Here is a 114,726-nt window from a genome sequence, read left to right as displayed (position 1 = left end):
CAGCCTCCTGTGGCCTGCAACAAAATCCAAATCAGCAAAGTCTCAGTTTATAAAGTAAAATTGTGTATACTCCAAGTATAGATGCAGAAGGTCCAGCTGATGTCAGGACAGGCAGGTGCAGGGGCAGAGCCACATGGTGGCCTGGGGGGGCAATGCCCCCCTGGTTGAAGCTTCCCCCCCCCCCACTCTGTTGCCCTCCCTGAACTGCACATGAGTGCCGACAATCACAAAAAAATGAACCCACTGATAATTTTGCCACACAGCGATTGGTCTGTGTGATGGGCATCAATATGGAGTTGGTCCCCCTTTGCAGCTATAACAGCTGCCACTCTTCTGGGAAGGCTTTCAACAAGTTTATGGAGTGTGTTAATTCATCCAGAAGAGCATTTGTGAGATCAAGTGAGGACATGAAGACCTGACTTACACTCTCCATTCTAGTTCATCCCAGCAGTGTTCGATGGGATTGAGATCAAGGCTCTATGTGGGCCAGTCAAGTTCTTCCACACCAGACTCACCCAACCATGTCTTTACGGATCTTGCTTTGTGCACTGGGGCACAGTCATGCAGGAACAGAAAATGACCTTCCCCAGACCGTTCCCACAAATTTGGAAGCATAGAATTGTCCAAAATGTCTTGGTATGCTGAAGCATTAAGAGTTTCCTTCACTGGAGCTAAGGGGTCTTGCCCAACCCCTGAAAAACAGCCGCATACCATTATCCCTCCTCCATTAAACTTTACAGTTGGCACAGTTCAGTCAGGCCGGTAATGTTCTCCTGGCATCTACCAAACCCAGACTCGTCCATCAGACTGCCAGATAGAGAAGCGTGATTCATCACTCCACAGAACACATTTCCACTGCTCCAGAGTCCAGTGGTGGCATGCTTTACGCCACTCCATCTGACGCTTGGCATCGTGCTTGGTGATGTGAGGCTTGCATGCAGCTGCTTGGCCACGGAAGCTCATTCTATGAAGCTCCTGGTGCAGTTTTGTGCCTGGGTTAATGCCAGAGGAAGTCTGGAACTCTGCAGTTACTGAGTCAATAAAGCGTTGGTGACTTTTACATACTATGCACCTCTGCATTAACAACCCCGCTATGTAACTTTACGTTGTCTCCCCCTTCATGGCTGAGTTCCTCTTGTTCCTAAATGCTTCCACTTTGCAATGCCTCTTACAGTTAACCATGGAATACATAGCAGGGAAGAAATTACACAAACTGATTTATTGCAAAGGTGGCATCTTATGATAGTACCACGTTTGAATTCACTGAGCTCTTCAGAACAACATATTTTTTCAGAAATGTTTATAAACCTGACTAGATGCCTAGGTGCTTGATTTTGTACACCTGTGACAATGTGTCTGAATGAAACACTTGAATTCAATTATTGAGAGGTATATCCCAGTACTTTTGTCCATATAATGTATGTACATAAAAATAGAATGACAACACAAAATCTCCAAGAACCTTGATAAAAGTCAGCATTTGATCTGTTTGCTACAATTGACTGATGGAAAAGCCCATAGCTTTCTCACTCAGAATTTAAGAAAACAATAAAGTAATATTACATTTATAAAGCAAGAGCCATCTTGCTGTTTTATTGCACTGGGTTACTGAACTGTTATTCACAGAATATTCTAAAATACTTTGTTTCCCACTTGAAAATCACAAGATGTGTAAATAGTGCAGTATAATACAGTTTATATTTAACCTAAAACTCTAACTGCAGCCAGCTGAATAAAAAGTGTGAATTATAGCATGGTCAAGGCTTTTAGTGGACTTCCGCTTAGAGTACATACCTTTGTCAGAATTAGAACCCATGGGTGTAAATTATGGGGGGATGGGGGGGTTGTAGCTCCCCCAATAAATCAAAACCAGCTAATACAACCCCCCCAATAATCATGTTTCCCTCGTAATGGGTGGAGACCTCAACCCCCCCAATGTTCCAGCCAAAGTTACGCCCTTGTTAGAACCCAATTGTTAACATTTCACAGTGTTTATCAATACCACTAGTCTGACTCTTAATTACACAGTATCTTTGCCTCTTTGCAGATTCCAGCATGTCTTAACAGAAAGAATCGTATAACTAACTAATTGCTTTGAGACAATCTGTTGATATATCAATAGACTGACTTCAGTACTTCATACAGCTTCTTGAAGTGGGATAATGAAACACACCCAGAAAACGTTCCGCCAAGACATGTCAGGTTGCTAATTAGGTAGCTGGAAATTACTCCAGTACTGATAATTAGAAAATAAAGTATTTTTTCTACAACTCAAAATCTGCCTTTCAAATTTGCAAGAAACCACCCAAGCAAAGATAAACCCCATCTGCCTTGAGTCAGTGAGGTTATCTTTCCACCCCTGGGATGCAAGTTCAGCCATTACAGAATCCACACAGCAGAGCTACATTTTATTAAACCTGCCAAGTCATGCACAAGTTTGCTTTAAACAACTTCATGCATATATGTTTAAGAATCATAACATTTAAACACTTCCAAAATAAACACTTTCCAGATATGACATGTCTGAATAACAATATATGAGATGCTTATTTTAAAATCGTAAAAATGAATATGTTAAATTAAAAAAATTGGAACTATAACATTACAACAGTAACAATGAACTAAATCCCATATTTTCTACTACTGAGTTTGGTTATACATCTGTAGCAACAAACACTGCTACAGCCAAAAGCTATTTTTCGGTTAAAATCTTCTGATAAAAGTGCCTTAAATGGTTGCACATCCTTTTAATCACCAAAAGCAGCAGAAGAGTGAGATGTTGATTGAGGTAGAGTTGAAGCAGGGAGCTGAAGGAGCAGTACCTGAAATTACAGTAGAATTATATTAGAATATGATACATGAGAATATAAACATAAAGTCCAGCCACAAGAATACCATAATTATTTCTAAAATGAAGGGAAACGGCTCAACTTAAAGATGTTTAATAAAAATTGGTATGTTCATTGTCTAAAGACATGCTTGTAGATCTCAGTAGTTTCCTTAAGATCCCAGGAGAGAACATCATAAAAGACAGATTATCTAGTGGACTACGGCGTGGCTAAACTCAAGTATAATGGAAAGGCAAATCACGTAGCCATTTCCAGTATAGTGGAGGATGAAATAGTGACAGATAGTGGGGGGACCTCAATACCCCAGTGCCCTACAAACTTCTAACAGATGGAACCTGTTCACATTCTCTACAAAAGGGTGTAAAAACAGCTCAATGCAGTACAGAAACCCGACAAAGTTTCCTAATTTGTGTTCTTCCATCACCATATACATCATTGTATGAAAGGTAAAAGTAGAAAGCAATTTACATTTTAAATTCCATCATAATAAATAAAAAATGTCTGGAGATGTTCGTTTTATGAAAAATCCTGTCGCGTTTTTCTATATGTTCATACCCAATCTGTCATTTATATAAATTTTATATTTAAGTTCATCTTAAATTGGCTTGAACACATTTTTCATTCAGGTGGGTTCATGTTCTACCTTTGTAACAATTCATGACAAAACTCCCAAAACAACTGATGCAATGAAATTTCACAGTGGTAATTATGTACGTCTTCTATTTCTTAAACATTTATTACATATTTTATAATTTCTAAACTAAAAGTGGGCCTCAAAAAGGGCAATTTTTACCATTGTTGATCCCCCCCCAGGCAAAAACGACATCGTTGAATGAAATGTTACAGTGACTTCTGACATCTGAAATGACCCTTAACAAACAAAGTGAAATCATAATGTCATAGACAACGTGTTAATGCTGATCCCATAGCAGAAGAATGTCTTGCTAGGAGAATGAAACATGACTTTAAGCAAATTGCTGTGGCCTAATTATAATTAGCTGTTTGAATTATGTATTGCTTTTTTCTGTTGTTGTCTGCTAATGACATAGAATGAAACCATGTCATAATATGATACGCTACTATTTTAGCTACAAGAGAAGAGAACTGCAGGGACACATTAAATGTATCAAGCCAAATGAGCTCAGGGTGAAAGAATGGAAGAAACAGAGAGAGAAATGGAGGGCTGCATCAAGGACTTATAGAGGAGAAAAAGGCCAGTGTTTTAAAGTTGAGCAGCCCGAACTAGGTGAAGCTCAGAAATGCCGGGGTGTTAATTCACAAATTTCCCCATCAGCCTTCTTTATATGATGTGCATTACACTTCACTGATAAGTTTTTGATGTGTATTGCAGTTATTACTTTTGCTGTTTTTATAAAAAGGCCAGGTGAAAGGTTCTATTGAAACAAAACACACACGCACACACACAATTAAAAAAAAAAACATTTGCAAAACAACTTACTCATTGATTTTAAGCAAAAAGTGGAACATGGACTCTGTAATTTACATTGTAATTGAATTGAAATCTGCATAAACCCTTTTATTTTGAAAAGGAATGAGAAACCAAAAACCTTTCCAAACGAAAATAAAACAAATGCTTTGGATGATTATTAAAATTTAAGGATGCTTAAAATGACTTTGATGTGAATGGGAAAAGGCGGCTATATTTGGCAATCTTTTGTCTTTGAAAGCCTATTGATCATTTTGGGAGTAACTTGCAAGGTCTGAAGGATCAGAGAGGAAATCAATAACAGGTCTACAAGGACACATTTTAATTACATTGCCATAGTCCCTAGTTGCAGTTTGTAGCACACAAAGCCAGGAAGGTGACATCTGCTAGACAAATGTCACCAGGATGGACTCTAATCACAGGGAAGCATCTATCAACTGGTACCGTGTGGGACGCACGGTGTCATTTCCAGTTTACACAAACACCAGGCTAATCAGCACTCTGCTAATTTTAGATATCAAACTTATAATGTAAACCACACAGGTGAAAGCCAGAAGAATCATTGCTTTGTATCTTAGCTGTCTAACAGCAATAATCTGCTTTGATATTGCTTGTTTTCTAGTTTACTTGATTTACATGCTATAATATTTTTAACTGGCATTAATTTATATTTAATCATAATTTTTTTAAATAAATGAACATGACCTTTTGGTGTAGGTATTTTGTACTGATAATAAGAAGGCCTTTGTAGTGGTTCCCTGGGTACTTTTTGATTATATAGTCTCTTTTCTGACCACTCTCCACAAAGAATTTCAGTGCTGTAGCACTTTAAACCGAAATGAATAGAAGCATGACTCATTGGTACCCTTCTGAAGTTTGAGATTCAGATGTATCTCAGAATTTTGAAGTTTATTTTTGGGGGAAAATGTTAAGTATTTGATATATGTGGATATAGTCAGCTTACCTTAGCAATGTATATATACCTGAATGGGAGGGATAGGATCGCGCAAACGCAATTAAACATGTTTCAAGCAATTTCCTGTTGAAATTTGAACTCCAGGAAATAACATTGACTAAAGGCTCAAATTTATTTGCTTTGGAAATTACTGCCAGGAAGCACTGAGAACAATCAGGCCGGCATTTGTTTGCTAACTGAAAAAGCTCCAGAAAAAGTTACTTTGCTGCACTACAAGTAATGCAAAGCGCTGTCACTAACCAACAGCCCTCAAATCCAATAAAATGGAAATTACCACTGTAGTGCTTGACATTAGAGAAGAATATTGTTAATAGCTGATAATGAGAAATGCTCAAGCCAGCTTCAAATATTTTATTTATAAAGTATTGCAAATTTGTAAAAGTTTGTAAAAAAAATTGTTAAAAAAGTGTATTTTTCCTTCCAACTTCTTATGATATTAGGCATTATACAATGATCTCATTATATTTCCCACCTCCATACATTCCACGTTTGCAGTTTTTCTTAACAGTTCTCTTGAGTTTACCTCATAAAATTGCATTCTTTTTTTCACTCTAACCATCATAATCCAAGTGGAGAGTTACAGTTCAGTGAAATAAGACCCAGAGTGACAACAACAGGTACAAAGAATGAGCCGAGGAGGGACAGACGCAGGTCAACAATGCTCTAAAATAGTACATACTGTATACCAAAATACAAATTGCAATCCATAAACATTATCTGAAGACAATTACATTTTTGATATAGTTTGGCAGGATGCAGTATGGCAGGCGGCAAGCTGAATATCTTACAAAGTGTTAGCTTAGTGATGTCCATTACAGTATATAGTATATCCCTTAGACTAAGAGGTAGATGCAGGTATGTCTGTAATTCAGGTGAGGAGCCAGGGAGGTGGTCGGGTTGGGTTTGGTTGTTCGGAAGCTCTGATTGTGATAGGTGACACTTTACTTAAATCCATTACCATAATGCAGTATAGCTACCTTGATAATACATAGTAATGCAGTCATAAAGTATTATGAACACGCTATACCTATTTGTAAAATGGAATAACACATTATAGCGATGTTTATCATGCAGTATGAATGGTCTATGAAGCACTCATTTATAATGCACTATACTGTAGATACCTTAATAATGCATTATAATGGTCTTCACCCTGTGTCTTGCCTTTCAGCCTTGTCGTATTCTCCTGCCCTGCTGCATGGCTCAGTGGGCTGAGTGTGTGGTTTAGGGATTATATTCCCCCAGTTGTGAGTTCAAGGCTGGCTAATGACTTCTCTCTTCCTTTGTATTTCGAGTTTCTGTTCCCCAGCGTTTTCCTTTTGAGTTTCCTATTCTAGGTTTACCCTCCTTGTGTTCTGTTCTGGTTTTATGTTGTACTTTGCCTTCTTGTTTATTTCCCTAGTGTAGTATTTCCCTGTTTCCTTAGTTTCAGGACTTTAGTTCCTTAGTTCTTTGTTTATTACTGTTAGTTGCTTCACCTGTGTCTTGTTGCCCTGTGCCCTTGTTGATTGGTTGTTTCTGATGATTCGCACCTGCCTTTTGTTTGTCCTTGTTATTAGTGTATCCAAGTTCCTGCCTTTATTCATTTCCCCACTTGGTCATTGTTCATGTTCCTGTGTGCTAAGTTGCTGTCTGTTCCCTCCTGGTGTTGCCTTCCTTCATGCAGTTCCTTTTGGTATCTTGGTCCATTCTGTTTCCCTGGATGTGTTACTTTAGTCTCCTAGTTAGTTCTGTCTTTTCCCTGTTTGTTCTGGCCCCTTGTGGTCTTTTTGGTTTTCATTGTTTTCCCCAGTGTGTCTTATTTCTTTAATAAACCCCTTTTCTTGGTGCCGCTAAGTAGATCGTCACCTATTCCTGCATGCGCCATGCCTCGAGTCCGTAGATGGACACCATAGATGTCTGAGTGATTCATGCTACATGTTACTGATCGACCAGGTATCTAACTCGCCACAGTCTATTTTCTGATTTTTAAACTATTCTCCCTATAATGTATTTGCCTAACCTTTCAAGTTGCTTTGATCAAGTATTTATCAAGTAAATATATGCAAATTTTAATATAATTACCATATCCACTGCAGTTGGGCACCTAGTTATTGAATTTTACATTTATTTTTATTATTCTTTGCTCTTATATTATACATACAGTATGTGTTGCTTATTTGTAGATCTAGCAAATTATTTCAAATAAATCATTATCTTCATACCTTTTAAATTAATTTTGACAATACTTTATGGACTTGATGTCAGGGTCAGCGCCCGTCCATCACTGCCTTTCCTGTCTCTTCCCTGCTTGGCCAGGAGGTGGTGCTGGCCATCCTGTTCCCTGTTGTTTTTGTACTAGACCCTTGTGTGTTTTCCCTGCTCCCTGCACTGTTGCATGGCTCAGTGGTTTGAGGAAGTAGTACAGAGGCTGTAACCTTCCAGCTGTGGATTTGAGGCCAGTCTCATCAGTTGTTTGTATTTATTGTTTTTTGTTCCCTGGTGTTAGTGGCTGCCTTTGTCCTATTCCTCAGTCATTGCGCCCATATTACTCTGTGTTTATTACTTTGCACTGTTCCCAATCCTGCTCCCCTGCATTATTTTGTGGATTCACTTTTTACAGTATGTTCATTTGTTTGTAAAACTACTTTTGTTTCAAAGCTGCTAGTGGATTCTCCCACCTGTACTGTGCAGTGACACTTAACTTCATACATCTCATTTTTTTCCCCCAAAGGCTCCCTTTACTTCTCATAAAAAATCTATCATAAGGAATGCAATGTATTTGAAATCTATTGTAAACTAGAAAGGTTGCTGTCGGAAATGACAGCATTGAGTTCCTTGCACAACCATGTACTTTCTCCACCCATCTAATGCATGTTCATCCCACACTCACCAACCTCTAGCATTTTAGAAGTCCTGGAGGGATCAGCTGGAAATGGGGAAAGCCAGTAAATGTTTTTACCTGAGTGCTCTAGGTCCTTGTTGTGACTGGGGAACTACACATTCATTTATTGCGCATTCCACTTGTATAACAATTTGCAGAAATTTTCCCCCACCAATTAAGTGGTGCACTCCCCCCTTTATTGTTATAATTAACTTTTTATTTCTGGGGTTCTTTGTCAGTTACTTGGTGTATTTCTGTACAGTGTACTTTGCTCCCTGGCTGTAGAATGTTCAGTTTTCCGTATCTTAGGTTCAAACACCAAGGGAAGCTTCCTAACCTGACCTGCTCCTCATTGCCTCTGGTCTTTTGTTTGCAACACCTCACACCTGGCCCTTGTCAGCCTCATTATCTACAGCCCTGGAAAAAATTGAGATATATATATTATTTTTTTTTTTATCCGGTTTAATGCTGGCAGAAGGCTACACTGCAAGGCAGGTGGCTTCCAGGCTCAAAGATTCTAAGTAAACAAGAACAATGTGAAGCAGGAGACACTGGGAATGACCAAAACCAGCCAGGTAGAGAGCAAATGCAACTTTCTAATGCCACAGCTGACCGTCAACTTATCTGGCAGTGCCTCATAAATCGGAGGATGACCTCAAGTGACCTTCTAAAAGAATGGGAAACATTAAGTGGTGTGAAGTTCACTGCTAGAACATAAAAGGCTCTTAGAAGCAGGACTGAAGACCCATAAAGCAAGGAAGAAGCCCTTCATCAATGACAAACGGGGAAGAGCCAGGCTATAAAAATGCAAATGCAGGTACATACCCGTAAACTGAGAAATGAGTGAAACTGAAAATTTTGCTGTGGTCTCTTAATTTGTTCCAGAGCTGTACTGTTTGTGTACATGCAGTACAGTATGTGTCTGTCCTTCTGCTGTTTCATCAGTTGGTCCTGGTGTGGTTGTTACTGTGTGCTGTAGCTGTTGTTCCCCTGTATTTATGCTGGTTTATTTTTTTTTTCCATGTTGCCCCCTGCCTTAGTTTTGTCATTTACCTGTTTTTGGCCTGAATATGTGTGTAGAAATAGTGCATATTAGGTAAATGGCTTCCAATGCACACAAATATGTACAGATTTCTTGCAGATGCTGTCATCCTCCTGACTAGTTACTGATGAATGTTGTGGTCACTCAGATCAGTCACTGATCGATGTGTACATTCAGAAATGTCTTTTGGGGTGGGCTCCACTACCCCCCTACCCCCCCACCCCCAGACACCTCTACAGAATGAGCATCTGGACAATGAATGAATGGGTGGAAGGAAGGACGGATGGACAGGTGGATGGATGGATGGATGGATTATCAGAGTATCCCTGAGCATCATGGTCACAGATCAGTAGGTAGTGCTGTAGCTGCAGCACCTCTATGGTTGTGGGTTTTATTTCCGCTCCCATGTGCATATGTGGCTTAATGCTTTTCTCCTGCATTCCACTGACCCTAAGGCTTCTTTTTTCTTTGTCAGTGCCACTGGGGTTATATTCTATGTGATGTGAACCTTCAATTGTTGTATCCATTCAGAGCTAAAAGCTCTCCTTGGAGAGTCTCTACCAGACACTCTCAAAGTACAGTTACAGTTGTGCTGTTAAACAGTCCAGGAGTAATCATCATTTTCCTCAACGTGCATGTCATTTTAGTGATTCTGTCTTGCAGAGAAGTAAATATTTAAATCAGGTTTTAGATGAGAAAAGTCTGTTGCCGACACCAGAGAATGTGTTGTTTTTATATTCAGGTAGTTTGTTGGAATCTATCTTTCATTAATAATATGACCTTTACAGTCCTCTATATATTTATACCATTACTTTAAATACTAGGTCCTGATTAGTATTTCCATTCCATGGATGTTAATTATTTTTCAGTTACAGCATGGCAAAAGGTCCACTCTTGAGAGCCATATTGCACTTCAATATGAATGTGTTTCATCCCTCTATTCATTCACTAATTTACAACTGTCACTTTTAATATGAATGAAAGCAAGGGTACGACATAGCAAACAACCCTGGAGATTACATAGCAAGCAGAAGTGAAAATAGGCTTTCCTACGCAAAATTGCTTTCCTAAGCAATTTAATACATCTGAGAAATATGATGATTCTATAGACAACCTCCAAAAAAAGTCTACTGAGTAAAATAAGAGGCCAAACTCATAAATCCTGCAACAGTCAGCATTTGACTTACCGTTCAATGCCCCACTTCACAAGTGGTAGAAATGTGAAATGCTAATTAGCGGCAGCTATGCGCTTTCTAGCGCCTACAAGACCGTGATGTGAGCAGTACTGGAACACTTCCAGTAATGTGGGTTTTACCCCCCCACCTCCAAGTGCTTTGTGCCTGAATTGTGCACTTGCTCCCAGTGTTTACATTACCTACAACAGTCCAAAAATATGTTGTGTAGGTGAGCTGTGTTTATATTGTCTATAATATGCACACTGTGAGGGGCAGTGCTGTCCAATGGGACACCAATGCATAGTAGTTGGAAGAAAGCCACAACACAAGAACACAAACTCCTTGTACACTCACACATAGCATTACATTAGTGTTCATAGCAGGAGGCTAGCCCTCGAAGTTTGTTTGTGGAATACATTATAGCCCAGTGGAAAGTTTGTGCTGAAGTTAGTCGTTTGTGTTGAAATGCCTCCTTTTGTCACTCGTTAGCTCTCAGGAGCCTCATTCTATGTGGGCTTCATTACAACAGAAACAAGTATCTACGGGTCCAATTACTGTCAAATGATCTGTTTTCGCCATCGACGTCTCCATTATTTTTACTGAAGACAGCAACATCTCGGCCATATGATCTGGTAAATAAGCTAGCTAATCAAAATACAAATAGAATGGGTATATTAGTTGGGGGAAAAAAATCAATGAAAGGGTCAATAAAAAAGAAACTGGACATTTAGCCCAGGGGTGCTAAATGAAGAGCCCTGTTTTAGTTGACATTGAAAGTGATAGGAATGGAATCAAGACTGTTTTGTGCAATATTGCTTTGTGGATTGTATATAATCTGTCTTGGTACTTGTTTTACTTAGTGCTACCACAACAAAAAAAATAGTGGATAATTGGACCCTGTAACAATTTGTGTCAGAAGCATGGATGGATAGCAAAAGAATCACAACAGCTTCATATTCATGTTTGGTTTCTTGTGAATGGTCTCGGTGCAATATGCAAAAATGGACTAACTCTTATTGCAGTATATGAAGCTGTCCTGCATTGTGTCTTGTTAGTAGCAGATCATGAGCAGAGAAGAGAGAATTTCCACTCACTGCTCACGGAGCAGTATGCTCCCCCACTCTGGTCAATTTTCACCCACTCCAATGAAATTGCTTGCCGTTCGCTCCAAAAAAATTAATTATCTGCATTTTTTTTTTTCAATTTTAGTTCAAAATACTCAGTAGCCAAATCCACATTCAAACAGAAATTATTTATTATAAGATGTGAGTGGGTGACGCTCAACTTTTTTTTTTTTTCTCCAAATATGCCGCTCCTTGCTCGCTCCCACTCCAGCCAATATCCTTTCACTCCCGCTCTGCTCACATGCTCTGATTAGTATTTAAGTGCCTGCTCTTGTTCTCTTCCTCAGTGGTTCTGTGATTACACTGCACAACAATTTTTTTGAAAAGTTTTGCTTCCTGAAAAGTTTTTGCTGATTGTGACAGGTACCTGGTGCATCACGTCAGAAATAGACAGTTAACTGTTTACAGTACCAGCAATAATGTATTTAATCACGTTAAGTTCAACATAATCAGAAGTGTTTTGTTCTTGATTTTTGTTTGTATTCAATGTCAGTGTCCAACAGTAGTGAGCAGAAATTTTCACACCTGGTGTCACCATCCCTGCAGTCTCAAACCCAGCAATTCGGCTTTTTTTTCTCAACAGACCCAAATCTCTGACCAGATCGTTTAATTCTGACTGTGTTATGAGATCACCTGATGAGGGAGGAGGAAGTACGGATCATGCACCGATTACAGTGCATTGTGACACCCACCACATGACAATCCACCTCGGGGATGAGAACCTGAGTGCAGCCATGTGGCAGGTGATACCTCAGCACCACACTAGTGTAAATGGACCAGTGTGAGGTTTTTTCCAGTGGCTGCAGTGCCAATCCTGCCCCAAAACCCCAAGTTTTCCCTGTAAGTTGGAGGACCTCTTTGCAGGGCTGGATGTGGATTAACATCATACCCAGGGTGTAACAATTGCAGGTTAAGGTGCAAATTGCAAGTGCAAACTGCCTCTAACCACAACAGAAAGAGGAGAAGGAGGCCCTGGTGCACAACTGAGTAAGAGTTTAAATATATTACAGTGTGTAGTTTGACAGACAGATGCCTCATAGATCTTCAACTGGCAGCTTTATTAAATAGTAACTGCAAAGGACCAGTCTCAATGTCAACAGTGAAGAGACAACTCCAGGTTGCTGGGCTTCTAGGCAGAACTGCAAAAAAAAAAAAGCCGTATCTCAGAATAGCCAATAAAAAGAAAAGACTAAAATGGGCAAATGAACAGAGACACTGGACAGAGGAAGACTGGAAAAAAGTGCTATGAATAGATGAATAGACAAATCTAATTTGAGGTGTTCGGATCACGTTCGGATCACGAAGAAGAGCATTTTGTGAGACGCAGATCAAATAAAAAGTTGCTGGAGGAGTGCTTCATGACATCTGTCAGGAATGGTGGGGGCAAGGTGATGGTCTGGGGCTGCTTTGGTGATGGTAAAGAGGCACTTAATTGGAGCCAATTTCATCGTAAAACAGGACAGTGATCCAAACACAACTCCACACTATGCAAGGACTATTTAGAGAAGAAGCAGGCAGCTGGTATTCTGTGTATGATGGAGTGGCCAACACAGTCACCAGATCTCAACTCTATTGAGATGTTATGGGAGCAACTTGACCGAAAGGTACGTAAGAAGTGCCCATCAAGCCAATCCCACTTGTGGGAGATGCTTCTGGAAGCACGGGGAGAAATATCATCAGGTTACCTTGACAAACTGACATCTAGAATGCCCAAGGTCTATAAGGCTGTAATTGCTGCAAATGGAGGACTCCCTGATGTAAGCGAAGTTTGAAGAAAACTATTATTTTAATGATTACTTCTAACTGTGTCAATGGCTATTTCCTTCTTATTTAGCCACATTTCCTATTCAAGCTGATTTCATTTATGCTTTCATGGAAAACAAGAAAATTGCTAAGTGATGCCAAACGTCTGAATGGTAGTGCACCTTAAGAGCTGTAATATACATTAATATCAAATCTTATGATTATACAGTTATACTGTTTATCATATATGTTAACGCATGTCAGGATTTTACATGCTTATGAACGTTCCATGAATGCATTATGAAGATGCAGTTAATCTAAAGCGTTACCAAATATCTTTACTGTCAATGTACACAGCAGGTATAATGCAATGGAACATGCGACTCCTTGGGTGATGCTTCCAAAAAAAAAGAATGAGTAAAATATATAAAATATTAATAAATATATAAAACACCATAATTATAATTATATTAATATTAAATGTGATATATTTATGATATATTAGGTATTAAATATTAAATATAATGTGTGTGTGTGTGTGTGTGTGTACACATACTACGTTTACACATGGACTAGACCATGCAAAATAATGTACAACATGAAGTGCAAAACGGACACCAAGACAAGTTACAGTATAGCAGCATAAGATCTTGATAGAAAGAACTTACGCTGAAGAAAAGGTGTAGACAGTGCAGTGCAAGTATTCTGCCTTACAAAGGCAAAACAGAATAATTACCCTGACACTGAAACTGAGAGTAATTGATGTTGTCCTTCGGGTTTTAATGTCGGTTTTGCAGTTACTGTAATTTTCACAGTTTTCTTGAAACCGCATAGTTGAACTAAAAGGATAGTTGAGCTAAGATATTTTGTCACAAGATAAAGCAGAACCTAGGAAACCAAATTTTGTTCATGACTCACTTTCGATAAAATATGCAGTTATGACGATTTGCCTTTGTTGTCTTCTGAGATTTTGTGTAAGTGTCCATGTGCAGTTTGGAATGAAGTAGCAGTGGGAGGAGGTCGCCCGGTTGGGGGGGGGGGGCAGCACTTGTCCTTCTTCAGGTGCTGGGGGTGAGAACCCTCCGGTGCTGGTCCGGATGATCCCAAACCTTCTGCTGCCAGATGGCAGGTGGATGAACAGTTCATGGGAGGGCTGGGAGGGATCTGCAGCAAGGGCGGATGAATGACATACTGTACTGTCATGGCTGGGAGAGAAACTCCAGTGATCCTCTCAGCTATCGTCACTATCCACTGAGTTTCGGTTGGCGATGTTGCAATTTTCCAGGAAGACTGGGTCACAGCTGCAGGCGATGCTTTCTGTGGTTCCTCTGGAGAAAGTGGTGAGGATGGATGGGAGGGAGGAGGCCTGTGTTCTTCAGCATCTGCAAGATATGGAGACCTTACTGGGCATACTTGGTGACTGTTGTGGTGCTGAGTGTTCAGGTGAGGTCTCCTGTTATTTGTACTAAAAGGAACTTTATGCTGCTGATGCTCCCATTTATGCCCTGTAAGGTGTGAACAGCAGGATTCCTTCTGAAGTCAAAAATCATCTGATTTGTTTTATTAACATTTCAAGACAAATTGTTGTGACATCAGTTCATCAGCCACTTGACCTCTTCTCTGTACTGGGACTCGTGGTTGTCCCACCACTGTTGCGTCATCTGCAAACCTTAAGCTCACCACTTCAGTTTAGTTCCAGCTGCCTAAGTGGATATATATCTGCATTTTCTAAGATGGAATCAAGAGGCTGCAATCATCCAGCAGATGCATTTCACTATCAATATGGCAAAAGTACTTTGTGATAGCATTTTCTAAGATGTGTGAGGTCTACAAGGCATATTTCAGCATCCCTTTTGGGGATTAAGACAAACCCTGGCACTTCATTTCACCTATGAGCACTGCAAAAAAAAACATCCATTATCATTTTTTATTTGTTCATCTGTCCATCCATTTTCCGAAACCTCTTAATCCCAACTGGGTTGGAGGGGGGGGGACCGAAGCCTATCCCATTATCACAAATTTATTTTGTTCTTTTTTTTTTTTTTGGGAGGGGTAACTCACCTCATGCTTTATTAAGTGAGCAAGTGGCAAGCACAAAATACAGATACATCTGAAAGCTTGAAACAGACACGGACATCTTCGCCGATCAACTTTCAACGCAAAGATGGAAATGCTAAACTGGAGGTATGCTACATTTTCTTTTTTTTTTTTTTCTTTCCCCCCCCCTTGTTGTGTCCGGCAGTTTAGCAAGCAGGATGTTAGTCTGGGTGCCTTATTGTGCCAACACTTTTATTTTAACAAGTGGAGCTTCGGAGTTAAGCTCCTCTTGTTACTTGAGGTATACTCTTTATTAATCATTTTTATGTCAATGCGCCACAAAGCCGGAGCTGACAGGGGGGGTTAGTGGGAAAGAGACTGAAGAGAAAGTGAGAAAGGAGAGAAAGGGGTGAGAGACAGGGAAGAGAAATAATACATAAACAGTAGAACAAAAAGGAAAGAGTAATAAGAGGACAGCTTCTGCATCTTGCTGCTTTACACCGTATCATCACACCAGCTGCTGTATCTGAAAGATAAGATCCAGGGACACACACAAACAGTATACACACAAAGAGACCAGTGGTACCATTATGACATGGGAATGTGCTTGTGCCAGTATCTGCTTCTGGAATTAAATACGTTAATACCAACGAAAGAAAATAAATATATATGCATGAGCAGACCACCAGGAACACTGTCTAAATATCGTCGTACCCGTATCTGCATCTGAGAGGAGGGAGTGGAAGCCACACACCAACTTTCACACACACTCTCTCACACACACACACCCAGATAAGGGGAAAGAGGGATAAAATAGGGGAAGAGAGCCCTAGGCTCTCTTGTGTGTGTGTGTGTGTGTGTGTGTGTGTGCATTCTAAGTGTATGTGTGTTGATATGAAAGTGTGTGTATGTGTGTGCGTGTGCATATGTACGTGTATGTGTGTGTGTACGCATACGTGTATGTGTGTGTGTAAGCATATGTGTATGTGTGTATGTTTGTGTGTTGTGAGTGTATGTATGAGTGTGCAGGTTAACATGGAATGATTGCCAGTGAGTGAGCGAGGCCACAACAACACCGCCCTGGGGCCCCCAGACGGCCGGGAGAGCCCTGACGGGTCATGGACCCAGCCGCCCCACAGCGGCCAGGTACCCGGGCCCCCCGCCACCGGACGGCTGCGCGCCCACCCAAGGAAGGCAGGGAAGGAGGCACTGGGCGCCCCCCACCGGCGAGCACGAGGCAGGAACCCCACGGGCACAGGCGGCAGCGCGCCGGCCCCCCCCGGGAGGCCGGCCACGCAGGCACGGACAGAGCCCGGACCCCGGACCACCCGCACACCCCGCAAGGGCCCCGCCAGCCCCGGGGAGACCCGCCCCCCCCCAAGACCCCCCGGGGGACCAGGGGGACGCCCCGAGAGCCACCAAGCACACCCACCCCTGACCCCCCCTCCCCCAAGCCCAGACCCCAACCCTCCCTCCCCCAAGTCCCCTCACTGCCGCCCCCACACCCCAAATTTATTTTGTTCTGTTACAGGATGGTACAGAACGGAAAAGCGATCCATGAAAGCGATCAAGAATTTGGTGGGAATCCACTGACACTGAAGCAATTGCTATTTCTGCACTGTTCACTCTACAACTCTCTACTCACTTCTAAACCTTTAGTGGTTATCTTTATGTTACTTTATTTTACAAAGTATACACATAAATCTAATCTTAATTACTGTTACTGCAAAAGACATGAAATAATGGTAAAAATGTAAAATATATGGAGCTCTGGGAAGGGGTTACAGGAAGGGGTTAGGGTTAGGGAAATAAAAGTAGTTCAACATTCATCTAAAGTCCCAGATAGCACATTGCTCCCTGATCAATAATCACCACACACTCTGAATTTCAATTTTCTTTTTTGTATGCATATCCACAACCAAGAGGATGAGAAATTTCAAACATGACACAAAAATAGAATTAAAATTTAAGAATTCGTAACATATGGGAAATGATTCTCTTTAAAGACATTTCTATTGCACATGGCTGTTAAAATGGATGGATAGCTCTAGTACTGCCCTACCACAGCATTACACAATGGATGTAAAACAGAAAAAGGAACAATTAGGGTCTATTCTCCCATCAGGAGCTTAAACAGTTACACTGTTTTGAGTTATGTGTATTCTCCCCTCCTTGGTGTGGATGATTCGCACCGCATGCAACCCGATAAAGGAGGCGCAGTCATGCAAGAAGTATTATTAATTCATCAAGCAAGAAAATGGGGTTATGCCCTCAATGATTTTTTGCAACAAGCGAAACATGGAACATGGACCTGTTTATTTACATTATGAACATAATTAAAATCAACAGAAACCCTTTTATTTTGAAAATCGAAGCATAGTGATAGAGAACTATTTTTAGTCATTCTCACAAACATGAGAATCCGTCAATAAGAATGAAATGTTACAATGAAATACCGTGTTTGAATTTTGTGCAGAACAATTGACGTTACCTTAACTTATTAGGGATTTTAAAATGATGTGATTTGTAGCTCTGATTTAATGATCCCTCAAAAATTTTCCCAAAATAGGCACTACGATGCAGTTTTATGGTGAAATAACATAAAACTAGCTAAAGTGTTTTTCAAACTTGCATGTCACTCACAACAATCTGTCAGTATCATGAGATGTATGTTTCTTTCCTCAATTGTGTGGCGGCTTGGTGCTCTCAGAGGAGTAGTACTTTTCCTCTATTGTGTTTCATGCTAGCTAATCCAAGTAGTCAGGGCACAAACATACTACAAGTGCAAAGGTTTGTTAAGAGAGATTGGTGCGAGGATCATACCCCTGTTACGCGGAATTCTTTACCACCAGAGATCTGTGCTTACCAGAGCCTGACATACTTACCACCATGAGGAAGTGATGGAGGCAGCTCAGGGAACGGAAGCAGAAGTGGGGTGAGTAAATAATCCTACGAGCAAGGCTATGGGCAAACTCGCACAAACCTGCCCTGCAGAGTATCTTCCTTACCAATGCATTTGCCAGTAAGGATGAATGAAATGAGACAGAGGATCACTTTGCGCAACATGCACAGCTGTGTGAGATTATTGAGATTTGGCTGGACAGCATCATTCCCAACATGGCATTCGAGCTATTAGGCCAGTCTGGTAAAAGAAATGATGGAGGAGTGTGTATTTATGTTAATAACAGTTGATGCACTGACACAGACATTATTTGGACACATACACAGGATGGTGCACTGACACAGACATTATTTGGACACATACACAGCATACCAAACACGGAAAACCAGACTGTGAAATGCAGACTTCTTTTTACCAAGGCAGTTTACTGCCATCATAATCCCTGCTGTTTACATACCGCCACACGCTAACGCTAAGCTATACTGCAGAAACTGCATGATGCTATTAATAGCCAGCTTACTCCTTACCCAGAGGGAGCTGTGATTGTGGCAGGAGATTTCAATCACATGCAGCTAAATTTGTTACTGCCCAAATTTGGAAACATCCTCGAGCAAGGGAACATGAATATCCTGGGGGGGAAAAGCTGCTCCAACTCCACACCTTGGCCTATTAGACCACATTTCATTGATGTTGATTCTTGCATACAGACCTCTGATTTGCAGTAGAAAACCAGTTGTTAAATCTGTTCAACTCTGGAGTGAGAAAGCTATCAGATCAGATTTTAAATTAGATTCAACTTTATTGTCATCATGTGAATACAAGTACAATGCCAATAAAATGCAATTAATTGCCACCGAAATGCAAGACTGCTTTGAGAACATTGACTGGGATGTGTTTGGACAAGGGGTGCAATTTGGAGGAATACACTTAATCTGCATAAACTGTTAACCACCAAATCAGTCACGGTATTTCTGAACCAGAAGCTACGCATGGATGGCAAAGTATGGTCTCTGCTCAGTGTATGCAATGCTGCCTTTAAATCGGGAGACACATTCGCTTACAGAGGTGCCCATAGAGGACTGATGGAGGGTATCAGAGGAGCCTAGCGGAGGTACAGAAAGTGCATTGGGGGTGTTTTGAAAACAACAATCTCTACAGTAAGTGGAAAGGTATTAAAACCATGACCGATTACAAGAACAGCACCCCAGAGATCAGCAACAATGCCATGCTCTCTGATGCCTGGAACCAGTACTTCCCCCACTTTGATAACCAAAACAATACAGCTGGAGCTCAAATAGCACCACCCAAGCAGAAGCATGTGCTTCTCCTACAGCGCCACCAGATGAGATCTACTCTAATGAAAACAGACGCCAACAAAGGAGCAGGACCAGACAGGGTCTCAAGCCGCACGCTAAGTTTATGCTGGTTAGCTAGTAGGGGTGCTTAGTGATATTTTTAATGTCTCCCTAAAACAAGCTGCTATCCCCACCTGCTTGAAATCTACCACCATCGTTTTGTGCCCAAAAAGTCAACAGTGGAGTGCATAATGGCTACCACCCAGTTGTCTTAACCCAAGCTGTCACGAAGTGCGTTGCGAGACTCATACTAACCTATATCAAGTCCATCATCCCAATCAATCTGGACAGTCACCAATTTGCTTACCGAGCAAACAGATCGATGGAGAATGCTTTCTCAATTTGCACTTCATGCAGCCCTGTCCCACCTGGAGCATCCAAACACATATGTAAGGATGCTATTCAATGACTTTAGCTCTGCTTTTAGTATGCTAATACTCCATACAGAAATTTAGCAACCTTGGCTTACAGTAGATCTCCATTCGGCTCATGGATTCTGGATTTCCCCACCAACATACCACAAAATGTCAGAAATGGAAATCAGACCTCCTCGACCCTCATACTAAACGCAGGCCTGAACACCACTAAAACCAAGGAGATTACAGTGGATTTTGGGAGATCCAGGAAGACCACCAATCCCCTTCTCCAAATGAATGGTAAGGAAATGGAGAAGATCAATAATATTAGACTCCTGGGAGTGCAGTAACCCATCCCCAACCAGAACAGGGCAATCTACCATTTTCCGCTTGAGCACCATGACCTCACTTGGAGGTGCTGATCCATCCTGGCTGCTTCACACTCAGCTGCAAGCCATGCCAACGCATGATGCAGATCACAGCCCAATGAGGCCAACAGGATCACATCAAATGCAAAAGCAAAGACGTGATCCTGAGCCCACTGAAATAGACTCCCTCCATCCCTTAGCTACACCTAGAAATTCTGTCCATAAATATCCAGCACCCACTGGGAACGAGTCTGACTTACTGCTGATAATGCAAATCATGCTCTAACTTCAGTTATACAGGGACCTGCTGGCCCATAATAATGGACACCATACCCCATACTCCAAAGGCACCTCCTGAGGGACACAGTCTTATGCCTTTCCCACATGTAGACTTATTGGGAAAACTCCCCTTAACCCTCTAGTATCCTTGTGAGCGTGAAGAGCTGGTCCGGTGTTCCACGACTAGGATGGAATCCGCATTGTTCTTCTTGGATCTGAGGTTCCATCATTGAATGGGTCCTCCTCTCCAGTTCCCCGGCAAATCTCGTCCACACCCAGAGCCTTACCGCCAAAGATATTTTGTGACTTTAGTGACCTCAGCCCTAGAGATGGGTGAGACCTCCTCTGAATTTTCCAGCTCTACTTCCTCTAAGGAAAGCATATCAGTGGGATTCAGAAGGTCCTTGATATATTACTTCCTCCACCTGACTATGCCCATTTGAGGTCTATAGCACTCCATCCCTGCTGTAAATGGCATGGGTAAAGTCCTGCTTCCCTTTTCTGAGTCACCTGATGGTTTGCCAGAATTTCTTTGAGGGTCACTAAAAGTCATTTTCTAGCACCTGACAAAGCTCCTTCCACACCCAATTTTTTGCTTCAAGCTGCATTCTGCTTGGTCTGCCAGTACCTGTCATCTGCTTCAGGAGTCCCACAAGCTAAACAAGCTTGGAAGACCTCCTATACTTCAGCCTGACATCTCACTTTACCACTGGTGTCCAACACTGGGAGACATTCAAGCTCAATGTCTCCCGCCTTCCTTAGGATGCAAGAGAAGTTCTACCAGAGATGTGAGTTGATGATCTTCTGGACACACACCTCCACCAGATAGCTCCCAACACACCCTCACTAAACGTTTTGGTCAACCAGGTCTATGTAGCATTTCCCTCCACCATGTGATCCAACTCACCATCAGGTGGTGATCAGTTGACAGCTCAGCTGTTCTGTTCACCTGAGTTTCCAAAGCACTGCAGAAATAGATCTGACAATACGATTACAAAATCAGTCGTTGAATTGCCTAGGGTGCTCTGGTACCAGGTGCACTTATGAACACCCTTATGTTTGAACGTGGTGTTAATTATGGACAAACTGTGGTTAGTACAGAAGTCCAATAACAGAGCACCGCTTGGGTTCTGATCAGGCAGGCCATTACTCACAGTCACACCCTTCCAGGTTTCACTGCGATTATCCCCATGACCTATAACAACTGTACAGACACCCTTTCAATGGATCAGAAGCAGTCTGACTTCCCGGGCAGTGCTTAATTGCACAACACAGAGTTGTTGAACTTGCCTTGACTAAACATTTCAAATACTCCTGTAGCGCTGTTACGATTACTCCATTAAACTGGGTTACTCAATATATTAAAAAGCATCCATTACAATTTCCTTCTAAATTATGTGACAATATGGATTTACCCAATTGGGGATCGTTGGATTCTGTAGAGTTTCCAGAATAAATTTTCTTTCAATGATATTCCCTTTTGCAAGACAGAAGCATTTTTTGTCAGAAGAATCCTATTTCTCGACTGGCTCATGCTGGAATTTTGCCCTTAGTGAAGCCACTTGGGGACTACAAACTTGGCGCCGTTTATCCATAACAAGGAACGATGGTCTCACCTCTTTATTAGTCTATAGCTAAATGTATGGGCTACATACAGTACAAGTGAAGATAAAGTCCATTCAAACTAGGGTACCAGGAATCTGACAAGTTATGCGACTAAACAAGAAATCCAGCTTTATGATGCAGGTCCCATTTCCCCTTAATTCAGGGTACCCCAGTTTAAATGGACTTTGTTCACGTACATCTAGCCCAGACTTAAATACAACTTTATCGACCAATAACGTCTTGTGTATACACATAGTCAGCTAACATTGAGCCAGATACTGTATACTGTTGCAGACATGCTCACAAAATATCGGAACGAATATGAGTGATTTTAGGATTTACAAACGTTTTTGACTGCTAAACTTGTTTACTTTACCTGCGAAAAAATGTTAGCGGAATAAGTTACTGGAACAAAATTTAGCATCAGGTAATTGGTCTGCTAACGGTTTTTAAAATTAGCAAAAACATTAATCCGCTAACAAAAACGTTAGCCTACCTACAGTAATTAACAGTTAATTAGCAGATTGTTACCCACCGCTGATTATATTACATTTAATTATATTCTGAACTATTACTTGATGAATCGTCAGATTGATTGGTAGATTACGCGATTATTGATATAATCAATAGTGACAGCCCTAAACTTACCCTTTATTATTAACGTACACCACAACACAAACTTTCTCACTGTTTTCAGATGTATAAGGATGCAACCTTCCTTCTGATTTTGGCAGTTAGGGATTAGTGGGATGCAAAGCAAGAGCCACTCACAAGTCTAGCCCTTTATCTAGGTATAGCTGAATTTACCTTTTTTTTGTACATCATTCTTTAAAATCATCATTCTGTGTTGAAACCACTCTTTTCACATTGTTTTACAATACCCCTTCCCCAAAGCCACAAGCTTCCAATGCTCTCTGAGCTCAAGCCATATTAGACACTGCATTTGAAGCTGGCTTGTATAATTGTGCTCACTGTGGCCTGCTCAGCCAAGCAGGCAATTTCCTTCCTTCAGATCTGATTCATTTACACATCTTCGAGAGCTCTCTCATTCACTCTTGCTGTACAATCAGTGAGCAAGTGCCAGCTTTGTGGAACTGTATTCCATCTCCATGAACCAGAAAAGGAATCAGCCAAAAAATAGAGCTGGATAAATTATGCATGATTTGTGTTGTCCTCAAAATTGATGTATCTGAAAACATTGCTTTTTGTGTTACTTACAGTATAATGAAACTTACTGTACCTCCATTTTTACTGAAGCAAAATGTTGTATAAGTATATAGTTGAAAAATTCTCATAATATCATAGATTGTAAAATGTATGTGATAGTCCATTTATTCTGTTCATCAATTTAAAAGTACTTTACAGTGCATTGATATTTTCTTGAGCACTCAGTATAATTTTTACTGAGGAGTTTTATTAAGGAATGAAGTACTTCCAAGATGCATAACTCTTTTTACTGTTGAAATGTATAAGGTTTTGACTGCATTTTACCTGGCTGGTGAAAAAGCAAACACTATAAAATATATATTAGTAGCTAAATAAGTAGATTACTTAGACTGTTAGATATTTGCTGCAGTTATCACTGTGGCCTCATGGGTTGTGGGCTTCATTCTTGCTTCAGATCTAAGTACAGTATATGGAGTTACAGTAGCATGTGCTCTCCATGCTCTGGTTTCCTCCCCCAGTGTCTGCGCGTGTGTGCATGCCCAGTGATGTACTATCATGCTGTCCACACTGTCCCCTGGCTCAGTGTCACTCTGCACTGGATAAGTGGTTATGGAAAATGGGTGACTGGAATGATGGATATTTAGGATAATCAAAAAGTGATCATGAGAAAGACAGAAGATTAAGTAATGGCCTCCATACTGTAGCAGGTTATACATAAACGGCAGAACTATTCATTATCAGCCATCTGACAAAAAAATTCTTCTTAAGTGAATATACTGAAGATTTGATTTTGAGAACACACACAAATTTCTGATAAATCGTGCACTTTAAATCATGTTATGTTGCATAGTCATGTATCACTTTTTTAGTGGTTTGGATAACCTTATTTATCCAGAGTTACTTAATTTTTGCCCACTTGTACAGCTGGATATTTTACTGGAGCAATTTAGGTTAAATTCAGTGTTCAAATGTATCTTAGCAGATGTGGTCCAATTTGACATAGTATGGCTAATGAACTGTGATACTATCCATTTCTGTTATGAATTCTGGTGACGTCAGGTGCAGCGTCTACAGCCTGCGGCTGATTCATCATGTACAATCATTAAACAGAAAGCTGTACTTCCTCTAAAAACGCAACAGAAATTACAATAAGATTATAACACAATGAAACTCCACCAGAGATGATATTACTGAGGATTTCACATTACTAAGGATACTGCTGAATCCTTGCTGAAAGAATAGCCAGCAAATAATTTTAAATAGAATGAAGGGCTGGTCTTGTATTGTCCAGAGCAAGAAAATGAAATTTTCAGTAAACAGTCTCTGAGCAATAGACTGTGACCAGATTAATATTATTATTTTTTAAATAGAATAAAGAATACTGACAGAATGAACTTACAGGTTTCATAACAGAACACAAAATGAACAAAGAAATTAAAAATGTTGATATGCTTCAATGGTGTCTCAAAATATACATTTTATTAATTCTGTTCAGTGATGTATTACAGGAAGTATTGCCTGTGCGATAACTGCTTTCCATCCACACACCGAACCAGATAAACATTGCTAAGCATTTGGGTCTAGCATCATTATTTGCCTGGTGTCTTGATAGTCATTGATAAACACTTTCCATCGTTAAAAGATGACAAAGAGCTCAGACAAATGTTTATGGGCATTTCTTCCTCTCATGCAACAGCCTGATCACTTCTCATTTTTGCATGTTAACAATGTTTGGGAGAAAAAAATCAGTTTCTCGTAAAGACCAATTTTGCATTAATTTGTTTTATGATCTTAATGTTTATTAGGTAACACTTCTCATTTTTGTCTTTAGAATTTTGTCTATTGCAGAATGAATTTATTGTTAACATTATTATTCATTACAAAAGAACTGGACAGTGAGTGATGAGATATGATTTATGTAAAATGAGACTCCACTGTAACGTATAAATATCAAATTCTGTATGGCATTTTACATTTTGAATTTAGCAGTATAGTTCTGTACTGTACACGTTTCTGAACCTTGAAGATGCTAGAGAATGAATTTCAGTCATTCTGATAGAAATGCATGACATGCCTGTTCTCTGGAGGGTAAATCCCAGGTAAGGCACCTTGATCAAACCCTGACTTGCATCAAAATGGCTGATAAGAAAACTATTTTCAGTCTTTTTTTCTTCCCTTTGCTGCTTTTTTGTGGATAACTATCGGGGGAAAGTATTTTTTAAAATTTTCCTAAGGTGTCCCGCATCAGTAAAATCAGTCTGCCAACCACGCTTTGCTTCATCTCTGTTGGTTCTATCTTTGAAAACAGATGTGCCAGCTCTGTCATCCTGTCTCATTATAGCTGGAGATGTCAGTCCTAGCTGTATTTATTCTGCTCTTCCAGGCTTCAGCGTATAGAATATATGTTCTTGAATTCAGTCTTTATCACTTATAATACCATATATGAAACAGACACCAAGATGGTGAAATTGGAAAAATGTGATTAAAAGTAAAAGCTTAAAGTGAATGGACCTTTTACTCTGGTCATTCTGAAAGCCAGGGTCTGGTCTCTGACAATCTTTTTTAATCTGGACCTTAAGGCGTGCTCTGCTACACAGCCCTGTAATATAACTTGTTAGTTTTGTTTAGTACAAAAAACATGGATGTGTGTCTACAACCAGACCCATGACTGTTGTTCTTCTACTGATACCATTTAATCAACACTCCAGCAGATCCTTAGTGTCACAGAGGTCCATTAGTCATTCTCTTTATCACTATTTCTATTTTATAAATTTCCTGTTGACACACAGCAAAATTTTAAGGTCCTCCAGGGGAACTAAGCTCCGCCCTGCCAGCAGAATGAGGCGGCGGAAGCAATTTAACCTTTTACAACCCCCACATCACCAGAACCACCCACGCTGAAGACATTGATATCAAAGCTGATGACTTCGATCTTATGACAGATTGATGGAGCACCAGCCCCTTGGCCTGAGAATCTCATTGCCAGCACCGGTGCAACATGATGCATGAGAAGTATGTGCAACATGTTTAACAAAAGCATCACAAATGATCCAGCTGACCAAACGCAAGGAAAATCATCAGACCAAGGCTCCTCTGCCAGCTACAGGCTTCATCGTACAAGGCAGAGTCTGCAGGAACGTTCCACAGGGGCTAGTTTGAGAAATACTTTATTTTGCTTTATTTTATTCCGTGGATCACATTGATTTAAAACTTTTGACATAATGACTAGTTCTCTGACTCCAAACGAAACTAACTGGCTCTACAGTAACTTTCATCCATCCTCTTTAACTGCTTATCCTATTCAGGGTCATGGGAGGGCGGAGGGCGGAGGGCGGGGGGGGCTGGAACCTATCACAGATGCTACCGGTGCAAGGCAGGGAACTACCTGAAGGCAGGGATTTAGGAGAGGTAGATCCTGTTTAATTAATCTACTTGTGTTCTTTGAGGAAGCTACAATGGAAATCAATCACAACAAGGCATACGATGTGATCTACTAAGATTTCCAGAAGGATTTTGATGTTGTCCCCCACAAACGGCTATTGCTTAAGCTCAAAGGAGATTTTAATAATAATTGATACTTTATTGATCGCTGTGGGGAAATTGTTCTTACGCCTCCCTCAACTTGCTCTTTGTAGAGTAAGTTGTCTGCGAAGGGCAGCCACCTGTTGGGGCACCCAGGGAGCTGGGGGTTAAGGGCCTTGCTCAAGGACCCACAGATGTGCTGAGGCTGGGTTTGAACCAGCGACCTTGTGATTACAGGTACACAGGCTTAGCCCACTGAGCCACACGCTTAGGAACTGTAGCAGCTTGGATTGAAAACTGGCTAACAGACAGAAAGTAGCGAGTAGTTATTAGAGGCACAATGTCCATGTGGGCGTGCATTCATAATGGGGTACCACATGGTTCAATTTTAGGACCACTGTTATTCCTAATTTGCGTTTACGATATTGACACCAATATGCTACAACGAAATCTTGATTTAATTAGTGATTGAGCTGATACCCGGCAGATGAAATTTAATATAGACAAATTTAAGGTAATCCATGCAGGGAACAGAAATATAAAGTACAGATATTTTATGGGTTCCACTGAAATAAAGGTAACCAAGGGCATAACTTTGGCTGGAACATTGGGGGGTGTGAGGGACCAGCAAGCAGACACAGGGGCACAGAATTTGTTACTAACCCAAAATTTTTTGATAATCCAAAAATCATCAAAATACAAAAGAATATCCAACAAAGGAAAATCCTGGGCCCAATAAAATGAGGTCAACCAAACAGAATGAAACCAAAATTAAAGCATAACATAACTCAACTTACACTGAACATAACTGACTTGGCCTGGTTATCCTAGATGTGGGGCTTCCACTCGCAATGGTAGATGCTGGACATTGGCTTCCACATCCTCCAAGGCTAGAGGATCTGAATCTGCTTGGAATGGACCAGGAAAAAGAGAGGTGTGGGCCTGCACCTCTAGCTGCAAGAGGCTGAACTGATGTTGCAGAGCCTTAAATCTCTGCTCTCTGTGCCAGTTCCAGGTTCTCAAGAGTGGTGAAAGGCAATCAGAACATTTGTCACAGACAGGTCTGAAATCCCTGGTGCAGATGAGAATTCAAATAGGCTATAAACAAAACAGATCAAGTCGCATAAGCAAAAACTGAAAGTGGTCCACAATGAAATGTATTGATACTCAACACACAAAGCCTACTTCCTCATTGGTTCAACTGGCATGAGTTTCAGCCCAAACAGATACCAACTCATATTGTAAATCTCCTGGACTAAATTTGGCTTGAAATCACAGCAGTGCAGAATTGTTAAAACAGAAAGACAAAGACACCACCCAAACTCAGTACTCCACATTCAGCAGTCCAGCTGAGTCCCTGGCTGTCCATTTGAAGGCATTAGCTTGTCAATGTATAAGTTAGTACTTCTTAAAACTAGTAAATCAGAAAGTACTCTGGCACCCAGCTAGTGATTTTAATACAAATATTTACAAACGTGCTTTTCGATTATAAATACTGTATTAAGTAAGGGAACCGGTTGATGTTCCAGCTCAATGGTGGGGGCAAATCTCTGAACTGATTCCGGCAAACTGGCCACTTCCTGTTGACGCATAACTTATGGTAGAATGAACTTGGAATGTAAGAGGCCTGATTTCAGGTAGAAAAGTTTACCAAGAGCACAGGATAACTCCATGATGCAAGACATTTTATTATAGAATGTTTTAAAGAATTGTATTTTTCTTTCTGAAATGTTACATAAAACTTTTTTTACAATCCTCATCACCCTACAGTGGGCTCCCGTTGGTACCGCCAAAGGGAATTTAAAGGGAACCATGATGATCTAGTCCAGGGGTGGGCAATCTTACCCTCAAAGGGCCGGTGTGTATGCAGGTTTTTGGGATAACCTGTAGGTCAGCTGTTCAAACCCAGGTGTGAGGACTCTTCAGCCAATCAGTCCTCTAATTAGTGACCTAATCAGGAAGTTGCAGCAAAAACCCGATCTAGACTGTTTGCCTGTCGGACCGAAAAAATGCATGCACAAATTCCAGCTGTTCCCCTCCTCCCGGTAACTACAACTTAAGGATATAAACACACATGAATGTTGACACAACCCTACCTTGTTAAATGAACATCCTGTCAAATAAAATTGATTAAATGTGCCTTTTGTGTTTCATGAGAATAGTGATGAAAACCAAACCACATATACTGTAAATGCATATAAATGAAACCTGCAGGTAAAACATATTCAAGTAGTACTTGTGCATGCGGGTCAAGGCGGGGTTACCATATTACCATTATGTGGCCGTCTCTGGTCATCACAGGGGGGTTGAGGTGTCCACCCATTACGGGGGAAACATGATTACTAGCTGGTTTTGATTTATTGGGGGGGCTACAAGCCACCCATCCCCCCGCAATTTATGCCCATGAAGGTAACTGATTATGAGAAAGACCTTGGTAGAATGCTTCCATGTCCCACACTTGCCAGTGTAGGGAAGCAATTAAAAAGGCCAGTAGAATGTTGGGTTACATCTCTAGGTGTGTGGAGTCTACGTCAAGGGAGGTGATGCTATGATTATATAATTCCTTGGTAAGACCCCACCTAGAGTATTGTGTGCAGGTTTAGTCACCATACCTTAAGAAGGACATTGCTGCCTTGGAAAGGGTTCAGCGTAGGGCCACGAGAATGATTCCTGGTCTTAGAGGAATGTCTTATGAGGAGAGGTTAGCTGAGCCGAATCTGTTCAGCCTCGAGCAAAGGAGACTGGGGGGCACCCTTTGCACAGGAAACCTGCACAGCCCCCTGGGAGAATTACTGTAGCTTGCAGTGTTGCTGGTGGGGCTTCCATGGCATCCTGGGGCTGATAGTTCTTTCATATTTAGCATTTTTTCTCAAACTTCAACTGCTCAAATGTAGTATTAATAGGGTTTCTTCATGGTAAAAAAATAAAATAATATCCATTTATATCCTTCTTCTAATCTGAATAGCCAAAGCAGCTGACTTTTTATCTGCCTAGCATTCTCAGATTTGTGGGGATGCTGGTCTTTTTAAATAATGCTTAAAAACGTTCATTTTGATTAAGTGCACGCAGTTATTAATTTTTTGCTCTGAGAAATATTTTGTATCAATCTCATTAAGGAAAAGGACTCTTGGATTTTGACTAAAACAGGTGCCCTATAAGAAGCCAAACCAGCACTGACAAATAGAATAATAAGCATTTTTTTTTACTATAAAAAAAGCATTTTTGTCCAAGAAACCAATTTATTTTTGATTAAAATACTGTTTCATTTCCTGTGTCTAACACCTATTGTAAAAGTCTAAATAAATGGTAATACCCTGGCTCTTTAGTACAAAAGAAATTATAGCCCATTTTTTCCATGTCCCACCCATCACAGAGACTGACTTTTACTGGCACAACTTTCTAAAAGGGTGATACTGTCTTCACAGCCCTGCTGTGTGTCACTGACAACAGTACAGTGTTTTATATGACTAAAGGACCTGAAAGAGCAGTGATTTTAGTATTATGGAAAATCAATTGGGTATGTGTAATGTAAAAGCGGATTTTTTCCCCGTGGAATTTTAATGCTTTCTGCACTTACCCACTTGAATTAGAATTACTTTGATAAAGGGTTTGTTGTCTGGCTTATAGATGTTGAGGGGAAGGTTAATTAGGGCTCTTAGAGATTTACCATGAAACCTGTGGTGTGAGGATTTGACTGTAATTTTACGTGCATAAAATTTGAAAAAAAAAATGATGATAAAAGAGCAGAAAGTGCAGATTAAACGTTGCGATATAATAATATTTCCGGTTTTCAAAGGCACACGGCTGGGAAGGATCCATGCCTTCAAATTACAAGTATGACTTTTTTTACAGTATATTATTCTAGAATATTTTCTTATTATACACTGTATAGCTACTACCTTACTTTGCCATTTTGTGATATAACAGAATGCTTAAGGAGGTAATTTGATATAAGTTAAGGTTCACTTCTTTCCCCAAATCTGTACCTTCTACATTCAGTTTATTCATTGTTCAAACTGCCAGTCCAATTCAGATACAGTAGTTCATGATTATCCTGGAGCCAATCCCAGCAAAAATACGCTGTAAGAGAGTGGAACACCCTGAATGGAATGTCAGACCATTGCAAAACAATCACACATACATTACACACTATGAACAATTTACAGCCATCAATTCACCATCAATTCACTTTTTTTGAATTATGATTGGATTCCACTGCTTGCACTAGTTATTTAAACAATTAGCAAACAGAATACAAACAGCATTTTTTTTTAAGTAAGTTTTTGTTCCTCCAAGCTCCCTGCCAGACAGTACACATTTTTGCTCCTACTAGGAGCTGGGAGGGAGCAAAAATGTAGACTGTCTGTGGGTTCCCGAGAACCGGATTAGGAAACACTGGTCTGTTATATAGCAAAGTAATCCATATCATCCAAGAAGTGTTACCATTCCAGGTCATCTGATAGGCTGTACTGCTTACTACTGTACATAGCATGCTTGAGTAGATTACATATAATCTGTGGAGCATTTCATCCTTATCTGGAGCCAGGAGGGAAGTACAGTATGGTCACACTGGAATATCTTGATATCTAGGCTGGCAGATGGGATTCGCATTTGTGTTCATATTTTTACAAGGAGTGCACTGCTGAACTCAGGCTTCCGAACTCAGGCTTTGTGATTAATTCTGCTTTTTGTGCACCCCTCCCCAACTGGTAAATGTATTTCTGTTAGAAGGGTCTTGGACTCTAATACAAACCTTTTGTACTGTATATCCCTGTTATGAAGGCCAAATATGATGCTCAAGTGGAAACTGCCTGCAGTGCAATAATGTAGAAATTCCAATTTTTTTTAAGCATCCCAATGCACCATCTCAAGTTATTCCAGTATAATGATGAGCATATAGAGGTTGAACAACCTGCTTTGGCAGACATTGACAATAACAGTCAGGTCAAGTTGGAGAGCATGCAGTGGTACCACCACACGACGAAACCCAGAAGCCTGGTTGACACCCCCAGTCTGACACGCAGCCCAGTCCTACCCTCAGGAAGTGCCTCAGCCAGGTGTTACCTGGGCGTCTCCTTGGCTTGGTCCAGCTGCTCGGGTCCCCAGCAATGAAAATCCTCCGAGCCAGATCACCCTCCTGCAGGTACTGTGCCTCATTCAGGACTTTCTGAGCAACTGCTTGTTCAACACAAAGTTAAACCAGCGGTAACCAAGGATTCTTTGTAGAGACTCAGTACCAAAGGAGTCCATCCTTCATCTGGATAGCGTTCGCGTCTTGCAGCCATACAGCAAAACAGGGAGCACCAGGACTCTAAAGACTTGGACCTTCATCCTCTCACAAAGATATTGAGAGCGCCATACATTCCTTTCCAGGGGCCTCATGACCTCCCACACTCTCCCAATCCATCTACTGACTTCATAGGAATGTTGCTGCTAAGGTAAGTGAAACTCTCAATGAGGTCACCACTGTCTCCTCACTCAGTCTTTCAAAAGCCCCCATCAGAGTCTTATTGACTCTGTGAAAATCACAGCATCGTTGGAGGAGATCGACAAGAGTCCTAACAAGGACTAGGAAGCATGTGCATATCAGTCTTGTGCTGGCCTCGCTCCACTGACTTCAGGTTAGGTCTTGAATTACCTACAAGGTACTACTGCTCACCTATAAGGCACTGAATAGTCTAGCACCAGAGAACATTAGCAGTTTACTGGTTCCATATAATCCCCCTTGTTTTCATTGCTCTAAAGGGGTGGGCTACCTGGCCGTGCCTGGAAAATTTGCCATTTGGTTACAGAGCATTTTGCTACTGGGCTCCAAAGTTAAGGAATAGTCTACCAGCAAACGCCTGAGATTCAGACTCACTCCTGATATTTAAGTCAAGGCTAAAAATGCACTTGTTTTGTCTAGCATATGATGACAAAGCTGATAGCTAGTTCTCACCCCCAACTAGGTTTACAGTCTGTGGCACAGGGTTGATTGGTGATCAGTGTCACTGACTTAGGAAGAACTGGGTGTCCAATACTGTCACTTTGGCTTCATGTGTATCATGTGTTGTTGGAGTGCAGGTGCTCAGGGATTACTGATGCCTGTGTTCTCTCCCACCTCTCCCTCCTAGTTAAGCCGCCATAGTTAATTAGATCTGCCGGAACCTCCTTATCTCCATACCACACTACAAAATACCTCATATAATTTCAACTATTTGTCACAGTTTTATTAATGCACTAGTACTGTTCAATTCTGTCTTGGAGCTCCTGATGGTGGGCAGTTCCCTGCCTGCTTGCCTGCCCACCCAGCCTGACGACACATCTGCTGCCCTTCCCTGCTTGCTGCTGGACCACACTACCCATCCTTCCCACCGAAGGAAGCAGCTTCCTCACCTGCCTGTCCTGACAATAGCTGGACCTTCTGCATTTATACCTGGACTCTACACAGTTTTACTTTGCTGCCAACCCTAGGAGGATGGGCTCCCCCTTTGAGTCTGGTTCCTCCCAAAGTTTCTTCCTATTAGGGAATTTTTCCTTGCCACTGTTGCCTCTGGCTGGCTCTCTGGGGGCTTTGGGTAGAAACAATGTAAAGAGCTTTGAGACAATGTAATACTGTGAAAATGCACTGTATAAATTAATTTGAATTGAAATTGAATTTTATTGAAATGAAATGAAACGAAATGACAAGATTGGCAAATCTTTCCTCATCAACAGATGCCACACTGATGCTGGAACCCACAACCTTGCCCAACATCCAGTCCATGCAAGCATTGAACAGAGTAGCAGCAAGAACACACCCCTGATGAACCTCAGAATCCACTGGGAAGAACGCAGAGGTTCTGCCTCCACACTGCACAGCACTCACAGTACCAGTGTATAGCCCGGCCGTGACGTCCAGCAACTTCAGGGGCATCCCGCAAAGTGTCAATGTCCCACATGAACACACCAGTAATATCCTCCTGAGACCCAAGGAAAAAAGTGTCCTTCAATTGTAGGTTATTTGTCTTTGGAGGAAATGAGACATCTTACAATTTAGATTTTTTCAAATTTATTTTTATTTTTAATTTCACAGCATGTCCTCTTTAGTGTACAACAGGAATAAATATGTTTCCTTACATCAGTGAAAAGATAGATGCAAAACAAAATGTCCACTACAATGGACATAAATGAATGGGTGGGGTCTCAGGAGGATATAATATAATATAATATAATAATATAAACCTGGATTGATAACTGGTTAACGGATAGGAAGCAGCGAGTAGTTATAAGAGGCACAATGTCACAGTGGGCCTGCGTTCATAGTGGGGTACCGCAGGGTTCAATTTTAGGACCACTATTGTTCCTAATTTACATAAATGATATAGACACCAATATATACAGTAAACTGGTGAAATTTGCAGATGACACCAAGGTGGGTGGTGTAGCAGATACTGAACTAGCGGCTCAGCAGCTACAGCGGGATCTTAATTTCATTAGTGACTGGGTCGACACCTGGCAGATGAAATTTAACATAGACAAATGTAAGGTACTCCATGTAGGGAGCAGAAATATAAAGTACAGGTACAGTATTTTATGGGACCTACTGAAATAAAGGTAGCTGATTATGAGAAAGACCTTGGTGTGTATGTTGATGCTTCCATGTCTCATTCTCGCCAGTGCGGGGAAGCAATAAAAAAGGCCAATAGGATGTTGGGGTATATCTCCAGGTGTGTGGAGTTTAAGTCAAGGGAGGTAATGCTAAGATTATACAATTCCTTGGTGAGACCTCACCTAGAATATTGTGTGCAGGTTTGGTCACCATATCTTAAAAAGGACATTGCGGCCTTAGAAAAGGTGCAGCGTAGGGCCACAAGAATGATTCCTGGTCTTAGAGGAATGTCATACGAGGAAAAGTTAGTTGAGCTAAATCTGTTCAGCCTCAAGCAAAGGAGACTGAGGGGGGACATGATCCAGGTCTATAAGATTCTAACAGGTTTGGATGCTGTTCAACCGAATAGTTACTTCAGCATTAGTTCAAATACAAGAACTCGTGGCCATAGGTGGAAATTAGCGGGAGAACATTTCAAACTGGATTTAAGGAAGCACTTCTTTACACAGCGTGTAGTCAGAGTATGGAATAGTCTTCCTGATAACGTAGTGCAAGCTGAATCCTTGGGTTCCTTTAAATCAGAGCTAGATAAGATTTTAACAACTCTGAGCTATTAGTTAAGTTCTCTGTCAGTCAGGTGTGAAGCCTCTGACCAATCAGAATCAGTAATTATTAAACTAACTACTGTACCTGGGAGAACTGAAAACACAGCCTGGATTTGGAATCAAGGTCCAGATTTGAAGAACCCTGCCCTATGCATATAGGCAGTTACATTTTATTGAGTACTTACTTTCATCAGCTGTAAATAGATTAAATCCTTTTGGAGGTAAGAAGAGAAGCAAGATCAAGTATAACTCTTGAAATTGTTACTCTGGGCATAATAAATAATAGCATAGTCCTGCCAATTTATTATCTTGGGAAATAAATTGGCAATACTAAGAATAAATATAATGAATCTGACTACTTTTGGAGTGCAATTTAAATATACTATTATTTTGTAAGGGGAACAAAGACTTTGTAATGAGTTTACCGAACGATTTATTTCATAAATGGAACATGAAAAACATGATAAATTAAATTTTGAATTTGAACCATAGCAGGCTCTTATTCAGATATAATGACTAATAATGTGCTAAACCATGTATTGTCGTCATTTTCCACAAAGGGATTTAATGGATACAGTAGGTGATGATGTTACCTGAGTCATGCAGAACCAAATTATTATACTGAACCCAGATCTACGAAAAATGCAGAGGTATTGATATTTAGTTTTGCTAAATTAGTCTTACTACATTGGTATGTGCAGTACTATAGACACTATTGATTCTCTGAGTCCTCCCTGAAAGGGAAATGCTGGCTGTAATGAAAACGACAATGAAAGATGAAAAATATTCTTATCCTGTGCATGTCAGAGCCTGTCTATGTCTTATAATTCTAATACTGTTTATGTCAGCACCTGTCTATGTCTTATAATTCTAATAGTGTATGTCAGCACCTGTCTATGTCTTATAATTCTAATACTGTGTATGTCAGCACCTGTCTATGTCTTATAATTCCAATACTGTGTATGTCAGCACCTGTCTATGTCTTATAATTCTAATACTGTGTATGTCAGCACCTGTCTATGTCTTATAATTCTAATACTGTGTATGTCAGCACCTGTCTATGTCTTATGATTCTTATACTGTATATGTCAGCGCCTGTTTATGTCTTATAATTCTAATACTGTGTATGTCAGCACCTGTCTATGTCTTATAATTCTAATACTGTGTATGTCAGCACCTGTCTATGTCTTATGATTCTTATACTGTATATGTCAGCGCCTGTTTATGTCTTATAATTCTAATACTGTGTATGTCAGCACCTGTCTATGTCTTATAATTCTAATACTGTGTATGTCAGCACCTGTCTATGTCTTATGATTCTTATACTGTATATGTCAGCGCCTGTCTATGTCTTATAATTCTAATACTGTGTATGTCAGCACCTGTCTATGTCTTATAATTCTAATACTGTGTATGTCAGCACCTGTCTATGTCTTATAATTCTAATACTGTGTATGTCAGCACCTGTCTATGTCTTATAATTCCAATACTGTGTATGTCAGCACCTGTCTATGTCTTATAATTCTAATACTGTGTACTGTATGTCAGCACCTGTCTATGTCTTATAATTCTAATACTGTGTATGTCAGCACCTGTCTATGTCTTATGATTCTTATACTGTATATGTCAGCGCCTGTTTATGTCTTATAATTCTAATACTGTGTATGTCAGCACCTGTCTATGTCTTATAATTCTAATACTGTGTATGTCAGCACCTGTCTATGTCTTATGATTCTTATACTGTATATGTCAGCGCCTGTTTATGTCTTATAATTCTAATACTGTGTATGTCAGCACCTGTCTATGTCTTATAATTCTAATACTGTGTATGTCAGCACCTGTCTATGTCTTATGATTCTTATACTGTATATGTCAGCGCCTGTCTATGTCTTATAATTCTAATACTGTGTATGTCAGCACCTGTCTATGTCTTATAATTCTAATACTGTGTATGTCAGCACCTGTCTATGTCTTATGATTCTAATACTGTGTATGTCAGCACCTGTCTATGTCTTATGATTCTAATACTGTGTATGTCAGCACCTGTCTATGTCATAATTCTAATACTGTGTATGTCAGCACCTGTCTATGTCTTATAATTCTAATACTGTGTATTTCAGCACCTATGTCTTATGATTCTTATACTGCATATGTCAGCGCCTGTCTATGTCTAATGACTCTTATACTGTGCATATCAGAGACTGTCTATGTCTTTTAAAGCAATATCGCCATCTTGAGGTTTTACCTTGAGGGGACATTCAACAAAATTTGACGAAATGCCGCAGAATTAAAATGCATCATTTTCATTTTTTGTAGATATGACGCGTAGATATTTTCTATATATGAATACAACTATGCAGCATTTGTGTTTGACTATAATATTTTTAGACAGGACTTCATTTAAGGATTGTCCATGAACAAATCTTATAAAACATTATTAAGTCACACCTGCCAGGAGAACAATAAAGTATCAGGTACCTCCCTACCTATATGTTTCAAATAAAAGGTGGTTCTATTGGGCCCTGTAGGAACAGGGGAGCTACCCTAATAGAACTGAACCCAGAGGAGAAAACAAAGGTTTAATTTACAGATAAGCTTCTACTTGTTCTTTTGGGTGCCATTTTTTTTCTCACCACAAGGGGGAAGTGTTGTCACTAAGACAATGGCTGACAAGCCCAAATGAAATGCTGGAAATGGATTCTTGCTGAACCAACAAGGCCAACGTGTGTGTGTATATATATAAATCTAATGCAAACATAGGATAGACTCTTCCTGCCATAAAACAATACAGGGGTGTAGGTGTCATACAATGGCAATGTCACATGCATGTGGGATGAGAATTTATGTGCAGTAAATCTACAAAGTTAAACTTAACTTGTATCACCTGACTTAAATAGGCACTTGAGATTAGCAACATCCATAATGGTTTATCCTAACAGGACAGGAGCATTTATTTTTATTTATTGGGGGGGGGGGGGAGTCTTAATGAACTGGGACATGGGACACGGGACATTTGACTGAATCTCCTGGTGATGTATTAAGCCATGTTTTAGTTGAGTGCAATATATAGTCATAGTACAGTGAACTGGGCAGCTTATAGCCAATAACTTTACACACACACAGCATTTTATAGATCTCATTTATCCAGTTATTCCAGTACATGGATGCATGTGGTTCTTGCTCTACTACAAACGCTGTTTATGTATTTGTTGACATCAGGGAATGGTTGTCACTATATTAGCGTGACAACAAATTCAGATCAAAACTGGCATTGTTGATATGACCGCGTGCTGTGCAGGACTTGTGAGGAAGCTGTAAGAGGCTAATTGATTTACCTTTCGAAACAAGATCTGACAAGTGCAGACATTTACCCTAGTTTAAACAATACATACCGAATACGGACTGAGTCAGGACAGGCAGTTACACTATACAAACAGAGTTTGTGTTGAAGTGCAATATTCACACAATAAAACAGGAAATCACATGAATACCAGTGATACTTAGTTATTATAGCAACAGAGAGTACTTACATTAAGCTGAAAACATTCTGTGATTCGAGGTTCATATTACTGCATTTAGTTTTGCTTTTCATTATTCTCGTTTGCCTGTTAGCTAACATCATAATTACCATAGTAAGCTATATTTTATTGCAGATGTCTTATAAGTTTCTTATTACTATTGCTATGTTACTCCTGCAATTTCATTACCTTGCTGTTTTGTCTTTTATAGTACCTGACAAAAAAAGCTTTGCAGGGGATTTCTTTCCACAAACACAATCAAAACACTGATACAAGTCAGCTTGTCTACATTTATGAACTATTTCGTAACTTGAAAGCTGTGAACTACAGTGGGCGTTTGCATTCTGCAAAGGCATTCACAAAATAATCGATCCGATAGCTATCCGGTGCGGTTATGCTAAACTCACTTCATCTGTCTGTACACCGCAAAACCTAATGATTTAAATTGTCTTATTTGTTGCTTTAAATGCAATGGAGACTTCATTTGCTTAGTAATCACAATTTCAAAGTCATGTGGCACCTCAAGAAAGAAGGGTTCTAAAAGCGCAAGAAATATTCCAAGGCTGCCCACTTTGGTAGCGTCTATGAATTGACAAATAGAATTCAACATAACAGCCGAACAAACAAATCTGATGGGAAACCAATCCAGATTGGCTGAATGGGTGTCACCTGACCTACACTGGCCCAGAGTCCGGAGGGGAGTCTCGAGGGAAGATCTTCCTGGGCAGTGGGACAGTGGGACAGCCTCGCCCAGACGGGCTGGGACTGCTGGGGCACTGCTGAGCCATCTGTGGGGCCCTGACAGAGGAGGCCCTTAGTTGTGCACCAGGCAGTCGGGGTGATGGCACTGGCTTGAATGTGCTCATCATTTCTGGACTGGGATTACTGCTGCAGTGCACCCCGGCATCCGGGTCACGGATTGTGATGGTGTGCTGCGGACGGGTCAGCTCAGTGCTCGACTTCAGCGGCTCCAGCGTGTCCAGAACCACATCTGGAGCCTGCTTGGCCGTGTTCTGCCGCTCCAGCTCTCGCAGCTCGTACAGGGCAGTGCTCATAGTCTTCTCAATATCCTGACGGGCACACAACACAAAAGAGAGGAGACCGGACATGCTGTCATTAAGGCCAAACGTTTGGCGTTAAGAGCAGATGCTGCAGGACTCAGACATATGCGTCAGTCCAAGCTGCCTCAAAGTTAACACCGGAAACTTGCTATAACAAGTTGCATAGAGTGATTAGCAGATAAAACATTACGCTTAATTTTATTTTCCATGCTTTAAACCTCACTGGCAAAGCCTGCCTTAATAAATGTGTATATAAATAACAAAGTGTGAAGACCATTTTCATTAGGCTTGTGAATACAAATGCATCCTTTGCAAAGGCAGCCTCCCTGCCTTGAACATTTGCTTTCCATTAAATAAGCAAATTTCCTAGCCAGCTGTTACTAAACACAGATTATGTGTTTGTGCATGGTGCATTATTGTCACTTCCTAAGACTGGCACCAGAGGTTAGGTTAGAATCAATCGCAGAACCAGTAGGATATGGGTTCATATCCCCAGGAAAGCATCTGTATTATTGAGTTAATTAAAATCTGCAATGCGTTGCCATCCTGCAGACATCTCTGCTGCACTGACCTTGTGGTAATAGCTATGTTCAGTGCTTATGAATGGCTTACCTCAGCAAGAGCTTCTGCCTCCAGGGACTTGAGGTCGGCCAATTTGCTGTGGCGAGTGGAGCCTGGCGTGGGTTTCAACGGACGTGCCTCGGGGTATGCCCTCCTCTCAGGGTGGTTGATGCCGGCCGCATTGGCGTATGTAGCTAAATGCCGCTGTTCTGGACTCTCAGCACACCGTAGGCTGGTGGGCATTTTAAGGGGGCTGCAGGGGTAAGCGGCAGCGCGTGGAGGGACTTCCAGGCCTCCGGGGGGGCTGTGAGTGTCGACGCCGTTCCGCCGTCGAGAAATCGCTGCGCCATCCGACTGTAACCTCGCCCTGTTGGCATGAACGAAAAGAACCAGATAATGTATGGCGTTATATTGTTTCTATGGTCTGTTACTTAAAAAACGAGATTAACATTTTACAAATTCCATGTGAACCAGACCGGAATGGGCAGTTAGAAGATGTATTTCACAAACATCAATGTCTGACTGCTTAACAAAATGTAAGTATATGACCTGACGATGGTTCATTTTCATAAAAATACTCTAAATGAAAACCATATTGAAATGAATAGCTGAACCCCTTTCCCTGAACACACCTTCCCAGGACTCCCAAGAAGCCGTAGTCTGCTGAGGGCTCACATGGAGAATGGACGTCATTCCTGGAGGACGCCTTGCTGTCCAGAGAGGCTCTGCTACTCACCTCACTGTCTGCCTTCTGGCTGAGGCTGTCTGAAAAGGCATCATCCCTGGACACAATGGAAACATTGAGTGATAGAGTTTACAGCTCACAATATATAAGTAAAGAGGTGCATCTCCCTCAGCTGGTATATAGACCCATCTGCAGGCACTGAGCAGCCTGCATGGGCCACTCAAAGCAGTAAAGTAATGAAGTACAAATACTTTGTAACAGTACTTAATTTTGAAATGGATTTGTACTTTACTTGAGTTTTTTAAGCTGCTACAACTTTCACTTTCTCATCGCTACATTTCTGAGCCAAATAACTACTTTTTACTCAAATACACTCTGCACAACCATGGTTACTTACCCAGTTAAAAAAAATATACTATTGCATGCAGCACATCTGAGTAGACCTGCATGCTTCTTGCTAAAATGGGAATCATGATTTATTACACTCTCTCACGATTCTTGGGCAATTTCTTTATTATTATTTTACATTACATACTGTCTTTATGAAGATGGAACAAACAATATGTAGAGGTGTACAATATATTGGCTGACATACCAAAACATCCAATATTTAATCTTTATTAGTATTCAAAGTTAGCAGTACTAGAGCTACTACTGAAATAATGGAGATGATTGTACTGGGCGATCAGCCATTTTCTGTAACGGAGGAACAGGGTTTTAGTCATCTCATTCACCACTTACAAGACGTCTAGAAGTACTGGCTCACAAAATGTTTATAATTCATTATTAAATCTGGCCATCAGATCGAACTTCTATTTTCCACAGAATAAAAATGCGATCCTGCTAATCAGCGCCAGCAAGACTGGCAAGTTTAACTGTTAGTTTTCTGAATAAAAAGAAAATATACCCTTGCGACAGTTTTTGTTATTGTGATGCATTGTAACTTGATATGCTATATTCAAATTTGTCTTGATTGTAAAGGGATAGGTTGCTTTTTTGTAAGATCAGTAGATTTGAATCCATAGTATTTTTTACTTTTGATCCTTAAGTATTCATAAAACCAGGTATTTTTAACTTTTACTTAGTAGTATTTTACTGGATAACTTTTACTTGAGTAACATTTTGGGTTGGTACATGTATCTGTACTTAAGTATGAAAATTGAGTTTATTTCCACCATTGGGGCCACTACTGGTGCATCGTTATAGTGAGACTCCCTCTCACAGTAATGGCAACTGGGCTCCATTGAAATCATAGGTATTAAAGATGCCAGTGTTGACTTGGTATTTTGCAAGCACCTCCACTCTTTTAACGGTATTGAAAACCTGACTGTTGATATTTGTTTCGCTCCCTAGCATTTGCTAACAAGGCAATAACAATCAAGCTTACACCCTGTTCACCTTACCCTGAGTATGTCCTGATAGCTGTTTTTTCATTACAAGTTCTGACAAAGTCCAGATATACCTCTGGGGCAGTAATCAAACCCACAACTTTACAGATGTAAGACTACAGTGCTACACGCTAATTCAAATAAAAATTCCGTCAATCATTTGCATAAACACACATATAACCCAGGTAATTCAAATGCAGCTAAAACTGAAGTTAGGCATAGCACTGCCAGATCTGGTTCCAGTTTATGCAAACTGGCTGCAGTGCCCTTGTTAAAGGGCTAAAGAGCCTCAAGCTAGACTCACATGTCTTGGACCACAATGTACTGATGAGGTATCAGCCCGTCCACACCATTGTGCCGTCCTTCCCACCAATCCGCAGAGGCTCGGTGGTACAGTAACAGCGATGCCCCCTTCTTAAAGGACAGCTCCCGCGCAGTCCGGCCCACATAGTCAAACCTGGCGATGGCCTCAATCTGCTCTAGATCTGTGGGCACAAGGCATCAAAGAGGCACATATGACCTCAGTCATAAAAAGAATCTGCACTCTTTATGTCAGCATTGAACTGGTTCCGATACATACAAAACAACTTCCCCAAATTAGAAACATCTTTTAAAATAGTTAATAAAGCACCGAAATATGGACTTCAAATAAATGATTGTGGTTAGTACATTAACTGAAATGATTTGCTTCTTCCCTTGTGAAAACAACACACTACAAATGCTGTTTCATTTACAAAAGAGCTCTCAGAGAACTTACAGAAAGCTTCAAAAAACATTCCAGTGTTTAATTTTAATAACCTAAAACCACAAATAGCAATACCAGATTGAATTAATGACAATATGTCAGCCAGGTTCTCTACCAAGAGCACCCCCCTAAGCAAAAAATATTCAGAGGGGATGCATCCAAAAGAAATGTTATTTGAAAAACTCACTTTAAAGAAACATGATTTCAATCTCAAATTGCCACTTCTACCCCTGAGCCTAATGCTGTAGTAACTGGGGATGGCAGTTTTCATTAAGTACTTGTGTACGTATGTATCTATGTCTGACTTGAGGACTGCCATTCTGGCACTGGGTCTGATCATGAAGTAGCCTTGCTTGTCTTTGTGAATCTAGCTGGATGATGAACTCTAAGGTGAGAGCAATGATCTGTGGTGTTGTCTTTCATTGTTATGTCTTTATTGCAGATCTGACAAGGGACTTGAAACTGCCTTAATTTTCTTCGCAAACAAATCTGCCATTTTTGACGCAGAAATAATTAGGCTAGTTTCTGCACTAATTAGTAAAATGAATATACTTTTATAAGACTTGATGTTGGCATATGACAGATGTTGGGGTCAGTGTGCGGCCCAGAGGGCGAAGCCTCTGTACCAATGAGTGGAAGGTCGTTGGTTCAAGTCCTGGCCTTGGCAAGATAGTCAGGTCTGTGGGCCCTTGAACAAGGCTTTAAATCCCCAGCTCCATGGGCACTGCTATGGGTGGCTGCCCTTTGCTGCCAGGCTCGCTCTCACTTACATGTGTGTCATGGAGAGTAAGATGGGGTAGAGGAAAAGAGAATGTCCCCCCAGGGATCAATAAAGGGATGATGTCGCATAGCAGGCTTCTCCGGTGCATACACAATTAAATTACTGATTATCATTTCAAAATAAAAATTGCATCATACATAAAGGTTGTTGGTATCTAATGATAACATCATCATATCTCCAGTGCCTGCTAAACACTAAGTAGAAATGGCCATCATTCAATGCCTAACAACCTTCTACAGTCAGGCAAGTCCAAAGGGACAGATTAGATATCACACAGCAGGAGCTCTTCCAAGTAAACCTTAAAGCACAAACTGTTCCATTAAAGATATAGTGAGTAGTAAAATTACTTTCAGAGAAATACTGTGACAAATTTCATGGTTTCTAAAAACCTGCATTACATTTTAAAATCTCAGGCTCAGGTGACATAATGATTTGGCCAGATCTCTATTTTGCAAAAAAAAAAAAGCAAAAACTGAGTTTCTACGAATTATCCAAGATGCTATTATCCATAAAAAGAACAGGACTGTCCTTTAATACATGTGTTTCAGGATATTGAGGAAAAAAAGAGACAATCTGGGGGGAAAAAAACTCAAAACACTGTTAGAGTTATTCTTATGCTGCATTATTTACTCATAACAACATGAATAATAATATAATGAGAACTGCTTTTTCAGACCACAACATATGGGGGAAAAAGGCTGAAATTTTAAGGAAAGGACTAGCTTGTGTGCACATCACACAACATCACAAAAAATAGCAGAGGAAACAAAACAGATCTATTGCTGTTGATGTAGTACTGTCACAAACAGGAAATGCCGTACAGTCTGAAGAAGACAGCTGGGTATCACCAGGGAATTTCACACTTATAAATACTACATCTACACCAGATGGGTCAATGAATAAAACTCTGAAATGAGCGTTCTTAACAGAGTCTGCGTGCAGTCATTTCCACAAAAATATCCAAAAACAGGCAGCATTTTTAAAATACAAAAACATCTGTCACAAATTACAAATGTCTGGAAACATTGTGATGACCTCATTACACTTAGTTTTTTTTGCTGGTATAGGACACAAAATTAGATTTACAAATGTAGCAGCATCACTCGGAAAAGCGAAAATCAGAGGCGCAGTCCCTAACGCGTCTCACGAAAGAATTTTCCTGAGCTTTAGCTATTTAAGCTACATTCTGATGAAAGGGTTTTAAATCTGTAAAAACAAAAACAAAACAAAACAAAAACATATGGTCTGAAACATCTTCATTAACCTGATTGTCTGGTTAAACTATTGTTCACTATTTTGACTACTACTATCAACAGTAGAGATGTCATTTCAATAGCTGAGGTACCTAGTGAAATAAGGACAGAATGATCTCTGTATATTTTGCATATTGCAGTGAGTTATGAAGTTCTATCTGTATGCTGAAGCTGATTCTATTGCCAGAAACTGGGTTTGGTTCTTTGGATACAGTTGCTTGTTTCTGACAGTGTAACTCTAAACCAGGGATCCCCAACCATCTTTCTCCAAGGATCAAATCCCATCAGCAGCACAAAACCAAAGTCCACTGCGTCTGGAAATAAAATGCCGAAAAAATTCCACCAGCTGGTGACCGCAGCTCTAATCTATTGAGTAACAGTATAAGTGGTTCAATTTAGTTGCTGAGTTTTCATATGAAGAAAGAAATACTGTTTTTGTTGCCTGTATATGCTCTATTTTTATAGACAAACATTTTTAAGATTATAAAAATATAGATAAACCTTTGTTAGAATCCTGTACATATTATAAATTTGTACAGTTGGCGGTATCATCAATTTATACTGCTAAATAATGACCATTCAGTTATGGAGCTAATAAAATAAATTATAATGTTTCAATAGCAATGGCTTGGGTTGAGGTTGATGACGCCTTGGTAATAAGCAAATAAGAACAGAGAAAAAAATGGAAAAAGTAAACAGAGTAAAGCAAAAGAACAGAATAATTTCACAGTTTTTCTACTTCAACAAAGTCCCCTCCCTAATCAAAACTTTTTTCAGCCAGTTGAGCTGGAAAATGTTTCAAGATCAACGTGTGGTTAGCTGGTCCTGACACTCACCGTCGTCACTTGTATGCGGACCTGTGCCGTTGTCCACCTCATCGATGGCGCCAGGCTCGCTGTGAGGGCTGTCACTGAAATGGAAGCCAGGCAGACAGCAAGACTCTACAGCTCAGAGTTCTGTTCCACGTTTTTCTCATTTTGAGTAGCAATACACAATCCTGACTACAGTATAGACAGGACACTCACCAGTACTGCTCCCCTCCAGACATACATTTCTCATATATGGGCCCATCCAGTTCCTGGGGGCTTGGAAAGATGACCTCATGGTAGACAATGATAGTCTTGATAACTTCGTTGACATGGGCCTGACAGGCCACTGGGTCCTGCCCATCAGGGATGGGCATAAGTGTTGGCCCAAAGCAGATGGCTAGATTGTAGGGGTCCATCATGTTCTCATCGCTATACTGGGACAAGCTAGATGGGGTGGATCAACACAGAACTTAAAGTGATTTAAAGATTTACCAATCATTGCTACTGTAGGTAACATGTTTTTTTTGATGAGGATCATTACTACTGTTCAGTGGGTGGTCACATAAAAAGTTGTGTGACCTCATGGAGCTGGGAAAGGGGGTGAGGAATTGCTCAGCTAAATCCTAATGACTGTGTGAACCAAACCCTGTTTCTGTGTTGCTCTGCTGCAGGACTGCTTTCGGGCTAAAGAAGAATATCCTAGCCAACCATAAATATAACTTAATATGTCCTTAAAGCAAAATTATCTCCTATTTTGATACTCAATAAATCTATGACATGAAATCTAGTACAAAAAGAGTGTAAAAATACAAAAATAAAACAAGAAGTAACAGAGTCAAAGCTTCGACATAAACCTCAAAAATAACAAACCAGGTCCATTCAAATAATTCTGTAAACAAATGATCTCATCAAATGACTTTAAAATAGTGGTAAAAACATCCAACTCACTGACTGAGGAAAGCAAAAAGGTATCTCATGATCACAATGGTAGAACGAGGAAGAGTTAATATAATCTGCTGAATGTGGTGAGCTCTTTCTCCTCCTGACTCAATTTCTGAAAGACAAGAGGTGAAAAGCATTGCGTATCGTTCTGAACTATGCATGTTATTCCTTTTATAATTATACATGAAACCAACAGGGTGGGGTTGCTCAGACATTTATATTGTATGATAGACATGTGAGTCCAAGATTCCACAGCATGCTTAGAATGCCAGTCATTCACAGACTCTACTCATGCTACCTAATTCCTGCCTTTCAAAATCAATCATCAAAAAGTCAAAACAAACTGATCACAGTGCCAAATGCATATATGTATATTACCTTGATTTATTACACTTATTTTCCCAAGTCTATTAAATGCTATTTGCTTACTCGTTGTTGCCATCAGGTTTAGGAAGCATTCTTTTGGAAACAATGCATGCTCCAGGCCTCGGAAATAGAGCTTCAAAACCCCAGCCACAGAGTTGATGTCATGGCCACTTTGGTCATCTGCCAGTGGGTCTTCACCTGTAGATAGAAGACACTTATGGGTCACTGTAGACATAATCATTAATGTCCTGAATTACCTACAAGTGGGTTGTTTGTGCAGATCCTTGTAAATCCCATCTACAGTACACTTAGATAGGTACTTCACAATCTCCCTCGGTAAATATGCATTCTACCTTTACATATAATTACATGTGATTGTCCACAGGGAATTTGCTGCGTTCCTTCCTTCCTCTTATCTGTGTGTGCTGGCAGTGTGAGAACCATCCCAATAACCAAAGTAAGTTCCTGCCGTGCTGCTTAGAAGAACCTATGCTGACCTTTACCAGCAGGATAAGGGACTCCCCAGTGGTCCACACAATTTGTACATATCGACAAAGTCAAACACTGTGCAATATACTTCTGAATACTCAGTTGCTCTGAACATGGACAAAGTACATCAAATTCATTCACAAACCATTACTCACAAAGAAAAAGCTTAATAAACTGAAGTGGAAAAAAGATTTTTTTAGAAGAACAAGCCCCACTTGCTCAAGAGTACAGCTTCAATAAAATCTCTCATCTCTTCAATCTACAATAAAATTTAATAAAAAAATTGCAGTGTGGCAATTTTGTGAATAGGACATGTTAACCCTTCAACACCCTTTAAAGCCCAGAGTGCATTTTGAATATTTAAACTGCAGTTCGAATCTGCAGTCTATGTCATGTTGCCCTGAAAAACACTAAATTCACTGTCTATTGATGGCCCAGGAGAAAAAATGCGAGACAAATTTTATTTCAGAGAAAAAAAAAGAACTGGAAAACCGGAACACTTCAGTGGACTAACCTCTTTCAAATGAATTTTTAATATCATTGACTTCAGCATGAGATCCTGGAACCCGGAATATTCCCTGGTGCTGGAGGCCTGAAAGCAAAGAAATATAATCTTACGGGAGACTACTGTCATGACAGAGGTTCTCAGCATGATAGCAACTAGAGAACACCAGACTATACATAAGTCAAAAAGGCCCATAGGATCTTCTTTGTATTCATTAACACTGACAAATAAAGTTTTAATTAGTTCCTTTAGCAGCTTTACAAACAGAAAATGCATACATAAAGCAAACAGATGCATTTTTATATCATTTTTTCCATTCTCCATTATTCTGCCACACGTTTTCAAAAAAAAAAAATTTATAATAATGTATGTAATGAACATATGAACACCCAGTTTGCAGCATACGTACTGTATGTAAGAATGTTCTTACCATAGAGGTTAATGCATCGGATGCAGCTTTCCACAACCAGTGGTATAGGCTGGCCTGAATCCTGGGCAAAGGAAATGTTCTCAATAAAAATATCGAGGCTATTTGAACAACACATACCTATATGCTACCAATTTGCTAATAACTAACACAGAAAGTCTTTTTAAAACCTGTCGTTTCAAACAGGATTTCTTTTGATGATTAACCAATCTATCAAGGTGGAGAGACTGGCAAAAGGTGGACCTCTTTGGCTGAAATGTTCATTAGTGTATTTTGAATGCTTCTCATAGAAAGTTTAAAACTAATGCAAGCAGTTTTTACGGGATGTTTTACCAAGGTTTCCCTCTGGACAAAGGTTAATGGTCCCAAAATGTAGAGCGAAAAGATTTAAAGACAGCTTTGTTCCAGCAGCCATCACTCTGATAAATAGATCATAGTGTTTTTTTTGCCAGTTGTTCCTGTGTTGAAGTGTGTATGTACAGTAGGATGTATGACTCATGGCTGCGACCCAAATCTACCTACGGGTACAGATAAAGTAACCTGAACCTGAACCTGGGACCAATACTGTTTGGGAACATGCGGAGTACACTACCTGGTTCCGAGCACGTGCGTTCCGTCTTCCCCTGTCACACATACCATCATGGTGAAGGAGCACAGAGAAACAGAAACAAAAACCACAGCTGTTACAGAGGCCCGAGAGGTGAGCTGGCCAGAGGGAGCACACTGTGAAGCTCACGCGAAATGACAGTCATGTGACAAAAAATGTAGAATAAAAGGGCATCTTAGAAGAGAGCACAATACTCCCTGAAGAGCCCTCTTCTCTGCAGAAATTCCAAGCTCTGCTTTGGACCCTGACATTTAAAAACCTATAGGTAACACTTTATTTGATGGGGCAGAAATACTTAGTAATTACTCAGTTAATACTGAAGTACAAATCATGAACAAATACTGAACAAATATAGTCACTACTTGAGATAAGATGCATCATGATTCATTAATGATGAACAAACATGAGACCTCCTTTGCTGAAAAGAACATGAAGTACTCAGGTACTGAGTTGAAGGTTATCTAGGTTAAGAATCATGTGATTTAATGAGTAACAATGAAGCGTGTTATAATGAATCAAGCAAAATGGAAAAATAAATAATGATATACGGGTAGTTTGATTACTTGATTGCATGGTATTGATTAACATGGGATATATAAGGGGCTAGCAGGGGTAGGATGTAACAACTGGCGACTGGCTGTCTGGCCGCGGGCTTAAAGGAGTGTAGAGGTGTACAAGGTCGTCACCTCTGAGACCATCACGCTCGAGGACAGGAGCCGCTGTCTTAGCCAAAGAGTTAAAAGACTGCCTTTTAGGGGAGTTACGGAAATGGATATGAACCGAGTCTCTGTTGTTTGGGGGGTCACTTCTTCAGAACAGGGACGCGCTGTTTCTTAGCTGTCAACTCCTGGGTGTACCCTGCTCTAATAAAGAATCTTATCCATGTCGTGTCAGGTAAACTTACTTCCATGTCGGGTGCCAAACAGAATGCAGAGACAGAAAAGTAAGCACAGGTGTCTTACTACCACAAAGGCAACATCCAAGGCATCGGTCTGGTGCAGTGCTGCAGTGGGCGAGTACCTTAATGACAGCCCTCATGAATAGCTTTAAACAGCTTATAGCTTTTCATTAAGGGTGGTCTTCACTTCCCTGTACTCTGTGTCTTACAAGACAGCAAGGAAATATGAAGGGGTGAAAGCAAACACCACAAATATAGTAAAATAACTGCCCCAGTACAGGAGAACATATCTAATACCGAAATGGCACATCAATACAAGTGGTGTTCCCAATTTAACCATAAAAGCCAGTACTTGTGTGCATAACATTCTGAAATTATGAATGTTTTTTTATATCACTGTACTCTTTTTCCATACATAATGAAGCAGATAGAAATATGAACAAATAGTTTTCTAAACTATTATGAATCTATAATTAACCATGATGGTCGAAAAATGTTGCTATGATGCCACTTCGTACTTCTGCAAATTAATGTGAAAAGCGCAAAAGTGCAGGGGCATAGTGTGCAAATTAAGCTGCAGGGGCATAGTGTGCAAATAAAGCTGCAGGGGCATAGTGTGCAAATAAAGCTGCAGGGGCAAAGTGTGCAAATAAAGCTGCAGGGGCATAGTGTGCAAATTAAGCTGCAGGAGCATAGTGTGCAAATAAAGCTGCAGGGGCAAAGTGTGCAAATTAAGCTGCATGGGCATAGAGGGCAAATTAAGCTGCAGGGGCAAAGTGTGCAAATTAAGCTGCAGGGGCAAAGTGTGCAAATTAAGCTGCAGGGGCATAGTGTGCAAATAAAGCTGCAGGGGCATAGTGTGCAAATAAAGCTGCAGGGGCAAAGTGTGCAAATAAAGCTGCAGGGGCATAGTGTGCAAATTAAGCTGCAGGGGCATAGTGTGCAAATAAAGCTGCAGGGGCAAAGTGTGCAAATTAAGCTGCATGGGCATAGAGGGCAAATTAAGCTGCAGGGGCAAAGTGTGCAAATTAAGCTGCAGGGGCAAAGTGTGCAAATTAAGCTGCAGGGGCATAGTGTGCAAATTAAGCTGCAGGGGCATAGTGTGCAAATAAAGCTGCAGGGGCAAAGTGTGCAAATTAAGCTGCATGGGCATAGAGGGCAAATTAAGCTGCAGGGGCAAAGTGTGCAAATTAAGCTGCAGGGGCATAGTGTGCAAATTAAGATGCATGGGCATAGTTTGCAAATTAATCTGCAGGGGCATAGTGTGCAAATTAAGATGCAGGGGCATAGTGTGCAAATTAAGATGCATGGGCATAGTGTGCAAATTAATCTGCAGGGGCATAGTGTGCAAATTAGGCTGCAGGGGCAAAGTGTGCAAATTAAGCTGCAGGGGCATATTGTGCAAAATAAGATGAGGGGCATATTGTGCAAATTAAGCTGCAGGGACATACTGTGCAAATTAATCTGCAGGGGCAAAGTGTGCAAATTAAGCTGCAGGGGCAAAGTGTGCAAATTAAGCTGCAAAGTGTGTAAATAAAGCTGCAAATAATAATGCTGCAGTATCTATGAGACTTTCAGACACTAAGGCTACTGTTGCAGAGGAAGTATGGGGAAAAACAACCTGGCTAATCCATGACTGCGCACCTTTTTCACCTGAAATCAACAGACTATACTTTCCGAAACGATTTGTATCAGCCCCCCTTCTGTTAGAGATCTCTATATTGCATTTACAACCTAATTTTAGTGTTGCGTATGTCAGAAAGAGTGAAGTATGTTTAGATGTGAATGTCAATTCACACCTTCGTTTTTGCATGTGTTCTTACAGCCCTGAATTGATTGAAGTTTTTAAACTTTTAAAATCGATATAATAAAACATTAATTTAACAAATGCAACCCTTATGCTACCCGAAGTACAAAATGACACACAATGGGAGAAAAACATTTAACCAACCTGATAATAAGGTTAGTTATCATTGATGTTCTTTTTTAACAGACACACTTCTAAATAGTGATTCAGTGAGTAACACTTCCAGTTCCAGGGAGGTGGGTCACATCCCAGTTCCATGTCAGTGTAACTGTCCCCTGGGTGATTTTCTCTTCCTGGAAACAGCTTCCAGGCTCATCATGACCTTGTACTGACTACGCCTAGCAAAGAACTAATTAATAATCCCTCTTCCAGGGTTTCAACAAGATGATACGCATAACATGACAAATTTATAACAAGATCATTTTATGACTATTCAAAGTTAGACATCTTTAACCTCTGTTACATAAAGGAGAAACAGCTCCCCTGAATGAGATGACTGTTAGACCATTGAGCCTATATAACCTACTTCTGCTTTATATAAAAAAAATAATAAAAAATAACATCTGGGCCTATGAGGTGCATGATACAAGGCTGGGACACACACATATATTTTTAGGTTACAATGTTCTACTTTGTATTTTTTGTGCTACTTGACTAAACTGGCTATAAATAACCGCTGACATATACTTATATAAGAGGGAAAAAGAACTGCATGCTCTTATTTTGACAGAAATCTTACCTTGTTGTACCAAATTCAGGCTTTTCTCCTAAAAAAGAGAGAGAGAATCACCTAAAAAACCTGAATGACATAACAGCTCGGCACACACTTACTCTGCACCTATGTGGACAGCCAAGACACGTTCCGCCTTGCTAAGTCTTTCTCCATAAGAACCATCAGTCTAATTACTGATACCATGCATAAACTAGCATATCAAAGCCTGTAGCAGGAGGCCCGTAGGACAACCTTCAGGGCCTTTATGTGCCAAGAATATTTCCAGAAGACGTCTACATCTCCACAAAAAAAATCTGTTTCTTTAAAGCAAATTTGAGACTTCACTAACAAACCTGATCCACGTTACAAAAAATAATTGCAAAACGGAAAAGGAAAAATGCAAGACAGAAGTATACATCACGGAAAAGCACAGAAAATTACACATAATTGTGTTTCCTAAAATTCCTCCAGTGGCAGAAACCACAATTTTTTGCACATCCGATAAACTTATATATAAGGTATATAAAGGTAAACAAAATACCAAGTTCATTTGACACACTGAGCAGACTAAGCTGAATATCTTTCAGACTAACTGTGGAAGCATGAAAGTAAATCCTCATTCAATTGAAGTTTTTACATATCAAGATATAATTAACAATGGCCTGGTCTTCACCAACTTTTAGAAATATTGAGCCTCAGATAATAGAAATTAAAAAAAAATTCACTGTGTCATTTTATATTCAACAAAAATAAGTCATGGGAAAACATGTACCGTTACTGCTTCCACAGATATTAAGAAGTGAATCAGCAGCCTGATAATGTAAATAAAATGTACATGATTGTGGATTATCAGGAAGTGTGAGCACCTCTATAAAAGCAGACGATAATTTCTTGTCATATCGGCACAAATGCACATAAAATATGTACGCATTCACGATGCTACAACAATCGATTGCTGCACGTATCACTTTTAAAGGTGAATGCATACTTGTGTACCAGTTATGTCAATCCCTGGCCATAATGCACAATGCCATGTTTGCAGCAATCAAGTAGAGTATCACTACAAACACCTCATATCAAGTGTTGTGGTGGAGGGAAAATTATTTGGTCTTGGTTTGCAGGCAATGGACCTCACAGATATGGAATCAAGCAAAACTCTTCCTTAAACCAAATTATATTAGAAGCAAATGGGAAGTCATCTGTCTAACAGCTAAACTTAATTGAAATTTTGGGTCACGCAACAGGACAATGATTCTAAAAGCAGCAAATCTACAACTGAAGATTTAAAAAGGAAAAAGGAGAAGAATCAAGTTTTTGAAATGTCAAAGTCAAACGATAAAAGAAGTTGCCGATTGGGAAGGGCGGGAGTTGTGTTTTCATTTTTTTAAATCACCCTCTGTTGGACCCACTAAAAACTGTCACACGACTCAACACAGTTGAGGCATTGTGCTAAGCACTAAATAAAAAAAAAAAATAATATAGATAATATATTTATTTTCTGTTAAATATAATAACACAATATCAAATTCAATGATTCATGATTGATGGGAGACTATTATTTATTTTGCAGTGCAATAAAAAAAAATCTGTTTTCTAAATTGCCAAGAATGAACTGCACATTGATGTCAAAAATTAATCTCTATCGTGACAACCTGGCAGTTAATTTTGAGGCTTGTGATGTAATCGTAACAAATAATGCTTTAAATGGGTTCTAAACAAAAACAAAAACACCATTATTTATTTATCGCTCTGAAATATTCAGCTTTGCAGAATATCAGGGATGACACTTTTACTGTAGTGCAAATAATTTCCTTCCCTTTTCTGAAATGAAAACAGGCATAAAGCAAAGGTCTGACTGAAAAGGACTCATTGACATACAGTGAAAGTTTGCTTTTAGTTCCACAAGCCTAACTACCAATACAATTTCAGGATTACTCTGAGGGTTACTACCTGGTATTCTACTAAAGATGTACTAATGTCTGGTATTCCATCCACAGCTGAAAAGTGTGCAATTCCCAGTGACAGAACAGAGAATAACAATGCATAAGACAGCCTTAATGTGACTGATCTATAAAGTCTGAAAATGGAACTGAAAGTGGAGAGCAAAAAAATGGGGGAAGTAATGACAGCCTGCAACTTTGAGTCCTTCAGATGTTTCCAATAGCTTACTGCAGTGTGGGATTAAAACTCGCACCTTCTCCTAGTGTCTGTTTGAGGAGGTCATGCTTTGCCTGTAGTTTCGTGATGAGGTTGGTGCTATTCAGGAATTCTTTAAATTTCTGTAATGAGAAACAGGCACGAAGACACATATTCACAATTTCAATGCAAATGGTTCACACTTTGAACTGCTGCTAGATAGTACAAGAAAGAGTTTTGAGAAACAATTTGCTCATTCTAAGGGCCTTGTCATATTTTACTTTGTAAAAACTGGACACAAAGCTTCTGAAAGCTCGTCAAGCTGGTAAATGATTGGAAGCATTTCCAGCAGAAGGCCATACCTTTCTTTTTATTTTGTAAGAAAAATGCAAGTGGCAAGAACTCACAGTGAAATAAAAGACCTCTGTCTCCTGTTGGCTGGCCCTCTTCTTGGCAATGTTGACTTTGCTGATGTAGGTCTCAGAAGAAGCCAATTTTAAGGACTCACTGGACCGACTGTGCTGGAATGCATCTGACATATCAAAGTCCTCCACTGTAAACATGTCCTGCAGTGTCTGCATAGTGGCATCCAGAGTCTTCCTCATCTGCACCATCAACAACCACATGGTGGCATAATTCAACAAATTAATTCATAAAATATAACTGAATACAGAAACAAATTTTGGAATAATAAAGGAAATATTATGCTATGAGACACAACAAAAACTGTTTAAAACCATCAATAGCCTAAGTAGATTGCAATTTAATACATAAACCCACTCATCAATTCTGTAAATGAATCCCAGCCCCAAAGATTAGTCATAATTAGCATAAGCATTATGCCGTATTAAAGATCCAACTGCACAGAATTTAGAAATGTGGACTGAATCTGTGGCTTTTTATAGGCCAATAACTTCCATCCATCCATCCATTTTCTGAAACCCATCCATCCATCCATTTTCTGAAATCGCTTATCCTATTCAGGGTCACGCGAGGTCGGAGCCTATCCCAGAGGCTATGGACGCGAGGCAGGGAACAACCCAGGAAGGGGCACAAGCCCAAGGCCAATAACAGCTTTGAAATTTTCTTTGAAGAATAATTTCACACTGTTCACACATATAAATTTTTGTGCCAATGGACGTTCCTTTGTAGTGACCCGTGTATTGCATTCATTCACATCCATAAACATCCACAATCCAATAACTAATAAAATTTATGTGAAACATGAAAAAGTAACATTTGATATATTAATTTGATCCACATTTCACATATTTCATATATAAATTATATTTACATAATACAGAATTCAAAAATCTTAACATCCAAATTAATGCATATTAGCAAAATCCATATTATGACTACAACAGCTATTGTAATTCTTTATAAAAGTCCATAGCCTTACTTGCAGCAACAGACCTTATTAATTAAAATATTGCTTGAGCGGTTTAGGAATTACAGCCATTTTTATATATTGTCCCTAATTTTCAGGGTCTTAAAAATAATTGGACAAACTAATATAATCGTAAATTAAACGATCATGCACCATTACCAACCATATTTGGTTGAAAATCCTTTGCAGCTACTGACAGCCTGAAGTCTAGATCCCAGAAACCTAATGTTGGATTTTCTCCTTAGTGATGCTTTGCTAGACCTTTACTGCAGCCGTCTTCAGTTGCTGCTTGTTTGTCAGTCTTTCTGTCTTCAGTTTTGTCTTCAGCGAGTGAAATGCATGTTCTACTGGGCTGAGGTCAAGTGCTCCAGTCAGTTTTGCAGCATTCAGCTGAATCTAAGCAGACAGTCTAGCCCAATGAAATATTCACTAGACCTGCTATCACGTGACTGCAAGTGCAACGATTTGCCTGCCATATTGGAGAAGCTGAAGCAATCCTTCACACTGCCGCTTTTGGCTGCAGAAACAGCCGTGGATTCTGCTTCAGTGATATGGATTGCTGAACACATGTTTTATCACTTTTTTTTTGTTTAGTGGTCAATACTGGTAATATTTGATTGGGTATGGGCCTCTAAATCGGAGAAAATAATTAGTTTGAGTTGGTGGCGGGTGGATGATTTAAGCGTACATGCGGATTAGGATGCCGTCAGAGCCGATCCATGCATCACTACTAATATACTGTATATTGTTTTGGTTAGTTTTCAAAAGTCCAAAATGTCCAATGAATCATGTTCCAGCTAATAATTATAACTGTAGGTGGTCTCATGTATGACATTTGCAAGAATATTTTGTGTCCCTTATATTGTTTTACATACAAACAATGGATGGATCGCGTCGTACTCGTCACCCATAGGCCTATAGCAGGAAACATGCCTGTCATGTACAGTAAATGTATGTCATGTATATCCTTATACACTTCAGAATTCATCCTGCTACTTCTGTCAGCTGTCATATCATCAACAAACACAAGGGACCCAGTTCCACTGGCAGCCACACATGCCGAGCCATGTTATAACAGTACTGCCTCCCCCGTGTCTCACAGATGATGTGGTATGCTTCGTATCATGAGCTGTTCCATCCCTTCTCTCTACTCTGCTCTTCCCATCATTCTTGTAGACGTTGATCTGTCCAAAAAATATTGTTCCAGAACTGGACGGGCTTTTTAAGTCAAATCTGGCATTCATATTCTTCATACTTACAAGTGGTTTGCATCTTGGGATAAACCCTCTGTATTTACTTTCATGAAGTCTTGATTGTAAACATTGACAATAAAACGCTTACCTCCTGCCGAGTGTTCTTGACTGGACTAGATGTTTTAAGGGGTTTTTCTTCACAAAGATCTTTCTGCTAATCTTTCTGCTATCTTTCTGATGAGGTTGTTTTGTTTTCTCAGCCTAATGACAGTCTACTTTACTTGCATTGACACCTCTTTGGTCTTCATGTTGAGCAATAACAGCAAATTAAAATACCAAACTTTGAATCAACTCTAGGTCTTTTATCAGCTTAACAAGGCATGAATTGATGATGCAGTAACACGCATCTGGCCAAGGAACAGCTGAACTGCCAATTGTCCAAGCAACATTCCTCCTCACCATCCGATAACAAGGTCTCACCTCCTCATTCTCAATCTTCAGTGTGGAGAGTCGTGACTGCAGTTGATGGTACCGCATCAGAAGTTCAGTCTGCACCGGTGGCTGAGCAGTCACCAAACAAACCTGAGAGGAACACATACAACCCTCAAGCTTACTGTAAAACAATATCACTACTTGTCTAATGCTACAAAACTCTGTTGCTTGTGAGTTATTTTTTTCAAAAGTTGAGATGAGAAAAAAGAAGAGGAAAAAATATATAGTGTATTAACATATACTAACTGGCCACTTTATTAGGTACGCCATGCTGGCACCAGGTTGGACCCCCGTTTGCCTTTAGAACTGCCTTAATTCTTCATGGCATAGATTCAGCAAGGAGCTTGAAACATTCCTCAGAGGCTTTGTCCATGTTGACATGTTAGCATCACACAGCTGCTGCAGATATGTTGGCTGCACCTTCATGATGTGATTCTCCCGTTCCACCACATCTCATAAGTGCTTTATTGGATTGCAGGGGAGTGCATTCTAATCTGGCATCTGCTATTAACAAGACATTTTTGCAAAGAGGACTGCCACTCACTGGATATTTTTTCTTGTCTGGCCCATTTTCTTTAAACCCCGGAGATGGTTGTGTGTGACAATCCCAGTAGATCAGCAGTTTCACAAATCCTCATACCAGGCTACAACGGTTGACCAAAAGTCATATCACACTCAAAGTCGCTTAAATCACCTATCACCCCCAATCTGGTGTTTTATGTGAACATTATCTAAAGCTCCTGCCTGTATCTGCCTAATTTAATATACTGTGCTGCTGACATATGATTGGCTGATTAGATATTTGCTTCAACGAGCAGTTGAAGAAGTGTACCCAATAAAGTGGCCAGTGACTGTAGCTGAAAAAAGTAAAGACCTCGGGATCAAACCAAATTTTTATATTGTTTATATAAACAGAACATAGTGCTTTAGCATTTTTACATCAGCATATTGTCTGGGTTAAAGCATTCCCTCTACAAGTATAATGTGAGAGTATATGTCCGGGGTTCACCTCGTCGCCCATGTGTGGCTGGTACTCAAAGCGCATTGGTGGGCAAAAGACCTGATTGTACATGTCCATGATCTTGTGCTTGTCGCTGCGGGCATCCAAACTGTCCACAGCATTCTCCATGATATCCAGGCCTTCATGGCGTGATGACTCCAGGCTGTACTCTGCTGACAGGTACGTCCTGAAGGTGCGAGCCAAGTTTGAATGGTATCCTAGATCACAGCACTGAAAGGAGGAGGAGAGATGCCTTCGTTACAGACAGAGTCAGAATAACAACAGTACTGTTGAGAGAAATTCTTAAGAGTCAAAGAAAACAAAGCATTTAGAACTGAAATCAACAGACTGAAGAATCAGTAAGAAGAATCAAGTGGAGGCAACGCAGCAGTTCATTGGTAGTATTGCAGCCTCATGCCTCCCGAGTTGGGGGCTCTTGTCCCCCACTGCTCCAGTTTTCTCCAGAAACCTTTGTTTTGGTCAAGTGGTGTCTCTAAAATTCTCATAGTGTGTGTGGGTGGGCATGTGAGGCCTGTGTAGATCTAGCATCGTCTCCAAGGTACACTATATGGACAAAAGTACTGGGACAGCAGGCTATTACTATTATTATCTCAAGGAACTTTTATGACATCCCATTCTAAATCCATAGGCATCAATATGGAGTTGGTCCCTCCTTTGCAGCTAAAACAGCTGCCACCCTTCTAGGGAGGCTTTCTGCAACATTTTGAAGTTTGTCTAAGGGACTTTTAGCCCATTTATCGAGAAAGCCATCTGTTAGGTCAGGCACTGATGTTGGACGCGAATACCTGGTTCCTAATCTCCATTCTAGTTCCCAAAGGCATTTAATGGGGTTGAGGTCAGGGCTCTGTGTGAGTCAGTCAAGTTATTCCACACCAAATTCAACCAAGCATGTCTATGTTCCCACAAAATTGGAAGCATAGGATTGTTCAAAATGTCTTGATATACTGAAGCATTAAGAGTTCCCTTCACTGTAATTAAGGGGCCAAGCCAAACCCATGAAAAACAGCCCCATACCGTTATCCCTCCTCCATTGTGCCAAACTTTACAGTTGGCACAATGTACTCAGGCAGGTAATGATCTCCTGGCGTCCACTAAGCAAAGACTGTCAGACAAAGAAGTGTAATTGTCACTCCACAGAACATATTTCCACTGCTCCATGTAAGGGAGATGCAAAAAGTTTGTAAGTTAAATCGTAGATGATTTCATACGAAACTACACTGGCATGCTAAAGCAATGTAGGATAAATAAATCATTTTATTAGTTATTGGGGCGATCGATCAAAAACAAAATTTATTGATATTATTTTTTTTACTTATATGACATATTCAAGATCCTTATTAAATCAGGCCAGGAGATCGATCTGTGCTTTTCCACAGAATAAAAAATAATGTAACATTATCAAATATTTTTTTACACTTTTCTTTTTACACATAACCCCCAAGTTGGTCAACCAGTTAGCAAGCTGTAAGCATCTTCCCAGTAATTTGTGTTTGAACAAAAAGTAGCTACTAAAAGAAGGTTCTAGAACTGCTTCTGGGGAACTACATTTCACAGAGCAAAAATACCGCAGAATCCCAACAATATTACCGTAATACAGCCCAAGCCTACCTTATATGGTCATCCCTCTGTTAATGCCTTATTAAAAGACCGGCTTTATGTGACTTGTTTCAGGTTCACCAGATCTGTGCCTGATCTTTTCATTAAATTACCTCACAACAATTTTCAATGGGTCCCCCAAAATAAAATTTCCCAACCAGCTACTGAACTGTTACAGATAAAATTTTACGAGCGGGTGGGCTAGCAATTGGGAGGAAATTTTTTATTTTTATTTTACAATATTCAGAAAATCATCTTGCTCCCCTCAGTTTGAGACTCACTGACATACAGCCTGTCCTTTCCTATCATTATGCGGTGCTGCTATAATTTTCATTTGTCTCAAATTTTGATCACTTCCAGGTCATCACCCATACAATGTTGTAAAATGATCCGCCAAACACTTTTAGTTATAGTGTTCACAGGACCAACTGTCTTCTACAACCTCCATTTCGTTACATTGCAGCCACATAGCGCTCCTGGGCTTAATACGGGTCTCAAAATGAAATCTGATGTAGATTTTCATTGATATATTGTTTTTGTGAAGCAGTGCCAAGATCCATAAAATACTTTTTGACTTACCACATTCACAAGATCGAATGTTTCTGTATTTCATCTTCCATTTGTTGCCACTAGGCGGCGATGCTTCACTCAGTATATGATCAGTTCTAGTTGTTCATTCATACAATATGTGCCAAAACCATAAGTATTCCCCATCTGGGGAATACAGTAACTACTTGTAGTAATGTGCAGTGGGGTAGTACATTGGCTCAGTGGGAGTCACTGTAGCCTCACACTCCAGTGTTGGGGATTAAAATTTCACTTCTACTGTATCTGTTCTCACCATGTCATGTAAAATTCCAGTCCAAAAACATGCAGTTAGGTTACTTGATGTCTATAAATTGCCCATAGTGTTTTATAGTGTATATGTCAGGCATGGGAACAAGTCATTCCTTGGTGAGTCTGAGTCAAGTCTCAAGTCAAAACATTGTTTAGGACCTGGGGGAAGGGGTTGTACTAAATCAGCATTAGTTGATTACCAAAATGTGTATAGTTTTAGCATTTTAGCAACAGGTTGGAGCAGTCGGCACTTCTGAAGAGAAGTGTAAAAGGAGAACAAAGATATATTGAGACAACTTTTAGCCAAACCAAGAAATTTATGAAGCTTTACAGAACTTAATAATGTGAAAAAGAAAACTATATTTTAAATTAGCCAATACAGTAACACTAAACTAAACATATGTGGCAAAACATACCAATAATAGGAGCCTCTTTTGTTACATCAGGATGTTTAAAAATATCATTTGAAAAATAACCCAAATTTTACCAAAATAACCCACATTATTAAAATCATAATAACAATAATTTAATCCATACAAGACTGAATGGATGTATTTACTAATTTCAGCATAAATGAATGGAAGGTTTTGTAGCCTATCCTAAACCCACAAATAATTTAATAAATACATACATTTTAAAAAAAATTCATGAAGTTTTAAAAGTCAACAATCACAGTTTCCGTAATGAATATTACCGTTGATTTTTACTACGTCTATTTTTATTAGCTCGTATTTATGCAGGAGGCTGAGCTGTTTTGGAATGTTTTTTTTACAGATAATGATCATTGTTTTGTCTTATCGTATGATTTACTGCCTCCGCACCCTCCCTCACAGTGCTGCATAATCACACGTACACAACGTGAATTCGAACTGCTGTCAGTGAATTGCACGCGTGCGGTTCACGAGTCGTGCATCCTCCATCATGAATGCTGTATCTCTCTCTCACACAAAAACACACACACACACACACAGAGCAGACACTATTAATAATGCATTCGAACTGAATTAAGAATGCACTTGGCCCAGAGAGATTTTTAGCTGCTGTTTCTTTTTCTTTTTTCTAATTCATATTTAGGTGAATATTTAGCTTTGAATTGTATTTTTAGCTCTTAAAATAATTACCGAGGTCCGGACCTCGGTGACCTCATAGCTGGCTACGGCCCTGCCGTCACAGTACATCATAGGATATGTTCTTCATAGGCAGAGATAGGTCGAAAAGAGAGTGTCCACTCACAGTTGTCCTCACACAGTTTTTACACCCATGTATATGCAGGTAGTGATGCATCTTTCAATTGAAAATGCAGACAGCAGAGAATTAATATGCACCAAAATTATAAAATTAACATTATAGTACAGTATACAGAAGGGGGACTATAACCTCAGATCTTCCCAGGTCATACGGTCCAAGTCGGCTCCAAGTCTAGAGTCATTTGTCCTCAAGTCCAAGTCAAGCCCAAGACTTTCCATCAGTTTTGCCAAGTCGAGTCATACTGTCCCCTTCATAAGCTACTTATTATTTTTTTAGTAATGATGTTATGTGAAATGTCAGATAGCCTAATCTAGCCCATTAAGTATATGTAAGAAGCCCAAACTTTAACATGGCCGGAATAGCTTGGCCTACACTTAAATTTGTGACTCGAGTCCGAGTCAAGTCCCGAGTCAGTGACTCTGGTCCCCACCTCTGGTATATGTGTATGTGCCCTGTACTGGACTGGAATCCCATCCAGGGTGCACCCCAGCCTTGTGTCCTATGCTGCCTGGGATAGGCTCCTGGTGACCCAGACCAGCATAAGTGCTTAGATATTAACATTTGTCATAGAACCTGTTTATGATTATTTTGAAAAGCAGACACGAGGTATTTCCTAAGTAAAATAATTCCAGCAATATGAACTTATTGTAACAAAAGGGCACACTGTCACATACTACAGGCAATTTATAGATACTAATTCACCTAATCATACAATCCTGAACTGCAGGAGGAAACTGAGGTAACCTAAGGGAAGTCATTTAAGTATGAGGAGAACATGAGGGGAACTTCACACACACTGAGCTGGATGCAAGTATCCAGCCTTAAATATGGAGATGTCAGGCCTCAGTGCTAACCACTGAACAACCATGCCAGCACAAATGAAATAAGCATGACGGTTAAAATATCTACAAATATCTATAAATCTGTAAATAAAAAATTAAAGACTAATAATCTGCATACAGTGCAGCAATAACAAAGAGAGTATTACATACACATGCAAATCAGATGTGTACTTACATCTATCATATCAGAGACATCATGGATGTAATATTTTCCCACAACAGCATTGGTTGCCGCCAGGTTCAGTAAGTAGTCATTCCGTGCCTTTGTGCATTTCAGCTTGTTTTCAAAATACTTGGCTTGTCTCTGGGGTTCAAAACAGCAAACATTATATCTGCTCCTATTGTGCATTTAATGGCAGTGTTATATAGTAGTCAGACAGCCTTCTTAAAATGTCTATGGTCTGCTTAATCTAGGTAATTGAAGAACGTTATAAATCTTCATCATGTTATGGGAGAAACAAAGTTATTTATGAGTTCCCTTCTGTTACAGGAACATCATAATATTGATAATGATTCTTACACAACAATTCATTAACAACTCATTTACATATTCAGGAAATGTCTGCATAAATGGCACATACTAATCAGAGGTCTTGATGCACCACTGCCAGACCAACACTTCATTTTACCTCAGCTACTACACCTAGCTAGTTTTTATGGTCGATTTAATGTATGCTTTGTGAAACAGTAAACATTTATATTCCAGCACACAGGTTACAGAATATTGCACCAGATCGGGAATAAAGGTCCTTACCTTTTCTTTCATCTTCTCGATCTTCCTAACAGTGCTGCGTCGTGGTGGTCGATCCTCGTTGGAATCACCCAGTTTGCTGAATTGCTTCTCCTCCTGCTTCTCAGCCTCCTTCAGCTTGTTCTCTGCACTGCTACTCTCCGTGTGGTACATGTGGTATGTCTTCATAACCTGATGTTAAGTAATTCAGCGTGAGCTTATATCTTCTCAGTGCATTTATTGTATTAAATGGTCTGTTAATCTTTGTTGTTAATAACAAATCTTGCTTAATTGGAAGAATTTTCATTTACAAGCTGTTTATAAATCCTTTAATCCAGGGGTGGCCAATCTTACCCGCAAAGGGCCGGTGTGTATGTAGGTTTTTGGGATAACCTGTAGGTCAGCTGTTCAAACCCAGGTGTGAGGACTCTTCAGCCAATCAGTCCTCTAATTAGCAATCTAATTAGGGAGTTGCAACGAAAACCCGCATACACACCGGCCCTTTGCGGATAAGATTGGCCACCCCTGCTTTAAAGTCTGGTACACACTCTTGCAATGGGAAGTAGTCATTGAGCACCTGCACTGAGGCAGAAGACATATATGTAGCCTAAGAGCTGCTTTGTCCCAAGAAATCTCACTCTCTCCATACTGTAAATATCATCCTCTATTATCTACAGAAGAGCTGTCTTATTGCCATAAGATTTTTATATACACCAGTTGCCATTTTCCCATAATTCCATATTCATGCAATTTAATCCCACTCACAATTTTCGAAATGGTGTAAAACTACATCTGGAATAAAACCAGTTAGAGAAATTTTACCCATGATAAATAGTCCACCACTGTAGTGTAAATATAATTTTGCAACAGCCTGAACATGAAATGGTAATTTGCTTTTTATACTTAAAAATTGTTTCAGCAGATTGATTTACATCCGTTACTTTTATCACAGAGTTCAGAGACAAAGCAATTACTCAGTTTTCTATTGCAAAACAGATTCAAATTTTCAGATTCAAACAGATTCAAGTCCCTGTCCTTCACTAAGACACATATACATGAAAACTATGTGTCTCTTAGAGGTAGGCATTTGAATAGACTTCAAATTACAATTACAATTACAACACTAGAGATGGGCATTTCAGGCATAATTACTATTTGAATTTCACCAGTCAATATTTGATAGAGAAATGGAGCATGGATCAAAATATTTATTTATTTCCATACAAAATCATATATTACTCATTCCAAAAGGATAATGTAAAACATCAAAAAAGTAGCTTGAATAAATTAAACAATCAAATTAAACTGAGATGCTTGCTGTAGCATTCAATAACGATTAATAGCCTGTGCCTTGGGTAGTTACAGTGAATGGCAATTAGAGCAGTCAAGATTATTTGATTAAACTCGATTATTAAAAATAATCTATGGAAATTTTCCTTCTTATGGAAGCCCTGAACCGCATTTGATGATTTTTGTTTTCGGAGACAATAAGTCATTATTTTGACATAATAAGTCGCTATTTCGACATAATAAGTCATTATAACGAGATATTATCTCGATATTTCGACATGTCATTATAACAAGATCGTAAGTCGTTATTTCGACATAATAAGTCGTTATTTCGACATAACTCGTGTTAAGCTTTGCGCCAATATTAAAGAATGCATTAAGTCATGCTGAGGCACTGTTATCATCAGTAGCTTACTTGGTACACAAATGGCCCATGTATTTCTGGGATTTTTACATAGTTTGTGCTTTCATTCCAAGTTAACCCTTACTGATGTTAACTTTATGTAGACCATTAATATGCTCCATATCATTGTTATCGTTTGTTATAAATCGCCTATAAACTTATCGTGTGTTGTATTTCATAACATTTCATATTCCACTAATTAGTTTCTAAAACATTGCCTGGGTAATTCAACTACATCCGAACTGAAAATCAGAATAACATTGACCGATGAGCCAGGACAGAATTACGTTGCACGTTATTACGTTGGTGCAGTTTGACCCATATGTCTAATTATTGGGCTGCTGTTTACAGTGCACAGACAGAGTGATTCAGTGGTAAGAACATGAACAGCCTTAACCGTGGCAAATAAACCCTGCATGTCATGGTTTTCGAACATACGCACACAGCTGACCCATTAGGAGATACCGTAACTGTACTGCCCCATCCACATAATGAACTGATGAACAACCGAAATCTGACCTGACCCAAAAAAAAGCATTGAATCCTAAGTGATGAAATATATACCAGTTGATCTTATTTAATCCACGATAAAAAAGGTAGACACTACTATACATTTCAACGTAGGCTACAGCAAAGCCATAAAAAGCTACCAAAACAAAGTTGTAGAAACATGTACATGTAGTGAAGTGAAAGTGATTATTTGTTATATGTGAAACACACCAGTGCACAACACTCTGCATTTGACCCACCAAGTGAAGCAGTGGGCAGCTATCAATACAGCGCCCGGGGAGCAGTGCGTGGGGATGGTACCTTGCTCAAGGGTACCTCAGTGGGATTCAAAATCACGATCCTCTGATCAAGGGGCGAATCCCTTAACCACTAGGCTACCAACTGCCCCCTACTGCTGAACTGCAAGAAATCTGTAACAAAACGATAGCTTATAAGACTATTTTAGACTATTTTAAACTCTTTCCAACGCGCTATGTTCACAACTACTTCAGCAAAAAGCACGCTCACTGGATATACAGTATGCACTTGATGCTGATAGCACATGGGAGACTATAAATGAGACGAGGTGGCCGAGTGGTTAAGGCGATGGACTGCTAATCCATTTTGCTCTGCACACGTGGGTTCGAATCCCATCCTCGTCGGAATCTCTTTAGTGGGCAGTGGTGGCTTGATGGTTAAGGAAGCGCACTTGTAATTGAAAGATTGGTTCAAATCCCCGACCAGTAAGGCACCACTGAGGTTCCCTGGGCACTGAATTAGCTGCCCCCTGCTATGTCACAAAAACTGACATATGGGTTAAATGCAGAGGACACATTTCATTGTGGTGTGTTGACAATGACCACTGATGACCTAATTAAATACCTATTATAATTTATACCTATCATTATGTCAAAATAACGATATATCTCGTTATAACGACTTACTATGTCAAAATAACGAGATAATATCTTGTTATAACGACTTATGTCGAAATAACGACTTACTATCTCATTATAATGACTTATATTAAAATAACAAGATAATATCTCGTTATAACGACTGCCGAAATAACGACTTATTGTCTCCAAAAAAAAAATCATCAAATGCGGTTCAGGGCTTCCGTACCTTTTCAATTACCCCACCATACTGCAGAAGAAGATGGTACATGGTGGATGAGGGTCCAAATAAACAGTAAAAGCATCACTTGTGTGGAAGCACTTCACATTCAGATTGAATGAAAATGCAGTCATCAGTCAATGTTACAAAAGCAGAACCTAAATATCACCACAGAATGAGTGCAATGCAATTACATCTTAAAAGAAGTTTTAAAGGACTACTGATAATGCAAGGTTAGCCATAGATATGCACCATTTAGTCTCTCAGAGTAGCCTAGCCTGACTTTGTCATCACTTTATTCACATTCTATGATTCCTCTATGCCAGTATAATCGCTGCTAAAACAAAGGCTAACCCTGTTGCTTAGCTGCATTTATCTTACAAAATCTGGTACATAATAACAATATAATCTTAATTTTTGTGAACGTATAGTGTGTCTTGAGTCGGGCTGAATGATACTGGAAAAAGTATATCAGTACATTACTCGACTATTGATATTATCCTAATGACAGCCTTAATGGTATTTTCTCTTTTTTTTGGCAACACAATCCTAATGATACTTCTCTGGCTTATAGGCTACTATTCCATTAATTTATTGCTATACAAAATGATTCATCAATCTCTGCTGCAAAAGGACAACTTCCATCCATTTATTCTAAATGTAACTGCTTGCCCTATTCAGGGTCACAGAGGGTCTGGAGCTGATGGGTGAAAAGCAGTGGAGGACCCAGGATGGGGTGCCAACCCATTGCAGGGAAACCTCACACAGCACTCACATCTACACCTAAAGGTAACTGCAGGTAACCTAAGCATGTTTTTTTGACTGGGGCATGGGAGTTGAGGGGATCAGAGGAAACAACACAGGGAGAGCATGCAAACTGGAACATGGCAAAGACTTGAACCCTCATCCAAGAGGAATGAGGCACCAGTGCTAACCACTGCATCACCATTCCACCCCCAACAGGAGAGAGTAAAACATTCAAAGTAGCAGTCAAAAATAAATATCAAGATATTTATAAAAACAAGCTTAATATTTCTTAAAAATAAACTAACCAAACAGAACTTGGCACTATCTACCAATATAGTCTGCCTTTGCTGGTGAAGGCAAGTTGGTACTTTCTGGTTACATTCTGGTTAACTCAACAAAAAGTCTCTACTGGAATATTGACAATTCACTCTTTCACTCGGTTTATTAAGAATGAATTTTACAGAACATGAATTTCAAGAACATTTTTAGCAACAACCATAACTACCTAAATATACATATAAAATTAAGAGCAGCAGCATAATCAGATTCTCCTAAACCTGCCAGGAACTGTGGCTACAGCGACAAAGCAGTGCTGACAAATCACTACCGTCTCTATGGAATCCAAAATATTTCCATACAGTGAAAGACGAATGCCTTCTGGTGATCAGTTCTTGTTTACACGTTCATCTTACCCATCTTTGTTAAATTTCTCATTAGGGTGTCATACCAGGAGTGAGCAAGGATGAAAATGATTATGATTGACTGGGAGACCGCATGCAGAGCTCACACAAAAACAGTGCAGGCAAACTTCAGAACAAATAAACTTTAAACCACAACTAATTATATTGCTGCTACATAATATTTAAAATGGCAAATTTATTAAGTGATTACATTTTTTTTTCCATTTTATACACATTCTCAAACGTTTGATAAAGCTGACACAAACTATCTATGCAGCGAGCATTGTGAGATTAAAAGTGATGGGCAAGGTGTCACTGAATCAAAAACTAAATTAATAAAATTTGAATAAAAATGAACTATTAGATCTGAAGCAGAATTAAGGGAAACTGAAAAATAATACAAAGCAGGAAGGCCTTATACCTTCATTGTACATTTTCTCATTTAGTAGATATTCCTTTTCCCGAGTTAAAGCAATAACCATGGCCACTATAGTCTAATTTAAGAATTAAAAAAAAAAATTATTTATATATGAATCAGTAGACTACAGTGCATATGCACTGAACATATGCACAGAACAAAAAAACTCATATGAAAATGAAGAACTGATTAGCTTATGCCCAAGCTACAGAAAATGACTGAGTACTCACCGTGTAAAGTAAATGACTGAGTACTCACCGTGTAAAGTTCATTTGTAACCTTCAGCAGCTCCTCTTGCATCTGCAATCCAATTTCCTTGCTCTGAAAACAGATAAGCTTACTTTAAGGAAATTTAATAGAAGATCAATAATTTGTTACATTTTTTGGTCATACATAATTATCTAAATGGATTACATAGATATGCTTTATTCTTCAATAAACTTAATGCCATAATATTTAACATTATATCAGTGTTTCTCAACCACTTGTCCGCAGCAGCCACTAGTAGGTCATGGAACTATGGCAGGGAAACACAGGTCGGTCTATAATGGGCCGCTGTACAGACATGAACCCGATCGCCACTGAAAACTTCTCAGTCAGCGAAATGTATCAAGGGGATAGGACTGGGTGGTATAAACTGAATATATCGACTTATTATTATATTAAATTTAAATGATAAGTGAAAGAGAACCTTCAAAACATTGCTTGATAGCAGACATTAGCCTATCACATTACAGAAATGAACCAATCACATAGCAGTCTCAAGAACAGACAAGCTACGCCCAACAAATGCACAGCAAGATTAGACAGTGAAGCTGTCTCCTGACTGACTCCAACTGCTACTGTTTTGGTAATATACTGTGGAAGAGATAAGCACCGACTCAGAGGGAACTATCAGTGTTGATGACGAAAGAGACAACTCAGCAGCCACGTTGACTTTTTAAAAAGGAGATCTTGTCAATAAGGTAAAAAGACATTGGTAGTGTGGCAGTATGTTTTGCAATTTAAAGTTATGAACTATAAACTGTCAGAAGCATTAGCATCGGTGTAAACGGATTTGTGACTAAAACATCCATTGCCATCGTTTTAATCTATAGAACAGCTTCAACACTGAGTATGAATAATGTTCTAATTCTCTGTCTATTTCTCTATTTCTATTCTCTGTTACTATTAAACGATATAGGTGTTGTTACTCGCTTTAAGATCCTCCAGAGCAATATACCTCCCTGGGTAGAGTGGAATACAAAAACACACAAAACATTACCAGTCAAACAACGAAAATGTATAACAGGACGTTACTCTCCTGTTCATGCACCACATGGATTTTCATACTTGTATTTACTTTCCGTAAAAGTCACGTAGTGTCTGTCTGGCACAGCGTTGGTATATAATGGCTTTTCATGCAGAGAAAATATTTTATGAATTACGCTGTGAAAGGAAAACAAACATAAACTGCTGAAAAATTCCTAGAGGTGGTGTTTTCCTGGCACAGAAAGGCAGAAAAACAACATTACAAACGGCGACACCTTTGCTCTATTTGAAAATTCCTTCCTAATGCCTGAAAATGTTAATAGAATATTCCACATTTATGAAAAGAATACAGAATTTGGTGTCTCTGTTCATGACCGAGTCATCGTCCATCCATCCATCCATCCTTTCCCAAAGCTTCTTACCAAGTCTAGCTTACCTAAAGCATTGCATCATTTAAAGCACAGGTGTCAGACTCCAGTCCTGGGGGGCCGGAGCCCTGCACATTTTTGGGTTTCCCCTCATTTAACAACTCTTTGTGCTAATTACCACACAGCTCTTGAGCTGAATCATTTGTGGTGGAACAAGGAAAGAACTAAGCTACACAGGGCTCCGGCCCCCCAGGACTGCAGTTTGACACCCCTGATTTAAAGTGAACTGGAGCAACATGCTTCACATACTGTACATGTAAGTGAAATATGTTCCTGCTGTCACGTCCTGCTCGCCACGTCCACCTGACCCTCATGTCTCCTCACTAGCATGGCCCTAACAAGCCACGTCTGTTACTCATCTGCCTTATCTCTCATTCCTGACCCTAGTGTTGTGCCGGCACCGCGGTCAATGCATTGTCACCAACCAATATTAACAAGGCATCAAACCAGGAGCAGAAATCAAAATGGAGGAGAAACTTATATTGTCCGTGAATAACAGGGTTCTTCAAATCTGGACCTCCATTACAAATCCAGGCCTTGTTTTCAGTTCTCCCAGGTAGTTAGTTTAATAATTACTGATTCTGATTGGTCAGAGGCTTCACACCTGACTGACAGGTAAAGGAAGGCTGGAAAACCAGCAGTGCTCGGACCTCGAGGACCGTGATTTGAATAACCCTGGTGTATAAGTTTCCAGACCTTTAAGACACAAACTTTCCATCTTAACTAGCAAAGCTAGCGCTAGTGCCTTTTTCTTAGCATGCGAAATATACATCGCTGCGACTGACAGTGAGTCAGAGCAACAACAAAATGATGGAAGAGTGTTTTGAAAAATGCCTGTGCATTGAGCACAGACCTCTGTTTTCTGAAGGGATGTGGCAGCCCTACAGCAGGAGAGAGCATGCAGCGTTTGGCCTGAAAGCCCCATTAGACTGTGTCCAGAAAGGCAAGTGACAAAATCTTTGGTTTTAATAAGCATATTTAGCTAATGAAACTAAAGCGAATTAAAGTGCACACGCTTATAAAAGCGCACTCTTCAACCCAGCAGCAAAACAGCAAGAGCTTTTTTTTTTTTGTAAACCCACAATATAACTCATTTTGTTTTAGCCAAGAAACACTTCACAATCACACTTTTTTTTCATGGCAAGCGCTCTTTCATGACGTAATATTCACCCGTCCAGCGCCTTTCACAAGTGCTGGCCAGTTCGCTGCTGGAAGTGTGAACACGTAAGTGATTTTTTTGCCTGCGTCGAGCAGTTCGCCGGATACCGTGGGGGGGGCACCTTACTCCACACCACCCATTTTGATCCCTCGTGATCTTGATTATTTCCAGTTTATGTCCAGTAACATCAAAAGACCCGCTTGCCCTCGAGTCTTTTGTCCTTCGTTTCTGTTATGTTTTTTTCCAGTAATCCTTACTGTATATCTATTATTCTATATCTCACATAATGGAATTTAATATGCACTAGTCAATACAAGTATGGAGTTCAGGAAACAATATGCTGAAGTAAACACTGTGACATTTCTATATCAAGATTCAGCTCTGCTTAAAACTAAATGCATTCATTCCCACTACAAGCATATGGGTGCTGCAATCCAGCACCATACTGTAGCTACAATGAAAAAGGCCATATTTTCCTGTTTAAAATTTGCAGTGTAACAGCCTTGAATGGTGACAGGTGGGTGGTTTAAATTTCACACTCCAGACTCTCCACCCCTGCTGTGTGTAATTTTGCTCTTCATGCTCCTCTCACCTTGGATGATGTACAACACAGATAGGAGACACCCTACAAGGTCTCAGGACTGATGGGCATGTGCCAACACAGGTCTCACTGAGTAGGCTGGCACAGCTCGCAGCTCAAAACTCTCATAAGGTTGCTCTCTGCGAATTCTATTCCACTCACAGGTTAACTTCTGTTATCTCTCATGCAAAGGTCATAATTCAATGCATGCCTTGCACCATGCACAGCAAGTTTCCCTTGGAATAATTTTTTTCCGTATTTGCATGCTACAGCTGGGCTCTCCAGCTCTGATCCTGGTAAGTCACATATTTTCAGGCTCTTGCTCCAGTCAACTGGTACTAAACCAAATTCCCCAATTAATCATCATTAAAAAACTAAACTCCATGCTTCAACGCTTATCCAGGACCAGACTAAAATAACTCTGCTACGAAGACATTTAGAGAGGGTTTCCCCACAAGCTGACCTTTTTGAAGAGCCTGATGACATCCTCGCTGACTTGGGAAAGGCGCACAGTGACGTTGTTGCTGTAGATGTCACTGAGGGTGGCGTGGTCCCTGCTTTCTCGTCTTGTCTGGTTCAGGACTAGGAACCAGCAGTTTACTGGGGACAAGAGGTGTTGGTCCTTCCTGAAACATCCAGAGGAAATGCAGAACATTCAAAACACTACTTTTTTAACCAAATGCAACGCCTGAGCTTTGGTACTCATTTTTATTCTTGGTCATATCTGCCCTTGGCAACGAGGCTGGTGCAACACTATTCATAAAACAAGAGGAATTACATTAATGCTCACTATTCTGCATATGCACTGTAGTCTACTGATTAATAATACGCAGGAGATTTGCCATTTATTTTCCTTCAGAATGCTATAGTCTGCATTTATTACATAATTCCACAGGGAGAGTGTGGAGTCCACTGACACAAATACCTGGGAGTCTGCAACAATGACAGACTGGACTGGAGTGACAACATACAGTAGAGGCAGTCTACAGGAAAGGGCAAAGCAGACTTTTCATCCTGAGGAGTCTTCAGTCCTTTCAGGTGTGCAGAATCCTGGGGTGTTTCTCAATATCAAGAACGCAAAGATCATACTTGTGGTTGTGGCAAGATCAGTCTTGCTAACTTGGCTTCCAAGAACGAACTTGGGCCACAATGAATAATTTGGTGAGGAAGCAACCGATGTACCCTTGACATTTGGAATGGGGCAAGAACGAATTATTATTGCCATCCTCTGTACTTATGTTCTTGAGTATTGGAAGTGGTCTTCAGCAATGGAAGATGACATAAAATGGGTACACGAAAACACAAGTACGGTCGAGTACACATGTTGAGAAACAACCCTGTTAAACTTATTCTATCGCTCCGTTTATTTTATTTCAATTTTATTTTTTAATAAAGGTGTTCATTCTACCTCTCCTGGAGCCGACACCTTATTGTGGTGGAGGGGTTTGCGAGTTCCAATGATTCCAGGAGCTAAGTTGCCCAGGGCTTTATGCCCCTGGTAGGGTCACCCAAGGCAAACAGGTCCTGGGTGAGGAACCTGACGAAGTGCGGCTCACAAGACCCCAATGAAGAAGAAGATGTAACCACGGTTTCCCTTGCCTGGACGCGGGTCACCGGGCCCCCCCTCTGGAGCCAGGCCTGGGGGTGGGGCTCGATGGCGAGCGCCTGGTGGCCAGGCCTGTACTCATGGGGCCTGGTCGGGGACAGCCCAAACAAGGCACGTGGGTCCCCCCTCCAATGGGCTCACCACCCATAGGAGGGGCCATAGGGGTCGGGTGCGACGTGAGCTGGGCAGTGGTCGAAGGCGGGGACCTTGGCGATCCGATCCTCGGCTGCAGAAGCTAGCTCTTGGAACATGGAATGTCACCTCTCTGATGAGGAAAGAGCCTGAGCTGGTGCTTGAGGTTGTGAAGTTCCGGCTAGTTTTAGGACACATTAGTTTTAGGTGCAACATCAACACTGTTTATGGTGCGGATGGGATGCTGCTGACCTCAACTCGGGACGTTTTGGGTCGGTGGTGGGAGTACTTCGAAGACCTTTTATTTATGCACTCCTCAGTGGCCGGGCCCTGGGGGTGGATGAGATCCGCCTGGAGTTCCTTAAGGCTCTGGATGCTGTGGGGCTGTCATGGTTGACACGCATCTGCAGCATCGCGTGGACATCGGGGGCAGTGCCTCTGGACTGGCAGACCGGGGTGGTGGTCCCCCTCTTTAAGAAGGGGGACCGGAGGGTGTGCTCCAACTATAGGGGGATTACACACCTCAGCCTCCCTGGTAAGGTCTATTCGGGGGTTCTGGAGAGGAGGGTCCGCCGGATTGTCGAACCTCGGATTCAGGAGGAGCAGTGTGGTTTTCGCCCTGGCCGTGGAACAGTGGACCAGCTCTATACTCTCCTCTGGGAGTCCTGTGGGGGGTTCTCAGGGAGTATGGGGTGCTGGGCTTCCTTTTAAGGGCTGTTCAGTCCCTGTATGACCGGTCCCAGAGCCTGGTCCGCAAGGAGCGGCAATAAGTCGGACTCGTTTCCAGTGAGGGTTGGACTCCGTCAGGGCTGCCCTTTGTGACCGATTCTGTTAATAGTTTTTATGGACAGAATTTCTAGGCGCTGCCAGGGCATTGAGGGTGTCCGGTTTGGTGACCTCAGGATTAGGTCTCTGCTTTTTGCAGATGATGTGGTTCTGTTGGCCTCATCAGACCGTGACCTTCAGCTCTCACTTGGACAGTTCGCAGCCGAGTGTGAAGCGGCTGGGATGAGAATCAGCACCTCCAAATCCAAGACCATGCTCCTCAGCTGGAAATGGCTAGAATGCTCTCTACGGGTCGGGGATGGCGTCCTCCCCAGGTGGAGGAGTTTAAGTATCTCGGGGTCTTGTTCACGAGTGAGGGGACAATGGAGCGGGAGATCGACAGGTGGATCGGTGCAGCGTCCACAGTGATGCAGGCGCTGCTTCGGTCTGTCATGGTGAAGAAAGAGCTGAGCCAAAAGGCAAAGCTCTTGATTTACCAGTCGATCTACGTTCCTACCCTCACCTATGGTCACGAGCTGTGGGTAGTGACCGAAAGAACGAGATTGCGAGTGCAAGCGGTCGAAATGAGTTTCCTCCGCAGGGTGGCTGGGCTCTCCCTTAGAGATAGAGTGAGGAGCTCGGGCCTTCGGGAGGGACTCAGAGTAGAGCCGCTGCTCCTCCGCATTGAGAGGAGTCAGATGAGGTGGCTCGGGCATCTGATTAGGATGCCTCCTGGACGCCTCCCTGGTGAGGTGTTCCGGGCATGTCCCACTGGGAGGAGGCCCCGGGGAAGACCCAGGACACGCTGGAGGGACAATGTCTCTCGGCTGGCCTGGGAACGCCTCGGGATTCCCCCAGAGGAGCTGGATGAAGTGGCCGGGGAGAGGGAAGTCATGGTTTCCCTGCTGAGACAGCTGCCCCGCGACTCGATCTCGGATTAAGCGGGAGATGATGGATGGATGGATGGATGGTGTTCATTCTAATACAAGCTTATTCACATATCTCTCTCTGGGTGTGACTATGTATCATTTGCTTCTCCTAAGCATCGCTACCCCCCCATCAGAAGTTTTACCTGTTATCTTGGACTGGGCGCTACAATATATTGAATTTATACATTATATCAGTATGCTTTCAACACCACATTTATGATGACACAGTAACCTTTATAATTATATACTTTTATTGTGCATTAAAATTAGGGCTCTATTAAAGATTTTTAATCAAAACTAACAGAATTTCTCCATGGTTGTAAACAATGCAAGAACTGTCAACGAGTGAGTGAGTGAGTGAGTGAGGAAGATAGCCCAGACAAAAAAACAGTATCTTGCATCCGTGTTGTCTTACCATGCTCCGCCTGTATGTGTGAGGTTGTCACTGAATTTAAAGATTTTATGCCCCCACACCCACAAAAAAATTAAAACATTTCTGGGTGTCACCAATGATTTCTCTTCTGCAAAGGGTGCTCTTGACTAGACTTCCACACATCCCCAGCGAAAGGGTGATTTGAGTGAAAGTTGGCCGTGGATGACTGTTCCCTAAGGTACTGGGACAGCACTTCAGCATCTGGAATTTGGAAAAAGTTCCAGCGCAAAAGAAATATACCCAGGGAGGGCGGCACAAATAAGGGTTTAGGGATGTAGCTCAAATATCAGACCAGTTCAGTTAGCATCTCACAGTAAAGATGATGGAGGCAAAAGACAAAGAATCATTGTTACCTGGTTCACTTCTTCTTAAAACATTGACAAATGGCTCACAGGTTAAAAAATATCATAATCTGCAATGTTTGTTTAATTTTGTTGAAGAGTAATAACTTAAAATTAAGGTCTATCCAGTTATTTAACATACTTTCAATAGTTGTCAGTCTTCTGTTTTTATAGCCATTTGCAAAATAGGTTTTAGATTTAGATTTTAGGTTTTTTGTTCATAAACATTCACCTTCTGTTTTAAGAGCAATGTCATAAACTGATAAAAACGTAGTGGTAGACAGTGGAGTGAAAGGCTTTTAGTTTGAGGCAGCTTTATTGGACTAATATAAGCATAATTCATTTCTGTATTTATTTTGAGACTTCTGTTTGCAATAATGAAAATGGCTCTACTGAATAGTTGTATATTTGCAAACAGGGAAGGAAACCATGTATTTCCATTTCGTTTTGACCATACTTTAACACTTTTTAAATAAAAGTGTTTCTGACATCTCACATGTGACTTGAAGCATGAAGCACACTTCATAGAAGTTTTGCTGCTGTCTGTTGGGAGAATAATTTTAAGAAGCAGGAGGCTACAAAGCTGAACAGGTTGATTAAAAAATCCAGTTCTGAAGTGGGTCTGGAATTGGACACAGCGGAGACAGTAATGGAGAGAAGGCTGAGGTCCAAATTGCTCTCCATAATGCACAAGAAAGACCATGCTCTCAACACATCCCATGGAGATGAAGAGCACATTCATTCACAGAAATTATAGATGGTCTTTTTTACCCACTGCTGTATAATTCTGCCTCTTCTTAAGGCATGAGTATTCTGAACAGACATTAAATGCACATATGCCATTTAAACAACAGATATTTTGCACAGTACTTATCGTAATGGGGTACAATTTCATAACCAAACATCACTTAACTAAAACATAATTCAGATTCATAATGAAGGAATGCTATTTTGGTTATGTATTTATTTATTAACTGGGAAGGATGAGGGGGTGGGGTTCCCCCAATTTCCGACGCCCCTGGAATGAACAAATCTCTGATAATGTTATAGAGTCGCGGTATATCAAAATTTTGGTTCATGAGGTTGATAATAGTCAACACTGCAGTTCATTTACATGGAAGCCTAATATATTTTCCCCAAAAAAGCACCCTGGAATAGTCTTTAGTAGTCAATACAGAAGCACATAGGATATTCTCTTTTGTTTAGACAGTAACACAACTTTTTTTTTGCCTATTGTGCAATTGCTCCTCCAGATATCAATGACATGAACACATATTTGTGCACGCAGGTGTTTCACAGAACAAATAAAAATAAAATGGTGATACTACAATCTGGGGAGGCGGGTTCGTGCACCCAATCGGTGAAAATCATATTTGCACTGCAATTTATGACACTGCATGCACTGCACTATAGTCATATCCTAATATGTGCAGCCCAACAACCTTTTGTCGTACATAATCACTGTGTTCTCGGGTCTTTCCCATGGTAATGGGTGACTAAAGTGCTGTCTGGATACTTCAGGGAACGAGTCATCGATGCCTAATTTTCGCTTAAATCTACCCTTTGCAAGGGGTGTGTGAAAGTCTTTGCCAAAAAGCAGTTCACCATTGTTGACACCCATGCATAACGTGTCATAAAAGCTTCTACTTCAGTGATGGCTTCATACATACAGGCGGAGCATGGTAAGTCATTGAGGATACATCTGTGTCCCAATACCACTTTTTGTTTAGACAGCAAGTCGTCAAAGGAAGGGAGCAAAGGAGCCGTCAAAAAAAAAAACAGTTTTGGGATGTAGCTTAAGGGCCGGTTGATACTCAACCCTCGCAAAGTGTCTGCATTTGCATCAAGGCCGCCATGCGCTTCCTGTATTGATTCCATGTGTCTGCGCACCAACATGAGGAATCAACGCTACGTGTTTGCAAGATGCAGTGTCTCCAAAAATCTTGGGGGCAGCATGTTCACCTTTTGTCATGGGACTCTGTGTTTATATGCAGTAAAGTTAGTATTAAAATAGCATCTGATTTCACTTTTTAAGAGTGAATGGTCAGAAGATATTCAAAACATAAAATATTTTCAGCGGCAAGAGAAAAAATACGGCAAGCATTATTAGTGCCTGCGTACAGCATCTTCAAAATTTTATGGCAGTTTAAGTTTCTTCTGCTACAGAATTCAATCTGAGCTAAGAAACCAGTCATATGTACAAAGCACATTGTACAAAGCACACTGAAATTCTTACTTGAATGCCTTAGTTCACCACAGACTACAGACAATTAACATGGCAATGTTAAAGTACAACAAATACTAAGTATTTCTGAGTGATGTGCAATATTAATATTGACATTGCAAGTTATGCACATGCAATTCTTACACTGCAGCTGGGTTGAGATCAGGCTTTTGCACCTTCATACTGTACAGACATTATACAGTGGTACAGGGCATTTTCATAAACAATGTTATTTTTCAACACAGTACCGGTATTTAACAGTATGAAGTGGAGCAGTGGGCAGAAAATAGAGAATGCTGTTTATCAGAATCAGCAATTCACTGTGGAGGCAGTGAGTGTAAAACATTTCATGCCACAACCTCATACATACAAGTAAGACTGGAAAAGAAGGAGCCGACCAAGATGGTTTTCTCACACTGCCCCCTGATGGACATAACATTTAATCCTCCAGATTGACGTAAACTATACGTGCAGGTATGAGCAGCACCACCACTTGGATAGCGATAACAAACATGTGTGGCCCGCGTAGAGTATAAACCAGCCATAATGTTAATTGGCCTGTGATCTCATATTTATACTTAGATTAACAAATGTTAGTGAAATCCTGTAGCCCAACAAGTAGAGCATTACGCAAACAATACAAAACTGTAGTCCTTCAGTATCGATAAAGGAGTGAGATTAATGTAAATTTTACTCACAGGACTTTCAAAGGATGTCAAAAATTGTGACCTACATATAAAATATTTTTATAATTTCTTTTTAGTTACAATTATTTAACTTCATTTAACAATTGGATTTTGTTAATATTTTGAATTAAATATTTAGAGAATAAACGATAAAAACTTTTTTTCAAAGCCAATTTAACTTTTATTTTTATTCAAAGTCAATAATTCAAAACGGCAATGCATAACTAAGTCTCACAGAATAGAATAGAATAGAAATCTTTATTGTCATTGTACATGTTCAACAAATCTTTGTTCGCCTCCCAACAAAGACATAAAACATAAATACAATAATAAAATAGAAAATAATATACACAATACAGATGCACAGAATCAAGGTAAATGGTGAATCCAAAAAAAAGCTTTCCCACTCACATTTTCACAATTCAGAATCATAGCTGTTTAAAGACTTGTGAGTGACAACATGGTAACATGTTCCCACTGGATTTCTCTTATACTAGACTCTTATACTAGATCAAAATATAGACTTTCCCAGTCCCTGCCAGTCAACTGGGTGTTCAAACCAGTCAGCGTGTGTCAGCGATTCCCCTGGGAGATTATGGGGCTATAGTTTGTTTTGCAGGTGTTCATACAACTGTCTACGATTTTTGTGAACTAGAAACTGCCAAATCCTGCATGGCTTATTATTCACATTTGTTTTCCAGGCAGGTGATTAAACTTCAAGTACACATTGATTAATTCCAATGTATTATCTACATCAATATTAACTGTACACACAGGAGGTCAGTCTTGCAGGCTTGACAAGGTGCCTATTCTATCATGAATTCTTTCTGGCCCATAAATCCAGGTACAGTAAGACCAGTAATCACACCCATATCAAGTCCCTCTGGGGTTTCATCTGACCCTTTAGCCAGATCCGATCACTCTGAGGCTTTTGTTTGCAGGTCATGGACACGTAATTTCTGTCCATGCTGAATTTTTCAGATAAACATAGACTGAAAATAAAATACCAGTGCATGCATCTTTATAAAGACACGGCAATCTCAGGAGGGTGAGCTGCTGTACAGAACATGCTGTATTGACTTACCTGTTCTTTGTTTTGTGATTTGGCTACAAATATTTGTCTTTCTCTTTTGTCCTAGCAAAAAGATAGCAACTTCAGACCTGCTAACTGTGCACTCTTCTTTCACTTCCTCATGCTCTCCCCATGTTTTTTGTCTGCCTGTAAGTTTTGTTCTATTTGTCCACTCCCTGTCCTATAAGCTCAGCACCCCTCATACAACCAACTCCTCATTACCAAGTCATGTGGTTTTGTTTGGTATGCAACCCTTGCAAAGCATAGTGGCTTAGGAGGTAGGGCTGTCACCTTTAATCTCCTGACTGGGGTTTCAAATCCTGTCCCAGCTATGAGTGTGAAGTTTACAACATATCTATGTTGTTTGGATATCCTCTGAGCTTTCTGCTTGCTAAAACGTTTATTAAGGCAAACTGATATCTCTGAATAACTTATAGTCTATGTATGTGTCCTGTAATAAACTGACAACCCATCCAGGGTGTTCGGCTGCCTTAGCTCCAAGCTCTCTGTGACCCTGTACTGAAGCAGTAAGAAGATGGATGGATTCACGTGGTCATGTTTGTGCATCTATCAACCTCTGTGCAATCCTCATTTTCTTTACATAACTCTAACTGTGTTTATTGAAGGCCTCCATTTGAAACTAATGTACAACTCTACGAACAACTTAAAAGTCACATGAGAGAATTCAAGAATTGTATTATTTCAGTTTCTACCAAAAACAAAAGCAGTCAATGTCAAAAAGGCAATTAAAGGCTATTGGAGAAGATTATCAAAACCACCAGCTGTTTGCAATGTGAAATAAAATGTTTTATACACTAACTCAAATTTGCCATTTTGTTTTGAGGATCCTACCAACTTTGGACAGCACTTGGCTGATGGGGCACAGGGACAAGAGCTTGAGCTGCCCTCACTATCATTATGATGGCAAGGGCTAGATCTGAGTGTAGAGCATCCCATAAACCACAGAATCATTCTAAGGCCCTGTACTGAGCTTTGTCTAATTATCAACTTGTTTGGACAAAACAAATCAATATCAAATATAAACCACAGCAAAACACTATAGACAAAAGATAAAATGGTTATACTGTCTCCTAGAGGTTGATTGATATTCGTTGTATTTCTTCTATTTCTTGTTGGAAAAGCATAGTTCACACCAGAAGTAAAGCAATCAGCCATCTTGGATTCTGAACTCGGGATCCTCTCTGTGCTACTCTGAGATAATTTCTCGGATCTCCGAGAAACGGGAGCGCGCATGTCATCACTTCCAGCTTCAAAACTGGAATCCAACTCGGAATACGAGTTCCGAGGGCAAATGGAACGCACCAAAACTGCCCGAAATGGGTTGACAGAGACATTTCAGAGATTTTGAGTCATTCTGCGCTGCAAATGGGTTAATTGTGTTAAAAATTTTAATCAGATTAATCATGATGATGGATTAATCCGCGTTAACCCGTTAATTTTGACAGCCCTACTATTATTATTGATTTCCCTTCACCTTTCTATCTCTCAGCACGCTTTTCGGAGGGAAGTTAATGTCGTACTTTTCATGAACAGTGCGAAAATGCCGCTCCATATTTCCCTTCTTCGGAATAGCAATGATAGTCTGACAGATGAGGCAAATGCACTTCGAATATGACATTGTGAAAAACAGTCCTCCTCCCATTGGTGGTAGGTTTTTGGCTTCTTACTTAGTCCAGCTCCCCCATTAATTTTTATACCCCTTCTTAAGTTTAGTAGAAATAAATTGGAGGCTAACTAGGTGACTCGGCTTTCTAGAGTTTTGCAGCAGCTGGCACGGTTGAACGCGTCATCCATCCTTTACCCAGAATACCTTTGCAATCGACCAGTAGATTGCGATCGACCAATAGATCACGATCGACGTATTGGGCACCCGTGGTGTATACCATACAGTATGTATACGTCGGAGTGGATCATGAAAACAATACTGGAACCGGCGAGATAAAAAAAAACGCTTGCATCGACATTTATGCGGTCACGTCGATGCATTGGATCGTTTGCCGTTGAATCGATATATTGATACAAATCGATGCATTGTTACACCCCTATCACCAATCACATTGGATATTGTCCCAAGTGATAGTCCTGGGTTGCTGCACATTCTGACTGATTGAGGACTTCTATCGCACCCACCCAGATCGCCCTGCTCCACACCCTCATACTAGTCTAGCTGAATGTCATTCTAGGGAGTTGGGTAGCCCCTGCAAAGGGAACAATACTTTAGCATCTGCCTCCTGTCAGCAGTCCCTGCAGCCACACTCAGCCAAAGCAAACTCCACCTCACAAGAATATCAGTCATGTCTGGTGTACATTTCTTATTAAAGACCTTCTGTGATGCAAGTCATTTGTCTGATATGGAGCCTACTCATTACTAAAATGACTGCAAATGTCTTTTGATTTCTGAATTCTTTTCTGACCCTGATTCCTGTGCTTGATTCAGATTTGATATCTGTCTGGCTCTAGATTAGTGTTTGAACTTGGCTTGTATTTTGTGCCTAACACCTGGATTACACATTGCTGCTTGTGATTCATTAAACCTGCGTAATCTGTACTTGGATCTCAGAACTCTTTCATAATATCTAATTTGATCAGGAACCATTACATTTGTCCTGCTCATATGGTACTTGTACTTCACATTCACTGGAAGCTCAGCCCAGTCGCACTAATGCCCAGTGAACTTCCGGGTTAGGCTCTGGACCCCCACAACACAAATTAGAACAAACATTTACAGAAAATGGATGGATAATCAGACCTATTAATGAATTAAACCAAGATAATTTAATATAGTTGTAACATTATCGGCGAAATATGCATAGATTAATTCAGCTCTATTCAATACACAGAATCTTATTAATTTGGTCTCTGCTGTTATAAAACGGTATTGATAATACACTAAGGGTAGTTTTATATTTGTGCTTGTTCTGTTCATTCAGCCTAGTTAAACTTTTGTCCCTGGGGAAAGAAATATAAATGAACTGACATATAGGCTAAACAAGACTTTAAACAGAAACACAAAGGATAATAACTGCTAAATTACATTACCATCGAGTGTCTTATATCTATTATCATGCAACCTACCAATCTTTAAACTCCTCATACACATCAGGATCAGCGAAAGACAGATGCTTCTCCAGCTAAGACATGTTGCTGCAGCACAAGCGTAGGCCAAACAATTGAGACCAGTTTCGTCAAAATCGGGTGGCTGGCTTCACAGTGGTGTCATGTGACCATTTAAACAAACATATCTCACAAACTAAAGCAGCACAAAAGAAAATTTCAACGACACAAAGCACCACAAACTATTGAAACCAGTCTGGTCAGAACTGGAGCCAAATGGGGGGGGGGCATACTGATACTGATACTGATATACCGAACAACGTTATATTTCACTCACGCATATACTGCCTTTTCACTCCACAGGGACTGTTTATATGCAATTACTTATGCATATTTCTAATTGCTTGGAGGATCTTTATCATATCGTGATGTCTTTGGTTTTGCACATCTTCTTCATATTACTCGATTTTTACAGTCTACCTAACGTGCCTGTTTTATTAATTGGAATTAAATATTAAATCACGCAATAAATGTCAGGCAGTTCCAGTCATTTTACTTACATGTGGATAACCAAGCTAAAATAAAGTGACTATCCTTTTTAACATGTTCTGTAATTATTTTGTATCTGTACATCTGTAAGGCCTAATTGCCTGTAAAGAATAATTTGGGTTTGGCACAGAAAGATATAAAAACTGGAAAGAGGAAAGCGGCTGAGAGGGGGTGTGAGTCTTTGGGGAGCAGATGAATATCCTGACAGCTCTAGAATTAGACTCAAACACACCTAAAAACAACGGCACTGGGAGAGACATGGTGTGATGCACAGATCAAACAGCTTTTTTCTCTAGTTTTCTCCCATATTAAAATGGGTTTTGCTCCAAAGCCAAACCTTTCACTGTAACTGAATACAGCCGAAGCCCTTGATATGCTAATCTGTAAGAAGAGGTTCACTAAATGCTCTCCACAGTAAACTAAACACAAGTAAACCAAACAAACTAAACTATCTGGGGCATGAAAATGTCATTTGATTATTCAGCATAAGCCACATCAATAAAAACATGTGGCAGATGTGCCAGATGAACCAAGCAGCTGGTTTGAGCTGGTTTGCTGCTTTGGTTCAGTATCCTCACAACAGGAAGCATTAAATACAGATGTCCCCTGTACATGAGACACTAATTATTCCCCATCTCCTTCCTATGTTTGCCAGCCGACAAATATATATGTCTGTGGTAATATTCCTTGCTCTCAGATTGAAAATGAAACATACCAGGAGGCCTGATGAACAACAGTACACTTGTACAGATCAGATTGTAACCTCAGTGTCGTATCTTGCAGACCTTACACAAGATCTCTGCCGCACTAAACATAAATGAAGACTATGGAATCAGGTTAGATTTATTCAGGCCTTATCTTGGTTTATTACACGGCTCTCTGGAATGCTTGATTCTGATTGGTCAGTTGAGACATTTGCAGGTTCGTTCTTTTCAAATAATAACCGCTCCAAAGTAATAACGCATAGCCGGTACTACTTGTATGTTTAAAATCCCTCCGCACCAACAAAGATTACCATTTAAAAATGTTAATTTAAAACAAATATGCCAATAAAATGTTTCAAATTTATATTCATGTCCAGTTTTTTTTCTTATGTGGCAAGTAGCTGTGTAATAAGCGGGATAATGTACAGGCAGCCGGTAGTTATCGCGAAAAAAGCCCCTTCAGTGTGATACAGTACAAGACCCTCCGCTTCGCGTCGGGTCCTGATCACACTGTCGGGGCTTATTTCTGCGATAACTACCGGCTGCCTATAGATTATCCCTTACTTATTCAGGTTGTGGAAATCTTGGGCTACCACATAGAAGAACATTACTCGGGCATTATTCTCATACTAAACTTAAAAAAGCAAAATATGTCAGTAAATTACTGGGTTAAATCATACATTTCCCTAAATGTATAACCTTGTATTATTTTTCAGGAAATTAATATGCGACACAAACATGAAAAATCTGGGTTAGGAAATAAGATTATCGTTTACATAGTTTCCAGCCAATCCCTGCTCACTCTGGGTGGGGTATTTTGAATCTCACCGGTGGTCCCTGGAGCTGCGGATCTTGGAGGAGAATCGCTCCGCCAGCTTCTCCAGGCTACGAGAATACTCCAGCTGGATCTCAGCTTTGCGGCGGAAGAACTCCTGTAGGTCCTGTAGCAGCTGGAGGCGCGACTCTGTCTGCTGCTCCATGCATTTCAGCTGCTCCGTCAACTGACTACGAATCTCTATGGTCAATCAGAAAGATGCAAATGTCATAAAATAGTTTATACTCCAAACAGAAATGCAAATCTGCAATCAAAGCATGGAATATTTATGACTTCACAAATAGTATTTTACTCAGAAAAGGCATATACACAGTATGAACTGATGAGCAAAGACATTACGACAGCCCTCAGGTGACAACGCAGTACCAATTTCAATTCAAATCATGCCTCCTGGGTTTTTAAAAATTATTAAAATTCTTAAATGTGAACTGAATTCAAGCAATTGCCTAACTTTGACACGGACTTCCAAACCAACATCAATATTTTACTGTCTGAACATGATAGGATAGGCAATGAATCAAAAGACCTTCCTGTCCACTGTGAGCGATAACTAGTAAAACTCATTTTACTAGCTATCCTGGTATCAAATGTAGCACCGATTTAGTAGCACGAGTAATTGACCCAGTTCCAAATCATGAACTATTGTCTTTACAAGAACATCCTCTGGAAATAGCTGTAATGTCCCACATTTAGCCAGCCTAAAATGGCTTATCTGGCTCTCCCCCCCTTCGGATAGATACGTTTGACCAGCATGCAGGTAATATCACTGTGGTTACTGATGTGTCAAATTTTGTACCCTGGTATGTGATCACACATCCTGTACTCAAGTTGTTATATAGCCAAAGTAAACAAAAATACAATGTTATGAAACAACACAATACTGTAGAAAATATTTCAGTTATTTAAAATTGACTGTCATTGTCAGTTCTAGGTCAGATGAGTCATCCAATCTGAAAACCAAAAGTAGCAAAATTTTGACATAACTATCCTGCTTATTTTAAATAAGTGTCTGCTAGAGTTTCTGAAGTTTCCACTCTACTGATTCTACAAATCCGGAATAGCAAAAGAGATGTGGAGTGATTTTATCATGTCCTTGGAACAAGCATGTCATAGACTTGTATCCGAGAACTTTTATTTGCTGATTACGGGCTGTATGGTTTACGCACATCTGGTAGTATAAATCCAATGGTCAATGCCCTGCATCCACAGTCTGTGTAGCAGTAAAGCACATATATATATATTGTAACGTTTACTAACGATCATATTAAAACACGGTTGAACAGGCATGACCGAAATTACACATCCAACACGGTAAGAAAACCATGTGCTTCCTACCCGTATCAGCTTGCCCTTCCCCACTCAGCCAGAACATACCAGAACATACCAGAACATACCCCTTATGTCTCCACCACAGACACGTGTTCTTCAAACGACAGTAACATATTAAACTGCATACATATCCCAATAAGAATGCAGGTCTATAAAAGATCTTCAAGTATATATATATAAAACCACAAATACAAATCACAATTGACTGTAATCAACATAGTTTTAACCATAATAGATAACTAACCATCCTATATCAAACTAATAAATTGCACTTGGCTCATACATACTAACAACACCAAAAAAGCTGTTCACATATAAGTCTTACACTGACCTACCGACACAAAGTGCAAGCAAACAAATACAATACACAGTAGGCCTGCATGATGTGTGGTGTTAATATTGACATTACATATTATGCACGTACTGTATAATTTTCACATTGCTGTCAGCTGGATCGGGACCATCAATGTCACACTAAAACATGTTTACCATTAGCAAGCTTTGCAATTTCAGTGATCCATAGAGACAAGACCAAGCAAAAGAAGGAGATCTGTTGGCACAATTCATGACAACACCACCAACTTATCTGATAAAGTCTGTATTTGTAGATAATAACAGGTTCTATTTTTTGATCTTGAAGATCTACTGATGATGGTCGGAAAATAGGCCAGATCATCGAAGATAAGAGCCCTACAGAACATACAAAAGCCCTAGAAAAGTTGTTTGTGTAAGTGCTGTACATTAAAAGATTCTTTTATCCCTTGAGAACAGTGAATTCCATAAATTCTGCAGACTGCTCACAATGTGTTGTTCTTATTTAATCAAACTGTGGACTCAACTACAAACAAAAGAATGCTTCACATTTGAAGCTGACTCTGTGCCAACAGAGCAACCTGCAAGAAACACTGACGCTGACTGGAGGTCTAACCTGAAACGCACACTTTGTACTTCTATCTCTCTAGGATGCCTTACTTTCTTGCAAGAGGTTATAATCACAAACTGTAAATCACAGGACCAGGGCGCTTCTCAGGTAACACATATACATTACATATCACCCAACAGGCCAACACACATGCTGGTTGTACCTTCCTCCTACACACAATGTCCCTAAAAGGGCTGTTTTACAATCCTGTTTCCAAAGAAGTTGGGACGCTGTGTAAAATGAAAAATAAAAACAGAATGCAATGATTTCCATCATAGAACCCGTATTTAACTGAAAATAAAACAAAGATAACATATCAAATGTTGAAAAATGTTATTGTTTTATGACAAATACATGATCGATTTGAATTTGATGTCAGCAACACCTTTCAAAACAGTTGGGGAGGGCAACAATAGACTGAAAACGTTGCGTGATGCTAAAGCAAAACATCTGACTAAATATCTCACAACTAATCAGGTTAACTGGCAACAGGTCAGTAAGATGATTGGGTATAAAAAGAGCCTCCCAGAGAGGAAGAGTCTCTGTGCAGTGAAGATGGGGAGAGGTTCTCCACTCTGTGAAAGGTGAAATAGTACAACAATGTACAACAAAGACTAGTGTTCCTCAATGTAGCGCAAAGAATTTGGGAAATCCATCATCTGCCACACATAATATTATTAAGACTCAGAGAATCTGGAAAAATCTGGGAATCGTTAAGAAATTATTGCTGTCGGTGCCATCATCGATTCTTCTTATCGATCCAGTTCTTTATCGATTCCCTTATCAATTCCTAATCACTGTAAAATAAATAAATATTAATTTATCACTGATTATAATTTTGGGGACAGGTAATTAGACCTGATTAGCTACATATTCATTTTTTAAAAAGTCCTATGCAGTTTTCAGCACCAAAAGCAGCTGTTTTATGCAGTGTGATATGAACAATAAATTAACAATAAATTAAAAATATTTGTTATAACCCTGTCGTAACAAGCACACGGGCACATTACCACAAAACCAGGCCATCTTCTTAACACCTGAACATGTTTAACTTACTAATGCTCCTAAAGTGGACAACAGCCTAGTTTAATGTTACAATCTGCTTTACAATGTACTGACATACAAAACTAATGAAAGCATTTCACTGCCAGTACCTGCCGAAAAGCTTTTTTGCTCTACTGTGGTGAAAGGGTGCAAACCTTTGACCACGACCTTTGTCGCAGCCCGAAGGCACTCGTGCACCCTCTCCTCATTACATTTCGCTGCCTGGAAAGCTAGCGTGGACGGGTTTCTTTTTTCCGGGCCTCAGAGGAGTTATCGCTGCCACCCTGCATGTCATCTTCTAAAATGGATGTAAGCAATGTATACATAATTCGTTTATGTTTCAGAAAATGTGTCTGTAGGTTAAGGCACCGTAGTTAGTAGGGGTATAGAATAGAAATGTGTACATATAGAAACAGTTTTTATTTTGAATCAAGTCTTCTCCAGATATGACAGCTTTCCTCACAATACAATACGATATCGGTTCCTTAAGCCAACGGTTCGATTTTTTTTGATACCTCAGAAAATCCCACGATACGATACGATACGATTCATTTTGATACTGGGGATAGTAGTCGAAATGATGAAATTTCACGCAATCCTTTACATTTCAATGAATTAAAAAAGGCAAATATAATTAGCATTTTATCATATTTTACTGGGAACTGTAAACAAAATCTAGTGTAGTCAAGTACGTCTTCACATATAGAAACAATTTTTATTTTGAATCAAGTCTTCTCCAGATAAATACAAAAGTGTAACAAAAAGTTCACATACAGTATATGTCCATAACCGTCATGAGCTCCTATGACCCTCTCATGTGCTACTCTCCTCATTAACTTCGCATGCAATCCCAATTGTTCCCAGCTGTTTCTTATTGTTTCGTCTAGTCCTGTGTATTTAAGTCTACATCAGAGTCTGTCGCCCAGATCTGTCATTGAAGTTTTCCCCATGTTGTGTGCTGTACTTGCAATAACTCCCCCGCCCCCCCGTTTGTTGGATTTCCATTTGCCTGACCCTGATTCCTCGTTCCATGCTCGCTCGCCCTATGCTGGGATTCAATAAAAAACATTGCATGGACAGACATGTAGAATGAGGAAGATCAACATGATTGACTTCTGCAGTGAAACAAGTATGTCAGTATTCTGCTTTGATAGGTTTTTTTTTTTTTTTTAAAGAAAAATTAAATGGTCAACGTGTTCAGGAGATTGTGTGCTCTGAGCATAGCGTCCTATGTCACCTGCCATACTAAACACACGCTCTGAAGGTACGCTAGCTTGTGAGCTACTTATAAATGACCAAGTAAAAATGATCTACCTACCATAAAAATGCAAAACATATATTTATGTATAAAATATTGAGTTTTCTTTAATATTAATTATTATTATTAATTTCCCTTTGGGATGAATAAAGTATTTTTGAATTGAACTGGGATTTTAGTTCCTTCACCTTTCTATTTCTCAGCTCGGTTTTCAGAGGGAAGTTAATGTCATAGTTTCTATGAACAGTCCGAAAATGCCACTCCCTTCTTCGGAATAGCAACGGTAGACTGACAGATGAGGCAAATGCACTTTGAATATGACATGGTGGAAAAAAAACAGTCCTCCTCCCATTCCGTATGGAAGTGGCAAGTTTTTGGCTTCTTACTTGGTCCAGCTCCCCCATTCATTCTTATACCCTTTCTTAAGTTTAGTAGAAATAAATTGGAGGCTAACTAGGCGACTCGGTAGCTTGCAGCAGCTGGCTGAACGCGTCATCCATCCTCTATTTTTTATGCCATACGATCTACACACACTACCTTTGCAATCGACCAGTAGGTCGCGATCGACGTATTGGGCATAGACCATGTATACGTCGGAGTGTATCATGAAAACAATACTGGAACAGGCGAGAAAATAAAAACGCATGTATCTATATTTATGCGGTCACATCGATGCATCGGATCGTTTGCTGTTGAATCGATATATCGATACAAATCAATGTATTGTTACATCCCTAGTAGTTAGTACACCGACTACGGAGACCACAGAGCTTGCACTCGGCTGAGTGTCGGACACATGGCAATCTTTAAATATAACGCCATGTTGACAGCTTAAATGCTTAAGCATATTACTAGTGTTACCACCCTTGGAGGTGACAATGACTTTGCATTGATTGCACACTGCACAATGGTCGTCCTTCCTTGTAAAATGCAACCATGCCCTGGACCACTTCCTGCGCTCCATCATGTGCAGTCGCGGCATGCAACGTCATTTCGCAAGACACGAAAAGTCTGGATAAATCGTTAGAGGAATCGGAAGTGTACGATTCCGGTTCTTCGCAACAATAAGAACTGGTTCCAAATCGGAACCGGTTCTCGATTCCCATCCCTATACACAAGGGACAAGACCGGAAACCAATATTGGATAGCCATGATCTTCAGGTGCTCAGGCGACACTGCATAAAACACAGACACGATTCTATAGGGGACATTATTGCATGGGCTCAGGAACACTTCAGAAAACCATTGTTTCTGAACACAGTTCGTCGCTGCATCCACAATTGCAGGATGAAACTCCATGCAAAGAAGAAAACTTATTTAAACATGGTCCAGAAATGCCTTCGACTTCTCTGGGCCCGAGCTCATTTAACACGGACTGAGACAAAACATAAAATTGTCCTGTGGTCTAACGAATCAAAATGTCAAATTCTTTTTGGAAATCACGGATGCAGCATCCTACGGGCGAAATAGGAGAGGGACCAGCTTGTAATCAGAGGACAGTTCAAAAGTCAACATCTGTGATGGTATGTGGAAGTGCTGAACGATATATATATATAGGTTTTGGAGCAACATATGCTTTCATCCAGACGACGTATTTTTCCAGAGAAGGTATATTTGAGCAAGACAATGCCAAACCGCATTCTGCTCGTATTACAACAGCATGGCTCCATGGTGGATGAGTCCGGGTGATAGACAGGCCTGCCTGCAGTCCAGATCTGTTACTCATTGAAAAGTCTGCCGCATCATGAAACGAAAAGTACGACAAAGGAGACCCCAATGAGCAGTTGAAAATCTACATCAGGCAAGAATGGGATTTCACTTTCAAAACTCCAGCAACTAGTCTCCTCAGTTCCCAAACATTTACAGAGTGTTATTAAATGAAAAGATGATGGGACACAGTGCTACACATCCCAACTTTTTTGAAATGTGTTACTGGCATCAAATTCAAATTAAGCATATACAGTATTTGTCATAAAACAAAAAAAAATTCTCAGTTTCAACATTTTATATGTTGTCTTTGTTCTATTTTCAATGAAATGTGGGTTTATATTTGTAAATCACTGCATTCTGTTTTCATTTACATTTTACATGGGGTTGTGTAAGCTTATATTAAAAAGCAGAAGGAAGAAGCTTTAATCGGCCTATCATCACATGACTGCTAGAGAAGAGGATGCTGTTTTTAGAATGGCCAATGCACATGATGGATAGCATCTTATTCAACCAAACATGGCTGCATGCTGAATGGGTGATGCGGTATAAATACTTGTGAACACTTTCAAGAGCTTTCAGCAATTTTCTACATCACATCATTATACCAGCCATTAAACCAAACACAGAAGCCCAGCTGAAACTTGAAAAAGCCTGACATCGTCTTGGAAACTGAACTCATTCTTTGGTCTGCAAGTGCAATAACCAGAAGATATTTTATAATTAAACTGCATTAAACATTTTATTATTTATTAGAGGTGGGAACTGGCGGAGACCTCCTGAATCAATATAATATCAATATTTGCTTACCAAATTCGATATGTATGATGCATAATGTTTTTGCTGAAGAGCAGTCCAGCTCCACATTTAAAGTAAATTCCCGTTTACATTTCTTTTGGTTCAGAATGCACAATGAAACGAATGACTACATTTCTTTACACAGGCGAAAACTGAATTCACAAGTAGGTATTCAATGCGGAAAACATTCAGCTAATTGTGACTGTGAATTGGTTACAGCTAGTGCTGGAGAGACCCTCCCATGTCACTCAAATGACAGTGTGGGAACATTTGGGTTTTCTAATAAATTACACCAACATGGACTAGGGCTGTCACTTTTTTCAAAAATTAAGTTTGAGCAAATTTCTACGAAGCCCCTAAGAGGTTGGGGCGGGAAAAAAAATTTTGAAATAGTTTTGCGTTCCCTTGCAATATTTTTGCGATCCCACTACACTTGCCCACTTGCTATTTGTTGCAATGTGACAGCAACGATAAACCTGAATAACAGCTGTCTTGCTTGAAGACACTGGTGGAAAATGGACACAGAGTGCAATTATTAATAAATACGTATGAAAACATAATATGAAAGTTCTATAGTGCGCATTGTACCTCATAGATTAATGCTTAAAGCACATGTCACTGGAAATGTCTGTATCATTTATGTTTATACTGTACTTACTGTACTAGTCCAGCTGTCTTGCTTACTGTCACTGGCAGTGAATAGATACTGCGCAATTATTAAGAAATACATATAGAAACACATAATATTAAAGTTGCATGATGTGCATTGTGCCCTGTAGTTTAATGCTTGTTATTATTGGAAAAATTTTGCCAGGGAACACAAAATTATTAAAAAAAAATATATTTCCCCACCCTAAACGCTTAGGGGCTCCGTAAATTTCAAATGTCATGCAATTTGTTGGAATGTATTTGAATACTTGTGAACCCCCCCCCCCCCAGGAAAAAAAAAAAAACACAGCACAGAATCATTCTTTTCAGTATTTTATTAACAGCCTGTGTAACATCACATTTTTACGGAACTCCTAAAAGGTCAGGGTGGGAAAATATTTTTTGAAATAGTTTTGTGTTCCCTCTCGATAGTTTTGCAATCCTTCACAAAAGTTTTGCGTTACTAATAATAACTGTACTGTGTCAGTTTGAAGTAGAAAACATATAATTAATGAACTAATAAGTATAAACCTAAATGATTTATTATAATTATATGTGTGTTTATAGCCTATTTATTAATTACACTGTGTCCATTGACTGCCAGTGACTGTAAACAAGACAGCTGGGCTATTAAACATGAAGTACACACATAAACACTGAAATACATTATATCCCCACATACACATACATCATCAAATACATGTAAAACCACATATTAAAGGTACATGGTGTACATTGTCCCCACAGTTTAATGCGTAAAGCACACTTTACAGGACATGCCTGTATTATTTAAGTTTATCCTTGCTGTCACATTGCAGCAAATAGCAAGTGGGCAAGTGTAGTGGGATCGCAAAAGTATTGCGAGGGAGCACAAAACTATTTCAAAAAACATTTTCCCACCCTGGCCTGCTCAGTAGATGGCAAACAACAAAATCACAACAAAATGTCCAATGCACTTATAGGCTACAGTCACACTTAAAAATTCGAATGGATTACAGTTCGAATATGAATTTTTCTCTTCACGTTCAAGGGAATGTTCAAATATTAGCTGAAAAGTTACAGCCCTAACACCGACAGAGAGAGCAGCCTATAAGACCAAGATTGTCTGAAAGCTCAAGATCTGTTATACTGAACCCAGGTGTATTACTTGAAGAACATCCAACATCCAACTAATTGATGATATCATTGAAGGTCCTTTTGCCAGGAAAGTCAGAGGGGTAAATAAATAAATACAGGCTATAAGGCTTGACTCAAGTCACACTCAGTCTCAGTTTTTATGACTTAAGAATGCCGCGTTCGGTCTGAAACCGGCTTTAGCCTATTAAGGACCATGAATGAAACCCGTCCACGCTAGCTTTCCAGGCAGCGAAATGTAATGAGGAGAGGGTGTACGAGTGCCTTCGGGCTGTGCCCATGAATGATTGCTCCAGACATATAACAATACTCAGTAGTACAGAATTCAGGATTTAGTTCATTATAATTGTTATGATGCAGTATTATTTGCATTTGTTTTGTTTATACATAAAAAAAGAATCTAAACCTTTGGTTTGGTTTAGGGTTCCTAATTGTGTCTCCCAACTGCAGCAAACCATTGCTGTACTCATGTCTGTCTGTTTATTTTATAGAATCCAACGTTAGGGCAAAAAAAAATTAATTTAAACTGAGCTGGTGCTGGAAAAGTCTCTGTTCTGTGCCAGATTCACACATGTCAGTCCCTTAAGAAAATCAGGCCGCATTCAACTGGGCAAATATATTACAATTAACAAACATGACCAGCATAACTGCATTAAACTGGGCTGGTCTAGCCAATGTGGAGTAAAAGAAATATTTTTTTAACTCTTGTTGAAGAATAGTGATTTGTAACTGACTTGATTTTTCCCCCACCCTCATATATACATTCAGAATGCTTATCTCTTACTTATACTCTATAAGCTTAGATGTAAATAATAAATAAAAATAACATGATCTTTTATTTTTAAGGGGAACCAAGAGATGGAGGCCCTGCTGTTCCAGCCAATCATGGTGCTCTCAGCCTTTCGTCCACACAGCCCTGTTGATCCTGCATGACGGTGTTAATGATCTTCATGATCACAATAATGCTGGCAGCACTGCAAGGAAGATTTGAACCCTGCTGATCAAAGCAAGCCAGCCCCGAGCACTGCAGCAGCGTGGCTAAAAGTCAATCACATCTCACATATGGAAGAACATCACCATTTTTTTCCAGAAGTCCTTGACCTTTAAACAGACATTTTATATTGACACCAAAAATGAAAAAAGTCATGATGCAATTGTCTTTCATGGCTTATGTCAAATAAGTGAATCTAAGTGAGTTTGCGTGTATTTGCATGCCCAATTTTCCATTAGTTAAAGATAATAACCTAAGCATACTGATTATTTACAACTTCCCTGCTAAGAGAAACTTTCTGACTGCATAGCAGCTAAACGGCAGGGGAAGTAAGACCAGCCAGTTGCCCAGCCCAAGCCACAGGAAACTGCCACCAGTAAAAGACTCATTTAGCCATTTCTGATAAAGAGGAATGCTTTGCTGCAAAAGTCATGATTACTATACTCTACTACATATTCCATACATGCTAAAAAAAACATCATTCAAGCATTCATCAGTCTTGCTGTAACTTATACAAATATAAATTCATATTCCAATTGGCTGATCCTGAGCAGAGTCTGAGTCTCATGCAAATATTAAAAAAAAAAAAAACATTTAACCAAAGCCAATACATGTTATGAACATGCACAGTAAATCTAGATTTTCTGAGACTGTTTTGTACCTGTGAAATTATGTATATTCCGTGTATTGTTTTGTGTTACATGTGATAAAAAATACCAATGTCTAATCTAGGTTTCAGTTTCACGTGTTCTCTACAAACTGATTTTATCTTCATACAGGTATATTTTTCATCAGAAACCCTAGCTCTTACCGGTGACATTGCTTTCCATAGATGAAGGCCGCTTAAGCAGAAATCAAAAATTTCAGAAATAAATAAATAAATAAATAGTTTAAACAACTCCGTTAAAAATTATTGCTACAGCTTAGAATACTGATTTCTGACTGTGTTTCAATTTTCTTGGTGAAAGTTCTAAAATATCATTCCTGTTCTTCCAAATTATATAAAATATATAAATTTACCAAATGCATTGCTCAGTTTACAGTAACTTACAGAACCTTGACATCAACACATATAATTTTAAAAACAGGCCATCTTATCATATTATAGAGACCTAAATTCTTCAGTGATAAAGTTCAGCTATTTCTACCCTGGAATTATCTGCCGCCTATGCATAGAAGCTGAGTGTCTGGCTAAATTTAGGAAGGTAATTAGGCAAGCCCTCATTAGGCTATATTCTGCCCTCATTAACTCTGACAAATTCTGATAGCTGCTAAGGCTTAAGAATTATTACTTTTTAACAAACCTGTTTGTTAATGTGAACATCTACAAAATTAAATAACCATGATTGATGTGCACAGTGTTAGTAGTTAAAAGAACAGTTTACCAGTTAAAATAATGTACATGCATGTTACATTTACCAGTCTGAATATAAGAAAGGGATGGTGTAACAGGATAACTAAATCATCAGCAGTTCTCTGTATATGAGCAAAATAAAAAGGATAATGAATCTATTTTTAGTCCGTTTTGGCTATGTAACAATGAAAGTGGTTAAGCATGTAACAGACAGAAGACACTGCCAGAATTCCATTACGTCTGTATCAGAACTCATCTATTTAAAAAAAATCATTAGAAAAGACAGCTATATTGTACATCTGTAAGACAAGTTTAAGTAAAGTTAACTGTGAATATGAACACCATGCATTTGGAGAAAACATTAAACATTAAATACAGTTTCAACTTGAGCTTGACTCAAATGTTCTAAGAGGGGATGTGATCTAAAATGACAAGCATGGAGTGTTATCCAAATAAAATACTGTATATGTGATACACAAAAATGCAGGTACAGTACTCGATTATAAAATGTGCATACAATATACATCATCAGTAAGGAATTGTAAATAACCAATATAACTTTTAATCCAAAAGAAGCTGTGTATAACAACTATTATTATTATTTTATTCAAAAGTAGAGGAAAAATATACATTGTATACCAAATATTGAATCTCAAGAAATAAGTATAAAGTGGTTAACTATTTACTGACAAAACCTGCAACTCAGGTTATACGTCTGCCTTTAGTAAAGAAAGGCATGCATTCATGCCCTTCAAATTAGTATTTAATTCACAGTAGCCATTTTTTTGCCTTGATTGTTTGTTGTCAGTCTTCAGTCTGCATCTCCTAGGTAAGCAGAAGCATCATGCCTTATATATATTTTCAATTTAAGGTACAAGTTAGTACCACTCCCAATAAAACAAAGAAATAACTTCTTGTTCTCAACACTAATGTAATTTTTATCTTCCAAACCACATAACAAAACATTCTGGCCATGGCAGTATACTGTAGGAACATCTCTCTTACAAAATGAAGAGCAAGACCAAAAATCTAGCCAATACTAATTAAACAGAAATGAGATTCTATCTGCCAATCTCAAGTTGGACACACTATAGCAGAACACATGTGCATCAATGTGGTCAGTGAGATAGGCAGTTTCAAATTGTACCACAGGCATTCCACCGGGCTGCAGAACACTAAAGGACTTAAGTGATTTACAAAAAAAAACCTCTATATTTTCAAGTCACGCTTGTTTTATGACCACCTGATGTTCAAACATTCTGATCGCATCAGAGAAAAAAATAGAAACAGTCGCTCAATCTACCTCCACCCCCCACCCTCAGTAAGTTACTGTATGCTGATCAGTGAAACTGCAGAAGGTACACTGGTCTGCGGTCACCAAAAGTCTGGGAACTCCTAGCTTATACAACAGTATCCACTGTTTCAGATTTATAGTTTGCACAGTTTGTAAACAAAAGCACCCAGCTTACAGGGCAAAAACTAATTTTTATGAATCACTGGATGATGGCAACAATAACCTCAATGTTTTACCACAAATCTCAGCACCACTGTTCAATAACTTCACCGTAACCATCACACCAAACTACACAAGTAATGCAGCAGTTCCAGAAACCTAAACAAATAACCCTGGCACATATGCATTGCAGAACTTCCAAGGACAATATAACTAATGCGGCGTGGATTTGCAGATATAATTTCCATTGTTGTCAGCAGATTTTTGTTTCCACTCAAAATTCTCCTTTTTTGAATGCTCTGCAGCAAATGTGAACCCAGTGGTTTGCAGGAAATATTTCTGCAGTACTTGGTCGTGTGGTGTTGGACAATCTCCCCCTGCCAAAGAAGCAGTTTTGTCCATTTCAACAACAGGATACTTTACTAGACCAATTCAGACTAACTAAACCCACAGTATTATCCATTTTATACATTATTGTCAGACTCACTACATGAAACACTGTAAAGCAGCATTACTGCTTATGTTATAAAGCCTGAACTGAACACATTATTAAACAGTATGCTGGAACATTCAAAAGTGAAAGTAAAAATTGTACGCTATCTGAGACTGAACACCCACCCATATCTCACAGGAAGGGCCTTTTAAGCTACGAAGTGTGATTTAAAACATAAGGACGCCTTGAGAGTCTGGTGTGAAAAGGAAGCTCAGGGCGTATTGCTGTTACTACCCTCAAAAAGTATGAAGCTCAGCCAAAGAGACGGGCAACCTGCTGTCCCTCTAGCAATCACAACAGGGCATGAAAGACAACTAATGGACAAATGTAATAAAACAAGCTAGTCACCAAACGACTCCAGCATGCAGAAGATGCCATATGGCCAGGATACACGACTGACTGGCTTAAAGAGATTAAAAAACAGACAGCATAGAGTGTGACATAATCCTTAAAAATATCTTTTGACTTGTACAGCAGTCCATGTGGGAACACTTACTGACTTGATTGTGAATTCATTTAACGGAGAATATGATTTTTTAAACAGACCACAGTTATAAGACCGTTTATGTTGTAATCCTATCACTCCAGTAATGCATATGATTTGGAGGTCATTTAACACGGCACAGTTTCGGAAAACAGTGTCTTTCAGGGCATGGCTTGCTGTCTCTGTTGCACCACACGACCTGGGTCCCGGGTTCGAATCCTGCCCACACTCTGTGTGAGTCTGGACTTTGCGTGCTTGGGGGATGGTGTGCAGGGGTAGGGCTCTGTGCCCATGAATGGAAGGTCGCCAGTTCAAACCCTGTGGTTGGCAGAGTGAATTCACTGTTGAGCCCTTGAGCAAGACCTCCAGTTGCTTCATGGACTGACTGACCCTGCTTTCTCAACTGTACATTGCTTTGCATAAAAGTGGCTACTAGGGCTGTAACAGTACATCTATTTTGATACACACAATGAAACAAATGAAGACATTTATTGACATGGACAAAACCGAAATTCACAGGTAAATTGTGGCTATGAGCGAGTTACGGCTAATGCTGCTTAGTCGATCATAATCGGCGGTTTGGGAACATTCTGGTTTCCCAATAACGTACAGTACACCAGCGCTGGTTATAAAACCAAGACAGCCTATCAGCTCTGCTCAACCAAACTCGGCTATGCTGCTGGAAGCACATCCAACGTGCTCACTCATTTGAGAAGATCATCAGAGTGTGTGTACATCAGGAGGAAGCCAGAAACAGCCTCTGCAAGGTAGTCTGCCCATGGCGTTTACGGCACTTTTGCCAGGAAATTCAGACTGGGCTAAAAAATTAATTACAGCTCTAAGGGTGCTTATCGCTATAGATATATGGCCATACTCAACAGCAGAGAACATGAGATTTAGCTCATTACAATTGTTATGATGCTATATTTATATTTTCACAGATAAGTGTTCATTTTTGGGCTTCTGAAATGTGCTTCTGATACAGTTCTCTATAACTCTCTTCTTCACATATTGATTGATGAAGTCATATTAAATTCCATACCAGGGCTGAAAGCCCTGCAGTCCATTGCCTGCATTTACACTGCCTGATGCATTGACATAAATTAATGGTCATAAAATGCAGGTGTGAAAATGAGACCCTGAGAAGGTTTATCGGTGCCTGTTGGGCATGTGATCAGCAAATGCAAACCAGCATCCGATAATAAAATAACATCTTGAAACTGAAGCCATCAAGAATGCATTTGTAACAGGTCACATGCATGTTCTCATAAGGTTACTATAAGGCCGGTGTCATCGTATGAAGTAACCATTATTTCAGTGATGTATTCATGTGAATTATTGAAATGATTGTGTAACGTCTTATCTACAGAAAGTGATCATCAATAAACCATTTAACCATGCCTTTCATAGCAACTTACCATCTATACGGCTGCGGTGAAATAAAGTGAAGCTAACGATGATTTAATAATATAAATAAATAAATTCATTAACAAAAAATGTATTAGATCTATATGCTCATTAATGAATTTAAAAAACTACGGTTTTTAGAGTGATTATATCAGGGTTTTTATTCAAATGTGCAGATATAAACCTCGATTCTAGTCCCTTGTTTATGGGGTTTCCATGTCCGACCCACGTTTGACCTCTGCATTGTTGGCAGATACTGATGAAAACAAAATACAAAAATAAAAGTAAAAATACGACAAAAAATGCATCTATATATTAAAATCAAGTTTGTTGAATTAGAAATTCTGCCTCACTTTATGATGGATCTAAAAAAGAGCAAGATACCTATTCCTATTTATATATTCATATTACTATTTAACCATCTTACTAATAAGTACACCTAGTGCTTTTCACTTCCGAGGCAGCTATGTTCATTTCATAAATTAACATTTTTTTATATTAAAAATCAATAATTGCAATCCTCTTTTCACAGCGCCCTTGTAAACAATTTCATTGAAACAATGATGGTGTTGTGGCTCAGAAGTGAACGCTGGCCACAGATGCAAGAAAGAAAGAGAGAAGAGTTCACACTAACAGAAAAAAAGATAAAAATGTGTACCTTTGCTTGTCACTGGGGCTTTACCTTTGTAATTGTACCTTTTAAGGTACAAAAATGGATCTGAGGAACATCCCAAAGGTACAAACAGCATTGATGTACCATCAATGGTACGGAAATGTTCCTCAGAGTCAATTTCCGTATACCTTAAAAGGTACAATGACCTAGAGCTAAGGGTACAATTGGCAGACCCTTGAGGGTACAGCCCCAGTGACAAGCAAAGGAATACATTTTCACCCTTTTTTTCTCAGAATGTAGCAAGCACTGTATGCAGTGTACAGGAATCCTGCACAACTTTAACCCCAAATCATTTTTCAAGTTTTTTATACATGAATCTAATTCATTACACAGCATCTATCCATCGCCACTGATCCAGCGTAGAGTTTCAAGGTCATTACGCATCATTACAGTAAAAAAATAATTAACCTACACGATCAGAAAAAAATTGTGCAATTACTTGTCACTGGAGCTGTACCCTCAAAGGTCTGTCATTTGTACCCTAGCTGTAGGTAAATGTACCTTTTAGTCTAATTTAAGGTACAAAAAAAGACCCTGAGGAACATTTTTTGTTCCACTGGAGGTACATTAATGTTGTTTGTACCTTGGGGAACAAAACTGTACCAAGGCTGTACCTTTTTTTCTGATAGTATAATGCAGGGGGGGGGGGGAGTCTTATCCAGAATGGGCCGTTGTGTATGTGTGTTTTCTCTCCAACTACCCAATTATATTACTAATTAGAGGACTGATTGGCTGAGGAGTCCTCACACCAGGGTTTGAACAGCTTTAGGTTATCCCAAAAACCTGCATACACACCAGCCCTTTGCAGATATAGATTGCCCACCCCTGGTATATAGCATCTATGTTGTTGTTCGAAAACTGTAAAGTCTACTTCCTTACTGGGGCTAATATACAACGTTTGCGTTGAGGCAGGATATAATATGGTGTTAGTGCCATGAGTTCATGAAGACCAAGCTATATAGTGAACACTTTCAAAACATTCACATACAGAAATACATTTGGGGTGGTATACACAGTGTGTGTCAAAGTCAAGCCCCAGTCGCCAGTGATCTTCATCCTCTGGGGCCATGTTTGTGTGTCACAGTACCACCGGAGCAGGTATGGCCACTATGAAAAGGCACATATTACACTTCACCTAGTAAACGATACTTTACTTATTTGCGCTTAGCCATTGAAATGAACAGAGCTCACTTCGCTGCCAAGTCAGGGCTTGCCTAGTTATTATTAGTAGTAGTAGTAGTAGTAGTAGTAGTAGTGTTATTAGTAGTAGTGCATACTAATATATGGGATATTTTATATAACGTATTTTAAAATATACAACTGTTCTAAGATATATAAAACCGTGATTAACGTGCATTCTGAATTTTTTTCTTCTTTTTTTTTGATTTCGTACAATAAGGATATCAGGTGCCTGTATGTCAAAATGTAAGATACTGCCCTCAATCTGTCTCGAGTTTCTCTGAGTTTCAGTTACGTAGAAGCGCTTCATGTTTCTTTTGCAATTCAGCCGATTTTTTTCACTCTCCCTCGAGCTTCATCCCATCTGCCCGCACGCGCAGCCAACCTCGCGGAGACGAGCAGCAGTGCGTGCAAAACCAGCATGTGACTTGCAAAAGTGACAAATCAAAAAACACTGTTAGCTATAAGTCAACGACAGCAAATGCTGCGGGTTAATATGCATATCCACTTTCAATACCTCTGCAAGTAAAACTTAAATATGTGATTTTATAAACCATAAAAACGGACATGAAAAATAATTTTGCAGACAGCACGAGATAAAAAAACAACAACAACTGAGTACCCCAATATATTTTTAATCCAGTACTACGTTTTCAATTCAATGCAGTGCCGTTTTCTCACAACACATTACCTGGCTGGGCATGGACAGAGAAAGAACGTGAAAATCTGTCTGATTATAAAAGGTCAATTGAACCTAGCATTTTCTTTAGGCAGAACGTTGCAGAAATAATCATACAGTAGCAATGAACAGTCTCCACTTTGCCTACCCTGGTAATGGCATCGAATGAATCACTGATGGGTATTAACTAAGCCAAACTCAATTTCTAAATAAATACCTAATACGAAGTATATTCGAAAATTTCAAATGCCATAAACTTAATTCAGGCCTTCGTCTTACAGATATCTGGGTCTTAAGTAAAGTCCCATAGTAATAAGGTTTCCAATCACTGCAGTCTCGCCTTAAAAGTACGGTAAGAAGTTATCCTAGTTATCTAAATTGTAATATTGACATACATCCTGGAGAGCGGTTTAACCATCTGTTCGTGTCTAAAGCACGACATAAACGAAAAATGAAGGACCAGCATAAGCATGCTGAACACTGACCTTTTACTTGCGTTTCGTAGTCCCCGATGATTTCTTTGTCCTTCTTAAACTTTTGGGTTGACATATTGAGATTAGGAAGCTGCGTGAGCTGCGAAACAAGCAAGGCTATTATCCGACGTTTCAGTATCTGAATACTAGGGTTGCCATCGTACACCAATCTGCAATTTCAGTCCTCTTTCTCGAATGACAAAAGCATTATCCGGGCAATGGACATCTTTCAGGTGCATCGGGTCTTTTTCCTACACGCTAACACGCTGCAGCAGACTTGTCAGTGGCCATAGGTGCGGGATTTGCACAGTTTTTACAATGCGATCTGCAAACGCTGTATCAAAGTGGCCCGATTCGCGGACGCGGACGTCACTTCGGATTCCGCCCACTGCTACCCTACATATTTTCAGGTCTCTGTGTACTGAGCTGTTCATGCGCCTAATCCTGCCATCATCCGCCGATACTGACACTACAGCAGCCGGAAAATGCTCACTCTTGCGTGAAAATGTTTAAAAAGTAAACCAGAGTTTATATTTAGCAATAATATATTTTCATTAAAATTAGGGCGTACATATGGTAGCTAATTATTAATGTGATACGTACACTGAGTGTGAGTACATGCTGTTATAAAATGCAAGTCCTGCAGACTTTTATATTGAGTATATATTTTGCAGTCGTTATGAGTGCAATAGCTGAAACTAATAATATACTGAGAATCTGTCAAATTAATAAAAAAAAAACTTGATATTTCGTGTTTCAGAACAAATTCATATACTTAGGCTTTCCCCCCTCTTCATTCAGAACAATTCTGTAAACAGACAAATACACCTCACCAATAGATATGGTGTAAATGTTAGTACTGTATTATTAGTAGTATGGACTGAAAGTTCAGAACGCATAGCTGGTGAAATAATAATACGTACAACCAACATTCGTAGTCGAGACTAGCTTGTATACTAGCTACATCTTAGGCTACGATCGACGTATTATTCCATAATAATCTCTAGTCACTGCCACTAAAACCCCACACATCTCCCCCTGATTAGGTACTTCTGTTGGTGACCACTAACGTAATTAATGTAGTGTATGTATTTAGTGTCTATGTATGTGTAGGAAAATGAAGGATGAATCGTTTCACGATCCACCCAGAAACATGCGATTTATTCAGAGTTGGTCAATTGAAGTACATCAAGAAGATATAGCGTCTTTTGTACAACAAGAATTTGAATTTATTTGCCAGAATTTAAATGTGTTAACCTGAACTTGAATTTCACTGCCTGAATATCAGAACGCGAATTTAAATACAGTCAAAATGTCAGCGCGGTGAGACATGCTCAGTGAATAAATTAACACAGTGGATATAAAAAGTGTACGCACCCCTGTTAAAATGCCACGTTATTGTGATGGAAAAAAGAAAATTGATACCACGATAAATTATTTAAAAACGTTCCGACCTTTAATGTGACCTATAACCTGTACAATTCAATTTAAAAAGAAACATCGGTTGGGGGGGGGGGGGGGATATAAAAAATAAAATATGTACAATTAGTTGGTTACGTAAGTGTGCGCACCCTGAAACTAATACTTTGTTGAAGCACCTTTTGATTTAATTACAGCATTCAGTCTTTTTAGGTACACACTATGGAATATTATTTGGCACTATACAACGTAGAACATAATCATTATTATATTATTTAAAAACATGCCAAATACTCATGATGTAATCATTAGAATGTAATCATCATAATGTAACCTTATGTTAGCCTCAAAGTTTCTGTTAGCTACTTTATGTTAGTTCTGAATGTATGAATATCCACCTTTATTTGTGTGATATCTTATCACTATGTTGAAGGACAAATATATTATTAACCCTCTAGTTAGTCAATGTGCAACAGGCTGAAGCTGCCAAGGTTTGCTACTGAAGGACGGGATTCACCTGAGTTTTCAACTGCCAAAAGTTCACGGCTGAGCATTTTTAAAAAACCAAGTGGAGATGTTCGGCCGAGGGACCAAACAGTAAAAGAAATGATTGACAAACTTATCACCTAGGGGTGTAGATTATGGGAGAAAGCAATGATTGTGAATGGTTGAAGGAATGATGATGCTTAAGTGACGAGATATTGTTAAATGATAAGAAAATGTATAAAATTGGTGTAAAACAGTATTGGACAACCTTGCCAGTGACCGGCCTTGGTTGTAACATCATTGTTGCAATAAAGACTGAATTTGGATCTACACAAGCGGCTTCTGACTTCTGATCAGACGGGGAAGGAAAAAAACCACAACAACACCTGCCATCAATTAGAGTGACTCTTATTAACCCCAAATAAAGTTCAGCTGTTAACATTGCTGCCAACCAAAAGAGTCAGCTATCCCTAGAGACTCCCAAGTCCACCAGAAAATCCTGCAAATACTGCAGGGGCCAGCGCTGCTGCTGCGGTCAGCATGCCGGAGTCCCCAGCGCTGAGTCCCCAGCATACTTGCACCCTCTGCCACATCCTCGTCCTCAGCTGCTGCAGGGGAGTTAGTTCTTGCCAGGAGGTGATACGGTGCTGGGCGATCCCTGTGCAGGACCACAGTCTTACGTGGCTTGGGCAGCCGCATGTGGTAAACCTCATCGGAGAGGGGCTCGAGGATCTCCTCCGGTGCCCTCCAATGGCTGTCCAGCTTGGGCAACCGTCCATGTTTATGGATGGGAGAGGACACCCAAACATGATCCACGATGTTGAAATCCTGCCCGTGGCTGCGTGGCTAGAAGGCGTGCTTCTGTCGGGTGGTCGCTGCACCCTGGTGTTGTTGAGGCAGCTCATATGCACCCCTCAGATGCTCTTGGAGGCACCACAGATTCTCCGTGCCCGGCTCCCTTGGTACCTGTGGTTCTGGGGGCAGCCCGAACACCAAGTCCAGCGGGGTGCACAACTCCTGCCCAAACTTCAGCACAGCCAATATGCACCAAGTGCTCTCTTGCACTGTGGTCCTGTATACCCAGAGGACCAGGGGCAGGTGGCAGTACCAGTCGTGCTGGTGTTGGGCAATCAGGAAGTCGAGCTGTGCAGAGAGCGTGCAATTTAAACTGTTTGGTCCTTTCTGGGCAGTGCACATGTCACACCAATGGACCATCAGCATGGAGTCCTGGCTGCAGGCAGGACAATAAAAGCAGCTCCACAATTTCCCAAGCATCTTTGCCACGGCTTCTGTTGTGCTATGCACCACCCGCAAGACCGTGTGTTAAAGGCTCTAGCAGGTGCAGCAGTTGTCACTTGCTACCCGGGCAACAGAAGCACTGGTACCATAGCCCATCGCAGTCCGCAAAGGCCCCCGACTGGAAATAGAGGGCCTTGGTCTCCGGGTCCAGTATGGAGACCTCCCTCTACTCTGGCTACCTCCCTGCCTGCAGCCAGTCCTTCACTCGGACCAGCACCGGATCCCTCGCCTGTTCCACACGCAGCTGTTGGCAGTCAGTGACTGCCAATGCCTTGCCGCTGCTGTTCTCCTGTGCTGCTCGACACAGCGGCAGTTATGGCAGTTGCGTGTCTCACAGGGGTGACGAGAGAAGGCATCAGCTTTGCTGTGGAACTTGCCCGACTGGGGCTGAACCTCAAAGTCGTACCCCAGCCCACACGGCAGCTGTCCCTCAGGGTTACTGAAGCTCGGTAACCAGGTGAGACATGTGGTCAGTGCAGATGCCTGCCTGTTTCAAATATTTATTTGTTTTTAAATCACTGCATGGTCAAGCTCCTTCATACATTTCTGACCTTCCGCAAACTTATTGTCCACGCAGACCACTGAGATCAGCAGACCACCAACTTCTGGTAGTTCCAAAATCTAGACTGAAGCAAAGAGACAATCAGGCATTTGTAGCCATTGACCCCAAGCTGTGGAATGACTTACCCTCTATGTCACTCTCCTGTGATGTCATCTTTTAAATCTCATCTCAAAACATATGTTTATTCCTTAGCTTTTAACTCAGTTTGAGAGCCTTTTTATTGTCCATTTAAGAATTGTCCAATTAGAAATTGACTTTATTAATTACTTATTTCTATGTCATGTCTATTTTCTCTATTGTTTGTTTCAAGACCATTTTATTTGACTGGGAATAGATCCCAAGAGTTAGCTGCTGTTGGAGCTGTGGTTGTTTTTGGTGTACTGTCCATGTGCTTTTGTTTAATGTATTTGTATCTCTTTGTCAATTATATATGTGATTTATGAATCTTATTGTTCTGCACTTTGGTCGACTGTAGTTGTTTAAAATGTGCTTTATAAATAAACTTGAACTTGAAATAAAGCAGCCATAAAAGCATTTCACCCAACTATATCAACAGACTTTTTTTTTTTCTCCATTTATGATCTCAAAACACATGGAAGTTTTTTTTCTCTTTATAAACAATCAAAATCTAAAACCTATTCTGCAAATGGCTGTAAGTCCGACAACCATTGAAAGTATGTGCAATACCTGGAAAGATCTGTTTTAAAGCAATAGCCTAACGACAAAAGAAGAAACTAATTGCAAATTACAATATGTTTAATTAACATGTGAGCCATTTGGCAATGATTTAAAACACAATGAACCTGTGTGAAGTTTGGCCCCCATATGTTTCAGATTTTAACCAAACTGGTCTTAATCATCTGTGCCGGCTAGCGCCTTTGAAATTTGTGCTGTTTCAGTTTTTACATGGTGATGTCACCAGCATGAAGCTGGACCCCCATTTGCATCCAAACAACAGCACAAACAATCGGTTTGGTTGAAATCTGAAGCAAATGGGGGGAAATAACCCTCAACTTCCAGTCAAGCCAAGCCTTAGGCCAGATGCCTTTTATAATGTAAATAGTCAGAGGTTCAGTCAGTTCTCCTTTTACAGTGCTTGGCATATCATGCAAAAAAAGAGAAAAAAGCCCAGAGGAAATGATGGGTTAGCAAATGTCTGTTGTCTGTACCTCTAAGAGACTAATTCCATATTTTGTCTGGAGTACAGTAGAGAAACAAATACATACAGTGACGCCTAGAACAAAAAGAAAAAATACTGAAGTTAATAGTTACATTTTAAATATTTTATTTAACACGGTATAGAGCGTTAACAGGTCATGATGAATAAAGGTCATATGGTAAAGACCATTATGCATAAAGATGTGATTACGCCCATTAAAATAGTAATAGATGATATTCATAGGTCAGATTCATAGAATAAATGATACAGTTATCTTAATGGGGTATATCTCAGGTGTACATGAGGTTTGTGTGTCTAAATATAGAGAGTTTCTATTTGAGAGAAAAAAAGAGTTCACAATTTAAATGCCGGGAAGTCCTACAGGACACATACAGATTCCAGCTGTTTAACAGGAGAATTTGGGACATTTCCTAATAAATATTATTAAATAGTCCTCCATTGCTGTCATTGGGAAAAGGAGAACACCCACCTTAAGAGTGAATCTTAGGTGAAATGTCTTGTCTTTGAACATGAGGCTTGTAGGACATCCTACACCTTGAGGGTCATACTGAACCAAAAATACATGAATGGATTCTGTTGTTTAACACAGAGGGACATGGTATAAAAAAAAAAATGGCATGGTACACTTTTCATGAGAAACTGGATGTTGTAGAATGTCAGAAACCTTTTTATAAATCTCACAGGCCCATTCATGCTGTTTTTAGAATTTCAGGGTTTTATTCAAATATTAAACAAATGTAAAACATAAATAAATGATATTCACTGTATATTTCCTCAGACATTTTTCAAGTATACAATTGTCACGTCATGGTGGGAGAAGGATGGCCCAAATGCAGGCTGTCAGCAGGTATAAGCCATCGCGAGGAAGTTTATTGTGGAAACCAGGCAGGGCAGCACATGTAGACAGGTAACAATGACTGAACAAGAAGCACAGCCCTAAGAGACGCTAATATACTTGACTAACAAAGGAGTAAATGCAAGGCAGCTGTGGCTGGTTAACAAGGGCAGGGACAAGGGGTAAGACTAACAACCTTCCGGCGCGGCCGATTAGAAGCCACACTCGAGGGAAACGCAGGGAGCAGAGAAGCAGGGAGGGGCTGGACATTACAACAATTACCTATACAAAAACCCCTTGTCATATACACTAAATTCTGTTTTCTTCTTCAGTTAAATATCTACAGAAAATGGTTTGACTTTGGAAATGTATTGTTATAGCATATGAGTTCACAATAAAAATACTGAAAAGACAAGTATGTGTACAAATCTTTTGTCATGCAGAAAATTATGACGACTTTTTGAGGGGGATTGAGTACCGATCCCCCAGCACAATGAAGGAAGACCAGCACCCCCATTCATTAGCTTTTTGTTGCCCACGCCTTGGTGTATTTGCGATTACTTGTGATTATTTGACTCTTGGTGACTTCTTTTTGGATTGGATTGGAGTTTATTTTGGTATTCATTAAGTGTATTTGTACTTTGACTCCGTTTTCGGCTGAAGGATTGCAGGGAGTGGCTGCCATTTATTTTCTTGAGTGGGTATCATTTTGTCTCTGTTTTTGTGGACAGTTAGGCAGTTAGGTTACCGATTATCTTTTGGTTCCAGTTTTTCGTTTGGTTTAGGGGTAGTCTTAACTGGGGTTCACTTAGCTCACTTGTTTTGTTTCTTCTTTTGGCCAGTGCTGCTCCTGAAGTTCACCCTGGTCTTCTGTATCCCTGATTTATCTAAAGTTATCTAAAACACAACTCCAGCTTCACTGTATTGCATCCCCTTTACTCTCTCTCCCTTCCCATTCTCTGTTCTGTTTAGCATTTGCTCGACCCTACAGTCATGGCCAAAAGTTTTGAGAATGACACAAGTATTGGTTCTCACAAAGATTGCTGCTTCAGTGTTCGTAGATCTTTTTGTCAGATGTTTCTATGGTATGCTGAAGTATAATTGCAAGCATTTCATAAGTGTCAAAGGCTTTTCTTGATCATGCAAAGAGTCAATATTTGTGGTCTTGGCCCTTCTTTTTCAAGACCTCTGCAATTCAACCCTGGCATGCTGGCAATCAACTTCTGGGCCAAATCCTAACTGATAGCAGCATATTATTGTATAATCAATGCTTGGAGTTTGTCAGAATTTGTGGGGTTTTGTTTGTCCAGCTGCCTATTGAGGATTGACCACAAATTCTGGGGAGTTTCCTGGCCATGGACCCAAAATGTTGATGTTTTGTTCCCCTGAGCCACTTAGCTATCACTTCTGCCTTATGGCACGGTGCTCCATCATGCTGGAAAAGGCATTGTTCATCACCAAACTGTTCTTGGATGTTTGGGAGAAGTTGCTCTTAGAGGATGTTTTGGTACCATTCTTTATTCATGGCTGTGTTGTTAGGCAAAATTGTGAGTGAGCCCAGTCCCTTGGCTGAGAAGCAACCCCACAAATGAATGGTCTCAGGATGCTTTACTGTTGGCATGACACAGGACTGATGGTAGAGCTCACCTTTTCTTTTCTGGACAATCTTTTTTCCGGATGCCCCAAACAATTGGAAAGGGGATTCATCAGAGAAAATGACTTTACCGCAGTCCTCAGCAGTCCAATCCCTGTACGTTTTGCAGAATATCAGTCTGTCCCTGATGTTTTTCTTGGAGAGAAGCAGTTTTTTTGCTTCCCTTCTTGACACCAGACCATCCTCCAAAAGTCTTCGCCTCACTGTGCGTGCAGGTGCGCTCACACCTGCCTGCTGTCATTCCTAGTACCTCAATCCTGCAGCTGAATCAACTTTAGAAGATGGTCCTGGCGCTTGCTGGACCTCCTTGAAGCCTTCTTCACAATAATTAAACCTCTCTCCTTGAAGCTCTTGATGATCTGATGAATGGTTGATTTAGGTGCAATCTTACTAGCAGCAATATCCTTACCTGTGAAGCCCTTTTTGCACAAAGCAGTGATGATGGCATGTGTTTCTTGCAGGTAACCATGGTTAACAGAGAAAGAACAATGATTTCAAGCACCACTCTCAATCAGCATGACAGAGTGATCTGCAGCCTTGTCCTCGTCAACACTCTCACCTGTGTTAACAAGAGAATCACTGAAATTATGTCAGCAGGTCGTTTTGTGGCAGGGCTAAAATACAGTGGTTTTCTTTGGAATTAGGTTCATTTTCATGGCAAAGAGGGACTGCAATTAAGTGCAATTCATCTGATCACTCTTCAAAATATTCTGGAGTATATGCAAATTGCCATCATAAAAACAGAGGCAGCAGACTTGAAAATTAATATTTGTGTCATTCTCAAAACTTTTGGCCGCAGCTGAAGACTGGGATGTTACAACAGGTCACTCGACCAATTTTTGAGAAACACTTAATGGCTTCATTGAGAGAACAGGTGATCTGGTGTTTTGTATATTACTTTCTATTTTGTATTAAAAATGTAGTAATATAAACATTTGAAACATTCCCCTATAAACCCAGAGGCAGATCCTGGCAACTGTGCTGACCTTTGGTCAATATTTGGCTGTTCACTTTCAATTTAATGGGCTCCAAACATCCGCAACCCAGAATACGACAAGTGGGGACAGAAAATGGATCGATGAACATTCAGCTTGCAAGTGGTTCAGTTGTCAGTTTAAGCACAACTGGACCCTACAGCACAAACCGTGGTTTTGTAATCTGATATTTATGTTCTGGCTCCCTCTGCTGGGAATTAATATTATAGATCAACTGAGAGATAATAGAATAGATCACGGAATTTCAGAAGATGTTTTAATATGGATGGTTAGGATTCACCGATTCACATCGGTGCACCGGCATAAAAGTTCACGATGCCTAGATTTTAAAAATGTGCACCGGATACAATTTGGGATGAAGTCGGGATGCATTGTTTCTAACGTCTTAGCATCAGAAAAATCCAGTTTATTAATACATAATTATTAGTAGAGGCCTGTTTTATTTAGAAATGTGACCAATATTTTTTTTTTACCAATAATTTTATATTTAGATTGATGTTTCTGTATTTGCACCATATTCAATTGTGTAGGCCTAGCATTGCGTGACATTTAATTGCGTTGAATCACATTGTGTTAAATCAAATAATGTCGAATCGCACTGCACCATAACAAGGGTGAATCATATCGTATCGCATTAGTAGTTGCTTCATATGCATCTTTAATTTATCGTTGCCAGTATATCGAGATATATATCGCATCCGTCTCAGTGATGAAGATGCACGTCCCTAGATTTTACTAATCTCTTAAAAGTATTCAAATCACTGGTGACAACATTTTGTCGATATTGCTTCAACCTTCCAACTGGCAACTTCCAACTAATTCCCTTCACTGCATCAAAATAATTTGCTGCTTGAAATAACCTTTCATTCACTGAAACATATGATGCAGGAGAATATAGCATCATGTTTTCAATGCAAAGGAAGTCATATGAGATGTATGACATATAAATGGAAATGATTTGAGAAAACGAATAAAAAATGTTTAACCTTTGATTTACAAATTGATCCATTTAAATATATGGATATTTCACTAGAATTGTTCAGGCTCCCCTCGAGCAATTCTGGATGACATATTTCCATATTGTGGATAGTTAAAATATCAGTCAAGAAGTTAATAGCAAAGAAAGAGTAAACATCAGTTTCATGAAACAAAATTTCCAGAGCAGTTACTCTACATTGAAAAAACCAACAACCCAATGCATCAACATGCGTTATTTGTATTTGATGACATACATTGATGTATCTGATAACCCATAAATCTATTCATGGAACTTATGTCATCCAGTGATTGCTGTAGATGTGTGGGCACAGGTGAAAAACATTGGTCACCATGGTGATTTAGATTACCTAAGAATTAAGGCATTAAGGCAGCGATGCACAAAAATGCGGAAATGTTTACTCACCACATGAATGATACTCAGTGTCAGTGTGATACTAAGTTCCAAAATGGTGAAACATTAATAGCAGTGATTCATGAATTTTATTTGAAATAACATAATGCAACTTCTTTGTTAATGAAACACATGTTTCAATGCACAGTGTTTCAAATGTTTCATAAACAATGACAGGAGGAAATCTCAGTGTGGGTTCTCATTAATCAGATTAACTTCATAAGGTAGACAAAGTAAACCTACTGTATTTACAATGACAAACTGTGTGACCTAAGGTATATCCCCTTTGATACGTTGACCTTTGTTTGGCTTTCTTGGTTGCCTTTTACCTACTATTAAATTCAAAACTGAGTAAGGATGGATATACTGCCGTCACTGTTGAGCAGCAATGTCACAAGTGCTGCAGAGTTGTGCAGTTTGTACTTGGCTTCCAGCAGAGGAACTTTTTTTGTTGCAGGTCAGTTGTGTGCCAGATGTGACAGAGTGGTAACTGAGAAAGTGGTTTTGAACTTGTTAAACTTGTTTAACATCCCAGACATTGAATTCCTGCAGGAATCATTTTTCCCCCACAAGTACCTGAACGTAATTTGGAAAGTATTTCAAATTCTGACAAATGTTCCCTTGATTAACACGTTTGTTTGGAAATACTCATACGCAGAACCACCAACAATCATTTTTCACAATAGGATAAAATCTCAGGTCAGAATAGGCTGGACCACAGCTCTGAATCACAATAAAAAGAATAGCTTTATAGATTCTTAATTCGTTTTCTAAAATAATTAATTCAGTTCTAAAAGAAAAATACTTGAAAATGGCATGTTTTGAAACGATCTTTTAAAGTGACAAAGACATGGGTGTGTACATAGAAAGAGATTTTATCATCGGGTTCATCACCACCCAGTGACCTCAGAATCAACACTCCTTGTTTCCGCAATCATTACCAA

The 114,726-nt window shown here is 39.9% G+C and overlaps 1 protein-coding gene and 1 non-coding gene across 2 annotated transcripts; one reads left to right on the top strand and one right to left on the bottom strand.

Annotated features, from left to right (window-relative positions):
* Nucleotides 1-38,110: 38,110 nt before the first annotated feature.
* Nucleotides 38,111-104,380, bottom strand: LOC111840565 (SLIT-ROBO Rho GTPase-activating protein 3-like). Its single transcript, XM_023805526.2, has 22 exons — nucleotides 103,975-104,380; nucleotides 85,930-86,116; nucleotides 73,049-73,211; nucleotides 69,426-69,488; nucleotides 64,049-64,216; nucleotides 63,470-63,598; nucleotides 58,760-58,981; nucleotides 57,739-57,840; nucleotides 55,083-55,280; nucleotides 54,734-54,818; nucleotides 52,567-52,594; nucleotides 49,108-49,138; nucleotides 48,519-48,579; nucleotides 48,098-48,175; nucleotides 47,158-47,292; nucleotides 46,735-46,840; nucleotides 46,003-46,230; nucleotides 45,814-45,887; nucleotides 42,503-42,683; nucleotides 40,758-40,907; nucleotides 40,177-40,492; nucleotides 38,111-39,573 (listed from the first exon to the last, which is right to left on the bottom strand). The coding sequence occupies exons 1-22, from the start codon at nucleotides 104,036-104,038 to the stop codon at nucleotides 39,178-39,180; spliced, it is 3,165 nt and encodes a 1,054-aa protein (XP_023661294.1). The 5' UTR covers nucleotides 104,039-104,380; the 3' UTR covers nucleotides 38,111-39,177.
* On the top strand, nucleotides 66,787-66,868 carry trnas-gcu (transfer RNA serine (anticodon GCU)). Its single transcript has one exon. It is a non-coding gene; the product is annotated as a tRNA-Ser (tRNA).
* Nucleotides 104,381-114,726: the final 10,346 nt, after the last annotated feature.

This window comes from Paramormyrops kingsleyae, chromosome 6 (assembly GCF_048594095.1).
Source record: "Paramormyrops kingsleyae isolate MSU_618 chromosome 6, PKINGS_0.4, whole genome shotgun sequence".
In the NCBI taxonomy this organism is placed as follows: Eukaryota; Metazoa; Chordata; class Actinopteri; order Osteoglossiformes; family Mormyridae; genus Paramormyrops; species Paramormyrops kingsleyae.
The sequence above is the reverse complement of the archived record's forward strand: the minus strand, read 5'-3'. Positions and strand labels throughout refer to the sequence as shown.

Coding starts and splice junctions, on each gene's coding strand:
- LOC111840565 (XM_023805526.2), bottom strand. CDS start 104,038: ATGTCAACCCAAAAGTTTAAGAAGGACAAAGAAATCATCGGGGACTAC. Junction 54,819..55,082: donor CAGAGGTCTTTTATTTCACT/GTGAGTTCTTGC, acceptor TTCTCATTACAG/AAATTTAAAGAATTCCTGAA. Junction 46,841..47,157: donor AAACCTGATGGCAACAACGA/GTAAGCAAATAG, acceptor CTTGTCTTTCAG/AAATTGAGTCAGGAGGAGAA.